This window comes from Agelaius phoeniceus, chromosome 14 (genome assembly GCF_051311805.1).
Source record: "Agelaius phoeniceus isolate bAgePho1 chromosome 14, bAgePho1.hap1, whole genome shotgun sequence".
NCBI lineage: Eukaryota > Metazoa > Chordata > Aves > Passeriformes > Icteridae > Agelaius > Agelaius phoeniceus.
Window position 1 is genome coordinate 1426359 of NC_135278.1, and position 106010 is coordinate 1532368.

At 53.3% G+C, this 106010-nt stretch overlaps 1 protein-coding gene across 3 annotated transcripts; it reads left to right on the forward strand.

Moving 5' to 3' along the window:
* Positions 1-13709: 13709 nt before the first annotated feature.
* MID2 (midline 2) lies at positions 13710-77013 on the forward strand. 3 transcript variants are annotated; one of them, XM_054641500.2, is made up of 10 exons: positions 13710-13846; positions 29119-29840; positions 56324-56419; positions 60046-60153; positions 62292-62440; positions 62894-63021; positions 63999-64142; positions 67559-67720; positions 72368-72575; positions 72758-77013. In XM_054641500.2, exons 2-10 carry the CDS (start codon positions 29175-29177, stop codon positions 73158-73160), a joined length of 2064 nt encoding a protein of 687 aa, XP_054497475.2. In that variant the 5' UTR covers positions 13710-13846; positions 29119-29174; the 3' UTR covers positions 73161-77013. The 3 variants fall into 3 exon arrangements, with proteins under 3 accessions (XP_054497475.2, XP_077042068.1, XP_077042067.1); XM_077185953.1 differs by having other exon boundaries at positions 13791-13915; XM_077185952.1 differs by lacking the exon at positions 13710-13846 and adding an exon at positions 13864-13978.
* The last annotated feature ends 28997 nt before the right edge of the window (positions 77014-106010 follow it).

Consider the following 106010-nt stretch of genomic DNA (forward strand, 5'->3'; position numbering starts at 1 on the left):
TCGACACATCTCTTTTAAAGCCGCTAATGGAAGATTCCCCAAGGTGCCCAGTCAAGCTGGAAATCCTCCTGCTTCAGTTCTTGACAGCTTCTGTCTCTGCTGGAGTTGTTAGCCCAGACACCTCTGTGTTTTGGCACTCAAGAACTGACAGACATAGCAGGACATTGCTGGGACCCAGCTGGACCCGGGCTCGGGGGTCATGCAGGCCCCTATCTCTGAGCCATCTTTTCCCTAGGTGTGCCCAGGACAGGTGAAGGTTTTCTCTTTTTCTCTTTTCTCTGACTTGCAGTGGTTAGTGATGGAGTCAGTCCAACTGAGATCTGTGCTCCATGTAATGCAGCCAACAGTGGCCATCGGGGCCAGGAGGGACAGGTGGGTCTTTGCCATCCCAGCACACCTGAGCTGACACAAAGGCATAAACCGTGTCCTGCTCCTGCCCTCCCCTTGCCATGGGCTGTGGGGATGTGTGATGTGCACCAACAGCTCTCCAAATTTCCAGAGGGCTCATTTTATGCCCCTTCTGCATTTCCTTGGAGGGGTGCATTGATCAAAGCGTTTTGATCAAAAGGTGTTGGAACACTTGCAGAGATCAGCTTAGAGCCTTTATATACCATGGGTATGGGAGAGACCCTACAGTCCCATGCTGCACCCATAGGATATGAATAGGAACACTTGCAGAGATCAGCTTAGAGCCTTTTTATACTGTGGGTATGGGAGAGACCCCACAGTCCCATGCTGCACCCATAGGATATGAATACAGAACAGACCTGTGAGCACCAGCAGAGCAATGTCTGGCACACTGAGCAGGGGTATGTGTCCCAGAGCACTCACTGCACCACAAGCAAGTTCATTAGCAAGCAAGTGGCCCATCACTTATCACCTGTGTGGTGTCATTGACCTTGTGTCCAGCCACAGGGAGGGAGGTCGCATTGCTCCCAGCACCCTGCTCTGGGACAGTGTGTTTTTGCACTGGGAGTAAGGTGTAAAAGCCTGTGGTTGCTCATCTCGGGCACTGCCAGTGAGGCCCAGACAAGCAGCTTGTTAGTTCTTGTCTAAAACCAGAAATCTGGATGGAAACCTGAAAGCAAAATACCCTAACCCTCTGAAAAATGCCTAGAACATCATCAGAGGGTTTCCCTCTCCAAGGCAGCAGCCACTGGGAAATGGGTATATCAATAGCAAATGGAAGATGCATTGAAAAAATAAATAGTTGAAGTTTCTTTGCCCCAGCAGGTCTGCCTCATCCCCTCATGAAGCCAGGACGTCATATGAGGTGGCTGGTGGTACTGGAGATGCCCACAGTCTGCCAGGCCCAAAGTCTGCACAGAACTAGCATGGGAAGAGCCAGTGGTGATTAATGCCTCGTACTTCACCCCAGAGGTCCCTAAAGCCTTCTGTTTGGTGAGTGTTCCAGCCCCTTTGGTGTTGGTCTGGTTTTGCTCATTTCTAAGTTGCAGTAAAACTCCCAGACGGGCTACTGGAACACCCCTGGCCCTGCTGTACATCTCTGGACTGCGTAGGACATGTGCAGGGCTCTGGACTCTGTGGGGAGGCAGCATCCCTGTCTGCCACCAGGACAGAAGCAGATGTGTCTCCCAGGTAGCTGCCATGGGAAAGGATATAATCTTCCCATGTATTTCTGGTGGCTCTAACAAATAATTCCAAAGAGATCTTGGCATCATCCTCACTGTTTTTCTGAGAGGTGTCCCACAGCAGGGACCCCTCCACCACTGCAACCAGTATGGTCTGTCCAAAGGGTGGGTGTTGAGTTTTTATTTGGCATGTTTATTGTTTGATTTGTTTGGTAGTCCTTTTGGGTTTGGTAGTCCTTTTGGGTTTTTTCTCTCCCTGTTTTTAGAGTGACACAGACCTGCCTTTGTTGTTTAGTTGAGCCAGGTGTCGGTTTATCTGTTTATTACTTAGATATTCCCCGCCAAGTTTCAAACCCCCTTCCCCCCCCATCCAGTTGTTAACCCCTCCTATCCCAAGCAGTTTTCCTCCCTTGAAATCCTTCACTGGTTTATACATTGTATCCCTGCCTTGTGTTCCACTCCCAGTTCTCCTGATTAGCTGAACATTGTATCCTCCCTTGAGACCTGCCCCCCTTTATAAGCCTCCGTTTGCCCCCAGTTCGGGGCCTGGGACCCCAGGACTCAGGGAGTGTTACCATCAAATAAAGTAACCCAGTGTCCCCCAGGCCCGTGCTGTGGCTGTGGCCCTTTTGTTCCGCGCTTTGCCTCCGCTGGTAGCTGGGGTTCTGCGGAGCCCGAGAGAGGGGGACTGTCACCCCCCCACTGTCACCATCCAGCCGGGACGTGCGACAGGTGAGGAGTGGTGACATTCCTCGTTATCCACAGGCACAGGAGCTGCACCTGGGGATCCATCCAGCAGCTGTGGGAGGTGGGCCATTCTCCTGGTCCCCTTTTCCAAGTGACTGAGCTGATTCCTATGAGCCATTGAACACACGGGTTCCTGCTCCCCACGGCTGGTCTTGTGGCATAACTCCCTGTTCCTGCCCATGCTGAGGCTCCTCAGGGAATCTCACAGCTGCCCTCCAGCCTTTTGAAGAGTTGAGGATTTTGGCCAAAGGATTTTAACTGCTGAAGGCAAGTCATTCAAATGGTACGACAACTCCTGGCCAGGGACAGGGAAACAGCACATGTGGTCACATGTGCTGCCTCTGGAACGGGCTATGGAGCATCCTCTGCCCAGAGGCGAGCAGGAGAAGGAGGAGGATGCTGTGGAGAGTATGGGATGAGCCCTGATGGAGCTACAGACACTGAAGTTAACTCCTACACTGGGATGTGTGGCTCACTCTTCCTGCTTGGCATCATTCCCAGAGATTAATGTGCCCTTCAGGAGGCCACACTGACACCTGCTCAGCTGGAGGCAAAGAGTCTCCACTGCTGTTCATGCTGTAGGGTTGCTGGAGACCCTCTGAGCCCCACATGCCCCACACACACAGAGCTGGGAAGGGAGGGGAGGGATGGGACTCACCACAGAGGGATCAGACTGTGCTGGGGATTGGAGGTGCTGGGGCGGCTGTGGCCAGCCATGAGGGTGGTTTCCAGGAGCAAAACTCCTGTGGGCAGCAGGCTGACGCCAGTTTCAGGGCTGGGAGGTGCTAGAGCTTATCCTGACTTGCCCCACACAAAGCCAGGCAGTGATCCCACCTTGGTTCCCCTCAAAGCACCTTTGGTCTGAGGTATGTAGGATGTCCAACTCCTCCAGAGGGTGCTGAAAAAAGAGATGAACCAGTGCTTCAAAGGCAGCCCAGAACTCCCTGGGTTCTGTAGGTGATTCACTGCATGTAGGAAGCCCCTCTCTTGCTCCAGTGCTGGGACAGATTGTGCTGCCAAGCCCAGCCAGCCCAGCCAAAGCCATGCAGAGGGACTCCAGGACACTGAGCAGATGGCATTACCCATCCCCACAATAAGGGGGGATCCTGTATAGCTCTCACAGGGAATGTCCTGCCCAGGGCAGTCTGGGCTCTGCCTCCATTGGGACCAGCCCTGACACAAAGCAGCAGCACCAGCTGAGCTTCCCCTGCCATGTGAGAGCTCCTGAAATCCATGACAGCTCCTGGGGTCTCTGTTCCCCACTGAGCTGGAGAGGCAGCTCCTGCTCTGCCTCTGCTGGGGGGGGGGCAGCAACAAGACAGGCTCTTTATGGCAGTCAGAGCATCCAAACAGAGTCAGGAAGAGCAGCTGTTGCCAAAAGGATCTGCTCCCTGTGTTCCTGGGTAGTTCCAGCACCGTGGCATCCTTCTCCTCTAAAAACTGGGAGCACCACTTGCACACCCCATGGCACAACCACAGCCCCAGGGCTGGGAGCTTTGGCAGCAGGACTGGTCCCAAGAATGGGGAGCAGAACCATGGCTGAAGACAGGGTCACCACAGGGTCACAGGGCAGGGCTTTGGCCAAGTGCTGTTGCACGGCCACTTATGTGCTGCATCCGGCCACTGAACAGCAAAATGCCTTGAAAAGGCACTGGCTGGGGACAGGCAAACTGTCACAGGAATGCATGTGTCACACACCTGGAAAACACAAAGCAAAATGTCCCTGCACCCACATTGCTATAGCTGAACAAAACAGAGCAAAATTGTCTATAAAGGCTTATCCACAGCTATCCCAGCATTTAGGGATGCATTGCAGACTTTCCTGGGATAACACACTTAAAAATTCTAATCTGAATGTTGTACTTATCTGACCTACTCAGCACCACATGATCTGTGCAGCAAATCATCTGGATACCAAGTAATTACAGCCTGGTGCTAATAAATGAGCAACAAACTCATAATTATCTGCAGAAGTTTTGATGAATGATTTTTGGAAAACCCTCCATGACTCTTGCTAAGTTTGAAAGGACTCAAATCTATCTGTGCTTGCGGGAATGAGCCAGTGGGAAGGACAGTCGCGCGGTGCTGTCGCTGATGTCCTGGCTTGCGGGGGAGAGTTCTGCGCCCCTTGAGGTCTCTGGAAAGCCCCAGTTCTTGGTTCCTGTGGAGCAGGGCAGACAACCCGTGCTTCTGTGTGCAGAGCACAGGGACAGTAGCACTTGGGCTGGCCCTAGGTGGCTCTGGTGGCCATCCAGTGCAACCATCTGGTGTCCCATCCAGCCGAAGGGGGCAGGGCAGGCACCATGGCCCAGGGTCAGTGGTGAGGGGCTGGCAGAGAGCTGCCCTGCAGTGCCCTCGTCCTCACTGGTTTTCCCAGCATGGCTCCTGCCGTGCTGCAAAGCCAGGAGAGCTGCCTCACACCCAAAAAGGGCTTGGCACCACCTGATCCCAGCCAGAGATAATGGCAGCACTGGGTGGGAACCCACCCAGGGCTGATTCTGGTGCAGGCAGTGGGCAGGGCTGTGCAGCACTGCTCTGCAGGTGTCCAAGGGCATTCCCAGGGCCTCTGGGGGAGTCCTGCTGGGGCAGATCCCACTGGTAACATGGAGGGGGTGAGGCCACCTTCAGCCAGACCTTCTCCTGCAAACATCCACTGTGCTCATCCCTGCTGTGCTCAGGACTGGGTTTGGTCCCCCTAAGGTGACCCCTGGGCTCTGGTCCCTCAGCACCACATCTCTCTCTGCGCATGGGGATGGAGATGAAGGCTGAGGATGAGGCCATATCAGCTCAGCTCCATCACCTCAGTCTCCCATCTGTGGTTTGTGCTTGGGCTCAGCACACACCCAGTCCCTTGGGACTCTTCTGGGTTGTGCTGCTGCTCCCATCAGGACAAGCAAGCCCTGAGAGCATGTGGCATTTTGTGGTGATGCCCTGCAAAGGCTATGGGCAGCTCTGGAGCTCCTCTGCCCACGGCAGCCCACACAGCAGCACCCTGGAGTTCCCCCCATCTCCTGCAGAAAGCTTGGGGAGGTGCTGAGTTCAGCCCAGTCCATTGAGCACCAACCCCTTCCAATAGCAACATCCCCCCAGGAAAGCAGCATCCCATGCACTGAGCCAGCTCTTCTGCCTTCCTGAGCTGGTGGAAATACTTTTTGTTAGACCTGTAAACCTTTGTGAGTGGCTATAAAGTTGCAAAAACTCACTCAGGGCACTGCAGCACCTGTGAGGACTGACCCAGGTACTCTCTGGGGCTGCCTGATGGAGGGGGTACCAGGCAGTGCAGTTCTGAACACTCTGCTCACTATGAAAATGAATTGAAAGCAATTTTTTCCTCACTCTGTCAAGCCAGCAATGTGTTCCCCAAACACAACTCTCAGTTGGCTGATGGGTGTCTCAGAGGGCTTCTTCACTGACAGAGTGAAACACCTGAAGCAGAAGTGCTCTCCAAAAGTCCTCGTAGCCCTGATTTGTGATGATTTATCCTTGGCAGTGAGGCAGAAGCCATTACATGGATGTGCCTGTGAAGGAGCACATTTCTTGTGAGAGATGCAATTACAATAATGAGCTGTGTGAGAGGGAGACCAACTTTTCCAGCAGCAGCAAAGCAGCTCCACAAACCTCAGGATGCGACCAGCATGAAGGGACAGTGTTGGGAAGTCTACTTCCATCAAACAAGCATCAGATCTCCTTAAAACCTTATACTGACATTCCCTTTGCAACTGTCAGGCGCTGGGAAGGCAAGAAACTTGCCTTACTTTAAGTAGGTGGTGAGGTATGACAATCCTGCTGGAGCTTTAAAAGTAACAAAAATAGGTGTGAGTGCCCTGCTCTGTAGGAATTTGGCGCCAGCTGAAGACTGAGATGCTCAGATAGCTGCACAGGGGTTTGGTCAAGCAGGAGCCTCTCAGGAAAACAAGGAGATAAACCACCTCCATAACAACTTCCAAGCCCTTAGATGTGAAGTTTTTACCTTTTATCTCCATCCAAAAGAACAATATTTTTGTTTTGCCGTGTCAGCTGAATGGAGCATCCCCAGAGAGTGGGGGCAGCTGGGGTGACCAGGCAGCTCACCACACTGATCAGCTCAGCTCTGGGTCCCATCTCTCTGGGAATGAAGCACAGGCTGGTGGTGTTCAGAGCTGGTGGTAGAGATCCCACCACAATCCTCAATAAATGGTTTGAGTAACTAATCACCCTCCCAATGAGCTGAGTGAATTGTGTTTCCCCTCTGAACTGCTGGTTGATACTCCCTGCTCAGCTCTTGTGCCAGACCTGTGCTAGGTGAAAGAAGCTTTTCCCACTCAGCGTCAGCTCCCCATGCAAGTTTTCATGGGCTGGACTGGTGTCACCATGTCCTCTGCTATGGGAAGTAGCTGAAATTTTGAAGCTTCACCACAGCTTTTCAGCTTCTCTGCATAGTTTTAGCTCCCATAAGGGATGTCCCTTCCCTTCATCAGCCCCAGCACCAATGGAGGAGGCAAGACAGCCAGTGTATGTGTACACCTGTGCATGGCTCCATCCTCCACCTCCTCTTCTTCCTCCTCCAGACTTCAATTTCCCATCAAGCCTGAACATCGCTTTAATTTGGAGCCGGCACACACAACTCTGCTCCCGAGCCCCATGCCTGCCGAGGGAGGAGCAGAGCAGCAGGCAGTTGCACCCTGTTGAACCTGCTGGGCCAGGTGCCTGTTCCCCAGGGAATTCCTCTCCTGACACTGGGGAGTCACAGCTGGCTGGGGGAGGAGAGTGGAGAAGAAGGGGCTGGAGCTCAGGGAGGCTTCACTTGAACCTCGCATGTGGACCTGAGGGCTGACAACCTGTCATGAGGGGGCAACCATATTCATGGGTTTCCGGGTGTGTCCTGCCTGGCTTCGTCTAGCTCTCGCTGCTGGACCAAAGGCTGCAGCTGTGGCGTTTTACCCCAGAGATACATTTGGCCAGCTGGGTGCTGCAGCTGGGCGCTCAGAACAAATCCAGGCAAAGTAGGAACTCAGTTTACCTCTGGTGGAAAAGGTTCAGGTGACGGTGAAGAGAAAAAGAGCGGGTTCTATCGTAGAGTCTTAATCCAGAGTTTTATTTCAGCATGGTAGACCTCTGAATGTGGTAACAGCTCGCAATAGAACTCCCGGCCGCATGGGCTCGTGTCCTTTTAAGCCCCGGGGACAGGGGGAGGGGAAGGGACAGGTAGGGGCCAACCAGGTGTGAGGAGGGGAAGGCTCAAGGGATACAGACACTTGGACAGGCCAATGAGCCCAGACCTGAGGAGCATCTTTTGAACTTCTGTCAACCACACGACGCCCTTGCTGGAATGTTAAGATTGATGGACAGCACTTAGGCAGGAGGGCAAAAGGGGGAGGGGGAAGGCTGGCACACCTGGGAGGGTTGGGATAGGTGAAACAGGAAATCACACTGCAACACATGGGTAGGGTCTTCTCCCACCAGACTCAGCCACATCCATCGATGTCCTTGTCACCTCATGCAGCCTCACTTACTGTGCTTTCAGCATCAGTTGCTCTCCCAGCTCCTCTCACTGAACAGCAGCACATCACGTTATCCTTGAGATGAGCTTCTCTCGCTCTGATTTGCATTTTGTTCTGTTCTGCATGGCCTGCCCCAGTCTCATCTGACTGGCTTGCCACAGTTGGACACAGTGAGGCAAGCTCCACTCTCCAGGCTGCCTAAAAGCTCTTGGCCTCTCTCCTGGCTGGAGAGGAGCCAACTCCCTACCCAGGGCTGTGTCCAGCTCTCTCCCTGGGTTTCAGCTGTTCCTAAGGTTAGCTGCCTCCCAGGAGGCCTGCCTGCTCCTGTTGCCCAGATAAACATCTGGGCTTCACCGGCTGCAGTCTCGCCATCCCCACACCTGTGCCTTGGCAGCCGCTCTGCCTGTGCCACCTCTGCGCAGAGACTGTGGCAGCCAGCCCACACTGATGTCTGAGACCACGCAGCCTCTATTTCACAACCTGATTCAGTAAATGCCCTCAATGTGCCTTTTGCTCCCTCCTCTGCCTCAGTAACAAAGACAGTGCTGTTTAGGAACATGAGTTATTTACTGGGGGTGGGCAGCGGGCTCAGGACAGCCTCATGGGCCCCACACATAGGGATGGGCACCTGCTCAGCCAAAACAGGGATCCTGCTCTGGCAAACCTCAGTCCTTGTCTTTCCAGTTCCCTGGCCAGCACGTGCTTCTACCCAGAGGTGCTACTGTGAACCCCAAGGGAGGATCTGCTGTCATTTGTCTCTCTTTAAATTCCCTCAAGCTCAGCATTCATTTTTTTCCTCTCTACTTCCAGCTGATGAGGTGTGAACAGGGAGGAGGAATCACTTGCTGGGTGCTGCAGGCAAGGGGGTAGGGGAACATATAAGCTGGGAGAGCACATCTTTCCTTTTTGGAAAGTCTTTGATATCCTTTGAGTGCAAGTGATGACTGTTGAGGAAATTTTGAGTGCTCTGAATTGAGCATATTGCTTTTTTCTGGTTATAATCCTGACCTAGGTCTTACGAAGTGCATATTTGCTTTGTTTAATTGCTAAGATAGCCTAATGCTGGGGTGAAAAAACTATAGTAGTGGAATACCTGTTACCTGTCAGTGTGTGAGGCTCAAAGAAAGTGGGAGGTTCATGTAAACATGGAAGGGCCGCCTTGAGTGTGTGTGAGCCATGAGCTGGGAAGGGGGAATGCTCCTTGCAGCATGGTGAGTCAGGGCAGCCCTGGTGATGCCAGGAGCTGGGATTGAGGAAGGCTGGTTTGGCTGCTGAGAGCTGGCTTCTCTTTTGCACAGCACAGAGGTTACCTGAAACATTCCCCAAGCCGGTGTGGTCACTGTGCAAGCCTCGTGACAGCAGCTTGAGCTATCCCTGGCTAGGACCTGGTGAATGCAGGTGTGGTGTAACCTCCCTTTCCCTTTGTGCTATCACAGGGATATGTGTGTACAAAGGGACATTCTCAAATGCAGCTTTGGAAATATGTCAGAGGGAGGAGAAATTCTCATAAAAACGCATTAGAAATCTCTGGGCTTTGAGAGCCAGTATTCCCCTTGGATGCTCCATTGAGCAGGTCCAGCAGCTGAAATCAAGTTCATGGGGAACACTCCAGCAGGGCTGCCCTGCTCCTTGCAGTGCATGTCCCACTGAGTGCAGCACTGTATCTGCAGTGCGTGCCCTTGGGAGTAACTTCTATACTTCTTTCTTGTTTTATTTCCTACTCAATTGATTGTTTAGGGGTCAAAATTGTGTCCTTGGGTATGGAGGCCAGTAAACCGTCTGGGAAAAAGCTTACCCCACTCCCCTGGAGGGGCAACAACCTCTTGGTCATGGCAAAGAAAAGAAGCTTCCTCCAGAATGCATTGTTGTTGTATGTTGATTCCATGTATCCCATTGGCCCTTCCCCTTAGTTCTGCTCCTGTGCCCTCATCTCATTCGTTCTGATGTTCTGCTCCACCCCTCGCTATCCCTGTATAAACCCCTGCTCTCTCTGCCTGAGTGAGTTCTTGGGGCCCGGACCCCTCTGTAGTAAGAGCTCAATAAAGACCCTCTGTGGAACCCCAGAGGAGGGCTCCATCCCTTCCTTCTGCATCGCTCGTGGCTGTGAGAGCGAGACGTGCCTGTGCACCCAGGATGTCTTTTAAAGCCACTTCTCTGGGAAGGTTGGGGCACTTGGCCACCTCTGCCCACTACAACCCTTGGGTGCAAGGCTGGACAGGCTTGGGCCCTTTCCATCCATGGGCTGGTACAGGTGCAGCTCAGGCCAGCACAGCTGGCTTTGTGCATGGGATGTTGTGCAGAATGCAGAATTACAGGTGTGTGACACTGACCCCTGAGCTCCGCAAGCATCATGCAGGTTTTTCCCACATGAATGTGTGACAGCGGGGACCCAAAGCCCAAGGATGCCAGGGAGAAGTACAGGCAGGGTGTCATCCCTCTGCATGCCTGACCTGAGGGACTTGGGAGCCTTTTCCTTGGCACAGCAGGTCTTTGTGAGCAAATCTGCTGCTGAGCTCCAGCATGGGAGAGTGCAAATGGCATTGGCAGTACAGAGATGTGCAGGAGATGGCTGGAAACCTGGCTGGATAGTTCTCACCTATCAAAGCCTGCCTCCTTTCCCTCTTGAGGGTCCTGGGGGAGGGAGGCAGAGCAGGGGATTGCTCACAAACAGGGTGACACAAAAATCCTGTGACTCTTCTGAAAGAGTTGGACTGGATTGGGGAGCATCCAGGGTTGGTTTGAATGCAGAAAAGGGATGGACTTGGGAAAACAGACTTTCCTCTTCAGAAATCAACCCTCAGAGCCTGTGAAACAGCTCATCTGGCTGCTGGGGCTTTGGCAAGTGTGTCAGACCACGGGGCCTTAACAAAGGTCTTAACACTGCCACTGAGCCCTTGTGTGAGGATGAGGCATCGCTGTTATCCAGCAGAGTAAATTCCGGGGCGGATGAGTACTCCACCTCCCTCGCCATGGGAGAGAGGTGGAGCTGGTAGCAGGCTCTGAAATTCCAGGCCTCAACATGAGGTGGTGCACAGCATCCACTCCTATCCCTGCTTTGCCGCTCCCTTCGCAGCAGGAGGGAGCCAGAGCAGAATGCCTTTGGGGAAAACTGGGATAAAGGAGGTGCTAATGAGAACTGGAGAAATGAAATCATCAAAATGTATAAAAGAATCGAGAAGAAATTCTTCTGGGGGAATTCATCCATCCAGCCCTGCTCATCTCCACACTGCCTGCCTGCTCTTCAGAGGGAGTCGGAAGATGGATGCAGAGCTTAAAAGGATTGTTTTCCTCTCTGCTTTCCACTGGAAGAACAAATTTTCAAGGGGGAATCCTGCTTTATAACCTCGTGTTATTTATTCAGTCGGCATCCCAGGCACATGGCACAACTCAAGTGTTTCCATTCCTGTCTGTGCAATGAAGATGTGAGTGCAGACCAGCCTTGGGCAGGAAAATCACAATTCCCTGACTCCAAGCAACACACGCACAGCCATGTGATGCAGAAACTGAGGTGGTCCCTATTCAAAATGCACAGGTCCTAGAAGGGCTGCTGAGCACTTGCCACTCTGACAACGACACTCCTTTGTGGGCAGATGATCCCCCCACCCTGGACTACTACATCAGTGTGAGGAGGTCTACCCTCCTGCTGCCCTGCAGCTCATTAAAGTGCCATTTGAACCCTACCCCTTCTGTGTTTTGAGTACATGCACAGACACAACACCACAGTAATTGTAAATATTTGCCCAAGGTCACCTCTGCCACCTCTGCCGATTTAATGCAGGATCCCAGCTAATCCAGCACCCATCAGGCCTTGAGGGAGGCTGGCATCCGACATGATCCATGAGGAAAACTGTCTGAGGCACTTAAATATACTGTGTCTCTGAGCTATGATCTGGGGGGTCCCAGCCCACTGTGGGCCTTGGCATTGGGTCTGTTCGGCAGCTGGAGCCGCAGCTGTGCACATCTGGCACAGCCCTTGGCTTGGGAGCACCAGCAACAGCCAGATCCTGCAGAGCAGAGGAACCACAGGGGTTGATCTCCGATGGGGCAGCCCAGCAGCTGCTCCAGCCCCACGAGTTGGTTCCCAGTGTGCAGAGGAGACACTGAGACTGATCTCTGCTGTGACACCCCTGAAGCTGCTCCCTGGCCCTGCTCATTTTGCAGTGAGGCTGACACTGGAGCTGGGAGCTAGAGGGACATAGGCACACCATGGAGCTGGCCATCACTGCGCAGTGCCACCATCTGGGCTTTGTGTCCCTGGCTGCTGTGGGAAGAAGGCTGAGGCTCTCAGAGATCAGGGCTGAGCTGCCACTGGTATCTGCACTCCAGCAAGTGCTGGGCAGTCAGGTTGTCGCCCAGAGTCCCTTGGTGGTGGGACTTTGTTATGACCTCCAGCCATCTGTTCATTGTCACTGCTCTCAGTTCCCTGCAGCCTAATGTGCCATGTCTGGGGGCTGCATATCTCTGCTGTTGCCCAGCCACGGGCTCCAGCTCTGCTCAGAGCCTGAACCCACCCCTGGCTACCTGCTATGGGATACGGGTGGCTCTGAATTTGGAAAAGTGTCTTTAATTTCCTGCCTGTCCAAGGGCCAGAGGATGGGGCTCTGGTGTTCACTCACCTCACATTGCTCTGCACAGGTACATAGACAAAGGCCGGTCCCAGGACAGCTCTAGATTCTGTGATTTGGCCGCAGCTGCCTGGGCTGTGCTTTCACTGCTAGAAAATCAGAGATGGGGCTTAATGCAAACAACATGGTGCATATTAACTCCCCTGCTGTCAGACCCTGCTGGAAGCAAGCATTTGTGACCTCTCTGCACAGTGAACCAGGTGAGAACCAGGCCAGCCATGGTGGTGGAGGCAGCCTTGGCTGCTCAGCAGCCTTGCATGTGTCCTGTCCCGCTGGAGAGCCACAGCAGGACAGCTGCCGTGTGCTCAGCGTCCACCCGCACCAACACGGTGCCTGTGTGTGTGTGCAGTGATGATGGCGCTCAGGGCACACAGGAGGTGCCTGCTGGTCCCGGCTCACTCCCAGCGCCTCCTCCAGCACCTGACAGCAGCTTGCCTGGCCTCACCTTCAGATGCACCAGGAGCCTGGATGTAATTATCCTCAGGTTTATTTTTAAAAGATGGCTCATTTTACACTCTGGGCAGCCTTCAAATATAAATAACCCGTGCCACATGTCTCCATATTATGAAGGAATAAATTACAGTTCTGGGTTCCCCCTCTCATGTTTCCCTTTGATGTTATTGCTGTGGATACATATATATGTGCACTTTGCAGGTAACAATCCACCCAGAGCTGTTTTGCTGTATGGAGAACACTGGGTGGGACGTCCCTTTGTGATGCTGAACCAGGTGGTGAAAAACCCATTTAATTCATTTTTCACTTTGAAAAAAATAAATCTGTTGAAAGACCCGCTGTCAAGGTACCAAGTCTCACCATAAACACATGGACACACAGTGCCGTCCATCGCATGGGAACACACAGCTCCCCACATCTCACAGGGACACACACTGCCCCCCACCCCACAGAAGCACACGGTGTCCCCCATCCCATAAGGACCCACAGTGCCTCTAAACCCACAGGAACACCGAGTGCCCCCCACCCCACGGGAATACTCTCTGTCCCCTGCCCCGAGGGAGCACACAGTTCCCCCAATCCCTCAGAGCATGTAGTATCCACAGCCCACGGAACATACCCTGCGCCGACCCCAGAGTGGCACGCAGTGTCCCCAGAGGGGGACCCAGTGTCCCCAGAGTGGCACGCAGTGTCCGCAGAGGGGGACCCAGTGTCCCCAGAGTGGCACGCAGTGTCCCCACGCCCCGCGGTGCCGCCCAGGCCCGGGCGCGCTCCCGGCGCCGCTGCCGCGGCCTCACCTGCGGCGGGGCGGGGCCAAGAGGGAGGGGCGGGGCCGCGCACTCTCTCTGGCCCCGCCCCGCCCGCCCCGCGCGCGCCGCCGCCGCCGCCGCCGTGTCCCCGCGCCTCCAAGATGCCCGGGCAGCGGCAGGGAGGCTCCCGCGGGCCGCCGGTACGTACCGGCGGCACCGGGGCGGGCGGGCGCACCGGGGCGGGCCGGGGGGGCTCCCGCGGGCCGCCGGTAGGTACCGGCATCGGGGCGGGAGGCGGCACCGAGTCGGGGAGGGGATGCCCCGACACACTGGTAGGTACCGGGGCGGGAGGAAACACCGAACCTGGCCGTCGGGGCCCCGGCGCGGCCCTTCCCGCGGGTTTGCAGCGAGTGCCGGGGCGGGGGACTGCCGCCCTTCCCGGGAGCCGTTGCCGGCTCCCCCCGCTCCCGATCGCCTCTCCCCGTTGCCGAGTGCGTCTGCCAGCCGGCTCCGTCACCTTCCGCCGCTTAGCGGGGAGACCCGCGTGGCCTGTCCCCGCTCGGGGCTCCCCGCGGCCTTCCCGTTCCCCCGGTTCGCTGAGGGCCGTCCTGCTGGGGAGCGGCGGTGCGGTACCGGCGGAGCGGATACGAACTGGCCGGCTCCCGGCTCCCCGCCCGCGGCTTTAGGGACCCCGTGCGCACCTCGTCGTGCCCCCGCCGTTCCCCCTCACCCCGGGTTTCACGGCGGAGACTGTCGTATCCCCTCTCGCTGCCCAGCCCCGTGCCAGCTCCCAGCGGTTTGTGGTGCCGGGTTGTCGTCGCCGCCGCAGAGCCGGTGCGGGGCCGGTGCTGCCCTGATCCTGCTGGGATCCCCCCCCACACCCCTTCTCCCAGCGGGGCTGGAATCTGGTGAACTCCAGGGCCACGGAAGTTAATCGGTAGCGGGCTCCGTGATCGGTGCTTCGGAAGCCGCAGAGGAGAGACACGGGCACGTGTGGGAGGTCTGCCAGCGCTGCCCCCCCCCGGGCACCGGGGGTCGGGAGACGTTTCCGGGGTACTGCCCGCACTTTGGGGTGTCACTGCTGAGCTGGCAGCGGAGTGTGTTTGCTTGCGCCGAGGACCTGTGCAGCTGCTGGAAAACGTGCCCAAGTGTCACCTCGTTCTCGCGCTTTATTTTCCTGTTTTGCCTCAAAAACATCCCAACCACAGGTTTATTGCCCCTGTGTGCACAGCTGGCGAGGGCTGGAGCACAGCTGGCAAGGGCTGGAGTGCGGTGAAGGGCCGTTCTGCCCAGCGGTCTGCGGAGTTTCCGGCGAGGGCAGATGGCTCTGCTTGCTCCGTCATTCCCTCAAGTCCGGACACGCCGGCGTTAATGGCTCCTGCCCTTCCTGGCTGCCGCCCAGGTCTCCCCAGCCAGCCCGGAGGTTTCGGCTCGGCTTTTGTTGTCGGAAGGCGGCTTGAAGGAGACCGGCTCTGCCGGAGGAGCTGCCGCAGCCGGGTGGGAGCTGGCAGCGGTGCCTGGCGGAGCACAGGGCACTGTTGGCTCCTAGGTGGCAGGGGGGCATCATCGGGCAGTGTCTGGCAAACCTGGGAGCTGCCACCGACCTGTCGGCCTGCCGGGGGGGCGTTGAGTGTGGGCTCGAGCTGCTCCCAGACCCTTCTGCAGTGCCCTTCCCTCCTGTACCCCGGCTGCAGCGGGCAGTGACCCTCAGTCTGTGCTGGAGGGGCTGTGCAGAGCTGCCTCCGCTCCCCCGGATGGCATGGGCTCTGTGCTGAGGTTGTCTGTGCTGCATTTCACCGTCGAAGAGCAGACTCGAGGCTTGGCTGGTGCCCCTGACCAAGGGGTAGTAAAACAGGCCAGAGTACGGAGGGAGGGAAGGAGGGAGGCTGGCCCAGGCAGCAGTGCTGGAATACTCTCGCACTGAGGGGATGTTCCCTGAGGATGCTCCTGGGAAAAGACAGTAAATGCAATAGCAATACAAGGAGGAAGGATGAATTGATGCCAACGACAGCAGCAGCTGTCTCGGTTCAGGCAGGTGGCTACAGAGCCCTGGATGTGCTGGCTGCTGCGATCCGAGCTGGGTCTGTGCCCTGTGCAGCCTTCCATGGTGGCTGGAAGGCCGTGCCTGTGCACAGCCCACGTCCTGCCTGGTTTGGAAGTGCTGCTTTGCAAAAGAGATGGAGCTGCAGTGGGTGATAAATTCCTGCCTTGCAAAGCATGCACTAGGTGAGCTGTGCTGGCCTCCGAGGTACAGGCACGGCTCAGGGGTATGTGTCAGTGTGTGTGCCAGTTTGTGAGCAGAGTGGGATTAGCCCTGGGACCATGTGAGATTGATAAATGACTTAGTTTTAAAGCCAGGATTATGTTGTCTCCTGCTCCATCCCCTCCACGGACGGATAGGTGTTTCCAAACCCAGGGGCCAGGTGCTGTGACTCCCCTGGGCTTTCTGTGGGTTTCTGAACTGTCACTTGGGGCTTCTGTACTGGGGAGGGGCGCCTTAAGCCTTTTAGCTCCTGGGTCAACCCCTGGCTTTAGGGGGTTGGTGCATCCCAAAGGCTGGTCACTGGAGAGACCAAGGCTGTTCCATCAGAGATGCTGGAATCAGAACTGTCTCTGCAGGCTGCACAGCTGGTTCATTAAAGGAAGCTGATGAGCAGTGTGATTATTTTGTTCCTCTGTAAGGAGTTGCCGCTGCCAATTAGAAACCCACCTTAGCCTGCTCGGAACCCCTCTGAGGCTGGTGCTCCCCACATTGGGGTGAGAGGGTCTGTGGCTGCTCCCCTGAGCTCCCTTCTGGAGGGGGACAAAGCCTTGGGGAGGCTGGAGCCTGTGTTGCTGCTTTCCCTTGTTTTTAGTGTTCTTTGCCTGGAAAGCGAGTGTGTGTTGCAGCCTAATGAGTGCCTGGCTGTGCCGTCAGGCAGCCCTGGCAGCCCCTCTGACCAGCGAGCACCCTCGTGGGGATGCTGATGACCAGTCTCGGGCTGCTGCTTCCAATGCCATTGCTCGCTACTGTGGAGCCTGGGTCCCAGAAATGCCAGGGCAAGGAGGTCACCAGCAGGAGAATGGTGTGTCTGTGTGGCTCTGAAAGGCGCCTTGTGCTGTGCGAGGGCGGGGGGCTCCAGTGGCATGCAGGGAACGTCTCACCCCTGGGATCCTGGGCGCCTGCGTGTGTTCCTACACAGTGCTGGAAACATTGGGTTGAACCTTCGTGCCAGTGGCCCTGGACGTGCCTCTCATCCTTGGGTGCAGGGAGGGGCACGGTGCTGAGCCCGGAGCTTGTGGCTGTATCATCCTTCGGAGAATGCAGGACAGAGCTAGGCATGCTGCAGCCCTGGCTTTTGGGGTGCCAGTGGTGGGGCCCTGCCAATGCTGGCAGGATGTGGGGGCTTCGTCTTCTGCGCTTTGCTGTCTTTGTCCCAGCCCCTGGCCCAGGGAGCATGGCCAGTGGCAGAACTGCCCTTTTTGTGCCTCTGGATGCACTGCACTTTCTCAGGAAACAGCCAGTTGGGCTTGCTAGCAGTCCATCACTCTGCCTTGCTCTGGCCCCCTGTCCTGGGGCCAGGTGCATCCTGTGACCAGGATGGGGACACCCTTGCCCTTGTTTTCTGGGGCTACCAGCTCCCTGCTGTGGGGAAGGCAGCCCCCAGCCCCCAGTAATGCCTTTTAACACAGCAAGGACAGGACTGGGTTGCTGGCCCCCAGGCCTGCTCCAGCGACAAAAATCTGGGATGCTGTTGGGGGGGTCAGGCTGGACCACTTTTTATCTTCTTTTCTTGCAGTCTCAGCTCTGTCGTGCCAGTCAGCCTCCATGCAGCTCACTGATCCCCCTGTCACTGTGGGCTTGGCTTCCTCCCACAGCAAACCAACCTGAAGTGCCCTGGGTGCCAGGAGGGCAGGGGACGTTCTCTGCTGGGGGAGTTCCCTGTGTTTCAGTGCTGCTGTCATCCCTGTCATGGAATCATAGAATAGGCTAAGTTGGAAGGGACCCATCAGGATCAGTAAGTCCAATTCCTGGCCCTGCACAGACACCCCAAGAATCTCATCATCTGCCTGAAAGTGCTGTCCAAGTGCTTTATGAGCTCTGACAGCCGTGGGGTCATCACCACTTCTCTGGGGGCGGGGGTTGTCCCAGTTTCAAGTCACCTGCTGGATGAAAAAACACTTCCTGATGTCCAGCTTAAATATCATGTCCCTGTCCCCCTTTCCCTCCCCCTAAATGATGTCCCTTTCTCCTATGTGTGTTTGCTCACAGGGGATGTGGGCTGTCCCAAATGCCCCCTGGTGCTACACCAGTGACTGCTCCCAGAGCCCAGGACTGGGGAGGGGACACTGCCCCACTGCAGGTGCCATCAGGTCCCCCATTGCCCAGGTGTGTGGGAAAGCCTGGTGTGTTCTGTGTCTGCTCCCACCTCAGCCAAGGCTGCCTTGCCAAGGTCCAGGAGCATTTTGGATTGTGCTGAATCCGGGGAGTCTCTTGAAGTGGAAAAGGCTTGTGGTGATTCTGATGGAAACTGTTTATTATTGAACGGGAGGCTGCCTGGGACGTCCCAGTGAGAGACTGCTGCTGCAGGAGCCCAACGCTGCTGCCAGGTCTTCCCGACTGGGTAGTGGCATCTGGTTTGCTTCCTTTTGGGCATTTCCCGTGGGATTTCCACCCTTGGACAGGAAAAGGGTGCGGGTGGGATCTGGCTGGAATGGAATCTCAGCCGGAGCAGCCTGTGAATGAATGGGGATGCTGCTGCCACTGTGTGGGTTAAACAACTTCCGAGTTTTTTACTCTCAGTAGAGTGAAGGGAAATGGGGAAGAGGGAGAGGAGGGGAGAGTTGTGGGGGGGTTTTGTTTGTTTGGAGGAGTTGGAGTTTTTGATTTTTCTGGGATTTTTTTACAGATGTTGCAGTTGGATGCTATAAGCTCTCAGGTCTCAAAACTGTATTTTATAGATCTCACTATCTGGTGACTGCTAGAGAAGGAAAACCCACACCCACAGGCTTGTGAAAAGCCAATGTGAGAAATAAGTGGAAACTTGCTGCATCACTGAGACTGAGGGCAGATCCAAGGGACTCGTGCTGCATCCATGCAGGAACACACACAGCTGGTCTGTGTGCCAGCTGTGTCAGGGATCCCCCAGCTTCACACACTTTCTGTGGGATTCCAAATGAAAGGGCTCCTTGCCTTTGCAGAATGTCATTATTGTGTTTATAACTGAGATTTGTGTCTCAGAGAGAAATAAATTGCTCAGTCTATTTCTCGTTTTGCAGATGCAGGAAATCAACTACTACACAAACCCAATTTTGAATTGGTTGACTGAAGGGGGAAAATTGCATTCAGGCAGGAGGCAGAGGCCTGGCTGGAGTGGGGTTCTGTGGGGGCACAGGGGAGGTGACAATGTGCCAGCTGTCACAGGTGGAGCCTGCAGCATCCTCTGACACCACAGCAGCAATACTGAGGAATAAATTAGCTTCCTTTTTCAAAGAGACACAGAGCAGCTTAAATGCATTTTGTGGATGATCCTCAAAGAACCCCACAAACCTGGTTGTATAACAGGACTGAATGCAGCGAGGCAGGGAAGGGTGGTCTCACGGATGGTCAATAACCCAGAGCAGGGGTGGGCTGGGGCAGTAGCACTGGCCTTTGAGCTCAGGGCATGGGGCTGTGAGCAGCTGCTCTCGTTCACTGCCCCTTGGGCCTCCTGGTGGGAGGAATGGGCGGGGGTTTTGAACCGCTTGGTGACCTGGCTCAACATTTCTCTAAGGAGGCTGGGGTTTTGACTGGATGCTGTACTGGCTCAGGCTGCCACCCGCACTGTTGTGCTGATGCTGGGATCCAGCGTGACACTGTGGTGCTGGCACTGCTGGCTGTTGTGCTGCTCAGTGCTCCAGCACCTGGATGAGGCAGACCACAGGCCTGCCAGACTGAATATACATCTATACACATAACACTATTAATTTTTTAAGGTGGAATTTTTTAAAACTCTTTTGCTCCTGTTAGTACTTTCCCAAGCCTCTGGCCACCATTGTGGTCAGTCCTGGAGTGACCCTGCAGAGTGCTGTGCTCCCTCCAGCACTGCAGGAATTTGTGTCCACTTGTCATTCCTCAGCAGGTGTGTGCTTTGCCTGTCTGTGGAGCCGCAGTTGTTTCCCATGGGGAATCAAGAGTGTCAGGTGCTCTTGGAGGCACCTTGGTGTGTCAAACCCCCAGGGAGGCTCTGGAATCATCTGTGATCATGACAGATGCAAAATTTGGAACGTTTTGGGCTCCTTTCAGATCATTAAAGAACTTATCAGTGAGTGAGAGCAGGTATTGTCTGTGCCCTGCCTCTTTTCGCCAGCCAGAAGCCTCTGCCTCCCTCTGGCAGCCCACAGGGAAGGAGCAGGGATGGCAGGAGGAAATTACCTTTGTAGTTACCAGCTTCATGTCCTGAATTGCAGCTGAGCAGAGCTGAAAGGGATGGCAGGCAGATCCAGAGCTCCTGCATGCTGCCAAAATTACCTTGGCTGCCCCTCAGAGCAGGGAAGGGAACTTTGGAGAGATGCAGTGTGGTGGAGGCAAGCTGGCTGGGAACAGGGGTGATGGAGGCAACCAGCATGGTCCAAGTTCTCCACCCAACTGGGTGGGGATGGTGGACTTGTTTAGTGTGCTCTGGGATGCAGCCTGTGCTGGGTTCAGGGCTGTTCCCTGGTCCATTGCCACAGGCTGATCCATGGGGTGAGCTGCATGGTTCTCCCCTCGCTCTGTGAGCTCCGTGCCTGCCTTCAGCAGTTAGTCCCCATGCTGGCATTAGCCATGGAATTCACGTCCTGCAGTGGCACGGCTGTGCTGGTGCCCTTGGCTCAGGAAACCGCTCCTGGGTGGCTGGGGGAGTGAGCCTGGGGCTGGTCCCAGAGGATGCAGTGGTATTGCTGGTGGAGCATCCTTTGATGTGCTTCATAAAGTGCGAATGACAGCAGGGTGTCGATGACATTCAGAGCAGACCATGGGACATGGGGACAGCCAATGGCTCTGCCATACCTGTCCGTTCTGTGTGCTGGAGCCTCCTCCTTCTCCTCTCTAGAGATCCAGCCCCTTGACAGAGGATATTGCAGGGGGAAGCTGAGCCAAGGGGAATTGGTGCTTTTTTGTTTATAAATGTATTTTATTTTGAGATGATGGGCAAAAGTGCTCTTGTGCAGCTGTGGAGAGGTCTCCCCAAAGAGATGCTAATGGCTTTGAGTCACCTCAGGGCGTGGGAGCATTTTGTCTTGAAAGGCTTTAAATGACCTGTGTAATGCGCTGGAAAAGTGTCCAGGGAGCGCGCTGGGTCGCTCTGTCATTCCGCAGCACCAGGAGGGGGATTAGGAAATGCGGCTGGTCTGTGGAGCACTCCCAAGGGACTGGGGTAGGAAAAAGGATTAAAAATTGCCGTAGTTTGAAAACAAGCCCTAGTTGGGCCTTCGCTGTGATGGAGAGGAGCTAACTATGAAGAGCAGATCTCCGGCTGGCTGTGGAGGGAGGCGTGGGGGCCCGTGGGTCCCTTCCCGCAGCGATGGGAGCTCTCCCTGCGCTTTGCTCGTGGCTGACCCGAGCAGCGCTGGCATTGCTGGCTGTGCCCTGCTGCGAGCTCCATCTCCAGACCTCCTCTGTTGGGACCCTCCGTGCATGGGCCCAGCTTGAGCCAGGCTGGCTCTGGGAGAAACGTGTCTCCAAGACTTGTGCTCGTGTGCCTGGAAGCCTGGAATGGTGAAGCCCCTTTAGAAAGAGGCAGCTTTCCTCCTTTTAAATCATTAATCTCTTTTAGGTGGCCCGGGAGCCCAGTTATGCCAGTCTGAGTGCCTCTTCCTGGGCATTGCAGGGTGGGAAGGGGGTGCAGACGGAAGGAGGAGGGTGGACAAATATCTGCTACCTGCTTTGTTTCTGCACTGGGCATTAGCACTAATTATCCCCCCATTGTCTCCAGTTCCTGCAGGAAGTGTTGTTTATCCTTTCAGCCTCCCAGGAATGCAGCCCAAGGAGCTGTGCGGATATATTTAACCTTGTGCAGAGCAGCACAATGGCCCTTGGATTTCCCGGCCCCGTGGTATCTCGGGGAAGTGCAGCTGATCTGTCGCTTTGGGGCGGGGAAGTTGGAGAGGGCGCTGGGTTGGGACCGCGGCCAGGCTCCGGGCTGGCTGCACAGCCTCCATGCAGTGAGGCCGGGATCTGCCAGGGGGTCGGAACTGCTGCTTTTGCGGCTGCACTGAGCAGCAAAATGGGGCTGAGCCGGTGCCATCGGCAGCGTGTGTCCCATGGGCTGGGGGTTGGCGTGGTGCCGGGGTTACGTGTGCTCCTCAGAGCTCCATCAGCACACTTGGCAGCCCTGGGCCAGCAGGGTCGTGACAGAGCCTTTGGTTCAGACAGCAGCTCCCTTGGCCCCACTCAGTTTTCTCCCTTCCCAGCATGAGTCAGGTGGTGCAGAGGGGCAATGCCCAGAACAGGTTGGGGGTACCATGGTGGGATACCCCTCTTGGGCTCTGTGCCTTTGCTGGGTTGAGACTGTGCTGTGCAGGGGCAACCCCCCTTTCTTTGACTGAGGATCTGTTGTTATTCTACCCCCCTGAAAACATCCCTGTAGCAGAGCTTTGAGTTTTGCACAGCAGGAGGGGTCCTGGGGAGCACTGGTGCGGGGCCAGCTCCTTTGCTGGGGTGCACTGGCCCCTCACTGTGGTCACGCTCCTGTGACAGCAGCACTGCTACCTTCCCAGGTCTGGGTCTGTGTTTCCTGGCTGTTTCCCATGGTGGGCTTTGCCACAAGCTCAGCCTTGCCTTCACTCTGGTCATGTCTCTGCACCTCTTTGAACTCCACTCCTCTGTGGGTGAGTTGTGCCAGTGTCCTGCGCTTGGTGTCCTCTAGGAAGCACTAGAGTGGGGATAACCCTGGTGTGCCTCGTGGGGTGCAGACCCTGTAGGATGCTGGTCCCCTAGTAAAGCACTGGGACTGTGAGCACAGGAGCTGGCTGCTGCTGCTCCAGCCTCTGGAGAGACCAAGGGGTTTGCCTTGCAGTGCCCTCCTCCTCAGCAAGGCAGACCTCTGTGCCGAGCCTGTATGATCTCTGCAGCGTCCATGACTTGCCATGACTTGCTCTGGAGCCCAAAGGTTATTCCAGAGCACCAGCTGCCACTGCAGCTATGCCCTCCCTCATCCTTGTTGGCCTGGGGGCTGGTGGCTGTGGTAGGGACGAGGCTGGGCTGGAGCTGCATTGCAGGCGGTGGCTGAGGAAGAGGGGAAGGATGCAGAGCCACAGGGTGCGCCTGGAGAAAGGCTCAGATCAAAAGGCTGCTGCCATGTGTGCTCTGGCAGGAGCCAGCTGGGAGCGGGGTTGTTTTCAGGAGCTGCTGGATCTGCTTGCCGGCTGTACAGCATCAGCTGGAGAGGCTGGCAGAGCAGGGTGGCAGGAGAGCACAGAGCTGCAGGAGAGGTAAGGGAGGGGAGGGGGTGGTGAGACCTGGAACAGTGGAGTTCTGTGGCAGAAGGGGAGGGACAATTTGCAGGGAGGGGGGTGGCAGGGCTACCAGGGCTGTGTGAATGCTGGACGTGCCACTTTGGTGGCATGCCTGGTCACCAGCTGCTTTTCTCAAGGGCCAGGCTGGAAGGGGGTCACTCCCTTCTGCAATGGCCTGGTGGGTCTGCTCCTGCTAAAGCCACGTGCCTGCAGCTGTCCCTGACAGTGCCACAGCCCCCTCCCAGCCCTCAGAGTCACTGTGACCCCCCCCAGCTTCAGCCTCTGAGCTGTGGGGGCAGCTGCTGGCAGAGAGGTAGGGACTGTGGGTTTCATTGCAGGGGGGGTGGATGAACGGATGGACAGACATATGCAGCATGTGGGAAGGAGGGTTGCCGTGGTCTGCGACCTGCCAGAGCCTGAGACTGGCTGCTGCAGCCCCAGGTTTCACAGATTAGGGAGGCAAGTGCTGGGGACCTTGGGGAGCTGCTGTCTTCCCCAGGAATTGGAAGCAGCTGTGCTGTGCTCCAGGGATCTGCCACAGTGGAGGGACTGGAGAGGTGCCCTGAGCCTTTTGTGTCTTGTCAACCCCCAGGCCACTGATGAAGATGGCAGGGGAAGGTTCCCACATGGTGTCAGTGGCAATTGCCCCATAATGTCCTGGAGAACAGTGTGTGCCATTGCTGCCTGGGGTGTCTTCAAACCCCTCCAGCTGATGAGGAATCCACATGGCAGGATTCCTGCTGTATGGCTGCAGGAGCCAGGGAGCTAACTACAGGGAATCCCTTCCTGATCCAACCTGCAGCTCAAGGGCTCCAAAATGCTGCATCCCCTGGGAGCCCTTTGTGGACACATGCTGTGCTGAGGTCCTGTGGGAGCACTCCAGGAGCTGTCACCTTCCTGGGCGCTATTTGTCAAAAAGAGGCAAACTTTTCCCTTGTACCAGGATATCACTAGAGATCAAACAAAGGATCTTTTCTTGGTGCTTGCCTCTCTGGCATCATGGAGGTGAATGAGGTGGAGACGTTGTAGGCTTTAGCTGGAGCATCCTTGTCCCGTGCAGAAAACCCAAGACAGCCCTTCCCAACCTTGGAGCCTGACAGGAGACATTCAGGAGTAAAGGGATTTTGTGATGGAGCAAAATGGTCTCATCCCATCAGTGAAGGCAGTGATGAAGGTGAAATTCCCAGAGGGAATAAGGTGCAGTGCAAATGGAGGAGTTAAAGAGCACAAATGGCCAGTGCCTGCTGGGCTCTGGTGGCTCTTCTGGAGGGTTTAAGAATGAAGCAACTGAACTGCCAGCACACAGGGGTCTCTCATTGAAGTGAACTGCTGCATGGGAACCCAGCCTCCTGGCTCTGTCCTTCATTTAAGAGATGCAGGAAGAGCAGTGGAAATTATGTGGAGCAACCTTGCTTTAGCACTAAGCAAATTGGCTTGGAAAATAATTAAAGCTGGTATGGAAATGCTGTTTCAGTTTGATGGATTAGGGACAGCAACACAGCTTTTATAGGGGGAATCCAGTTTAACTGCAGCAGGTGATGTTCTTTTTCTAGTATGGCAGTAAAGTGATTGGGGAGGGCAGCTGGGAGACAGATCATTGGGATTTTCAGAAAGCCTCAGACAAATCTGTGGAGTTATTAGTGGGAGTGGTGGGAGGAAAGGCCAAGTTCTGTTTGATGTGTTCAGGTGTTCTGGGAGGGAGGAGTAGAGGTGATGATGTGGCCAAGGGATGCTCTGTGCTGGCTGCAGCTTTGAGCTTCAAATTTGGTGTTAAATATGCACAGCTGATGGAAATAAAGCACAGAAGGAATAAGTAACGGTGGATGTGAATTGGCTGGAGGAGCCTGGAGGCCTTCCCTCTCCCTGGGGTGCCTTCCTTAGGTCAGAAGCTGTTGCTGATTACACAGCTGGGGCTGTGTTCCTCCTAGGACCCTGTTTCTCCTGGAACAGGCCCATCCCAAGGGCAGATTCAGGCAAGTTGGTTGGGAAGGCTTGAGCTGGCAGGAGCACAGGGTCATTGACAGAGCTGGGGAAATGAAGGGGGGACCTCTTCCCCTTGAGCTGCAGAATAGGTCCCTGCTGCTGTGGGGGCTGCGCCGGGCTCCTCAGGAGTGAGATGAACGAGATGTGGCTGCTGCACAGGCTGTTCTGTCCTCCCCTCAACACTGATCTGGTTTTGAACTAATTTTCCCAAGGACAACAAAAAGGATGGAGACAACTGCTGCCCAGATTTTGTATCCTGCTGTCACTGTGCCAATTAAGGAAAGGGTTGCCATATTTTATTACTTTCTTCGTTAATGCACGGGTGGAGCAGCATAGCTCTTCTAAAGCCTCATTCTTGGAAGGAGCTGAGCAATCTCGGCTGGAGCTTTTTTGAGGGGGAAGAGAAGTTAAAAAAAAAAAAAAGGGATAAAAAGGGGAAGGGGAAATAAATAATCATATTTGGTGTGGAAAATACCAACCTGCAGAATTAACATTTGTCTGAACACATCTGGATATCCTGGTGTGGGACTCTGAAGGCTGGCCAAATTCTGCCTTGGGTTGAGGCTGGGGGAGACCAGAGGGAATTTTATGTGGACTTGGAAAACATGGGTAAAAATGGGGCCTGGATGCTGCTCAAGGGGAAAGCATGAATTTTGGGTTGGGTGCCTGTGGCCTCAGGTGATGTACACCAGGATGTCTCCCTCCCAGGTATGGATGGGGTGATGTGGGCAGCATCTCTCCTTCAATATCTCTCCTTCCTTCTTCCCTTGGTGCCAAACCTCTGCATCTCTCCTGGCAAACCCGTGAGCTTAAGGCAGTGATGAAGAGCTTTGATAGTGCGAAAATAATTATCTGGGAGAAGAGGTGGGGGAACCCTTGTATCTAGGAACCCTTGGTGTAACTTGCCACGGGTGACCCATGTACCCTCACCACACTCCTGCTGCTCCAGGCTGGCACACAGTGTTTGGAGACCATCTGGGCTGGAAGTAAAAGCAACAGTCACTGTGTCCCAGAGGATCTGGCACTGGCTCTGCACTGGGCCTGCATCATCCTCAGCTCTGCCCCCCTGGGGTTTGCTGCCCTTCCCCATCTTTTCTGTTAGTCATTGATTTCCCACCCCCTCCCCCTTTTCCCTTAGTTTTGGGCAAAGCTCAGATCAACACAGAAAAATGGTTGGTTGGATGTCACATGCTGTTAACTTGCTGCTGCTGCACAGTGTCATTACAGGCCAGCATGGACAGGGCCACTGACTCTTGGGCACAAAGGACACGGGGCTGTCTATAAACAGTGGTAGTATTTTATAACTTTTATATTTAGGGAGTTAATGACTGTAAAGAAAACACATTTTAATCTAATCAACTATTCCATGGGCTGTGTCAGTCCTGGACATCAAAGAGAACATCAAAGTGAGAGGCATGAAAGGCTCTGATGGCAGCATGGCTGCTTTGCCAGGTGTAGCATCGTGGAGCAGGGCTCCCCTTCCTCCTCTGAGGGGGCTCCTCCAGCAGGGCTCCTGCAGCTCCAGACAGGCTCCTGTCCCTGCTGCTGTACTGCCTTTGAGCAGGCTCCTGTGCCTCCTCCACTCGTCCGAGAGGGCTCCAGCTTCTGTCCCAGCCTGAGGCTCCTCTTGGGTATGTCACAGGTCTTGTCCCAGCAAGGAAAACAAGATTAATGTACAAATGTCCCTCAGTAACAAAACCAAAGGCTGTTTAAACTTTCTGCATTGTTTTCCCTTGGATAGCAATGGAGCTGCATGTGAAGCCTGAAGTTGGATATGGGAGATGCTGCTCTGTGGGACATCTGGCTCTGGCAAGGTGTTGGGGAGCCTTTCACGTCAATCCTGATTTTTAAATTCTTTTCCCAGTCTTAGGCTATGAAACAAATCCTGTTCTTGTCCTTTCTTTTTTTTCATCTTTGTGTTTGCTGACCGGGGAGAACCCGTGAGTGATGGGAGGCAGGAGAGGCTGTGCCCCCAGCTGGGCTGGCACAGGGATTCTTGGTCTGGGGCTCTTGGTGCCAGGCTGCAGCTCTGGCACAGGGAGAGGCTGGCGTGGGAGGTGCCTGGAGCACTGGGGGTGTATTGGGACCCCTCATCCTGCCAGGTCTGCAGCATGGGGAGCCCACTGGATCCAGGGCAGCCCAAGCAGCCAGCAGGCTCAGGGCCAGGAGCAGTTTCCTCCCTGCTGCTTTCCCATGGCTGTGGCAGCTCCGAGGCTTCAGAAACCCTCCGTGGGCTGTGCAGAGAAAGCTGCTGGGAGCCCTCACGCTCCTCTGCTTGTTTGGATCCAGCAACTTCTCCACTGTCTCTCTTGGGGAAAGAAAAATAATTTTAAATGTGTGTATGTGTTTGCAAGGCTGCATTTGGCCAGCAAGAGCTGCTTCAGCATGAACATATGAAAATATCCAAGGGATTTATTTTATAAGCCCCTTGAGCTGGTGCAGGGAAGAGCTCAGGGTTTCCTCCAGGCACTTGCACATCCTATTTCAGACAATAGGGAAGACATGGTGCAGTGGGGTGGGGGTGATGGAACAGATATGTTCAGTGGGATGGGGATGGGCATGGCCCAGTGTGGCACCTGTGCAATTTGCCATTTGCAGGTGCTAGCAGCAGCCTGGGGCTTCGAGCAGCTAGACCCTCTCCTGCTGCTGGGTTATCCCCCTAGGCTTTGGTTACAGCCCTTTTTCATAGAATCCCAGGCTGGTTTGGGTTGGAACGACCTTAAAGCTCGTCCAATTCCAATCCCTTGCCATGGGCAGGTACACCTTCCACTATGTCAGGTTGCTTCAAGCGCCCTCCAGCTTGGCCTAGAACACTTCCAGGGATCTAGGGACAGCCACAGCTTCTCTGGGCAACCTGTGCCAGGGCCTCCCCACCCTCACAGGGAAGGGTTTTTCATCTTATCCCCAAGCAGAGCCTGTGCACCACACCAGGGTGTTCCAGGGGTGAAAACAAAGCTAGGTTGGAAGCAACCATGTTGCTTCCCACAGGGTCAGTTCCTGCAGTGCCAGGGTGAGGGGTCCCTGTGGCTGTGACTGAACAGGGCTCTCCTTACATCCACAATGAGGGACACCACAGTGGGCATCACTTGGAGCCTGTCTTGCTCTGGCTGAGGAAACCAGGAGGTACCACTTGTGCACTGGATGGTGGGTGAGAAAAGAGCGGCTGGATCTGGTTCCATGTCACTGCATGACTGTTTGGGAACATGCTGGGATGCTGGCAGAGGCTGGGTAGCACTTGGGATGCAGCTCCTGGTGCTCTGCAAACCAGAGTTGGGAGCAGCAGGTTGAGTTGCCTGCTGGGAGCTGTTTTCCAGCCTCATGCAAGGGAAGGGAGCTAAAAATACAGCTTGTTTGCCTCCAGCTGGAGTTGATTTAGGTATCCCTGGCTGTTGTGGAGTGCAGCAGAGGACAGCCAGTAGTGGAACTTTGCCAAGTATAATTTCACTGCTATGCCCTCCCCACCCTGCTCCAAAAAGCAATGGCCAGGAAAAGCAGGGAGCAGGATGGGATGTTAAGAGCTCCCAACCTGCTCTGCTCAGAGTTTCCACGACATGATTTGCCTTTTCTCCTTCACGAGAAGCAGGCCTGGAGCTGCTGGAGGGGATAAGAGGTTTTTCTGTGCCATGCAGAGCAGCATGGAACGACAGCACGGCCACACCCTGGTCTTGGCAGCACACACCAACACAAACATGAAATCATGTGGTTTCTCCTGATTTTGTCTCCAGCCTTGTGGTCCAGGTCCTGCCCTGGCTGGGCTGGAAGGTGTGAGAGGAGCTGCTTCTCCTCCTCTTCCATCCCCTCCATGTGGCTCCTGTCCCACTGTAACTCCAGGCTCTGCTCCATGTGGGATGAGACAGCTCCAGCCTGTGCTTGCAGGGGCCTGGCAGGGCTGGAGTTGACAGCATCAGAATGCAAAGGGTGTCAAGGTATTGCATGGGTGATGTGTCCAACCCCCCACGCACCTGCTGCTGGAGGACTGGAGCAGCCCAGGAGTGCAGCTGTAGCCTCACATCTCTGCTCTCCTTCCTTGCAGGTTCCTGACAACCTTCCCTGGTTTTCGATGCTGAATCAGGATTGTGTTAACTAAAGATGGAAACACTGGAGTCAGAATTGACCTGCCCAATCTGTCTGGAGTTATTCGAGGACCCCCTCCTGCTGCCCTGTGCCCACAGCCTCTGCTTCAGCTGTGCCCACCGCATCCTGGTGTCCAGCTGCTCCTCCAGCGAGTCCATCGTGCCCATCACCGCCTTCCAGTGCCCGACCTGCCGCTATGTCATCTCCCTCAACCACCGGGGCCTGGAGGGCCTCAAGAGGAATGTGACCCTGCAGAACATCATCGATCGCTTCCAGAAGGCGTCCCTGAGTGGCCCCAACTCCCCCAGCGAGAGCCGCCGCGAGAGGACCTATCGCAACAGCCCTACCATGTCCGTGGCCGGCGAGAGGATCGCCTGCCAGTTCTGCGAGCAGGATCCGCCCCGCGACGCCGTCAAGACCTGCATCACCTGCGAGGTGTCCTACTGCGACCGCTGCCTGCGCGCCACCCACCCCAACAAGAAGCCCTTCACCAGCCACCGGCTGGTGGAGCCCGTGCCTGACGCGCACTTCCGTGGACTGACGTGCCTGGAGCACGAGAACGAGAAGGTGAACATGTACTGTGTCGCTGATGACCAGCTCATCTGTGCCTTATGTAAGCTGGTGGGCCGCCACCGGGACCACCAAGTGGCATCACTCAGCGATCGCTTCGAGAAGCTGAAGGTAAGGATGCAGGATTCCTCCAGAGTGCTCTGAAGCTGTCTGTGTGGGAGCAGAGGTTGCAGTGAATGTGATGTGAACCTGTGTGGATGATATTTGACCTATATGATGTTTGAATTCCCTCTCCACCCCCTGTGCATTCTGAATAAGCCTGCAAAACACTTTTCACTCCTTTTTTTTAATGAAAAAAAAATTACAGCAAGTCCCATCTGAGGTCATGCTGGTGAGGCGTGACTGTGGCAGCAGTCATGTTCCCATTAGAACCCTGTTCATGTCTTTCTCAGCTGCTGCTTCCTCTGGCCTTTCTCCCTTCATGTTCCAGGCTCATTCTGCCCCAAAAGTGCTTTTCTGGGATCTTTGACCTGTTCATGTTCAGAACAAAACCACTCTCTCCGCTCTCGTGTATTTTGAGGGCAGAAGGAATACTTCAATGCTCCAGCAAAAACACAGAACACTTGGGGTTTTTTTTGTGCAGACCAGATTATTTTTTCCTCCTTGTTTTTAAACAAACTGGTGCCTGGAAAGAAATCTTCCTAGATGTCCAGTTTCTTGGGCTGGTTTCCTATCTCCCCATCTCCAGACTCTCCTGAACTTGCTGCAAGGTGCCCAGTGCTGTGACTTAACATCCCTGATGGCATGAGGAATGGCATGGGATGTCCTGGGTGTTTCTTCTTCATATTCCAGCCACCAGGTTTGGCTTTGGGCTAGTGCTGCCAAATAGGGCTTGGGGAGCTTGCTTTGCCTGCCTGTCTCCCATTTCATCATCCTCACCTAAGCTTCCCCGGTGTGCAGAGCTGCGCCAGCAGCCGTGTCCGTAGTCCAGGACATTCTTTTTCCATGAGGAAATGTCTCAATTAGCAAATTGGAAACCTTCAAAAGCAGTGACCATGTATGTTTTCATGCAATAAAACCTGGGCAGAGAAATTAAAACCCTGGAATATTCCTCCCTGATCCAGCCTGTGCCAGCCAGGCAAATCCTTTTGAGGAAGCCTAGCAGGTTGCCAGAACACTTTTCCCTTTTAAATAAGTCTTAAGTGATTCTGGCCATGGATGGAAGCTCTCTTCTGCTGAAAGCATTCTTTCTGTGCTGTTCATCCTGCCCAGCACCTCAGTCTCTGCAGGGCTGGAGCTGCTGGGGGAGCAGGGCTGAGGGTGGCCACAGCTGCCTAGAGAGGACCTCAATGTGTGTCCTTCTGGTTCATCCTCCAGCACATCTCTGCCTCTGGCTGTGCCATGGTGGGGCTGGTTTTGGCTGTGTCTTTTCCTGATACTCTTCCTCCACTGCAGAAATTGCTCAGGATTGATGCCGGGCTTCACCAACAGAGCCAGTATTTGTTTTGGCATCTTGTGCCATCTCCTTACATGGCCTCAGTCCAAGCTCCGACCACTGTGTGCTCCTTGGCAGCAATGAAAATCCTTGCAAGTACCTGAAATACTTGAAATCCTTAAATGTGTGCTGATAGGATGCTGCGGCCTGGGAATCTGTGGCCAGTGGAGCAGCTGCTGCCTCCCTGGGTCTGCCCCATGTCCCTGCCCACGGTGGGGCTCTGCCCCTCTGTCCCCTCCTCAGGACGTCGCTGCTGAGCTCAGTGGCTGCTCCCAGAGCTCTGCAGTGTTCTCAGGCAGCCAGCAGTGAGCAGATGCACTTAATCCCTGGCTTTGATCCCGCATCCTGAGTGAGCTGGGAACGCCTTTCAAGTTAGATTTTTTTGATGAAAAATTGGGTTTTTGAAGTGAGTAACTTCCTGTTGTCAGAAGGGCTGTGCTTTCCACAGATATCTTTGGTGGGGAATTTTTTTTGTCTCTTTAGAAGAGCTGAGTGCCTGAAACTGGACTAGTGTGTGTAAATGAGAAACCTTCTCCCAGTGCTTCCCTTTCTTCCAAGCTGGTTTTACATGTAAAGTCTCCAGCATATGCCAGCCGCCTTTCTTCCCTGTGGATGCTCTGATGATCCATCCATACTGTGTTATACACCTCCAGATGTTTTAGGAACCATCTTTAATCCCTTTAATGCATGTGATGGGGTTTTTTTTGTGCATCTTCAATTCCATTTGTTAATGTTGTAAATTACAATTCCAGCCAGTGTGAGCAGTTTTCTGGATTTAAGCAGGGACCATGGGGATGCCAGGCAGGATGGGGCAGAGGATGGAGTGCTGAATCATGTCCAGGAGCTTTCTGAAGCTGGGGTGCCAGGGATGGATGCGGTGTCATTTTCTTTCCCTGGGAAGGTTCATGTCAAGGGTTATCAGCTGCAGATACCATTCCATGGTTCTCTGATTGCCCAGTGCTGAGGCAGCACCAACACCGCCGCTGTGTGAGCATGGCTGGGAGCATCCATCAGGATGGTGCTGCTGGTTTTCCCTCTCTGTGGGTGTGGGATGGGTCGAGATGCTGAGCACTGGCTGGAAGTCGACATTAAAGACGAAATTAAAACTGTGTGTAGATTAAGAGCAAAACTAATGGCCTGACCTAGATACAGCGAGTGCCCAGGACAGCAGTGCATTATCTGCTGAGTGAAATCTCAGCCAATTATAAATTCAGATTGCTAGAAATTTGTAATTGCCATCCTCTGCAGTGCCTGCCTGGGTCCTGCCTGTGCTGCTGCCATGCTGAGGCTGGGGCATGGCTACACTGGAGGATACAGCAAGAGCAGCTCTGTGTGCAGAGCTCCAGCTGGCTCCCCCATCCACGATTTCTGCTGGAAGGAGTATTTGAAGAAAGGATTTTGCCTTAATTACTGGCCTCTGTCGGTGGCTTTTCTGTGAGCTCTGCTCCCTTTAAAGAGCCAGAGAAGGACCAGCTCTGAGGAGGCTTTTCCTTTGCTGGTGCTGTGTCTTCTGTAGATTGACAGGCTGGAAATATGCAAAAGAAAGAGAAGTGTGTTTTGTAACACATCTGCTCTCTGCTGGAGAAAGAGCCATGAGCCAGGTGGAAAACCCATCCTCTGTTACCTGTCAGAGCAGCACTGCCTCCCGTGGGGCTGTGGGAGTGAGACCGGGATTAACAAAGCCTCTCTGTGCTGACAAATTGTGCAGAGAGCTGGTAGTGATTCCAAGGCTTTTAGGAGAGTGGTAGGGTAGAAAATTGAGGAAAACCCTCCATCACACTTCCCCATGGGACTTGTTCACCTGGGAGCTGCGAGTGTGTTCCCACTAGTGCAGGGTGAGTCACAGATTGCTGCTTGATTTATAATTTACTGCACTGCCATGGTGCTCAGAGGAATTTTGGTGTGTATATCTCTATTTCTTCACACCAAGAAGAGTCAGCTCAGGACAAGGGCTGCAGTTGTGACTGCTGAGACTCCCACAGAACAGATGGGGGCAGTTCCCAGCAGGAATAGAGTTCTGGTGGTGTCGGAGCTGTTGGCACCTGAGCCCTGAACCAGGGATGCTTTGGCTGCTTTATTTCCAGAAGGGGAGAGAAGGGGATGCAGCCCCAGCCAAGGCTCACTCCAAGTCAGTGGTGCTGGAGGCTGGAACCCCCCACTGCTGTGGGGACCTGAGGAGGGAGCCCATGTCCCCTCAGGTGCCACAGCCTCAGCTGTGTGGGCCTTTGGGCCCCCAGCTCAGCCATGAGCTTCTCAACAGCTCTGGGTGTTTTTAGTGTTATCTCAGAGCCACGCTGTTATCTAGTGACCTCCCTGAGCAGGGGCACCTGTGCCACACACCAGGGTCCCACCACAGGGTTCTCATCCCCATCGCCACCCTCAGAGGCAGAGCAGCAAGTGCTCAGCTGACACTGAACACCCAGAAGATCCTCCTCATCCCTGCTTAAATATTGATTGTTTGGAGGTCACGGGGGCCAGGAACCAGCACTGAGGGCTGGGATCTTTGATAATTTGCTTTGCTTCCCAGAAATCTTCTTTTTAGGGAGAGTTTTCCTTTTTAATCTTATTAATAACTAAGCTATTATGGATATTGAGGTAGCAGAGCTGCAAACTGCTTTGATTAGATTAATCTCTCACTTTTTCCAAACCTACATTCACATCCAAGATGATTTCAATGTTGCTATCTCAAGAACAGTTTGAGCTGGAAAATGAAAGCATAAAACTGTGTGAAAATCCCTTGATGACTCTATGTTTGGGATGAGGCTGGAGAATTCATCTCTAGCCTTTGTATCCTGGGAGATGGCAGCCCAGAACTGGAGTCCAAGCTTTCTGGAGGGAGAAAGATGGTTTGTAGATGAGGTTCTTTTTAAATAACAGGTGTTACCTTCTTTGATCAAAGTCCTTGTGTTTCTGCAGCAGGGTGTGGTTGCCTGTCTGCTTTTCCCTTCTGTAGGTTGTTGAGCTGTTCAGAAAGGCCTCCCTTTCAGGTGACCCTCTTGCACAGAGGGACTGTGGAGGGTGCGAGTCTCCATCCTTCCCCATCCAGTGGCTGTATTTCTGGAGAGCTTACAGCTGCTGAATTTTATATTTTATTTGGGTTTTTTCCCTCTTTCTGCTCCGGGCACTTCAGCCATGTCAGTGACAAGCCCTACCTGAAGGCAGACTGTGCTGGGCAGAGCTCAGTGAGATGGGACCAGGGGTCACAAGCTGCTTATGTTGGAAGGTGCCACCCTGTGAACACCTGATTTGGGGGAAACAAAGTCTATTTTTGCTTTTAAAAAAGGCATGGCCAGCAGTTTTGGAGAGCGTAGCCCTACTTGAAGGCTGGGCAGCAGTGCTGGCCTGAGAGCAGCACTGGACTGCAGGGTTTGGTCAGTAAGCTGTGCCTGGGGCTGTGTGCTCTTGCCCCTCCTGGGCTGCAGGGCTGGGTCAGTGGGCTGTGTGCTCTTGCCCCTCCTGGACTGCAGGGCTGTGCCCGGGGCTGTGTGCCCTTGCCCCTCCTGGGCTGCGTGCACGGTGGCTGCTGCGAGGCCACCAGTGCTCCTCCCCCTGCACCACCTCCCTGGGAGATGGAGGAGCAGCAATGCTGTCCCTCTCCCCACAGCTGGCAGCCCTCCATTCCCCAAACAACCAGCAACTTTGCCGAGGGATTGATATTCCTGCCCTGAGTAGCTCTTGTTTAATGTTCAGGATATATTGCATTTGGGCACAATGAATATTCAAGAGTGGGAATGAGCAGAGCTCAGCTGATGCTGCTGGCTGAGTGCTGGGGGTGATGCTGGCTCTTCTCAGGCTCTGTTTGGTGATTCCTGGCATGTGTGTCCCTGAAAAATGGGTCCCAGCAACGTTCAGTGGCTTTGAGTAATTTGGAAGGTCGGCTACGTGCAGTTGAGTGTCAGATGAATTTCTCAGAAGGCTCAAAACCTTGCTCTCTGATACTGAATATTGCTATTATTATCACATTAGCCTATGAAACACCTGACAGGTGTAATTAAGTGATTTTACCTTGACAGCTGATGTGTTGTTTTTTTTTTAAAAAAAACAGCTTGGAATATCCAATTGAAGTCGTTTGATGTGCCTTTTTGTAGAAATCAATATGCAGTAGCAGCACATCTGCTGATAAATCCTCCTGTGTCAGGAGTGGAGATGGATCTCAAGGACCTTGAGAAGGAGGAGGTGGGGTTACCTTATGAGCTGTAGGCTGGTTCTTCTGAGTGTCCCAGCTCCTGCTTTGTGCTTTCAGCATCTCCAGGGAAACCATCCTCTTGCTGAAAAGTGCTTGTTGGCTACTGTGGAGCTGGGCACGTCCCCCAGAGCTGACAGATTCTCTTCCCCATGGCAGCTGTGACCTTTCATTTGACCTCAAAGGTCTTTTCCACCCCAAAGGATTCTGTGAGCAGCAGGAGATCAGCCCATCTGGGTTTGATCTCTATCAACAAACAGGTAGGTCTGTGATGAAGAAAGCAGAGGTGTGTCCCCAAAATTTTCTGAGCTGGCTTCCAGATGAACAAGTTCTTGCACCTCTGATACTGCTTCTGAGCTCTTGGCTGGGTGGTCATAGGAGGGCTGGAGCAGCTGGGGAGCCCTGTTCTTGCAGGGTGTCCATGCCCCTGCCATGCTGTTTGATGTGCAATGGGAGCATATAAAGTCTGTACGTGTGAGGTAGAGCATTTTGTCAGGAGGTGGAAGAGGAGGCTGTGCAGCCAGGCTGGGTGGCAGCACTGGAATGGTGCCGTGTGAGTTCCTGCTGACTTGTTACTCTAAAGAGGCACTCAGTGCCCCTGAGCTGCCTGTCCCCTGTGCTGGGCTCTGGCCATTCACAGCAGGACTAGGGCTGTCTTTGGGTCTTCACAGTGTCTGTGGGAGCCAGGCCCTTTGGGGCATAGATCAATGTCCTTGGCTCTGCTGCATGGAGCAAACAGAGTCTCAGGTATGAGGAGCGGGGATATTTCCAATCATTTTAGTCTCTATGGCAGGGATTAGGCATTTCCTGGTCCTGCTGCTTGCCTTCCCTTCACTTGGTTGGTTTGGGAGAGTATTTTGCTTTGATGGGAACACGTCTAGCAGTGTTCTTGGGAGGGATATCAAACACCACCACTGGTGTGAGCTCCTCTTGGCTCTACCTCCGTCAGCTCTTTGCATGTGGGGCTTCATCAAATGTTTTCCAGGATGGAGAAACCTGGGCAGCCGAGGGCAGGACGGGCTCCTGCCCCATGGCCAGAGGTGCAAGCAGCCACAGTGGCCAGGGAATTGGGTGGGATGTCCCAGCAGGAAACACCTTTAACTCCTGAGAAAGCAGGATGTAGATTTATCCAACAGCTATCCCATGCACCCTGCCATCTCCTCTGAGCATGGCCCTTTTTGAGCCCATTCTGAGCACTCCAACTTTTCCAAGCATTCACATCTGCTTGTAAAAGGCTGGGATTTGGGCATTTTAGTGCTCAAAATCATCACGATATGCAGCCAAATACTTGTGAGCCAGCTGAACCCCTTTGTGTTCTTGTGCACATCTCTGGTTTATGGGATAAGCTCAGCAAATAATGTGGAATAAGGTGTGTGTCATGCAGGATGTGCCAAAATGATAAATCCAGATTCCTCCCTTGTTTCTCCAAAGGGCTTTTGGGAACCAGACATCCGGTATCCAAAAGAAAACACGCACGGGTTGTCTTTCAGCATGAGTTCTTTGGCTTTGTTTGTTTATTTTTGTGATGATGGTTATTGGAAACTAAAGGTCAAGAGACAAGAGAGCCTGATGGATGTGCTCACTGCAGCTTTGTGTCCTGGCTAGAGTCAGATGCTTGTGGTAGAGTGATCCATAAAAATCCAGCCTATAATGGAAAACATGAAAAAAACAAGTCCATTCTTTGGCCTGCCAAGGAAGGAGCCGTGTCCTGCCTGAAGCTCTCCCTGTACTATGGAGAAGGAGAGGTTTCCAAATGGTTCAGGGGTAATGGAGCTGCAGCATGACGCCTGACAAAACCCATACCTCTTTCTGAAGTGTGTTTGTGAAGTTTCATCTCAAAATAACTCACCCTGAGTATTTCCATACTTCTCAAAATGGTGTTTTTCCTGGATAACTGGTGCACAGAACCATTTTTTATTAACACTGGATGGAGGATTGTGAGTTTATTGGGTGCAGAAATTGAAAGCTGGCTATTCCCTGATGGCATCTGCAGGCATAAAGCTGGGCCAGGATGTTGGGAAGCTGTGAGCCCATGGTGCAGTCAAGAACGCTGATGTTCTAGGGGACTAATGACTAGGTTAAAGGCAGGAGAGTCTGAATTTACATCTGCTTCCAACAGCCGTGGCTTTGTCAGCAGACTCCTGACAGTCAGATCCAGCAGGAAGCCACGCAAGGCTGAAAAATGGAAGGATGCTTAGAGAGGGTGTTAAGGAGAAAGCAGCTGGAGCGGGGGGGTTTAGGAATGTGTTTTAGGAATGCTGTTTGCAACATAAACTTACTGGTTTTGTTTGGAATGTGCCAGGTGAGGACAGAGCAGGTTATTTATGCATTGCAGAGATGGAGGCGAGACGTGTGTTGTGGCTTTCATTGCATTCTCCTCCCAGAGACTCTCAGGCACCAGTACAGGGACCATGAGGTATTGTCCTCCAGTGGCAGGGCTGGAGAAAAGGATGCAGTGGCATCTCTTCCCCAGCCCCTTGGGAAGCATCAATCTACTGGCAAAAGCTAAGGGGTTGTAATTCCTACCCTCCAGCTCAGGAGGCTCTGGAAGTGGTGGGAAACAGGCAAACTGAATAAACCAAGGACTCAGCCCATCTCCAGGGTCCGTGGAACAGAGCATGGCATGGCATGCAGTGTCCTCTCACCAGGCAAGGTCAGGCTCTGCCCACTCCCACAGCCTGTGTGTATCTGTGGTGTGGCTTCCACATGGCATCACACTGCTGTGGGCCTTGGCAAGCCCCTGCTTTGATGCCATCCCAGGGGCAGATTGCTCATGGGATGCTCCTGGGCTTCCTGCGCCTTTGGAGTGCCAGCTCTGAATAGTGCATCAGCTGCAGGGGGGATTCACAGCTGCTGTGGGTCACTTCGCAGTGCCACAGGCTCGGAGGGGGCCGGTGCTATTCCATTGCTGCTGGAGGAGTCCTGGGGTTTTGCTTTAATCTTACAAGTGAGGAGATGAAAGGGTGAATTTTTAGCAGAGCCAGGCTACAGGTGATGTGTGCGAGGCTGAAGTCTCCCACTGTGCATAGTTTGCCCAGTCCCATGTGTGAGCTTCGATGTGCCAGCTTCTCCACCCGAGGGGCCAGAGCACTTCCCTTGGGAATGCCCTCTCCCTTCCCCTAGGAGCATGCCCACAGGCCGTGCTGAGCTTGCTGAGTGCCAGTTGCTGGGGACCAGAGCAGTGCTCAAAGAGGAATCTGGTGTTGGTCCTTTGGCTGATGCTTCCACTGGAGATAAAGTGCCAGTTATTTCTTTCTTGGTCTTCTCTATGTTTGGTCTTTCCTTGGACACATCTCCCAAGCACCCCTCAGGGGAAGCCACCCTGCAGGCAGCATTCCCAGCAGTTCATCCCCATGGAAGCCGGTGTTTTGGAGGTGGCAGGTGCTGCCAGAAACGCAGTTTGGGCATCTCTGTTCCTCCTTCTCCCCATCACCATCTCTAAGCCCTGCAATCTACCTCAGGTGTAGCATAGTTGTTATGCCCTGGAAGAAGAGAAATTATTGTCTTGAGCTCATTTTTATCTGTTTTCCTGATGAAATGAAAGGGAAATTTCTTGTTTCCCTTCCCACACAGTGATAGTGTGGCAACTGGAAAAAAATCGATATTAAAGTTTAGGACTGGGAAGAGGGTGAAGGAGGGTGGCACAGCCTGGGGCTGGTCCCAGGGCGGCCGAGGCCTCCATCCATCGCAGGGACTCCCTTCACCCTTTTTAATGCCCCTGCCTTGGGAAGGCCCGGCCTCTGCCCAAGACTGTGTTTGCTCAACCCCTTCATCTCTTCTTTAAATCTAGCATTTCTGTTTCATCTGATGCCACTTGGTTCTTAAAGCTGTGATTCTGAATTTCACAGTGTTCCTTGTCAGTCCCAGCAGGAAATATGTTTGGGACCAGTTGGGAAACAGAAGGGAAAAAAATTACCAGAAGGGGTTTGTTTCACTCCTTTGATCTGCATTTATTTATTTATTTATTTATTTATTAGCAGAAAGCGCAGCGAGAGCACAACTCATCTCCCACAATCTGTTTGCTGCTTGCTGGGTATTAGAGAATGACACCAGCTGGGCTGGTAAAAAAGTCTTAAAAAAGAATAATCCCAAAGCCACATTAGCAATTAAACATGTCACTCCCTGAACTCTGGAGTTTAATCCATTTTCTTCCCACTTTTTCTTTTCCTTTTTTTTTCGATTCTCTCTTGCTTTGTTTCTGGGTTCTGGTCGGAGGCCATGCCAGATGGGGGTTGTGCCTCAGACTGATGCTGATGAGTTATTTTATATTCTCCTCAGGATTAATTAATGCAATGCATGGGCAGCTCCTGGGTGACAGCTCCATTCTGAGGGGCATGGGGTGAGCGGGGGTTTGGGTCAAAACTCTGAGTGCAGGGTTTGAGACACTGAAACATGGAGTCCCTAAAGTTGGAAAAGACCTTTAAGATCCAGTCCAACCATCAGCACCATCAGCTTGTTCATCACTAACCCATGCCTTCCCAAACCATTCTATGGTTCTAACGCAGCAGCAGGGACAAAGCCCTTTCTATATGGGACCACAGCCTTGAGAAAGAGACATGGGAAGCCGATGGGGTAACCACACCCTTCCCATTCTGGGCAGCAGGAAGGTAGGAGGGGCTGTTCTCCAGCCCCACCTCCCCTCGGCTGGGCTGCCGGGGCCAGGCTGGGGGGTTTCCCATCCCTTCATCCAAACTGGGTGTGAGCAGAGCAGAACAGGGGATGCCTGGGGGTCCCGCCTGAGAGGCAGCCCTGGCATTGAGCTCCATTCACTGCTGGGCTGAGGCACAGGCAGAGCGGGGAAAATTAAGGAGAATAGAGAGTAATAAACGTGACGGTTTGGGAATAATTTAAATCCAAGTCATGCCCAGCCAGGGAGTTTATTGTCCAAATTGCCCACGGCTGAGCTTCGTGTAACCTTGGGTTAGTGAAGGGATCCTGCACACCTCTAGTGTGATCTGTGGTGAGTTATTTAGTGCTCAAAAGCTACTTTTTATCTGTTGTAAAACATCATGAACGAAAAATAGAAATTCAATTCTAATGGGACTGTTCCAGAGCCCAGGCTGAGGCCTCTCATGGAAGCTGTTGCTCACAGCAGCCCTGCCAGCACATAAATCTGTGGCGTCAGAGGGAACAAAAAGTTCCCATTGGCAAAGATAGTCTCTAAAGAAAGATGAGGGGACTAATGGGGGGAAGAAAGGGAGGAAAAGCAAATTAGATCAAGGTTCAGTGAGTGACCCTCAAGGTTGGGGTCTCCCAGTGTGGGAGGGTTACTCTTGTGCTTTGACACTGTTCAATGGTGAAATAGTCTTTAGACCCATTGGTGGATGAGCAGGAAAGGGGCTGCTGGAGCCAGATGGGGCCAGGAGTGGGCAGGGAAGGGGTTGGGAGCAGGCAGGGAGCAGGATTCCTGTGTCAGCCTTTCATTATAATAACTCCGGATTTGCTGCAGAGAATGGCCCAAATGTTTTGGCTGTTGCAGCTGAGCTCCTGATGTGGTGGCAAAGGATACAAAGAGGTGAGGCTCCGATTTTCCTGGATGTGGGAGTTCCTGTTGTTCCTTCCATGTGCATAGTCTTCCTGAAGTGTTGCTCCACTGCTAGACTTCATAGGGGGCTGCTGCAGAGACCTTTGGGGTTCCCAGACTCTCTCTCCCGTTGGGAGTTGGGAGTCAGGCCAAGACCCCAAGGAGCTGGGATGCTCTGTGCAGCTCCCTGTGCTGGTGATGCTGGTCTGCTGCCCACCAAGCCAGGCCCCAGTGGGACTTACTGGGCTGAAGGGTGCCTCTGGTTCAGGCTCCATCCCAGCTATCCAGGGGATTTGGGAAGCCCCTGCTTTGGGAGGAGAGGGGATGTGAAATGAAAGTCATGTCAAATCAAGCATCCCAGGGCTGGTATGTGTGTTATGCTGAGACTTTGGAGAGAAGCTCAAACCTTGACTCAAATCCACTCCAAAGGCTTGGGAAAAAAAAAACAAAAAACAAAAAACCCACAAAACAAAACTCAAAAAAACAACAACCAAAAAAAAAAACCAAAAAAACCCCCAAAAACAAAGCAAACCCACAAGGTGTTTGTTTATTTTCTGAAACTCTGGGATTTTCCAGCCAGCCTCATGAGTCCCTCAGGCTCTGTCTGACTCACTGGGATGGAATGGAAGGCCTGTGCTGGGCAGCCAGGGTTGGTGGGCAGGGGCTGCCTGGGAGCTGCTGCTTCCCCCTCCAGAGCCCTTGTCTTGCTGCTGCATGCCAGTGATGGTGGCTCCAGCCTGACCCAGGTCTCTCTCAGGGAAACAGCTGGATGCTCTTGGTCCACACTGGGAAACCTTGTGCATGTGGAGATGGTTGCAATTGTGAGGAGGGGGTGACAGCGATGCTGCCCCCTTATCAACCCACCTGAGGGTCCATGGGTGGCCCTGGGGTCCTACCTACAATGTTGAAGCTCCCCTTTACTGGCTGTATCATAGAGCAGATCTGTTTCCTTTCTGGTGCAGAGGAGGGAAGGAGACTTTCCTTTTATCAGAAATTGATGGGCTTTTTCTGGAAAAGTGAGCAAGGGCTGATGGGAGTTTTGCACTTCGCTGGGTGCAGCTTTAGCCAAGTTTGAAGCAGCTGGAGCAGGTTTTGGCATGAACACTTACCCTGTGCTCAGCACGAAGGCTCCAGTGGTCCCTCCCCTCCGCACTTCCCAGATGTTGTAACTTTTGGAAAAGTCTGCCTTGGGTTGGTTCCCGGTCTAGTTCCTGAAGGTACTCTGTAGAGAGGCTTGGGCAGCACCATGGCATGGGGTAGGGAGCTCCTGGGGTGCTTGGTGCCACAGGCTGGCATGTGGTCATGGTTTTGGGGGGCAAGGAGGGGCAGCAGGGCTAGCTGAAGGCAGGCTGGGCGCATGGGCTCCCTCTGCACTGCCCAGAGCTGCTGCCTTGGGGCACCTGCCAGCAGCGCCCCAAGGCACCCAAGGCAGGGCTGTGTGCTCCAGGAGGGAAAACCTGTTCAGGCATTTTCTCTCGTGCCCATTGCCGTAAGACATTGGAGCTTGAGTAATCCATGGGGCTGGTGCCCAAGATCTGCTGGATAAGCTGGCCCTGGCAGCCCAGGAGCGTGTTGGGATGTGCTGGAGGAGGCCGTGGGCTGGGACCCCCGGGCTGGTGTGGGCCTCAACCCATCAGGGTCACCAGTGGTGCCCTGGCTGTGCAGGGGGAAATGCACAGGCTTTGCTGGCCCAGGATTTCTGTGGCAGCCACAGTGCCACGTGGTCTGGTGGGACTCTGGGATACAAAGGCTTTGGAAATTCAGTGTCCCTTCCACATCTCTGCCAAGTCTCCTCTAGCACCACGTGCATTGCAGAGGCAAAAGGAGTCCCCAGGCAGCACCAAGGCTCTGGCCACAGAAGAAACTCCAAAAATGCTATGTGTGCCACTGCTTGGTGATGGTTTTGGTGACTTTTTGGTAGGTTTAGGCATTTTGTTTACTTTTCCAGAAGTAAAAGAGCATAGGGATAAAGGCAGAAGGACTGGGACTCTCTGCTTGCGTGTGCACAAGGGGTTAAAGCCTTCTCCAGCATTGGCACATTCACCCTGAGGCTCAGTTTGTACCGAGTACATCTATCTCAGCATCTCCAGCGCTGGTTTAAACAGTCTCACCATGGCTTTACATAAGCAACAAATCAGCCAAAATAAGCCCCATCCCAGGCAGTTGTTGGTGTGTTGGTTCTACTTCTCAGAGAAACCCAGGGGTTTGCATCCTCCTGCGTGCTTTGGCAGCGCCCACACGGAGCCCTGCCCGCCTGGGCATGGCTGGGCCAGGAGCAGGGAGCGCTCCCTGTGCCAGCTCCCCGCGTTCCCAGGATGCTGCCTGCTGCCCCCGCAGCCAGGTGCTGGGGCAGGGAGCCTGGAGCACCCACAGAGCTCACCCAGCCAAGCAGCTCCCACTCCCCTCGGCGTGGCTCGCAGCCAGCCAGGGAGAAACTCAGGGCAGGTTCCCCGGGAAATGTGGGATGGCCCGGCTGAGCGTGGGGATGAACATGCCCCCGGCAGCTCTCACACTGTGCTGGTGCTGAGAAGGTGGAAAAGTTGGTTCAATGCAGGCATGTCCCACCCAAAGCAACAGTTTGGGAGGAGGTTATTTATGCAGCAGTCTCCATGGGGTTTATGCTTCATAGGATCACAGAATATCCTGAGTTGGAAGGGACCCACCCCTTCTGGCCAGCTTTTTCCATCCAAATTTGTTCTTCTTCCAGGGGAGGCAGGGAAGGGAGACCCAGGTTGTGGTGTCACCCTCGAGCCTATGCCTGATGCTGCTCCATGCCAGCCTCTCACAGCAGGAGATAACTGTGGATGAGAGGGGAGGTCTGCCAAGGGGCTCATTGGGCTTAATTGTCCTCATTTACTCCTGTCCTGCCTTTCCCAGCAGTGGGATGTGGGTTTCTAAACCATCCTTTGGGGGGGGGGGGGGGGGGGGGGTCTTCTTGCTCACTTGGGCAGGAACATAGCAAGGCCCCCATGGAAGAACACTCATCAATGGCTCCCAATGCTATTCCCCTTTGTCTATTCCCCAAGGTATTAAGGGAAAGTAGCAGGTTATTTCCTTCAGACAGGCTGTTCCCTTGTCAATCCAGAAAAAATAAGGTTGCCAGGGCTGCGTGGGGACATGCTCCAGGATCATCCTGGCTGTCCTTGGAGTGTTCAGGCATCTTTGGGATGGGGAGGACTCTATATTGCTCAGTGCTGGGCTGTGTCTTCCTGCTGCTGCTGCCCGCCTCATGCCAGCTCCCTCCATGGGGGTCAGTGCTGCCAGGTGCCACCAGGAAACTCTGGTACCATCGGTGCTGGGTGCTCTCTCTTATGGCCCTGGTGCCTGAGTGCTCACACAAGAGCAAGGTTTGCAGCTGCCTTTCAACCCTGACACTGAAGTTTTGTGACAATTAATCTTGCTATTTATATCGGTCTAATTAGGAGCGTTATTAATATTATCGAGGCGCCACAGTGGTAATTATATGTCTGCTTAACATGTGCTATCAGTGCTGTTCCAATCCACTGTGATTCTGCCTGACATTATCCCACCATTAGCATTGTTTGTTGTGTGCTGCAGAAGATAATTTGATGCTCCTAATCACTGCAATCCTCATTAGCAAACTGTCCCCACGTGCCCAAGCTTTTGAGAGTGATGCCACCAAATGCAAGGGATGTTTCTCTGGGAAATCTTCCCTGTTTTGGGGGCTTCCTGTCCATCAGACTCTCCCTCAGAAGGGAGGCAATCCTTGGAAGATCCTGCCCGCTAAAATAAAGCAAGTATATCTTTGCTCTGGCATCTGCAGGAGCTTCTCTGGTATTTTGCCTGGAAAACGTTTTAACCTGAGAGGAATTCTTTGATATAGGACAGGTGAGGAGATGTGTGTGATTCCTGACATTCTCCTGCTGCTGCTCTGCCTCACCTGTCCGGTGGCTCCCGCTCCTCCACCTGCTGCTGCAGAGGTGGGGGAAGGAACGGGGAAGGCTCCTGAGTGTGCGCAGGAGCTGCATCAACAGGGAATTAAAACCCAGCTGCTGGAGCATTTGATCAGCTTGTTTGATCATCGGAGCTGGAAGATGAATTTTCAGGGCATGCTGGGAGAGGGAAGGCTCCCGAGTGCGGGCTCTGTGTTCTGTTCTCAGGCGCTGGCAGCCAGCTCAGGGCCCCTTTCCAGCACAAGCCCCTGATGGGGGCGAGGGGGGAGGCTGTGAAAAAGGGGGGCTGAGGAGGTGATATTCAGGAGTCCTGGCAATGACTCACTTGCCCTGTGTCATGCTGGGAGGGGGCTCCCTGGGGCAGGTGGTTCTGGTACTTGTGGCTGCCCAACTCAGTTCCTGCAAGTGGGATACATCCCACAGATGGGATGGCTATCACAGCCCTGGAGATGGTGTTTCAGCCCAGAGATGGGTGTCACATCTTCCAGACAGTGTGTTTCAGCCCCGGAAATGCTGTCACAGCCCAGAGGTGGCTGTTGTAGCCCACAGCTGGGTGTCACAGCCCCAAGATGGGTCTCAGCCTCAGAGATGAATGTAGGCAGGGTGGTCTCCTTCCCTTTGGGTTTCTTACTGAGATTTTCCTATCAGATGGTCCCCCCCCATCCTTGGACATTGTCACTCAGCACAACCTCTTCGTCTTTCTCCTCCTCCTCCTTAGCCCTCATTCCCCGTGCACTTCCAGCTCTCATCCCTTCCAGCATGGATTGTCTGATTTCAGGCTCTGCCTGTATCCAGCTCCCAGATGGAGGAACTGAGAAGTAATCCATAGGGACAGGAGCTGGGTGCCAGTGCCATGGCAGGTAACAATGAGGTGCTGATAAAGGCAGTAGAAGCATGAGGAGGACGAGACACCAAACAAACCTCAGGCTGGGACGGACAGGCAAGCTGGAGCCTGAACCATTTGCAGGCATAATTTATGCATTTATTGCCAATTAATATTTTAGATTAAAGCTTGTTCTGCAGTGTAACATTTTAGATTAAAACTGTATTCTGCAGTATTTTGGCTCAGTGAAGCTGAATCCTGTGGAATGCTCACAGCACAAGTCAGGCTTGGTGTCACCCCTGTCACTTGTCACCGACCTCTGGTGCCAGGTCCGGCTGATCTCTGTAGAGTGATCTCCTCTGACTCCTGCCGTAATTTAAAATGCAGGAGCTTTAGCTTCACTCGGTAATTTTGTATTTGTAATTCAAACCATTTCTTCCTGGTGTTTAGGTGTGAATTAGGCGTGAATTCAGCCACTTTATGTGTTTCCCGTTCAGTTTGGGAGCAGCCAGATCTCAATCTTGATGTGCAGCCCAGATAGTGAGGAGGTGGGGAGCAGGTACTTTTTTCAGAATTCTTCCTTACTTTTTGCTTAAATTTTGCTAATTTAGTTTGGGAGGTGAGATAGGAATTGAATGAAGTGATTAGTAAATCTTTGATAAGCCCATTATCTGGTGAAAATCGCAAAGTAGCTTTTTTGATGTTGAATGGAACCAGATGTTCTTTGGGAATGTATGAATCTTCCATGAGTTTCTCTCTAGCACTAAACTCCCTGCTCAGTGTATTCCCTTTGAATTGCATCTTTTAATTTCTGCCACAGAAGCTTGGTTGTTTATTAAGTGTGGAGAGGAATTTGCATAAATGACTTGCCAAATCCCAGATTTCCTTTAGCTGCCTCAGATGGGTGTTTGTGCCCCAGAGATTATATAGCTGCTTGGAAAGGCTGTTGGAGCCTGTGGAACCCCAGCCACGCTCTGAGCCAGTGTCACAGGTGCCCACGGGATGGTTCCATGACTCCTGAGAACACGTCCCATATCACAGGACTTTGCCTAATGAAACTCCTGGTTGTGAATCACACATGGAACCCCAGAGGATGAGGAGGAAATTTTAATGGAAAAAGTGATGCTCTTTCAGGCAGTTTATCCTCTTCTGCCTTTAGTAATTGTTGGTGACACTGAATCTCCTGCTATTCAGACACACCTGTGTACCTCACATCAGTATGTGTCAGGCTTTTTCCCTGGAAATTCCATCTCTGAATTCTCACACACCCTGAGAGTATTCCAAAGGGCTCTTCCCAGCCAGACAGTTACCTGCAGCAAGAGCAGTTAACGTGATTGCAGTGTCCTTAGAGCACCCCTGGAGACTGCTGTTCACTGGAGTTAGTGTCTTGCCCTGCCCTGCCTTTCCCTGCCCTGTCCTTCCTTCCTTTTACCTGCCCTCCTCTTCCCTCCCCTACCCTCCTCTCCTTTCCTCTCCACTCGTCTCTTTTGAGGAAAACTTTAATGGTGTTCTTTGCCTACCATGTATTCATAGAACTCTTTCAAAAGTTGCATCTTCTTTCCACCAGTTGGCTCTTCCAAGAGGATATACATATTTATGGCATGAAGCATTTTCTGTCTTTTATACTTTGAAAGGGTTTTGTTCACTTTGCCTTCAGAGCCAGCAGTGCCAGGGTGCTGGCTTATGCCTGACAGTCAATCCTCAAATGTGGGGCTCTCAAGATGTCTCATGGTCTGATCTCTCCTTGAGCTGCGTTGTTGTTAGTTTGTCCTCTGGTTATCCCTCTGCCTTCTGACAGACAGCCCTTCCAGGCACATGGTGTGTTCTGGCTCCTAGTCCTTCCCCGTGCCTGAGACTGTTGCTCTGTGTTTCAGACTGTGGGTTGTGCCTGTCCTTTGAAATCTCTGTCCTCCCAGGGTTGTGGGTGACTCCTGCTTGACCTTGCTCTGCGGCTTGCTGGGCTGCTCTCCTTGAAGTGCTGCTGCTGGAGCTCTCTGGCAATGGGACCCTGTGAGCCATCCACCCTTGGGGGTCTTGCACACCCCAGATCTGGCAGGATGTGCAGCAGGGATTTGTTCACCTGGGTGTCCTTAGGACACTGAGGATCTTGGGAAGGATCTGCACTGCTGCCAGCACTTGGATCCTACAGCTCCAGCAGCAGGAACCCCAAAGTAGAAGGAACTTGCTCCCTTGCAGCCTCCACAGAGCGATCCTCCTGCGCAGGGAGGGCTTTGGGCATCATCCCCAAGGCCACAGTGACCCAAGGGGGTGACAAATGAGTCCCTTTTGCTGCACAGGAGAGACAGAAACCTGAGAGGATGGAAGTCTGGATGGTTGAGACTGAAGGAGCAGGTGGACATCTGCAGCGTCTCCTTTCAGTTTTTTTCTCTCTTTCCTCTATTTTTGTGGTCTCATCACTGTGGGAGAATAAAATAGGATCATTGTTAATGGTTTACTTTTCTCACAGAAGGGATTTGTCAGGGAAGCAGGAATTCCAGTGACATTCAGCTCCATTGGGGACAACAGAGCTGCTTCCTGAGTTCCTACCAAACTGAGCTCTGGGGTTTTCTGGGGCCAGCTGGGGAGACCACAGCTGGTGGGGAGCTCTGGGGCTTCTGCCAGCACTGGCTTCTTTTGCTCACCATCACCCATCCTGCAGTGAACTCAGAGAGGGGAAATGGGGAACTGTTCCCTTGGGCTGTGCAGCTGTGGTGGTTCCTACAGCAGAGCATCAGAAAATGATCCCTCTATAACTCCTGGTTTGGAAGGAACCAGGAATTACTCACTGGAGAAAAATTCCTGGAAAAAGGCATTGCTTGGAGCACTGGAAATCTTTTCCTTCTACTCTGTCTTTTTAAAGGAATAAATAAAAATAGTGGGAAATGCACAAATATGCTCCAGGCTCACTGTAGTTTGGGAATTTTTTATAGCAAATGTAGCACATTTAATAAGATGTCTGAAATCAAATTCTTTTAAGCTGAAAAACACACAGCCTGAACTGGGGAGTAAAATCTTGGTGTTTAACTAGGACAGCTCCGACAAGCAGATCATGCTTAGATGACTTCAGGAAAAAAAACTGGCTTGTCACAGTGAGGACGAATTTAATAAAATATTTAAACCATTTTCAATACTTCTGTAATGGTACAGAAAACCAGGATAATACGCAAGCGGAGAAGAATGGCTTTGGAGAGATTGAAGGATCACCATACACGTTTCTGCCAGGATCAGCCATACATGTTTCTGCCAGGATGAACCTCTGTGATGCCCAGAGGCTGCCCCATCCCTGGAAGTGTTCAAGGCCAGGGGCTTAGACCAGCCTGGTCTAGTGGAAGGTGTCCTTGTCCATGGCAGGGGGTGGAACTGGATCAGCTTTAAGGTCCCTCCCAACCCAAACCATTCTAGGATTCACTGATTCTGGTGAATGCTTGGGGAACTGGGGGACCTGCCCAGATGCAAACAGCTGCCTTGGGTGCTGCTGGCCCCATCATACCCATCAAGGCAGCAGGCAGTGCAGGGTGGCATTAAAACGTCCTCTTCAGTCTGTTGGGTGTCCTGTGAGAGCTGCTGCCACCTTGCTTGTTCACAGGAGTTCCCCACCCTGGGCTGGTGGGGATGCCTGGTGCTCCAGCAGCCGTGGGCCTCACATGTGCCCTCTGACTGCTGGGGGGGCTGGGGCCCAGGGGCTGACCTGCCACATGTCCTGCCTCTCCATGGCCTGGAAGTGGGTGCCAACATCTGTCCCAAAATGTCTTGGTTGATAAGGAAGGATGCAAGAGAGGGAACACCCAAAAGTTGCTGTGCTGGGCCCTGTCACAGGAATGAAAGGAACCAGCCTTTGCTGGAAGTGTATTTGGTGGAAGCGTGGAAGCTGAACTTGTCTTTGGGCAGCTCCTGGTTTTCTCTTCCAGTTCCAAGAACTGCAGAAATGTGCTGTGCTTTGCCAGGCTTCTGCCTTGTGCTGACTTTTGGGTGGAGCTGCACACTTAGGATGTAGGAGAAGGTCTGGTCACCCCCTAACAGGAAAGGTGTCAGCTGCCTTATTCCCATCCTTTTTCTCATAGCCAGGAAAACAGCTTTTGGGAGGAAGGGGTTAAAACCAGAAGATTTGGTGAGGAGGAATACTTTTGCTCAGTGGCCTTGCAGCTGGGAATGCTAAGAACATCAGTGTGTTATTATGCCAAGTGTTGTTCATCCTCTGCCTGTTTTGAGAAGTAGAATTCCTGTGTAGGGGTAACACACTTTGACAGACATGCTGGAGCCTCCTGCTGAGAGACAGACCATAAAAACACAGCCTTGTGATAAACTGCGTGTGCACAAAGCCCTCTGATACACTGGGGCAGGCAGCCCTGCCTGCTGGGATGAGCTGAGCCTAAAGGAGCAGTGTCCCCGTGTGTCTGTGCTACCCAGCACTGAGGTAATGAAATGCATCTGCTCCTTGCATTTCCGCTGTGGTTTGGTGTCCCCTGGTTACCTGTGTGTGCTGATTGCCACCAGAGCCTGGTGTGGGTGCCGAGGAGTAGCTGGTTCCATGGGAGACATGAGGAACAGCTCCTTCCACGGAAGATGTGCGTGCATGGCCAAGCTCCAGCAGCAGGGATTCTCTCCCACCACAGCCATTTCTCTTGTCCCTGCCTTGAGGAGAACAGCCGTTCCAAGGACTTCCAGGTGTTTGGGCTCTTCCGGTATTTTACCTGAAGGAACATTTTTGGAACCGAAGCCCCTGCTGCTGTTAAGTTGCACAGGGACGGGGTAAACAAGGAACAGGGAATGTGCACCCTGGAGCTGCACCAGGCAGCCAGACACAAACCTTGCCAAAACAATGCTCAGACCAAGTCTGTAACTAATCAGCGACTTTGGAGAAACAACACCATTAAAGTAATTTGTGTGACTTTTCCCCCTTGTGACTTTTCCCCAGGATACTTTGATTTACAGGAGAACTAGCAGCACTCCCTGGCCCTCAGGTTGTCATAGGAGCAGGAACATTTGGTCATATTCCTGGGTAACAGAGGCCGAAGAGTGAGGCACTGGGAGGAGGTGAGTGGGACCCTAGGTCATTCCATCAGCAGGTGATGGAGCAAGTTTTATCTGCAGCCATTTCTGTCCCTCTCATTTCTTCAGCTGAGATGTACCCTAGAAAGGGAGGATCTCTGCAGGCATAATTAAATGCTGGAGCTGCCACAGATGTGTGTGCTGGTAATGGTTTCCCATGGGAGTGTGGGTATGAGTGACACCTCCCCATAGGTGAGGCACCTGCATGACAGATTCGGAGTGTGCTTTTAGCTCATGTGGTGGCACAAGCAACAGGTTTGCTCCCCAAAACCAGGCAGGTTTGGGCGATGCTGGTTGGCTCAGCCCAAGAGAAGATGCTGCAGAAGAGCCGACAAGACACAAATCCAGGATGTGCTGATTCGGCAGCAGCACGTGCAGCGCCTGCAAATCCCATACTCAGCTCACCCTGTTTGCTCGAGTTTTTCTCTCAATTTAAATTCCCAAGGAAACACAAGTTTGTACTGGTGCAGCCCACGCAGGAATGCTGTGTGGAGGAGCATGGATCCCACCTGCCTGCCTGCCCCCATAGTCCCTGCCCAGCCCAGCACAGCTGCTCCTGTGGGCTCTTGACAGTTCCTTCCTTTCTTTCATCCCATTTACAAATTGGAGTGTGGCCACTGAAGTGGTGGATTTACCCCACTGTGGGCAGGATCTAGCCTTAGGTCTTGCCAGGCTGGGATTACCCTGTGCTTTCTGTGAGGTGAAGAGGCTGGGGCCACCCCCAAGCTGGGCACTGGGGACATGGCTGGAGCACTGTGAGCCCAGGTAGCATGGGTGACTCCTGCCATAGGTCTCATGGTGCATGTGGCTGGGAGCCCTTGCTGTGACAAACCTACCCATGTGCCACCTGCATCCCCAGCCCTGCTCCCCACAGGGAACTTCCCTCCAGAGCTGCTTCCCAACTGAAGGTGAGCGTAGAAAGAGCAAGTCAGGGTTTAAGCCTAATAGATCATCAGGGATTAAACCTGATTAATGGATTTGGAGCTGCTTTTTTATTGCTCACACTGATCAGGGGACATGGGGCTAGTCACCGCACCCTCAGGTGTGTGTTGGTCGAGTGCATCCCCCTGGTTCCCATCCCCTCCATGCCAGGGTCACTGCCAGAGTCCCTTTGCCTGGCTCAGGCTCTGGCTCTTGACTCTTCAGCACCATCAGAGCCCCCCCACCCCCATGCTGTGCAGAGCCACTTGGTTTCTAGGTCAGCTCTGCCAGTGGGTGACAGCAGCCCCAAATGCTGGCAGAAGTTTCAGCTCTTACTCAGTCTGTTTGGCTCCAAAGTGACTTAAAATGCATTAATGTCACACATGGCAGCCCAGTCCTGTCCCTTTGTCACTTGTGCCATTGTCTAGGGACATTCTCTGACTAAAGCCTGGTAGCTGACTGGCTTTGCATATTTTTCCCCAAAGTTTTTTTCTTTTTTTTTTTTTTTTTTTTTTTCTTGGTGGTGGGAATTTAACTAAACATAGAATTGTGGAATCACAGAATGATTTGGCTTAAAGGAGACTTTAAGCTTATCTTGTTATACCCCTTTTCCTGAGCAGGGACACCTTCCACTATCCCAGGTTGCTCCAAGCCCTGTCCAACCTGGCCTTGCACACTACCAGGGATCCAGGGGCAGCCACAGCTGCTCTGGGCACCCTGTGCCAGGGCCTGCCCACCCTCCCAGGGAAGAATGTCTTCCATGTATCCAACCTAAATTTCCCCTCTTCCAGTTTGAATCACCTGGATGTGCTGCTGCCAGGGCTGGCAGTGAGCAGTGCTGTGGTGAGCCCTCTGTACAGCCATGGGAGGTGGGAGTGGGAGCATCTGCTGGCGCAGGAGCAATGCCAGGCTCTGGACCTGCTGTGGCCACTGAGAGGAGCCTGATCTGTGCAGTGCTGTCAATGCCTTGGAAGTGTCTAAGGCCAGGTTGGACAGAGCTTGGAGCACTCTGGGACAGTGGAAGATGGGGTTCTATGATATGAGCTCTATGGTCCCTTCCAAACTTCTGTGATTTTAGTTTGGCAGTGCAGAGGCAGCTGCCAGTGGAGTGAGAGGATGCTGTACCAACCCCACTGTCACTGTCCTGCTCCAAAATCCCCCCAGAGCAGATGGGGTTGGAATGACCCTGGTGGGAGCTACCTGCAGATTACCCTGTCCAGCTGCTGCTTCCCAGAAAGCTATCCCAGCATTCCTGAGACAAACCACATCAGTTCCATCATCCCTACAGTGGGTGCCTGGGGCAGGAGCTCAGTGCAGAGCAGTGTTTTGGCCAGGAACAGGGACATAGGTGGAGGTTCCCACAGCTCCAATGCGATTACAAATGTCTCTTGCTATCAACAACGTTGGGGTTTTAAAAAGTGAGCAACTCCCTCCGGAGCTCCATGGCAGACTCCTGATGCCCTGGGCAATGTCCTGGTGACATCTGGCTTCCCTGTGCTGCTCCAAAACAAGTCAGAGGACACCCAGCAGGAATCGTGCCCCGTGCTGGGACCTGGCAGCACATCCTCAGCCCCGAGGGCTTGACTGTGCGTCCCCAGTGTGGCAGCGATCCCGATGGGCTGCGAGGGCTCATTCCCTGCCCTGTCCAGGTGAGGCTGGGGAATACTGGTGGCTTCCAGGAGCTGGTTTTCCTGACACTTTGGCATGCATTTTGAGGTGAGTTTGACTTGGTGCCTGTGTGCCTGCACATGGTTTGTGGATGCACACATGATATGTGTTTGTGGTGCGCAGGAGGATCGGGGCAGGGATTCACCTCCATTACTGGAAGTGATTGTAGATGAACAGAGGCAATGAGAAAAGCCCTGAGTAAATCACTGGAAGTATCACTCTCCAGTTTTGGCTGCCTTCCCATGAAGATAAATGCAGAAACCTCTCTGGGGTAAGGCAGAGCCAAAAGACACCCTCCCTGCCATTGTGCCAGGCTGAATCTCTCACCCCTCAGAGCCTTGCTGAGGGATGGAGCAGACACCCACCACCCCTGCATTCCTAGGGCTTTCCCCAGCTCCAGGGTTCTCCAGGTTCCTCCCATCCCACACCCACAAGTTCATGCCACTGGAGGAGATCTGAGGCTTGCATGGCCCAAAACCCCTGGGGACTTGGACTCCCCTCAGGTCTGTGTGACATGTGGGGAGCCTGTTCTTTGGCCACCTGTTTGGGGCTCAGAGCCTGCTCTGTTCCATCTCTCAGCTGGTTAAAGCCACAAGGCTGACAGCATTTCTCAGAGTGAACCAGCTGCCAGACTGGTGGATGGGCCGGGAACCGGCCATGGAGGGCAACTGTGACCAGGCACAGGGAACGTTGTGTTTGATGAAGAACAGGGACCAGGAGGACACCATGTATTTATACTTCCTGAAGTTGTCTTGAGCCTGCAACCTTGATGGATTCTTCTAACAGAGAAATAAATCTTTAGTTTAGTTCAACTGCTTGTTTGGTATTTGGAGGAAAAAGAGTTGTGTCCCATTGTGCCCATAACTGAAGAAACATGAGCACTGGTACTTGCAGGTCAGTGCTGTGTGATTACTCTCCTCTGGTGGAGTGGGAATGGATTTATTCTGTATCTGGTGCAGGTGCTGAGCTGCTCTGCTGGAGTTGTGGGAGGGTTTGATCCTGTGGGTCCTTGACACTCGGCATGGGGGAGGCTCAGCCCCTGTCCCAAGATGCCTGGGTACTTCCTTCTCTGGTCCTGCTGTCCCTGGGTGACCCAGGCCCTCCTCCCCTTTCAGCACCAGTGACTCCTGCTCAAGGCCTTTTATCACTTTTTCTCACTTGTCTCCCCAGTTGTAGAGAAATCACCTATTGGTATTTCAGGAGAGAAGGTGGAGGTTTGGGGAAATGACGGGCATTTTATAAAGCAATTAAAACCCAACCCCTGTAATTGCTGCAATTTATATATACTACAAAATAACCAGCTGGTGTGATCCAGGCTTCAAGCCTATTTTATTAATTTCAGCACATCATACAGATGGAAACATTCCATCTATGTTTTCCTGAGAAGCAGAGGGGTTGGCAGCGAGGGTCTGTGGGTGCACTGAGGGGCAGGGGAGCAGCAAAGGGCTGTGGAACCATGGCTGACACCAGTATAGCACCTCTGATTGCCTCAGCATTGCACAGAGGATGTGTGATGAAGGGATTGGTGCTCAGGGACGGGCTTTGTGTGTGTTTGTGGATGAGAGGAGTGATGCCATCCCCTAGAAAACTTGGGATGCTGCAAATGGGGTGTGGGCACGCGTGCTTCAAAGCTGTACCCCAGCCCCCCGCCCTGCCCTCCATCACAGCCTGGAAGATTAAAGCAGATCGGTGCAAGTTCAAAGCTGCAACCTCAGTGCAGCCACACTGGTGATGAGGTAATTAGCAAGTGAAATGTTCGTTGCTGTAGTGAAATGATGTTTATAATATTGGGTTATGAGGAGAGGGGGGTGGGAGCAGCTGGCTTTTCCATTATCCATACAGCCCCACTCTGCAAACCCTTCTGGCATAACCAAGGCTCTCTGGGTTTTATTCCATTTCTCCAGCCTGTTCCTGTATTCTGCCTTGCTTGCCCTTGGCCAGCAATTTTCAGGGTTGCAAACGAGCTTGGGATATTTTAGGAGCCAGTGGTTTTTCAGGAATGAGTGCTCTGCCTGTGCTCTGTGCCTGTAATTCAAGTTCTTCTGGCTCAGTAGCCCCCAATTACCCATGTGTACGGAGAGGGGCCGTGTTTATGGGCCTGCTGGAGTCAGATGAAAGCCTCAGACTGCAGTTCCTACCTGCAGATGAATGAACCACCTCAGGGACCCTCTTCCAGCCCTGGAGTTTAAAATATTAATAGGATATCATTTCCTGACAAGCACTGCAACAAGTAGCAAGTGCTTTGTTGTAAAGCATTCCCGTTAGCAGAGCACGTGGAACTGGCAATGCTGTGTCTCTGAAATTGTTAACACCCAGAAACTGTGTTCCCCCCATGGCCACAGGTATCAATATCCCCTCAAATGAGGTCTTCATTGGTTCCTCACTGGATCCCCTCCTTCTCCCAGAGCAGTGCAGCCTGTGGGCACCAGAGCAGGCCCTGCATCCCTGTCCTCTCATGATCTGCTGGCAGAGATCTGCTGGCCATGAGCTGGTCATGACTTCCTGATCAAGAGCTGCTGGCTGGGATCCACCGGCCATGATCCACTGCTCATAATCTTCTGGCCCAGATCCACTGGCTGTGATCTGCTGGCTGAGATCTGCTCTGGTGAGCAAAGGGCAGCATGGCTGGGGAATGAAAGCCAGCACAGTGCAGCTGAGCTCTCCCTGCCTGTGCCATTGTAGCTCCAGCTGGAGTGGTTGGCAGAGAAGACATCCCTCTCCCATGGCTCATCAGGCTTTTGTTCATCTCCCTCACCCTGTGCAGAACAAAATTGATGATGAAAATAGTCAAAATTTGCTCTCCAAAGGAGTGGCAAAGGGCAGACGCCCATGCTGTCCTGTCCAGCTAGTGACAGCCCAGGGTCACCGCAGTGCTGGGCTCTCCCATATGGCACAGCCCCCTGGCACAGGCAGGAGCTGCTGAGGACCCGCAGAGCCTTTGCCCAAGGTTATTCCAGTGTCCCTCCCTCAAGCAGTGTGCTTGGTGGCAGAGGGTCTCAGCTGCTGGCAGGGGACTGGGGACACTCCAGCTTTGCTGATCTCTATTTTTCCTCTTTCTCCCATTTCTGGACCTGCAGCAAACCCTGGAGACAAATCTCACCAACCTGGTTAAACGCAACAGCGAACTGGAAAACCAGATGGCCAAGCTGATACAGATCTGCCAGCAAGTGGAGGTGGGTGAGGACCAGGGGGGCTGGGGGAGGTGCCCGGGGCAGCTCCCAGCTCTAGGGGAGCAATGCATGGATCACCCCAGAGTCCTTTCCTGGGGCTTCCCTGTAAGCAGAGATGAGTGTGGGGGGGTAGTCCCAAGCAGTGGAGGACACAGGGATGGTTCCCAGGGGTCCGAAGGAGTTGTCATGATTGGGAGCCACTGAGAAGAGACATGGGCTGCTGAGCTGGCTCCAGGCAGGAGGACCTGCCTGCTGCTCTGTGCTGGGGGCAGCAGCTGCTTTTGGTGGAAGACTGAGTGAAACTGAGTGTGAAAACAGGGCTCAGCCAGGTGACACTGAGCTTGTAACAAGGCTCATCAGCTGGGTGACACTGAGCATGCAGCAATTCCTTGACCCACCAGCTTCCCTCAGGACTGAACCCCAGGCTGCTGCCAGGATCCCAGCCATGGATTCAGGGGGAGTTTGCCAGTGCCTGAGAGAACACAACAATTGTTTACTTCACCCACAGCACCCCAGGCCTTGCAGGGTGCGCAAGTCCTGTGCCTCCCCTGCACTCCCCCAAGCCATCCCATGGGCCCAGCAAGATGCAGGAATGCTGTGGTGGGATGTGGGGATGTTGCCTCAGGATGCTGTGGGTAAGATGGAAGGATGCTGTGGCAGGATGCAAGGATGCTGCAGCAGGATGTAGGGATGCTGCAGCAGGACAAGGGATCCTCCTGTGCAGGGTGGAGCCATTTGCCCACAGCAGAGCATCTATGATGCCTTTGCCTAGGGAGCTGCAGCTTGTCCTTCACCACCTGAATCTCAGAGCAGCTGGGGTTTGGGGCCGTGAAGGTGCTTCAGACCCTGTGGTTTCTGCAGGCAGCATCAGCACTTTGTTCTTCACTCCTTCAATAATGTCCTGATGATCTGGCAAGAGGAAGTGAGTGCAGAAGCCCTTTTTGTGAATGCCAGCAGGGCCGAATGTGCTGCCAGCAGCTGGCAGCCACTGACACAACGTGCAAAGAGAAGGAGGAGGGGGCTGAGATGCTCTGAACTTCCAGCCAAAATAAGGAGCAGAAAAATCCCACTTGGCTCTGCAGCACTGCTTGCCTTTTGTGTCACTGATGTTGTCCTGCTTCTCTCTGCCAGAGCATCACTCTGCAGTAGGAATGGCTTTGTTGGAGTGGTCTCTCCTGGGCTTCCTCTTCCCCAGGGCTCAGTGGGCTTGGACTGATCTGGGAATACAGATGGCAGGGATGTTTGGCAGAGAGAGAAGGAGCCAGGATGCCCTTGCAGAGCTCTGGTGGCAGTCAGCAGCCCTTGCTGTTCTGATGGGCCATGCTTTGGCTCTGAGAACCCACCAGAGATGGATCAGGGATGTGGCTGGATGTCCTGGATTCCTTTGAATCCAGCTCCAATGTCTTAATGACCTGACATAGGATAAATTGAAAGATATTTGGTATTTCTGTCTGATCCTCAGAGTCTGAGACCTCTAAGCTGTCATTTTTGACACAGTTTGTGAGTTTTCAGCTTTGTCAGATGCTCTGCTTAAAATAACAGTTCAAATAACATTTCTCAGCTATGTTGAATGCACAGCCAGGCCCTTGGAGGCCTCTTCACAGAGAGCACAGTAAACTGTGAAAGAGAAAATATCTGTGCTCTCCATCAATCTGATTCTAGGGAATTTTGCTTCTGAGATATTTGCAGACATGGCACACAGGCAATTCCCATGTACTCTGCCCCCCAGAAATATCCAGTGTAAATCTCATGGCATGTCCAGAGAATGGTGCCACCAACACCTTGAGGGACAGGGGTGAGAAGGGCAGAGAGAAGAACCCCAGAGAAGGGCACTGCAAGTGTCCTCAAGGCCCTGAGCCTGCGCTGCCCCTCAGAGTGACTCTGGTGCATGGGAGGCTGTACTGAGAGAGGTTGAAATGGCCAAATCCTCTGGCAGTGAAGGAAATGTGGACCAAGGAGGGCAGATAACAACCCTCCAGAGAAGCTGAGTTTGTAAAACAGGGATAGTACCAGCCCAATGTCCCATTGTGGGGAGAGCAGAAGCTGCAGGTGTGCCGTGGGACTGTGTCACAGCAGCCCCAGTGTGAGCTCCTGGTGTCCCCAGGGCACAGCTGCTACACAGCCAAAATCCTCTTGAGGACTGTGGAGGTAGGATGGAGTCCTCTGCTCCATCCCCGAGCTGCCGGGAGGAGGCTTGCCTGCGTGTGAGTCAGGCTGTGGGCTGAGATGCTGCTTCTCATTCCCAAGAGGTGCAGGACAGAGCTGGTTTATTCCAGGACTGTTGTCCCTAGCACATTTTCCCCCAGCACTTAGGTGGGTGAAATATTTTTTCTCTCCCTTTTTACAACTAAAAGCTGCCCAGCTTTCCTGCAGCCATAGCACCTGCTGAGTGTTCACCCCCAAACCCAGCATTTACCTGGGAGCTGTTTCATCCATACAGAGTGCTGTGGCCAGTGTCCAGGTGTTTTTGAGCCAGGGCTTTGCCAGTGGAGCAGTCCTGGTCTGCAGTACTCCCTCCATGCTCTGCTGGCCCTTTGAGGGAACCCCAGCCTTGAAAATGCTCCTGTTTTGGTAGAAGGCAGCTGGGAAAGGGACTGTGGTGTACTTTGAAACTTCACCTGCCTTCAGCCCCCCTAAACATCAACATAATTGAGGGGAGATTTCTTGCCCTTGGCAGGCTGTGGATGGCTACAGATTTACATTGTCCTGTAACCATCCTGGAAGGGGAACAGTCCAGGCCTGAGCTGGACTGTTGGACAGCAGCTGGTTGGAGGGATGGACCCAGGGCCAAGCTGAGGTGCCCCAATCTCCCCTCCTGTCCCTTGGCCCAACATTTCTTTCTTGCCCCTTGCTGTGTACAGCCTTCAGCCTCAAATTCCCTCACCCTCATGTGTCCCAGAAGCTGAAAGAGGAGCTTCGGGTTTGTGCTCCTGGGAAGTTGGGGTGACAGCCATCCCTGTGGGCACACAGCTTTGAGGGACCAGGGTGCTGCCAGCTCTGCCACAACAGCAGTGCCACAGCAGCAGTGCCGCAGCAGCTTGCTGCAGGCTCCAAACCCTGGGGCTGTTCCCCACCCTCCCTCCACATGCAGCAGATTGGGAAGATTTTCAACTGTTTTTCCTCAGTGGAACTCTCTTTGCAGACCATCAGCTGTCTCCCACTCCAGTGTTGCATAATCTGCTGGCCAGGTTTAAAAAAAGACCCTGTAGCAAAAATGTGGTTCACTCTAGGCTGCCTTGTTTCAGAGGGATTTGGAGTATAAAATGAGGAAAACTGATTTCTGTCCTGTAGTGTGCTTTAATGCAGTGCTAGGGCTAGAGTCCTCTTCCATGAAGTGCATTCTCCCTTGCCCTGTCCTGTCCATCCTCCCATGGATACTGGTCTTCCCTAGAGGCAGAGGACTGGAACCTCTGCTTGTGCCCCCACTGCACTCTGTGTGTGCCCCACTGTGAGCACAGCCATGAGAGCATGCTGTGTGTCCCTCCCAACACCTGTGTGTCCCTGCCAACACCTGTGTGCTCTGTGTCCCTCCCAACACCTGTGTGTCCCTGCCAACACCTGTGTGCTCTGTGTCCCTCCCAACACCTGTGTGTCCCTCCCAACACCTGAGCGCTGCTGTTCTTGGCCAGGTGAACACAGCCATGCACGAGGCCAAGTTGATGGAGGAGTGTGATGAGCTGATGGAGATCATCCGCCAGCGCAAGCAGGTCATCGCCGTCAAGATCAAGGAGACAAAGGTGAGGGGTCCCAGCTCATGTGTCCCTGCTCACAGGTCCCCTCCTGTGCCCAGGGGTGGCCGCTGCAGGGTCTGCCCCTCCTGTCTAGGAGCAGCACTCCCGCAGCCAGTGACACTGGGATGTGCCAGCCTTGGGCAGAGGGGCTGCAGCCATGAAGGGTTTGCTTTGAGCAGCACCCATGCATCTCCTTGTCCAAGCTCCTGGTGTCCCCTGGTGCTGCCCTCCATGCCACCCCATATCCAGGTGTCCATCACTGCTGCTGCCCCAGGGCTCCTCTGCCAAGGACAAAGCATGTACTGGCTGGAGGAGGAACTGTGTGTTGGTTAGCGTGACACGTTGGTGGAGAGGCTTGGATCACTCCAGACAGCTTCCTCAGGGCTCTTCACCACTGTGGTTTGAATAGAATAATGTGGAATTAATATTGAAGGACCATAGTCCAGTGCTGCAGTGAGAGCAGAGGCTGCATGCTCTGCATTGCAGCACAGCTGAGGGGGAGCTGCTTCTCACCCTCATCTTTGTGCGAGTGTTGGACCTTTCCTCCAGTGGCTCCAGGTGTTTCTCAGTGGTTTCTATGTGTAGCATCCCACTCCACAGGGGAAGGGACCCAAGATTCATAGAGGCTCATGGTTGAAAGGAATGACAAACGGGTCAGGGTCCTGGGGGCACTGCCTGTGCTTACAGGGGGGACCTTTTTATAGGTAAGTTTTGCCTTCTGGGAGTTCTCACCTTCTCTGCAAATCACTTCTTATGCACAGTCCATTCTTCCAGACATTTCTGGAAATGGGTCAGAGGCTTCAGGGGTCTTTTGTGGTCTTGATTCCTCTACAGTCCATGCCACTGCTTCATCTCGCTCCTGTGCTGTGCTGTGTTGTGCTTATTGCCAGGAGCCACAGCAAGGATGTTTGTCCCAGGACAGTGCTGCCCTACCTCCCTGGGGCCCCTTCTCCAGCCCCAACAACCCTCAGCTGGCTCTGCAGCTGTACAGCTGTTCGTGTTTGAGACATCACCCTCACCTTCTGGGCTCTCCACGTGCATCAGCAAGAGGGGTGGAGGGCTATAACTCTGAGGGTGCCCAGGAGAGCAGGAGAGCTTGCATGACCCCACTACTGTTCTCAGTGAGCTTTGGTATGCACTGGGGTCCCACCACGGTACCCATGGCCAAGCCCCAAATCCAGATGCTACCAGGAAGTTGGGAGCAGGTTCCACCATGTGTGTAGGCAGAAGAGCCACCGGCACAGCTCCAGGACACGCTGGCAGCAGAGGGAGCTTTGAAATCCTGCTTCTACCCCAAGCACTCCAGGGAACATATTTTATGTAACGGTGCCGTCTGCCGGTCCATCTGTCTGTCTGCTTGCTCTTCCCACCCTCTTCCTTGACTCTTCCAGACTCTGCTGTCCAGTTCCAGCCATGCTTAGAAAGACCTGGAAGCTCCAAGATGTTGTCTTCCTACAATTGGCAGCTGGGTAGAGGTGAAGGGCACAGATTAGTGCTCAAACCCTCCGCAGAAGCAGTGGAGAAAGGGGCAACCTCTAGAGGCTGTGGCTGGTTCAGAATTCCTCCAGTTGAGGAGCGAGGAATTCTGCTTTCCTGATGGATTGCCATTTGGTTTTCCATTTGTTCTGCCCTGCTTTGCCTGACAAATGGCCCAACACATGTAAGGAGCCTGGAAGAAGGGAGGGGGAAAATATGCAGATTCTCTCATACCTTGGTCACCCAGCAGTTCAGTTCAGCACTTGTGAATGTGATCTCTTCCATCAGCTCTGTAAACACTTCCCCCATTCCTGAGGTTCCCTTGCCTTGTGCTGAATGACTGAGAGGAGTCTCATGGCAGCCTGCTCTCCTTGGGCTGGCATGAGGGGACATGGTATTTGCATGGGAGGAGTGGAGAGAGGATGCATTGTTCTCCAGGGTCCAGCATATATGGGACCCTCAGAGCAAGCACAGTCTGTGCCCTGGGGCTTTCCCACCCCCAGCAAAATTCACGTGGAAAGTGCTTTGCTGAGCTCCCTCCCCAGAGCCATTGGGACATTCCCGTGCCCTTTCACAGCTCCTTGCTCGCCATGATCAGCTGCTGGCTCAGGGTTTCCCTCTGTGCCTCTCAGGCTCCTGAGCCGCGCTGTCCCCTCTGCTCTCGGCAGGTGATGAAGCTGCGGAAGCTGGCCCAGCAGGTTGCCAACTGCCGGCAGTGCCTGGAGCGCTCCACAGTCCTCATCAACCAGGCCGAGCACATCCTGAAGGAGAACGACCACGCTCGGTTCCTGCAGACTGCCAGGAACGTGGCCGAGAGGTGGGCTGGGCTCAGGACATTGCTGCTGGAGGTGGCCCCCATTGCAGGTCCCTGCCCAGAGGTGACCCAAGTCCCCTCCAGTCACTTCCCTGGAGATCCCCAGCCATCCCTGCTACCTCCCACTGTGTAATCAGGTTCCCATCCCTCACAGGACTGGGCTGCATGGCAGGTCCTAACAATGCTGTGGAAGCAAGCCCCCTTCCCTGGGGTAGGAAAGTGGTGGAAATGCCAGTCCAAAGGGAGTTCAGGGGCCAGTCAAAGCTGTAAACCCCAGGGGTGGAGCCCTCCCACTCTCAGGCAACCCCAGGCTAGGCCACCCTCCTGGGTAGGGGCAGTGGTCTGTAGGTGCAAGCTGTTTTCCTGATAGCAGGTGAGGCACAGTGAGGCTGTCTCCATCCCTGTGTCTCCCTCATGCACCCTGTTGCATACTGATGGTCCCCTCTTTCCTTCCAGGGTCGCCATGGCAACTGCATCCTCTCAAGTCCTGATACCAGATATCAATTTTAATGATGCCTTTGAAAACTTTGCTTTAGATTTTTCCAGAGAGAAGAAGCTGCTGGAGGGGCTGGATTATCTAACAGGTGAGTGCTCAGGTGTGCTCCACTCTGTATCTTCCCCTCAGTCCCTGCCCTGTGCTCCGCCAAGGGCTGGCAGACCTATTTTAGGACTTAACCAGTAACAAGCACCAGGTCATCTGTGGCAGAGCAGGGCCTGTGCTGTCCCCAGGACAGTGATAGGTCCCCATCCCTCTGTTTCACCCTGCTGTTCCTGGAGGACCCATGGAAAAGACCAGAAAGCTTAAAAATTATGGTCTCCATGACCTGGTGGGGGAGGCTGATGTCCATAAGGATGCAAGAAGGATAAGGATTATATGAGGGTCCATAAGGATTACAGGGGAGGAATGATGAATTAACTAATTATTATACTTCTATGGCACTCTGTGCTTTAACATTTCTGTTTTCCTGCCCTTTTTCTGGGTCACTTGCTTCTAAATTATGAACCCTTCTGGGTGGGACTTCAGTGGGCCCCTCAGGGCTGCCCTGATGCCCCAGCACAGACTGGTTGCTGCCCTCAGTGGTCTGGGAGCAGCAACGGCTGCTGGATCAGCCTGTGCTGGAGCACTGGAGGGATGAGGCAAGGGAGGCAAGGACATCTTCACTCACCCAAATCCGATTTTATCATCATGAAGCAGATCAGCTTTCAGTGAAAGATTAGCACAAGCGTGTCCAGATCAGTTATGGGATGAAATACTTACTCCACAACCAGGGCAGGGAAATAAGTAGATTTGGAAGTGGGTTCTCAGCCTGTTTCAGGGTGGGGGTGTCAGACCTGATGGAGCAGCAGTGAAAACCCTGTGCTCTGACCTCTGGATGCCTTGTTAAACTAAAAGGTTCAGTTCAGTGGGAAACACAATGACAGATTAAATGAGAGAGGTTTTGGTGTTGATAGTACTACTGCCACAAGCCCATCTCAGTCCTAACATGAGTGGAAAAGGCCTGGGTTTTTAAGGAAGGAAAGCCCAAACTGACCAAAGTCTGTGGTCTGTGCCATCCCACAGCACCGAACCCCCCGTCAGTCCGTGAGGAGCTCTGCACAGCCTCCCATGACACCATCACCGTGCACTGGATGTCAGAGGATGAGTTCAGTGTCAGCTCCTACGAGCTCCAGTACACCATCTTCACCGGCCAGGCCAACTTCATCAGTAAGTCACCACACTTCCCTTCAGCAAGGAGTCCCATGTTGCCCACACAATCTCCAGCTGCTCCATCCTTGGAAGTGTCTGAGGCCAGGTTGGAGCAACCTGGGATAGTTGAGGGTGTCCCTGCCCATGGCAAGGGGTGTCACTGGATGAGCTTTTAGGTCCCTTCCAACCCAGAGCATTCTGGGATTCTGTAAGGAAAAGGTTCTCAGTTTCATCAGTGGTTTTAAAGGCTGGGTATTTATGGAGGAGCAGCAAAGGATCTACCAAGGCCTAGTGGATCAGAGCAATAGACACCTCCTCATGTTGTGGGGGCCATCCCTGAAGTGCTCTGGTCTGCACTTGGTGTCATCGGCCCCAACTTGGTGAATCATCAGGAACACTGGAGGCTCCTGTCCATCTCACAGCTCCCAGATCCGTGGATACCTGGGATCGTACGCAGGGCAGCGCTGGCTGCTCCATGGCTGATAACTATGGTGGTTTATAAACCCTCTGGAACAGCTCTGAGCCATATTTCCAGGTAATTTTTCATTAAAATTACTGCCATACCTAGTTGTTTTTCCACAGCACCACAGATTTGTCTCACAGGAATGGGATTTGATTTGAGGACTGAAGACAGAATCACTGATGGTCTGTGGCTTGTGAGAAAGTTTTATTCTTGGTTTTCCTAGCAGCACTTGCCATTGTGAGAAGTGCTGACAAGGTGCCTCAGAGTGGGTGTTTGGGCTGCCGTCGGTCTGTCCCACTGGCTGGAAAGATGTTGGCACCGGCAGCACGGTGTCACGGCTCCGGAAGGCTGTTCAGTGCACTCTGAACTGTGCAGGAAGCTGACTGAGAAAGTTCCCTGTGACTTTCCAAGCTGGATCTCACCTCCCCAGCCCTGGCCCAGCCTTTGTCCTTGTTTTGGAAAACAAGATGATGCATTTCCTTTCCGTGGTGGCTGTTGTGTGCTGGTGCTGCCACAGCCAGACCCGCCCTGCTTGGCTCTCCTCTCCTTCCCAGGTAGAACACGTTGTCTCCAGCACTTTGTCCTCTGGAAGCCTGGAGAGCTCAGCCACCTCTCTGGCTCTGCTCTTGGATGGCCACCAGCTCCATGTCCCCTGCACTTCCAGCTGTGGACAGGATGGGGACTTGCTGGTGTCACCATGTGGTTTTGGTAGAGAGGGATGTCTCAAGGTCCCTGTGCTAGCTCTGTGCACTTTGGGCTGACAGGTTGCTCAGGGCTTGCTCGTTGAGGAAGGACTGTTCAGGGATGGAGCATCCAGTGCTTCCTCACCCTCAGTTAGGAGGATTTTGCCCTTTTCCACTCAGGATTTCCTCTGCTGCAGCTTGTGCCCTTGCCTGGGATGATGCCAGGGAAGGATCTACTCTCACCTTTTCCCACATGCCACTTTGGACACATGTGGCTTGGAGTCCCATACACCAAGGGACTTGGGAAGGAGTCACCTGCCCACCTCTGGCAGGTGGGGCACAGGCATTGGGAAAGGAGGAGCTGTGGAGACCATGAGAGTGAGGAACAGTGAGGGCAGTGCTGGAGTAGAGCCCAGAGGGTCACATGTCAGAAGTGTCCTCCTTGGCCAGCCAGCAACCTCCAGGTTGCTCTGTGTAGGACGAGTGAAGAAAACATGAGTTAAATCCCTGAGAAGAAAATGAATAACTTACTGTCCCTCGCAATAGCACAGTTTGGGTCATGGCACTGTGTGAGCACTGGCTGAACTCATGTGAAAAGACACTGGAACACTGAACAGGGCCTGGGACCCTGACCAGGAGAGGAAATACCTTTCCAAGGTGTGCAGTGCTGGCCTGTGGAACCCATCCCCTTCACACTTCCATCAAAGCCAAGAGTTTGGCAAGAGCCAGACATTTTTGTAGAGGATAAATGCTACAATAAAAGGGATTTTTTAAAGCTTTGGCGAGGATAGGAGCGAGGAGGTTAGTCTTCAAGGCCAAGCTCTTTGAGGTCGTTTTGCAAAAGAAACCTACTTGGAAGTCAAGTCCTTCTCGTTGTCGTATCTTAGCCACCTTGTTCTTCCTGATGGAGCATCCCCAGCTGGTTCTTCCTGCAGGAAGGTGACACCAACCGGGCCGGGCTGGAAGCTGTGCGCTCCAACGGGAGCAGCTCCGCGTGCAGGCTGCAATCAGGATCACATCTGTTTTATTTTCTACTTCACATCACACTCCTCTGTGCCCCTCGGCCATTCCCATGTGTATCCCAAACCAAATTCAGGATGACAGGGACTGCAACCTGCCCTTGTCCTGCGGCTGAGCCAGCCACTGAAGATAAATGAATTTGAAGCCATTGCAAAAAAGGTATGGAGCATTCCCAGCTCCTGCCTCCCAGCCCTGCACATGTTGAAACCCCCTCTCCAGTCACCCCAAATTCACAATGCACTCCTTACCTCTCACCAGATCTAGGAAGCCTCCAGCTACTTCTTCCATGCTTCCTTATTCCTTTTGGCTCAAAGCCCTACCCCTGTGCTGTGATAGCTGTCCTGGTTTCCCCTGAGCCCCAGAGCATCTTTGTCCCCCAGTTCAGCTACTCAAGTGCTCGTGCCAGCTGCAGGTGATCCTCATCCCAGTGATGCCGATGGCAGGAGCAGCCTGTGGCACTATGTAAGGCTTTTCCCCTTTCCTGGAGCACTGTGCCACCCCACCTGAGGTACAGCACTACATTTCCACACATGCCAGGCCCTGTAGCTCTGACACTGCAAATCACTGCAGCAGTCAATTTGGCACCTCCGTGGTCTTGGATTCTTCATTCCTTCCCATTTCCAGAAAGAGTTCAGCCTGCTGAATGGTTTCCAAATGTCTGGATCCCTTCACTGGGAGCTCATTTTCTTTGAACCACTCTGCAGATCAGTCTATTCAGGGAGCCAAGCATCAGCCTCCCTTAGCCATGGATTATTACTTCCCACACTGGAGCACTGCAGACGGGGCAGGAGCAAGATTTAGTTGCAAACACATTGATTTGGGTGCAAATGCATCCCTTTCTGCTGCTGGAATTGCATACTGAGCAGGAGGGAGGCTGTCCTGTGGGACAGAGTGATGGTGGGATGGTGGTGGGAGGATGGTGGCCATCACCCCCTCCCAGGCACCAACGGCTTCATCTGCCAGCTGCCCTGGCTGGAAGGTGCTGCTGGCTGCATTTCCCTTTGTCTGCACCCTTTCCCCATCACTTCCCATGGCAGCATCCCAAGATGCCAGTGCTGCAGCCCTGGTCCTGCCTTTGTGTGATAATGGAAGAGATTCTGTGTTGCTGGGATTTATCATCTCTGGAAATTTCCCTGCCACTCTGAACTCCCAGGCAGGTGGTAAATCCTTCCGAGGGACACATGGTCATGAGCTCTGCATTAGCAGTACAAAAGCTTTGTATTCTGTCCTTCCCTGGGAATAAATCTCTGCCCCTCTCTTGACTGCAGGTCTCTACAACTCCATGGACAGCTGGATGATCGTCCCCAACATCAAGCAGAACCACTACACAGTGCACGGGCTGCAGAGTGGCACCCGCTACATCTTCCTGGTGAAAGCCATCAACCAGGCAGGCAGCAGGAACAGTGAGCCTGCCCGCCTCAAGACCAACAGTAGGTGCCCAGGCACTCAGCTGGCCATGCCAGGTGGGGGAGGAGAGTTTCCAGGGCACGGGGGTGCCTGGGGTATGGCTGGGTGTTCCCAGTGAGCGGGCAGTGGCTGGCAGCGGGATGGAAACACTGTGTTGTTAAATCACTGGAGTGCCCATCTCCCTTGGTGCTTCTGTTCCTTCCCTACCTCAGGGATGGTCTCCTGATACCCCATGTGATGCCAGGGGCTCCCATCAGCCCTCTGCTCTAGTCAGCACCCATCCCTGGGGTCTTAGGTCATAATGGTCCACTCTTCTGGTGGCTTTGCATTCCTGGGCTTTTTGGGGCCAATGCAAGGGGCACAGAGCAACTGTGTTCTTGTGTGTGGCTTAGCTTGCAGAGGGTTGTGGTTTGGAAAGCCATAAGATTGAAAAGTGTCTCCGTGGTGGTGGATGGGGACTTTGCAGCCACACACAAAGCAGAAGATTTTTCTTTCCAGTGCCCTGGGGATGCCAAGGAAGGTTAAATGTGTTTAGGGAGAGCTGAGCTCTGACAGCAGTGGAGCTAGACCTGTCTGTGCTGTAACAGACAGAGCTCCAGGGTTTGTGGTAGGAAACCTTTTTCCATTGAAAGACAGCAGAAGCAGTGGCACCCATGCCCTGAAGGGTCACGCGGGAGGGACAGTGTGAGATGTTGGGAGAGGAATAAGTTGTCTCTCCAGGCTGCCTGCCCTGTGCTCGTGCCTTCCCAGTGCTTGCATGTCTCTTTGTGGTCCTGGTGAGCACAGCCCTCCCATCTGTCCCTCTCCCAACAGTTGCTTCTGCCTGAGCAAGGCTTTCATGATGATTTATCACCTCTACCTCCTGCTTTTCTTTGCGCGACATTAAACTGAATAAAACAACATTGAGGCAGTGGAGCTGAGGGAGCTGCTGAAGAGCAAACTTCATCCCAATCTGCCTGTTCATTAAAAATTTATCCCTCCTGCAGCTGCTGTTTCTCAGTGCTTCCCTGGCTTTGAAAGGCGCTCGCTCTGGGAGTGAGGGATGGGAGGCTTGGGAAGCTGGGAGCAAGGGCGGGTGGCCGTGGTGGCAGCTCCCATAGGACAGGGTCTGGTCTCTCTGATCTAGCCCAGTGCCAGTCACCGAGCTGCCAGCACAGCTCTGAGCGCTCCTGCTTGGGGATGGACTGGGTTCAGTCAGAGTCCTGTCAGGTGTTGAGCCCCCCTTGCTGCAGGGATGTGTCTGCAGCAGCTTCTGCATGTTTGAAACCTGGAGCAGCCCCACATGAGACACTGCACAGGTTATGTGTGATTGTGGGGGTGCTAAAGCCCCTTCCACAAGGACCTCGCTTCCCACTCAGGTGTTGGGGAGGAGAGGCATGTGGCATTGATGGGCACATCCCTCTCTGCCACCAGTTTGGTGTTCCTTTGCCATCTGTGTTTGTGGAAACTTCTGAATTCCTGAAAGTTTGATTTAGCCATATATATTGATTTTTCTCCTTCTGTGGCCATCCTCAGGTGACAAGGGCTCCTTTGGGTGTCTAGTGGTGCTGCAGCCCCAGCATACCCCCACTGGCTTTTCCTCCTGCTGGTATTTGCTACCAGGGCTTCCCCTTTTGCAGTGGACAATATCCAGAGGATATCACAGCCATGCTTTCCCACTGAAACCTCAGTGGAAGTGTCAGCAGCTCAACACAGAAACGGCCCATTAACATATTTCACAGCCTGTTCTGTTCCTGAAGGGATGTCTGGAGAGATCTCTCCATGGCCAGAAGGTCAGTGTCAGGACACATCGATTTCTGCAGCATCAGCGCTGTCAGTGCTGGCACTAAATCTGCATTCCTGAACAGAGCAGCTTGGGAGGACATGTTTGGTGTAGTGACAGAGAGACCGTCTTCTGCTGAGGCTGGGCCTGAGCAGGACTCATTTAGGAGCAAGTGTCCAAAAGTAGCTGAAAATGCTGGAATGCAGGGACAGGCCCAGCTCTGGACATAAATAAAATGCAGAGAAATGGGTTTTCCAGCCCTTGCCTTGGCCACTGCATCCTGGCCTTATTTTCCCTCGCAATTCTGGCTTTTCTTAATTTCTGCATATCTTGGCAAGACCTTAATGTGCTACAGGATGGCTCCCTTCACATCCCATGTGAGATGTCAGGAGTGTGTTTGCTGCCTGAGCAATGGGCTGCAAGGTCCCTATTACTGACTGAATCATGTCAGTGCAGGTGTTTTTAAGGACAGGATGATCCCTGCAAAAACTTCCCAGGAGGGAATCTGAAAATTAAGATGTATTTATGGTTTTCCTATGACTTGATGACTCAGCATCTTTGTTTCTTTCTTTGCTGAAGGCGATGTCTTCAGGGAGGATAGGATGGTGCTGGCAGCTCTGCTCTGTGGGTGTCCTGTGCCCCACATGTGGCATCTTAGATAGCTGGTGGGTGTAGGGACACTGCCACTGCCATTACAGGCAGAGAGGAGGCACAGAATGCAGGAAGAGCTGCCTTTGTGTTCCTGTGTCCCTGCTGCTTTCTTTGCTCTCTGGGCAGAATGTGGTGGGTACCTGCAGCAGAGTACTTGGGTGCAGAGTTCATATCCATCCCTCCTTTCTCTCCACACATTTTCAGCCAAACGCAGTCACCAGCTGTCCACCCTCTCTGCAGCCAGAGGAGTGGGGCACAGAGGAGCTGCTGTGCTGCAGGGCACCAGTGGCACCCCTGCACTGACCCCCCCCCTGGGCTGGGCTGCTGGGCCTGGATTTGGCTGAGTGTTGAATGTTGTCTCCTGCTCCTGGGGATCTCATTCCAGTTATTTCTGTAGCTGTTATGTAAAGCAGCAGGCAGCCTGTCCTCGCTGTTCCTCTGGGTGGGTGACAGGAGTGTCCTAAGCCCCTGCTCACTGTGATGGGTGCAGGAGCCCTGGGAGGTCCAGGGGAGCAGGGTGGGTGTCTGGGGTCCTGCAGGGTGGGGATGGAGCTCCAGCACACACCTCCCTCTGCCTGGCTCCATCCCTGCATTCCACTGACCTTGACCATGTTCCTGGCTGCCTCCTCTTTGCTCCCTCACACTCAGTGCCAGACAGGATTTCCTCTGCTCTGCTCTGCTCACTCTGGCTCTGCTGGGAAGGGAGGGCTAATCCAGCTGATAAATGCTCCAGGGGTGCAGCCGGCTGTGTCCAGCCCTGAAGGCAGCTGCTTCCCCACAACTCCCGAGCCTCATGCAGGGATGACAGCAAAAGGCTATCAGGAATATCCCAGCAAGCTGAATTTGTGGGATAAAGGTAATCTGAGTGACCGGCCCAGGAGCTACATGTTAATGATGAGACGAAACATTAATGATGAGAGGAATCATCAGTGATGAGAGGAATCATTGCAAGCCTTGGCTCTCTGCAGGGCAGGGCTGGAGAACAGTGACTGGGAGGCACAGAGGCTGCTGGTGGTGGGGGAGCAGAGAGTGAAGGCTACAGTCAGAACCCCCCTTCCTTTGGCAGCTCCCACGCTGGGGGGCTGAGGTTGGGACTGTTATGACCTCTGTGAAGTCTATATTTTTTCCCAGTGCCAGAGTGATATTTTGGGAAGGATAGCAGGTGCCTGGCTGTGTTCTCTGAAATACCCTCCGACCCCTCCAAGACTGCCCATCATACTCACTGCCAGTGCATGCACCTCAAGCACTTGCTCCAGGACATGCCAGCAGAAACCAGTGATAAGGGCTGGGCTCCACTTCTTCACACTGACCTTAGCAAGAGGTTGCCTTCGGAAACAGAGCTGTGAGTGTCTCTGTCCTGATGGAGCCAAGTATTTTTATACCTCACTTCCTCAGAGCTTGTCTCCTTTGCATTACTGCCAGGAAAAGATACAGCAGAAAGATCAGAGCAGCCAAAAGAAGGAGGGGGCAGGTCACTCCCAATTTGCAGTTTTACTTTCAGGCTTCTCAACTCAATTATTCAGCAAATTGGGCTCCAAGGAAAACCAGCACAAGCTACCATCAGGTTACAGAGCACAGCGCAGATGAGCTCCGCTCTGCAGCTACAATGATTGCTGATGTTGCAGCTCTTTGCAGACATTCCCAGGTGTCCTGGTGTTCTCCTTGTGTGTTTCCTGGCTTTCCAGGGTTTTCAGGCTGTTCTGGGGGTCCCCAGCCCAGGCTCAGGACCCCATTGATGTGGTGGTGTCATTGTTTCTTCTTGCTGGGACTCTGTGTCTGCAGCCAAAAATGAGAGCATGAAGGACACAGCTAGTCATGCCCCAAGCTGGGTACCAAAACATGAGGCTGAAGATATTGGTAGAATTTGGGGTGTTCTCTGCAGCTGTCATTTTCTTTGTCCTGAAGCAGGTGAATCCCTATGGAAATGCTGTCTGGTGCCTGTGTGCACTTTACTGCATCTCACATGAAACCACAGCAGCAAAACCCACCTGAACTCAATTTACTTCTTTGTAGCATCTTGGGGTTTTGTTTGCAAATTCAGGGATAGACTGACGACTTTCAGAGGGAAATCATGAACAAAAAAGGAGTCTGGTTGAAGCTCTGGGACATCACCCAGATCTGGTCTGGTTTTGGGGAAAACATCCAAGCAAACCACCATTAAATATGCAAAGCTGAGAACATGTGATGTGAAGAAGCCCGATTCCTGCACCATGATGCTAATAACACAAATCCTAATCCTTGTGTCTCCTCCCTACAGGTCAGCCATTCAAGCTGGACCCCAAGATGGCTCACAAGAAGCTGAAGATCTCCAATGACGGGCTGCAGATGGAGAAGGACGAGAGCTCCTTGAAGAAGAGCCACACGCCAGAGCGGTTCAGTGGGACAGGCTGCTACGGTGTGGCCGGCAACATCTTCATCGACAGCGGCTGCCACTACTGGGAAGTGGTGGTAGGATCCTCCACCTGGTAAGGCACCACCTGTGTGGGGGGGGGATGCTTTCCCGGTCCAGCCTTTGCCAGAGATGCCCACCCTGTGCCCCTTTACAGCAGGTGGGCTCTGAAAGCACAGGGTGCTGTAGCCATCAGGGCTGGGCTTGGTGCTGGGCCGAGGCTGGAGGATGCTGAGCACAGCTTCTCCTCTCCTGCAGGTATGCTATTGGCGTGGCTTACAAGTCAGCCCCCAAAAATGAGTGGATTGGGAAGAACTCCTCTTCTTGGGTCTTCTCCCGCTGCAACAACAACTTTGTGGTGCGGCACAACAACAAGGAGATGCTGGTGGAGGTGCACCCACAGATGAAGCGCCTCGGTGTCCTCCTGGACTACGACAACAACGCCCTCTCCTTCTACGACCCAGCCAACTCTCTCCACCTCCACACCTTTGAAGTCTCATTCATCCTGCCAGTGTGTCCCACCTTCACCATCTGGAACAAATCCCTGATGATCCTCTCGGGGCTGCCTGCCCCAGATTTCATCGATTACCCCGAGCAGCAGGAGTGTAACTGCCGGCCCCAGGAGTCCCCATACGTGTCAGGAATGAAAGCCTGTCACTAGGCTGCCCAGGCCTGCCCGTGCCCCATGGCAGCACTGGCCATGCTGGTGGGTGAAGTTGGCCAGAGCTGCCCACTGGCAGCCGTGCCAGAGAGCCACTGTGGCGCCTGAGCAGTTGAGCACCATCCACACCCAGTTCCATCTTACTTTAATGGAAAAAGTGGAAGAACCTCAAACCACAGCTGGAAATGAACTGCTTTTGGTGAGCTCCAAGGTGTGCAAGAGTGGCTGGAGCAGCTCTTTGGCGGTTGCTCCCATCTCTCCCCAAGAAGATTGTCACCTGGATGGTTCTGTCTTCCCTTGCGGGGCTGGAAAGGCCAGGGCAGGTTTCAGGGTGACCTGAGGTGCCATGGTGGTCAGGGAATGGCTCGTGCATACCACGAGGCACAGATTGGGACAGGAGGGATGGGCTCTGGGGCCCGCTGACAGCTGGTGTAGGGACCCAGAGCACTGAGCAGCACTTTCCGGGGAGGACTTTCCATGTGGCTGAGGCTCGGTAGCTTCCCTGGTGGGATGGATAAGGCTTGGAGCACTTGGTGAGTGCTGGCAGTGGCTGTGTGGTGGATGGTGGCCCTGTGGAGGGAGGGTGGTGCTCTGTGGGAGTGAAGATGGCACTGAGGGTGTTCCCGGTGGCTGGCTGTGCTGCAGATGACATGCTCCTGATAATTTTCGGGGTCCTGCAGTGGAGAGCCACGGACCCCCAGCCCACCATCTCCTCCTTTGAGAGCTTCCCAGTATCCAGGGAGGCCTGCATCCTTGAGAAGCTTTGGCCCCTGGCACAGAGGTTTGGCAGCTGCTCCTTCCCAACACAGTGTCTGGCCAGCAGTGCCCTGCTCCACATAGGTCTCCAGTGCCCTGTCTGGTGTCCCAGCAGCAAAAACTCATCTTCCTACTCTAAGCCGACAGTAGAGTCCTGCTCAAAGAATACCTCTATGCTCTGTGACCCAAAATCTCAATTAATGACACTGAATCTTGACTTCTGGTTTGTTCTCCACCATGCCAGGGGATTGGACTGGGTGCGTTTTAAAGATCCCTTCCAGCCCAAACTATTCCATGATTCTGTGGTGGTGTGAGTGTGGAGCCATACTGTTTATTCCATGGCAGAGGACTGAGTCTGTCCCAGAGGCTCAGAGACCCTGGTTACTGGGAGCTCTTTGGCTGTCTCCAGTATTCCCAGCTCCAGTCTCCAGATTTATTTAAGAGGCCAAGAGGAGCTGGGCTGGCACACAATCCCTGTTGCCACCATGGGGGTCTGTGGCACAGTTTGGGGCCAGTGGGCATGTGAGTGTCTGGGACATTGTGGAGCAGGGATTTCAGGCATTATGGTGGCCCAAGGCAGCTGGTGCTTGGGCTTCGCTTCTGACATTTGAAGCCCCTTTTCCTCCTCTAGATGTGGTGCCTCAGTGGGAGTGGGAACCACTGAGCTGAGACCACCCAGCTCTGCCAGCCTCTCCCTGTGGAGCTTGCTGATGGGGAACTACCCCTGCTTCTGTTTTCTTCTACAACAGGGTAACCCACCTGATTGATCCAGGGTAGCCATGAGTTGCAATCTTTTTGGACTTTAGCAGGCTTTAGCAGTCTCTGACAGGATCCTTCTGGACAAAATGTCCAGCCCACAGCTGGATAAACACATCATGGGGTGGCTGAGTAACTGGCTCATGAGTCAGGCACAAAGAGTGACATCGGGCTGGCACTAGTCACTTTTGGGGTTCTGAAGTGCTCCATCCTCGGCCCTGTGCTCTTCAACATTTTCATTAACAACCTGCAGGACTGGAAGGGATACTAGGTCAATTTGCTGGGAGCACTAAGCTGGGAGGAGCTGTCAATGCTCTCAAGGGCAGAGAGGCCCTGCAGAGAGACACAGACAAATTAGATAGATGGGGAATCACCAACCAGGTGACGTTTAACAAGGGAAGGTGATAAATTCTGTGCCTGGGATGGGGCCACCCTGATCATGTGTATGAACTGGGGAAAGAGAGGCTGTGGAGCAGCTGTGGAAGGGCCCTGGGGTACCTGGTCCAGTTGGATCTCAGTCGGCCAGGAGGGAAATCCCTGTTCTGGGGGCATCAGGCCAGCTGGATCAGGGAGGGGATTGTCATGTTCTGCTCTGGGCTGAGGCAGCCTCACCTTGAGCCCTGAGGGGAGTTTTGTACACCACAATATAAAAAAGGCATGAAGCTATTAGAGAGTGAACAAAGAAGGCCTGTGAGGATGGAGAAGGGTCTGGAGGGGTCTTGTGAGGAGTGGCTGAGGTGACTTGGTTTGTTCAGCTGGAGAAGAAGAGAGGGGAGGCCTCTTTGTCATCTTCAACTCCTCCCAAGGGGGAGTGGAAGGGCAGGTACCCATCTCTTCATTCTTGTGACCAGTGACAGGACTGAAGGAAACGGCTGGAGCTGAGTCAGGGAGGATTAGGCTGGATGCCAGGAAAAGGTTTTTCTCTCAGGGGGTGGTCAGGCACTGCACAGTCTCCCCAGGGAATGGTCATGGCCCCAAGGCTGCCAGAGGTCAAGGGGCATTTGAACAATGTTTCCAAACACAGGGTGGGATAGTTGGGGTGTCCTGTGCAGGGCCAGGAGTTCAACTCAATGATTCTGATGGGCCCCTTCCAACTCAGCCTATCCTGTGATTCTAAAGCCCAGGCTCAGGGGATGAGTGGCTGGTTTGGACAGGGCTCTTGGGGCTCATCCCATGGGAGCTGTGCCAGAGACAGGTTGAATTCATCTGGAGCCAGTTCAGAATTCATCTGGTGACCCCTCCCAGTGACCTGGCCAAGAGGATGCGTGTTGGTGAGTCTGGTGGTGACAGCTTTGCCCAGGAGGAGAGTGTTCCCTAGCGTGCCATCTCTCTGTGTGTCTGGACTGTGGTTTTTGGAAAAGGGAGGTGGGCAGCACCTCGGGGAAGGATCTGCTGCCGGCCCTGCCAAGCTGAGAGGGCTTTCCCTCTGATCCAGGCTGCTTCCCCATGGTGCCTGGCAGGGCAGGCACAGGGGATACACCCCTCCTTCTTGACTCCTCTTGAGCAGAGGAGCAGCTCCGTTTGCTTCTCCCAGCCCCGGAGTGCAGGAGCTCAGGGAGGGTGCTGCAGGGGCAGGCCTGCCATCCCCACAGCCTGGCTCAAGACCCCTTTCACTTTGGGAGGTTAAATCACCCTTTTAAGTTGGATGTTTTTCATGGGATGGTCTCATGGAAGTCCCTTCCGCATGTGCCGGTCCCATGGGGCTGCTCAGCCTGTGCCAGCCCAGAGGGATGCCAGGCCCTGCAGGGGGATGGTGGCCCTGGCAATGCCGAGGGTGGCGCCAGCGCTGCTGGGATGGGCTCAGGGAGCATCCGCAGCTCAGAGACCATGAGCCCTTAATGTGACATTTGCACCTGATGAAATTGCACTAATTGTGGGACCCCCTGGCCCCCACACATGTCTCACACCCGGCCAGATGGGGACTGGGGGAGCCCCACACCCCGAGCAGGAGCTTGGCGGCCTTTCCCAGTCACCCACATTGTCCTCTTGTGGTACTGAAAGCAGAGCCCACCCAATTGTCACCATGATTTGGGGAGCAGCAGCCCCATCCCTGGGCCCTGCTGAGGACATGGAGGGGGTCCAGAGTGCTGCTGCTGGTTCCTCTGCGCCTGGTGACACCCGTGTTCAAGTTCGGGATGTGTGGACTCCTGGCTCCCCTCAGCCTCCCCTTCCACGTGTAACATTCCTGCTTCCATTTTACTTGGGGGAGGGCTGTTCTTCCTCTTGGGTTTTTCCCTTTTTGTTGGTTTTTTTGCAACTTCTTTGTTAACATGTATATATATATATATATATATATATAAATATAAATATAAAAATATAAATATAAAAATATAATATAATATATATACATTGCTGGGTATGTCTGTGTTTGAGGGAGGCCATAAGGTGAGGACAGCCCTGGGATCTTCTTGCTGGCCATCACAGTGTTCCCCAAACCTAGCAAAACATATGGCCATGCATGCACAGAGCAGAGGGGATTTGTGGTACTACCCAGCAGCAGCTTTCCTTGTGCTGGGCTCAGCCCAGACTGGAGAGCCTGTGGGGTGGCCAGGCACAGGGGGTGCTAAAGCTCCATCCAAAAACATCTGTACACATAAATACTGAGCACCCTGCTGCCAGCCCCTGGATGATGTTCCATTACCCAGGACACTGCATGTGCCAGTCTGCCCTTTTCCCAGTCCTGGATGGCCACAGGGGTTCTGGACATCTCTGAGTGCCAGCTATGTCCAGGTGCTCTTGCCCCACCAGTGCCCTGGAGAGGGTGGGGATGGAGCAGGTGCTGGGGCCAAGCTGGTGATGGGGCTGAGATGTGGCTGTGACAGCCCCCCCTGCACAGAGCCCTGCCGTGCACAGGGACTGGCAGGGAGGAGCTCGGTGGTTCCCCTCTCCCAACCCCAGCCCTGGGTGCACATCCCTGGGCTCTCCCAGGGGCCCCAGCAAGCAGGACTGGCCCAGGGAGTGGGGAGAGCCCATGCTGGAATGGTGCCACTGGGCAGAAGCTGCTGGAGAAGGGGTATTGGGGGCAGCCTCATGTGGGGGAGCACAGGCACACAAACCTGCAGGAGACAGAGCCCATTTTTGGAGCACATGTGCCTAAAATATTTGTTAAGTGGAAAACATACCAGCACTGTGGAATTAAATATTTCTTACTTTATGCCTTTGCTCCAGGCTTCTCCTGTTAAACCACCAGCACATGGAACCTGCCTGGAGGATGAGTTGCTGGTTCAGCTAGGAACAAACCTGTGGCATTTGTGTTGGTCAGAGCTCCGCCCTTGCTGTGGGTTGTCAGTGCCACGCAGCAGTGATGGGCTGGGTCTGGTGCTGGTGCTCCTGCTTCTGCCACAAAGACCCCACTGCCCAGAGCCCCACACTGAGGAGTGGGAGCTGCAGTGCCCAGGGCCCACAGCCTCCATTTCCAGACTTTTTATTCCCTGGTCCAGAGACTGGCAGGGTAGCCCCAGAGCACCACAGCTTGCCAGGGGGCTGTCCCAACCCCATCCCTTCATCCATCCCATCCCTCTGCTCCAGCCTGGTTTGCTGCATGCCCTGGGACAAGTGTGTGGGGTCTGGCAGGTATCTGCAGGTGCTCCTGAGCTCTGGCCACTAATCAAACAGACCCTGACACGGTTGCCAAAAGCCAGAGGTGCCCCAATCCTGGTGAGCAGCCCCCATGGCAGGAGAGACCCAGAGCCCTGCCACCCAGCCCGGAGCCCAGTGAGCACCCAGCAAGCAGCAAGGACACAATTGGAGCAAAAATCTGGCTATTTCCACATATAAGGGGACACAGATCCTCTCCTTTCACCATGGGACAGTCTTCCCTGGGAGAGAACCTGCTCCCCCCTCCATGGGATTGACACAGTGTGGGAACCTTCTTTTCTTTTAAACTGAAAAATAAAACCTTCCAAATGAGAAACATTTCCCAAATGGCCACAAATGGGCGCTTGAAGGGCAGAGCCTGGGTTCTGGAGAGGTGAGGCACTGCCCAGCTCTGCTGTCAGCCCACCCTGAGCTGCCCTGAGAACGCCCCCATGCAGCCCGGCAGGCCCGGCTGAGCCTCCAGACCCTGCGGGGCTTCATGTGGGGGACTCATCCCGGCTGTCACAACAGCTCAACAGCGTGGACCATCTGCTCAGTGCATCCAGAGCTTCCAGAAAGGCAGGAATTCTCTGCGTGGATGTGTCTGACACGCTGCTCCCCCGTGCTGCTGGCAGGATTCCTGTCTCAGTGGCTCAGGCTGGCCGTGGGCGTTGCTGTGGATCACCAGGATGGATGTTAGCCCAGTGCCTGGAGAGCTGGCAGGGCTGGGAAGTGCTGGGAAGGGCACACCTTGGTAAAGCAGGGTCCCAGGGGTGCCGGGACTCACACTTGCCCATCCCTCCTCCCTGCACGCCGATGGAGTGAGAGGAAGCTGCAGAGATTGCTTCATTGTCCCTAGAACGACCGCGTTAGGTGGGGAAATGAGTCCTGGGAGGGGAGGATGCGTTTCCCTCGAGGCTTTCCATAGGAGCACTTCATTATCCCTGAAACTCATGGGCTTCATTAACTAGAAATCCATCTCCAGGACAAACCACAGCCCGAGGCAAGGCCCAAAGGGATGTGGAGCACTGGGACAGCAGAGCCGGGAGCTGGTCCCTGCTGGGGCTGCTCAAGCTGCCTTGGCTCAGAGCCCACTTGGTGCCAGCCTGAGGAATGGGCATGACTGGGGGGTGCTAGGCAAGGGAAGAGCAGATGGCAAAGGATCAGCCTGTACTGAGGTGTTGACAGAGAAGAAATGTGGCAGTGCCACCCGTGTGTCCTCTGGCTGTGGCTAAAACTCCCTGAGCGCCATCCCCACCGTGGGACTGCTCCCACATTCCCTCCAGCCAGTGCCAAACACTGCTCCAGCCCTCGCCAGTGCTGGGGATGACCTGAGGCTCTCTGGCACAGCTCCTGGAAGCTGCTCAAAGAATGTCATCCCTGGTCACCTCTTTGCCCGAAACAGCCAGTGACACAGCCGGTGTCAGCATGAGCCCAGGAAAGAGCTCTGCCCTTTCTCCTCCTGCTTTGTCTGGTGCCTTTCCCTGTCAACCTTGGGTTTCTAGGAAACTGCATCCCTCGTTGTGAAAGCCAATTTAAAACCATCACTCACGTGGCAGGTTGTTTCATGGAAAGGAAAAGGCTGCTCTGAGATGATGGAATGAGCTTTGCTGCTGCTTTCGAGGAATGTGCTTTAAACACAAGAGGTTTCAGCATCACAAATACTGAAAATCAAACCAGAAATGCATTCCACAAGTCAGCCAGAAGGGGAAAAAGCAGAGTGTGGCATGGGCTTGGGAAGGCTAATGGCAGGTTTTGGGGGACTGAGTGGAAGGTTGGTGTTGACCTTTCATTTCTTTTTTACTTTTCATTTCTTCTGTAGTTCACAAAATAGGAAATTTTAAAACTCCCTCCCTTGAGAAAGCTTAAAAACACACTGCCTGGGAGCCCTGGGGCTTCCCCCCTGCTCTGGGAAGCTGCAAAGTGAAGAGATAAGAGAAATCACTGGGTTTTTATGATGAGGGACATCAAGATATCTCATCTGTCCCATCTGCAGCAGCAATGGCTTGCATTGGGGTGGGATAATCCTCACTGGAATACATGCTACAGCTCTCCCATCCAGGAATGAAAATCCCTTTAACTGGTGATTTCACTCCAGGCTGGGGAAAAAAAAAAACAATAGTTAAATAAATGGATGGAAAAGAAAATGACAACCTGACCTGCTCATAGACTGCACAGGATGAATGAGTTAGAGTCTGAGCTGGCCCAAATTAATCCTTAATGGAACTTGAGATTTTAAATACTCATCTGAATAACCACCCCCTAAAACTGATCAAGTGTTCTAGATCATTAGACTGAGCATCACTTAATATTCTTGGTCTGGCTATGGAGTGATGGACAATGCCTGGAATGAGACCAGAAACCTTTATTGAATAATTCTGGTGTTTAAGGCATGTGAAAGGGAGGGAGGGAGGGAGGCGGGAAGGAGATGGTGAGGACATCAGTGCTTCTGTCTCAGACTAATAATGGCTGCAGGGGGAGCCTCAGGAATTCTCCTGAGCTTCAGGAGCCCATCTTGAGTTTCAGGACCTACCCTGAGCTCCAGGAGCCTGTCCTGAGTTGCAGGAACTGTCCTGACCCACCTGGAGCAGGCAGTTCGAGACTCCAGCCCTTCATCAGCCCTTGCAAATCCCACCTGGCCCCTCTCCTGAGAACATCCCATCCAGGCTCACCACTGCATCCTCCAAGCTTCGGAGTCAGGCAGGAGCAACACAGGGACTGTTAATGGAATTGGGTCCAGTTCTCCATGGCAACGAGCAAGAACTGGGTCAGTGCAGGATGCAAGGAGCCAAGCACTCCCAGGAGTTTTAAAAGTAAACACCAGCAGAAATTAAGGCACAAGGACCTGGGGGGGACAAGGGGACCCTGGGACCCGCAGAGCTGCAGTAGAGCCCCCATCACCACATGTCACAGAAAGCAGTGGGGTCCCAGTCCTGCCCAGGGAGGGGGGCACAGGAAGGCTCCCATGGGTACTTCTGCACAAGACAGTGGATCCAGGGCTGCACAGAGCAGGGGCTGCCTGGTCCCCAAGGCACACACAGACCTCCACAGCTACAGTGAGCAACTGAGCCTCAAAAACTCCCTCAGCCACAGCCTCCCTGCCCCCTATTCCCCATTGCTTTGAGCCAAGTGCCTTCTCTCCACATGGCCCTTGCCCTCCTGCCTCCCTGGCTCTAATTTGTCCCTGTTTATTTACACAGGCAGGCAGGCTGACATCCATCACTGGGATGCTCTGTGCAGAGGCTGTCTGTGTGAAAATCCTCATTACAGCTCCTTGCTGACAGGAGCTGTGCTGGGCTCCTTTGATCAGCCAGATGCTCGGGTGGAGCCTGGCTCTGTGTGTGCAGCCGCTGCCTTTGCTCTGCGCTCAGCAGCCGCGTGCCAGAGACTCCACCGTGCCCCTGCCAGAGCACAGGGGCCTCTGCCTCCACAGCCTGTCAGTAATTACCTGAGTGATGGGCCAGTGCTGAGCTGTCAGGGCAGCAGCGATGGGGGAAGTAGTTTGAGGGGGCTGCAGGGCAGAGCAGGAGGAACTGGATGGAACTGGAGGATGGAACTGGATAATTTTTAAGATCCCTTCCAACCCAAACCATTCCATGATTTGAGGAAGCTAAACAACAGAACAATGAGAAAATTACCTGCAGAGTTTCCTCAAGGCCCATGAGAGCCACGAATTTGGCTGCCGTGGTTACTGATGGTCACAGGGAACCATCACCACCTTCAGCTGCTTTGATGATTTAATTGATACCTGGGCTCTGAGCTTTCATGTACCAAAATATATGTCCATCATTTGGCAGACCTTTGCCCTTCATTTTTCATTAAAATCCATCTGTTCGGTTCCCAGTGTGTCACCCTGATGTGAATAACTTCTCTTGAGTGGTGTCTTCATTTGTAAAATGGGCTTTTTAATCCTGCTCCACCTGATAATGAATTAAACACTCTCTTAACATTCACACAGCACCTGGAGGATGGAGAGAAGTGCTGCTGATGACAAAATTACAGTGTTATTTTATTTCACTCACTGCACAAATACACAGCAGCATCCTCTGGGCCCATTGAGCATCTTCATCCTTGTGCCACAATGGAGACTGAGCCCTGTCCCCTGCACAGCCCCACACTGCCCCAGCTACATCTTCAGGCACTTCCCAACCCAGTCCCCACCACAGGGGCCCAAGGTGGCCAGCATGGAATGGCCAAAGCCCCACATGGCCTGGGAAGGTGGGCAAGGGGGGAAGTGTCCAGGTGGGGATGCTCCCTCTGTGTCACTGCAACCCTCACCTGCCCAGGGCAGGCAGTGCTGGAGCACTTTATCCCTGATGGCATGGGTACATGAGATGTCATGTACAAACACCTGTGTTCTCAAGGCTCCTCAGCCAAGTGGGATTTTCCCCTGGATCAGCCAAGGTAACCAATCCTACCATGCATGGTTCCATGGGAGCTGGGATCTACCCCCTGTGCCCTCTGGGATCTACCCCCTGTGCCTTTCCCATGTACCTGGGCCTGCCACTGTATTTAACCTGGATTTCCCCTCAATCCTCTTAGAATCAGAGAATCAGAGAATCTCCTGAGTTGGAAGGAACCCATCAGGATCAAGTCCAATTCCTGTCCCTGCCCAGACCCCCCAACAACCCCACCCTGGTCGTCCCTGGAGCGCTGTCCAACCCCTCCTGGAGCTCTGGCAGCCTCGGGGCTGTGCCCATTCCCTGGGGAGCCTGGGCAGTGCCAGCACCCTCTGGGGGAAGAACCTTTCCTGATCTCCCACCTAACCCTCCCTGGCACAGCTCGAACCCTTCCCTCAGGTGGAGACAGGCTCAGCAGGAGGCAGGTGGGAAGGGAGCACTTCCTGGACCTCCTCTCCAGAAATCCCTCTGCTCCATGCCCAGCTCCAGGCCAGTGCTGCCAGGTGACGCTTCAGCAGAACCCAAGAGATGCCCAATTATCCATGGACCCGAGTGACCGGAAACCAGGGGAGTGGAGGAATTTGTAATTAAATTGCCATTAGATGGGTAACAGATTGTCTGGCAGCTGACAGTGAGTGAAAATGCTCCATTCTGTCATGTTTTATCAGCATGAAAACCATTTGCAAGTGCTCTAATTACATTCCTAATTGCCAATGTGATTAGGGACCTGCAGCTGTTCATTAAGCATGTGTCACCCTCAGCCAGCAATCTGGAAGAGAGAATATTTAATTAATTGAATAGCACATTGGATGAGGAGATGGCCGGACCTGGAAGCTGGGAGTCTTGTGCTGAACAGAGCTGGTGGGAAGCAGCCTTCTCCTTCCAGCTCTGGGCACAGTGTCACACAGCCTCTGTTGGGAACCTAATAATATAAAATACACAGGAGCTCTCCTGCCCTGATGTCCAGCCAAATTTTTATCTTCTCAGCCAGTCATGCTTCTCATCAGTGGAACAGTGTGAGCCATGTGGCTGCTGCTCCAGTGACCAGGGCTCAGCCCCAGAGAGGGATAGAGCCTTCAAGGTGCCCCTTTCCCTGACACTGCATCCCTCCTGGCCACTCTTCCCAGCCCTCCCTTGCCTTCTCCTTGTCTGTACTTTTTCCTACCTCAAACACACCAACAGCTCGCATGGGGTTTCCTGTTGGAATAGGATGCTCAGAGAAGCTGCAGCTGCCCCATCCCTGGAAGTGTTCAAGGCCAGGCTGGATGGAGCCTGGAGCAACCTGGGATAGTGGAAGTTGTCCCTGTCCATGGACAAGGGTTGGAACTGGATGTTTTTTAAGGTCCCTTCCAACCCATTCCATGATTGCATTTGCTATGGCTCTACTTCCAGCTCCCCCTGCTTGCCTGAGCAGCTACAGAGAGAGGGAAAAACACAAGTGCATCCAGATCAGCTCATTTTTTCAAATTTAACATACTCCGGTGCCTTAAAATATTCTTGGTCACAACAGGGAGAGTCTTAGGAGGCTTCACCTTAATCCCTGTTTAATTTCCACTTAAGAAAATGTCACTGCAGATGTTTAATAAGAATTAATTCTGGGTTTTGCATAGTTACTTTCAATTAAATAGCCCCAAGTGTTCCATGACTCTTCAAACAGACACTAAAGCACATCGAATCCTGCTCCCCATCCATTAACTCCAGTGCTTCTGTCTCTGCAGCCTGGAGCTCCCAGTCCTGCAGTCACTCCAGTGCTGAGGGATGATGTGGGGCTGCAGCCCCAGGCTGGCTCTATCCTGCCATGGGCCCATTTGGGATGATGCCAGGGTCCCTCTCAGCAGCCTGGACATCATTTTATCCCAAGCATTCAAGCTTTCTCTGAAGGGTGGGGGCTGCCTGTAGTCACAGTCAGGCTGTGAAATAATTCCTCTGAGGGAGAGCAGAGCCTGGCACTGGGTCAAGGTGCTTGGAGGAGGGGACACCCAGAGAATATCCCAGCCCCTCTGCCCACTCTCTGGGCTCCCCACAAGTGTGCAAACCTGTCTCTGGCCCTGCTGCCCCAGGCCTGGGAAGTTGCTTTTATAAAAATGAGAAGTAAATAAATTTAAAAAATAGGGAGTCCACTGCAGAGCCAATTATTCCTCCTTTAATCTTCTTGTGTGCTTTTTTTCTTTTTTCTGCTGCCTAAGTGCAGTGCTTTGCACTTGTTATTATTGAATTTTCTATCTTTGATTTTGGGCTATTTTTCCAGCATGTGGAGATTGTCCTTAATTCCAAGCCTGCTTCTCTCCCTGCAAGCCTACAGCACACAGGAACATGAAATCATTTTCATTGAAAAAATGCTCTGAGGCCATCAATCCCAGCCATGCTCCCAGAACTGCCAAGCCCACCACCATCCGTGTCCCCAAGTGCCACCTCCACAGGATCCATCCCCAGGCAGTGCCTCTCCCTTCTGCTGGGAAATGACCCCATTTCACTTTCAGACACTTTTGGGGTGCAAGTGCTGACAGTGATGCTGGTCCCTGCTCAAACTGTTCCATTCAGCAGCTGCAGCCCCAAATCCCAGAAAACTGCCCCCATCAACCCCCATCCATCTCTACCAGAAGCACCCATGAAAATTTGGGCACTCCAAGGAACCACCTCTCTGAGCTGCAGTGCTTCACTGGGTGAGTGGCAGCAGGAGCATGTGACAGGAGAGGAAGGAAACTGCAGCCTGATCAGGATGAAAACGATTTTTATATCCACTGGTGAAAATGGGTTCAATAAATATCTGCCCCACCACAGCCATTTCCCACAACAAAGGCCTTCCTTCTGTCCCACTGCCCCCTCTCTGTGCTGGGACGATGTGGGAGCCAAGAGCCACAGCTCTGAAACCTTGGCTGCAGAAGGAAAACACCTCCTAAAGTCACCTTTTCTGCTCATCCCCTCGCCCCAAGGAAATCCTTGGAGCTTAATCTGTGGAGCTCAATGGAGCTCACTGCAGCCCTCCAGGATAGAGTGAGGCACAGGAATCAGACAAAAACACCAGTGGAGAGGGAGATGGGAACACACAGTCTGGATTTGGCATCCTCATCTTGGATGTTTTCTTTGGGAGAAACCTAACTGGGCTTGGGCACCAGGCTCTGGACCCAGGGAGCCCCTGCTCTAACAAATCACCTCCAGGACACAGGGCAAGGAAAGGCAAATGGTGAATTGGGTGTTCAGACCATCCTTGATCCGATTGCTCCATAGGATGGGCTCTTCTCCATTGCTTCTCGTATGCTCCCCCACTTCCTGCTCCCAGTTCCTCTCTCTCTCTCCTTTCCATCACCTCTCATATCCTCCCTTGCATCTTGCTCCCAGTCCTTCTCCCTGTTCCCAGTTCTTCTCCCTCCTTTCCATCCCCTCTTGTACCCTCGCTTGGTCTCTGCTCCCCGTCCCTCTGCCTGCTCTCGGTTGCTCTCTCTGGCCCTGTCCCTCTGAGTCCCCCCCCATCAGCTCTCAAATCCTCGCTGACTCCCTGTTCCTGGTCCTCTCCTTGCTCCCCATGGCTCGAGCATCCTTTACCCGGGAGCTGCCCCTCGGCTCCATCTCCCTCTCCATTCCCCTTCCCTCGCAGCTCCTGCACGGAGCCGAGTGCCCCTTGCCATGCCCCAAAGTCGGGACAGCCCAGAGGCGTGGAGTGTGTCAGACACTATCTGGGCACGTGTGTGCCAATTTCGCAGCTGGTTGCAGGCGCAGGGGCTCTGCAGAGCCCATTCCCAGGGGCCAGGACGCCATCCCCGCCCGCTGCTCCGTGCCGGCTGCGCTCATGGACGCCAGGCAAACCCCGCTCTCATTAGCGCCGATTGCATCGTCCCCTCTGGGTCACCAGAGTCAGACAGTGAATTCATCACAACCAAAGGGAGGAACGAGGCAGTCTGGAGCCTCCAGCTCTGCTCAGTCCCATCCTCTCCAGGGCTGGGACCCAATTAGAGCTCAGTGCCACAGGCGTCCGTCCACCAGCACCACACTAAATGACTGCTCCTGTTCACATTAGAGCGCCTGGAGAGACACTGGGCAACAATTACTCCCTCTAATTAATGGCCAGATTAAAACAGGGCTCAGTTCTACCCAGTAATTTGAAAATGAGAGACTCCATAACCATCCCCAGCACATGAGAGCATCATCCTTATAAAGACCTTTTAAATTAAGATCTCTGAGCTACTGTTACACAGAGGCCATGAATTACTCTCTGTGTTTAAAACAGACACATTATTTATTGAACCCATGGAATTAAGCCTTTCTAGTCTGCTGGAGACCTTGAGCAGATGTGATTCAAAGCCTGGTGCTGGCAGCCCTGGCCATGCAGCCTGCTGGGGCCAGGCACAGCCAGGCTAATTCACAGCTCCAGGTTGCTGCAGCATGACACAACATTAACCAGTTCAACTTCAGGAAATCCATATTTGTATTGTTTTAATTAGACTGGTCTCTTTAATCCCCAAGTGCACATGGGACTAATGGTACACGGTGGCACAGAGGGGGGTGTTACCTCTCCCTCAGTCTGACCCACCTTGCAGGTTGACATTAAGATTCACACCCACAATGACACCACCAAGCACATGCCTTGCTCCTCCCAAATCATCAGCAAGATCTTTGGAAAGATTTTGAGAAGATAAACCTGAGGCCATTAGAGAAAAGACCTTGAACTGAACACGTCAGAGGCTCTGCAGCATGTTTGGTATGCAGCATCCATGGTATGCAGCATCCATGCTGAAGAGGGAATGTTCCGTGCTGGAAATGAGGCCAGAAGAGGAAGGAGGCATTTGGAATATGTGATCGAAGCAGGGAGGATGAGCACAGGAGTGAGGCACAGGAGGGCTCTCGGAGGCAGCGAGAGCTTCACTGATGTCCAACACATCCACAACATCGGGGCTGGGAATTCAAATGAAATGTTGTGGAAGAGAACAGATGATGGTAAAATAGTTCAGCACAGCATTGGGCTGGTAAATTGAACAGGACTACACATATGGAGGATCCAGGGAGATGTCCTCTTTGTGTTGTTATCCTTCCCCATTCCCAAACCCTCTATGAGGTTGCAGCATGCTGTGCTGGCTGCCAGGGAAGAAATGTGATTTAAACAGAGACAAACCACCACAGTGGGGTTTTTTGGGGGAAAAAGTAGTGCACATTCCCACCTTCAGCTCAGCATCAAATGTGGTGCTTAAATCCCCTCCATCACCAAAGGTGCTTGACCCAAGCAAGTAATGGTGTGACATGGGAGCAACGGTGACAGGGAGGGGAGGCATCCCTGTGCCATTCCCACAGCATCCCCCAGGACAGGGAGGCATCAGCCACGTGGTGCACAACACAGGGAAAAAACCAGAGTGTTGGTGAGACAGAGGAGCCATGGAGAGGATGAGCAGGAGCAGCTGCCTTTTTCCCTGCACAACATCCCGAGCTTAGTGTCTCTGGCTCCAGACCTGCCATCACTGCAGGATGTTGTTACATTACTTCCAAAGATGCTTTTTTTGACCCAAGTTCTGAAAATTAAGCAGAAACTGCTATCTGGAAAAAAAATCAAGTCCCCCTCCAGTCCCCTAACACAGTCTTGGGTGGTGGTTCCTTGCCCTGCCAGGCTCTGACAGCCCAGCCTGGGCCCAGGGACAGCAGGGAGGGAGAGCCCAGCCCAGTCCCAGAGCCAAAGCTGTGCAGTAAATCACAACACAACAACCCAGAGTGGCCCGTGGATCATTTATCATCCTGCATGCACAGGAAAGCAGCAAGGGGATGATAAAAGTCTGTTCAGATTAATGTCTAGAGGAATTAGAGAGGAAGGAAATTGCATCAGCACTGGAATTCCTCAGCCTGTGCTGGAAATCACCTTCCTGATAGTGATAATTGCATGAGCCACATAATCACACCTCTGCCATGTAACCCTTTAGTCTGGATGCTGTGTAACCCTTTAGTAGAGATACACTCATATTGCACAAAGGTTTTCCTTTCTTCCCTAAACCTTAGCACAGGTATTTTCCATCACTTAGGACATATCAAGGTTTTGTGCCCGTCTCCTTCCCTATTCCCCAGGCTGCTGATGCTGTATCTTGATCCCAGAAACATCTTCAAGAAAATTAAAAATAAAAAGCAAGAGTTTTTTACAAAACCTGATGAAAAGCTGAAATAAAATTAATATACCTAAGGCAAAAAGAAAATAGCTGAATTCAGAATTCTCCCTTTCTCTCTTTTTTCCCCTGTGTGTGTACCTATATACACATATTTAGAGAACTTCAAACAATTTCCATTCCATTTCAGCTGATCTTTTAACTCATTTCCAAGCACTTTGTAAAATGAAAAGACATGGGAGCTCCTCCTCCTGGAAATGACAAGACCCAGTTTCTGCATCAACCATTTCAAGCCATTTATCCACTCAGCAGCTTTTTGGACTGAGGAGTCACTGAAGCTGCACATGCATCTGCAGGCAGCTGGATTTTAAATTTAAAAAATTAGGCAAAGCTTAATCGGGGGCTTCCAGGGGGTCTGCCCGTGAAAGAGATGGCTGAAATGTGGTGTGATGTGGAGAGGGGCTGGTCTGGGCTGATGAGCTCTAGTGGGGTGATGGGCTTCCCTTCTCCGGCATCCTTCCCAGCCCGGGGGTCTCCAGCACGCCTGGCTGTGACACACCTCTCACTTCATCCCTTTGGACAGAGAGGGAGTTCACCCCTTCAGCCCCAGCTCACAGCCCCCTGCCTCCTGCTGCTGCTGCTTGAGTGTCTGTTTCAGCCCTACTGGGGAAAAAAAAAAGGAATACAAAAGTGGAATAGAGGGTTTATTTACTCGCAGAAAAGGCAGTGTTGGAGCTGAGTTCTCGCCATAAGCACAAGGAATATAAATAGCACAGAGAGAGAAAGGAAATTCAGGAGCTGTTTTGGGAAGCATGGCTTGGATGGATTTAACAGCTCTGGCTCCTTCTGATGGCATTGTGCTGGGACATCAGATTAAACCAAAAAAGCGCAAATTGGGAAGCACTGCTTCTGCCCAGGAATCATTAGGAGACAGTTTTTGCATATGAGCCATGGCAGTAACTTCCTTCAGTAAAATCCATGGATAGTGATGAAGTTCTGGGGCATTCACTCCATATTTCCATCTTTTATGGCAACAGCTGCTATTAAATAAAAATTTTCTCTCTTGTATTCCCAGGCTGGTGACATCTCCAGCTGCCACCACAGGCATGGACACATCCACGGATTTCCAAACCCCTGAGAGAGTCCAGTGTGTGAAATGGACTGAAATGGGAGCCCTCTGGTGCTGCTGGCCTGGAGTAAAGGTTTGTTGCTGTGCTTGGGCACAGCTCTCCTGAGCTCCCATGTCTGCCCGGTGCTGGCTGGAAGCTCCAGGCAAGGGGGGTCAGGGATGGAGTGAAAGGGATGTGGTGGGGACAGGGATCCCTTGGCAGGGAGTCCTGGCAGAAAAAATATCATTTTAACATCGTGTTTGCCTTAAATGAGTCTTCCCTTTTCCAAGTACCTTCCAAGGGTTTGGATCTAGATGACTTGACTGACCAGCTCATCCCCATGGATCTGCAGGAGACTGAGTGGCTGCTGCTGGCACATGGGAACAACATTATTATTGATTTTCCAATGAAAACCCAACAATACAGCCAGAGCCAAATAACCTCCCAACCCCTCATCATGTTCTTGACATGTGTTTTCTGCATTTCAACATTTTGTCCCCTCAGTACAAAAAGGGCTCCCAGACTCTGCAGCTGGCACAACTAACCCCTCCACCCCCACAAACACACACCAGATCAGGGCAAAGCATTTATTTTTCAGCCCAGTATTAAAGCAAGAAAACAAATAAAACCACTCTGGGTTTCTCCAAAATAGAAGTATTACAATTTTCTTATTGAACTATTTCATTGGGATGGAGTTTGTTTCATTTTAATCTGAAAAAAAATCCCCACATTGCATTTAAGAACATCAGTTTGGAAAGTGAAATAGGCTTGTTTTCCTTTAAAAAAATATCACAAAATTAAACATTTCAGCAAAGTTGTTTTCCAGCAATAGGCCACCCAGTTCCTCTCACAAGCAGGAGAATTCTGTCTTTGCCAGGCCCTGCTCCAGCAGCTTCTGCCTTGTTTAAATTTCAGTCAGAACCAATTACCACTGCCACCAGCCCAGCCTTCCCTCAGCTGCATTTTTTGTCTGACAGGGTAAAATCCTATTCATACAGTATTTTGCAATAATTTTCTCTCTGAAAACAATTTCCCCCTGGCTCCTAGAGACCTGATTTCCAAATTAATTTTCCTCTCACCAGCTTTTCTCCTTTCATTTCTTTCTTCTTTTTTTTTTCTTTTTTTTTTTTTTTTCATTTTCTTTAACTACTGGGGAAAAAAATAAAAGTTTTCTTCTCCTGATTTATCTGATTTCTCAGCAGTGCCAACCCCAGCCTTTCCTTTGCTGCCCCAGGGCCACAGGCACAGAGAAGAGGCAGAGGAGGGAATGCAAAGGCGTTTATTTAAGAGGAGGGGGCACTTTCCCACCCCATGAAGGGGATCTGACAGCACTGGTTGCTGGGATGCAGGGCAGGAGCAGCTGCCCCGACCCCTCCCACAGGCTGAGCCTTCCAGACCCTTCCAGCCGTTTAAGCCATGCTCAGACAAGCACAGCTCAACTCTCAGCCTTGGCAATACCGCTGCATACCATGAGGAAAGAGGCTTAGGGAGGTGCTCCATTAAGAATTCCAGTCTGCACTTAAGGCTTTTAGCCTTTCCATAAAAGCCTGCCCATATTTTCTCAGCCCCTCACGCTCTCAGAACAGCAGTTGCCAGAAGTGAGTTCCCGTGTTCCACGCTCTCCTGTCCATGTCCTTCCCTACAGGAAGCTGGAGACGTGCTCCTGCTGTCCCAGCAAGACGGACACTAGCCCAGCAGGCTTTCCCAGGAAGGGCTTCCCATGAGGTTCTGCTCCTCACCCCGAGTGAGGCAGTGCCTGGATGGGGCTGGGCATGAGCCCTCCCCTCCAGTGGGCTCCAGGGCACTGTGCTTGGTGTCCTCAGCTCTAGGGAGAAAAGGAGAATGTGACAAACTGAGCACAAGGAATGCCACCGAGGAAACCTCCCAGATTTCCATTCCCTCATCCTCACAAGGCTCTGACTCCTTCCTTTCGTTCTGCTCTGCGTTAGTCCAAGAGCCTCTCCCTTGTTGGTTTTCCCTTCCACCAATGAAGGATGCTGTCATGCCTCCACTCAGCTGTAACCTTGGAAATAACAGTCCTTTACCTTCCTAAGCTGATGTTGTTTGCCCAGTTACCAAGCTCACCGAACCTCTACTTAAACAGAGCAGAGGAGCAGCCAAGTCTACCCACTGCCAGCCAAGGGGGACAAGAGCTTTTGTCTGCTGGGGAAGCATCCAGGGCACTGTGAGCAGCAAAAGCAGTCCCCTGTCCACCCAAGGTCACCCTGAAGCCAGGGAGACCTGCCCACACCTGATGCACCTTGGGGACACCACTGTCCTTCCTGGAGGAGAAACAAAATTCACCCACGGAGTCACACCCACGGCTGTGCCCGTGCCACTGCATCCAGCATGGAAAAAGCCAGTTCCAGGGACAGAGCTTCTCCTGCTCCAGTGCCAGCTCCAGTCAATGCCACACAGGAGGCGCCCCAGGGGATGAGGACCCCAGTACACCGCAATCCCTTGGGCTGTTCCGAACCACTGGCTCAGGCACTGCACTTTATCCAGGGGGAGTTTATTTGCTCCAAACGCTTTTTGGGTCACCTCAACAATACTAATGGCAACACTCTTATTTTCAGGCTTTTCTGCTAAGCTGAAGCTCTTTCCCTCTCCTCTTGAGTCATTTAAAGGCAGTTAATGAAGAGTATAAGCACTTACCAGGTTTTTTCCCCCACTATCATGCATAATAAATGTGGTTTTGATTAAATTTTTACATGCTGCTTAATGCATCAAACAGGAATTTGCTATTCCCCTGGCAGCACGACAGAAACCCCTCCTCAACACAACATTCATTCCCTAGACTGATCTGCAGTATCACTTCCATGGGAAGAAAAGCTGGCAGTGACAGTTTCCTGGGGGATGCCGAGACAACAGCTGCTCCAAGGTTTTCAATCAGCATGCCTTCATTTCACAACTCCAGTGCAAACATGTTTATGGTAAATAACCCATCTCAGATGGAGAGAACCAGGTAACCCTCCCATCTGTGCAAACGCACATTTGTTCCTGGCAGAAACTTGGATTTTTGCTCATTCAGAGCCCTGTATAGCTGAGAAAACCCAAGGATCTGCTTAAACCAGCCTTATCCAAACTCAAGGCTCATTAAATAACGTCTCAGCTTTGGCTGGGAAACTATTTTAGGGAATGTGGGTGTTTTTCCAAAGGCCATGTGTGTTCTGCAATATCCCCAGGGTATTTTCAACAGGCTACTGGGCATCCCAGGAAAATCCCTCAGGCCCCTTGGCACCCCTACCCATGGCAGGGGGGTTGGAACTAGATGATCTTTAAGGTTCCTTCCAAACCTTATCAGACCACTTGCAACTCTTTCTCAATTCCCACCAAATGAGCAAGAGGAGCACCTGGGAGCTGCTGCTCCTGGAGCCTGACAGTGCCTGAGACCGGCAACCACAGGGCAGGGAGGGAGGGTCAGGTCAGGAGCACGAGGAAGAGACACAATCTGTTTCCAGAGGGTATCAGGTGCTTCTTGAGGTACCAGACCACTCTCTCAGGGTTTTCTCCTCCTCTGTGCAGCACTCAGGTTCTCTGGTTTTAGCTGGCAGAGGTTTGCTGGTGAATAGCTGGTGAGTGCAGGAGGGTTTTCCGTACATGTAAGGATTCTCCAGGAGCCACTCAGAGTTCCCAAGGGGCTGGTGAAGCTCCTGCAGCCCCTGAGCACGTGGACTTTCCTGAGATACACAGCCTGACTTAGCTGCTCACCTCAGGCAGCAAGAAAAGCCTCCATCAGGTGCGTGCTTCCTGAGGGAAGTCCAGCCAGCCACACATTGCTCTCCTGTGTCAGCAGCTTCCATGGATCCAGCCTTCTGCTCTGGCACCCTCAGCAGGCCCCAAGTGCAGCTTTCACCCTGCAATCAAAGCTTCTGGGCTCATCCTGCTGCCATCCCCCCTTCCTGGTGCTGGTACTGGGAGCAGGATGGATGGACAGCCCACACCAGGTGTGGTGCTCCTGCTGAATTTTTCACCACCTCACGCACTGGAGAGCACCATTTCACTGACGCTGAGGCAGCCATGAGCACCTCTCAGGTCTCATTAACTTACCTGGAATTTATCCATGGAACCAGCCTGTGAGGACAAGCCTTTTTGGAGAGGGCAGCTTGGGAAAAGAGTGGGAAGGGGGAAAGAGCCCCAGAATGACTCTGGTATGTGTAGCCAGAGGCTCCCTCCCACCCAGTCCAGCCTCACTACTGGAGCCATTCCCTGCACTCAGCTTTTCTCAGGTTTTACCCCATTATTCCTGCAGGCACCATTCCAGACAGGATTTCTCACCTTGTGCCACAGAAGCCACGAGGTGCCAAGTAGGAGTTTCCTGCACCTTTTCACCAACACTGGCCAAATTGTGCCTATGAAATACTGATCCCAGGGTTCTCAGGCTTGGCCAGGTGGGCTGGGCTCCTCCAAGAGAGGCAGGAGCTGCCCTAGTCCAGGTGCGTTCAGAGTGAGGAGGAACGTCCCTCACTACTCCACGTGCTGGTGGTGGGTCACCATCAGGCTGCCTTTAGAGCTTGCTAATCTGGAAGAAATACATGAAGGCAGTGATAGAGAACAGCTCCTGGTCACAGGGTAATGGAGAGCAGCTCCAGCCACAGATCTTCCCGTGGTACAGGAGTGCCCAAAGGGAGGGTCTGGTTCCCCAGGACTCAGGGAACCCATGCGGTCCTTGCTGCCAGGGATTCCTGTAGGAGGAAGCTGAGCTGTGGGCAGTGCAGTGGGCAGGGATGGGGGCTCCAGCACAGGTCAAATCCACACAAAGTTCCACAGGGGTGGGACAGTGTCTGGAGCTCTCACTCCAGACTCTCAGCAGCTTTCCCAAGTCCTGCAGCAGCAGTGGGAGAGTTGGGTTGTCAGAGATACTGCAGGGACTGATCCCACCACCCCGAGCTGCTGACTCTGCACGAGGAGCACCGTGGGTGTGCAGAAAGAAGGGAAAGGCACAGCAGCACCGTGAGATGTGGGAGCAGAGCTGAGGAGGGGGAGCCACCAAGGCAGGTGGGACACCCCAGCCCCTTTCCAGTCTATCTGCATCCTCCTGCCTCCACAAAGCCCTGCTCTTCATGAGGAGCTTTCTCTCAGAGTCTCCTCTGAAAAGCCCAGAGTTCTCCAGCACTGGAAAGGAAAGGATCTGATCCCAGTCACATTTTGAAATGATTTTGATTTCCCAAGAGAGGCTGCAGATGCAGTTCTGAAGGGAGTACAGTTAATGCTCAATTTAGCTCCACATGACCTAATTTGCCTCCACTGATTCAACAAAGGGGAAGCAAGGGAAGAGAAATCCTTGCACATGGACCTTGAGAGCCAATCCATTCCGGGCTGCAGAGGGAGGGGAAGTGTCTGCAGTGGCATCGGCACAGGCAGAGTTTGCCCTGTGGCCACGAGCTGGGGACAAAAGCCGGTGGTATCTCCAGGATTCCTCCAAAGCTGGGCTCCAGTTTCAGTCTTCCAACAAGGGCATGGCTAAAGTGCATCTCCCTTAGGCCCTCTGCTGGGGAGGTTTCTGGAGTGATAATCTGCGGCCACCATGCGTTGCTGTGCAAGTCCTGTGCCCACATGAATCAATCCTTTTTCTAAGCCACAATGTGACATCAGTGCCTTAAAGGAGATAGAGTGATTCAGGAAAGGATCAAAAGAAAGTTTTCTGTGCTGCACACCAAGCCCATGAAGAGGCCAAGGTGAGCTGACCCTACCTGTAGTTTGACACAATTTTCTCCCCGCAGCCAGTAGTGCAAGGACTTGGGGAGTGGTGTCACCAAAGGAGCTGGTCCTGGGAATGCCTGGAAACTGCAGGAGGGCCTCGAGCAGGTGACCTCAGGGTCTCCATCCTGGAGGAGCATGTGCTGCTGTTTCCACAGCCCCTGCATATTAATGTTTACCAATACAGCCGGACAGGAGGTGCCTGAGCTTGTCTGGCCCTTGCTGCTGAACCAAATAGTGGCAACTGTGGTGTTTCACCCCACAGACACTTTTGGCTGGCTGGGTGTGTGGTGTTTCACCCCACAGACACTTTTGGCTGGCTGGGTGCTGCAGCTGGGCACGTGGGGACAAGTCCAGGCCTGCAGGAGCTCTGGTGGTGCTGGGATGGAGCTTCCCCCCATAACAGGGGCTGCTCCTCAGGTTTCCCTCTGGCAGAGAAGCTTTGAGGCGATGGTGAAGGAAAGAAGTCGGTTCTGATGGAGGGTTTGGATCCAGAGCTTTATTCTGGCCCACAGGCCTCTGAATGCAGCACCAGCTCCAACAGAACTCCCTGAGCCCGTGGCTGCTGCTCCTTTGAACCCCGGGGAGAGGGGCAGGGAAGGGGCAGGGAGCCACCAACAGGGACAGGAGGGGAGGGACAAAGGACACCTGGAAGGCCCAATGCCCCCCAGGGGTAGAGGGCATCCTTTGGATCTGCCAATCACTCGAGGCCCTTCTGGAATGCCAGGATTGACAGACAGTGCTGGGAGGGGTCAGGGAGGGGAAAGGAAGAATGATTGACACACCTGGGAGGGAAGCTTCAGGGGAGGGACCCGGGGTTCTGAGGTAAACCCTGAAATCACACTGTAACACCTGCAGCTTAGGGCAGCACCTCATCTATTTCAGAAGCCAAGCATTTACTGGGGGTTTTTCTGTCTGGGGACCACATTTGCTAATTCAGTGCCCAGATGCCATCCTGCTCAGTGTTTTGTCCTTTGGTTTTGGGCATCTTCATGCACCATTTGCCCTCTGGAAGAGAAATCCCTGTGTGATGCTGTCCCTTGGTGCCACTTTCCCATTACTGGAACAAAGGCTCCTTCTGATCAAGTGTGCGATGTGGTCTGGGTACCATTGGCCTCTGGGTCCAGCTAGAGGGATGACAGAGGCTAATGTCAGCCCAAGCCTGACATTAGATGGAACACTGTTCCATCTGTGTCCACTGTTCCATCTAATTCCCCATCCCCAGCTGCTCCTGGTGCTTCCATACCCCTGCATCTCCATTTCTGCTTCCCAGTGTTCCCAATGGCTCTGCTACCAACCTCCTCCATCCCCCCACTCCTCTTCCCAGCTGAACTCTCCCCCAAACCATGTGTATATTTCTGATTAAAGGAAGAGAAGTGCATCTCTGCAGCAGAGATTCCACTGCCCATTCCCTTCCAAAGGGCCCGTTTCCAGCAGACTGTTACTCCAACATGCAATATGCAATTTTTTTATTTAAGAAAACAAGGACAAATGTTTGCTGATAAACATTTCAGGGCAGTGTGCCAACAAGCAGATCCTTCTATTCCTCCCAGAACTGTAAAACACCAGCCTGCTGCCAGCCACAGGGATCAGAATGTTTTTCTTTTCATGCATAGAAATGTCTTACTAATGAATGCCCCTCTCAGTGGCCAGCGCTGAGGCAGCTCTGCCATATGCTGATGCACCCCAGGACCTCGTGGCTGGGGGAATGTTTGATACTCATCAGACACAGGGAATATTGTTCCCTCCCTGCATAAGTGCTGGCTGAAAATGTAGGGAAGTACATGAACCCCACGGCGTGGCCCCTGCCCATCTGCTCCAATGCCATACTGCCCCCGGGAGGGTGAAGGGCACCCAGCTCCCTCTCTGCCCTGGCCCTGACTGCAGTCCCACTAAATTAGGGACAATTGTGGTTGCCAGTGGCAGAAAAACAGGTGAAGTGCCAGGAGTGACAATCCTGCACTGTGAAGGCCGTGTGACAAGTGCTGGTGCTTCCTGGCTTTACTCTGCACAGTAGGGTTGTGAGAGGATGGGTTGCATCTTCTGCTGGAACTAGAGATATGTGACAAGCTTGTCCCCAGAAGAAGTAACAGATCCATGCTGGTCTCAATGACAGAGACCCAAAGTAAATCCCCTGTGTATGTTCAGAAAATGCCTTAAATATTTTTAGAATATTGAGAAGTGGTTATAACAGAGTCGGAAACTTCAGTTCTGTGAGGACCCATTTCCATTTTCAGAGCCAATCTGCCGAGAAGCCGTTCTTCTGAAGCCTGTTCTGATCTTTTGTTTCCTGCAAGATAGACAGAGTTGTGTGTGACAACGGGGAGCTCTGGAGATGCTTCACAAGAACAGGAAGTTCAGACCAGCCCCACACACCCCACTGTGAGCTGGCCCCAGAGGGCACTGGACAGAGCCAGGAGGGACAACCCCAAACATGTGGAATTTAAGATGTGTGGATGTGGCACTTGGGGACATGGGTTAGTGGTGGCCTTGGCAGTGCTGGGGGACAGCTGTACTTGATGAACTTGGAGGGAGGAGGGATTTTCCATGACTCTGTGCAATATCCACACCAATTCCAGTGCTTCCTGCCCCAGCTGGAATGTGGCTGAGCTCAGCTCAGTGACTCGCATCCCCACCTTGGGCTGGAGTAGCTCCACACCTGGCTTTACAGAGAGATCCTAAACCAGCAAAGCAGGGATGCAGCCCTGCATGTTCCCAGCTCCAATGGGAACAGCCTCATCACATCTCTGTTCTACAATAAACCTCACTTCCAAGTCTCAGCTATGAAATGCCAGTTTTAAAACCGTCCCTTTCGACAGGAGAAACCAAGATGCTATGAGAAAAACATCCGTGGATTTATCAAAGATTGCATCCCACTGCAGCAACCTGATGTAAAGCCCGGCAGGAGCCCCTAACTGTGACTGTGACATTTAACAGACAGTGTAGATCACACACCCTACCCAAGGTTTGGATCCCGGCTGTTATTTCTGCATAAATGCCCTAATTGCTGCCTTTTAAATTGCACTCATAAAGAAGGGAGGTCCATCAGTCACTGGTCCCCCATTACAACAATGAAGAGCATCACAAATAAATCATTAACAGGCAGGAAAATGGCAGGTAATTAATTTAGTATGAGCATAAACACTATCATATGACTTTATTACCAGCCCAATCTTCAGGAGGGGACATCAATAGTCTTAATTCAACAACGTCTTCCTGGTTAATCATAACCAGGAGACAGGAGGTGAGTTTTAAGTGCTCAAGGCTAAAATGGAAAACCATCAGGGCTGTCAAAGCAGCATGCAGGAATCCCATCTCTCTCAGGACATTCCATCCCACCCGGGGACACCCTGTGTGGGACACGCAGGCTGAGGCAGTTCACACACTGCCCAGGAGCTGAGCACACAATTTGCCATCTGAATTAAACCTGGCACAGCCAGTTATTCCTTCCTCAGCCACCATGAGATGCTGTCCCAGAAAATCACCTCCTGCTCTTTGGGTCACAGCAATTCAGACTCCCTTGGGTAACATCTGGTGGGAGACAGCAGAGATTTAACTTTCATAACCTTGAATCTACTTTTCCTGAAGAGGTGGCCACATCCCATGGGTAGAGAGGTATCCTGGAGCTGGGGGTCCAGAACCCTAAGCTCCCACACTGGTTCAGCTCTGGTGAGTATCCCTGTGCCACAGCCTGGAGAGCTGGAGCTGCTTCTCCCATGAGGGAAATAATCCTGCCCTAAAGGCAAAATTGCCCCTATTTGGTTAATTAAGTGGGCACCAGGGAGAAAAAAAAAAAAGTCAAACCAAAGGCAGACAAAGCCCAACCACGTGGAACACAGGAAACACAGAGCCCTTTCAGGGAATGGGGGAGTGAGAAGCATCAATTCACTCTGCAGACAAGGTGTTTGGGCACGAACCCCAGGCAGTGTGAAGAACACACAACAGCGTGAAGAAATGCATAATTACTTCCCCTGCATGGAGAGACACAGACTAATGAGAAGGAGGACAAAGGGCCTTTTATTTAATTTTTGGCTGTGTGCTAACACTGGTGTGTGCTTTCCCTGTGCCTCCCTGCTCCTTGCTGAGCCATCCCGGGCTCCCGGGGCAGCGTCTGCCTCCACGTGTCCCAGATGGAGCTGGGACACCTGCGGCCACAGGTGCCCGGCCTCAGGCAGCGAGGTGTGCTTGGGACAGGAGTCTTCCCCGTGGGGTGCAGCTGCTCCTGGCCCCCATCCCTCAGGGCAGCACCACACCTGTCCAGGCAAAGTTGTACAGCTCCCCACCCTCCCCAGCAGACAGCACCTCTTTCCAGCCCACAAGGACCGGGGAAGGAGCTCTGCTGGCAGCATCAGGCACCCTGCAGGGACTGCCAGACACCCCAGGCTGGCTTCTGAGGGTCCTGCAGTGATGCCAGACAAGCTCCAGACTGCAGCTCCGCTCCTTGTCAGAGACGGGGCACTGTCCCTGTGCTGAGGTGCTCACCATCCAAGCAGGTTCCACCTAATCAAGAACAGCTGGGCAGGATGCTGACCCCTCTGCCCAGCCCTGCCGGGGGACAGCTCTGCAAGATGCTGCCCAGCGCCCCCAGAGGTGCCCGCAGCTGGCACATCACAGAGCTGTTCCTGGCATGCACAGGAGCCTTGGAATGTGGACTCACTCGCAGGTCCAGGGTGTGCCCACCCCTGTGTCTGTGTAACAAATGCTGTGCTCACCCTGTTCTGTGCTCAGACAAATAAACCATGATAACGATGAGCATCAACTTGTGAGTGAGCATGAGAGGCAGTGAGGAAAAAATAAAAGCAGTTTGCATCAGGAGCGCCAAAACCCATCCCTGTGAGGCCCTGAGCCTGCATAAATCACCTGGTGACTGACAGAGCTGTCACTGGGGCTGACTGGAGCACAGCCCAGGAGCAGTTATCCCGTGCTCAGGTGTCAATTACCATTGCTAATTCTGAAACGGAGACCAGCTGATGCTAAAACAGGGGACAGGGAATTAAACTGTCACAAGTTAAACCATCAAGTGCCTCTGGTTGATTTCACCAGGAATGCTGAGTTTGAAATGGCCAGAAGTGCTGGGACATAAATGTCATAACTGCTGCGAGATAAAAGGAGAAATCAAAACCATCAACTTTTGTTTCAGGTGGATCTGCTTGTAAAAGGAAATAGAGGCGTTTCCACCCCACATCCCACCCCTCCTCCCACCCCACCTTCACCACCAGCAATGGAATGACACTGCTGGGCTGCTGCGGACACATGGCACTCCAGTAAAGCTCCCTCGGGCAAGGAGCACGGCTTCAGCTGGAGTCCAGGCTGGTCTCCTCTGTACTTCTGGGGAGGGAGATGACTAATGGGGTCAGGGATCAGCTGGTTGCTATTTTTAGGTATTTACTGGATTCCGACTTCAGTTGCACGGCAGAGCCCCCGGCTCCCTGCACGGCTTCCCGCCTGGATGCCTGAGTGGGATGAGATGCCAGAAAAGTGCCAGACCCGCTGATTCATTGATTTCCCGACGAAAGCAATCACAGCTCCGCCCATTCCCTGCCATCGCTTTCCTCCCTCTCCAGCCGGGGCTGCTCCGTTCCCACCGGAGCTGCCGCACAGCTCTGGGCTCCGGGAGCATCTTCTGCCCCTGCTTACCCCGCGGGAGGGCCTGGGGCTGCCTGGGCACTGACAAGGCAGAGGCTGCACCCCGCATTTTGGCATCTGGTGATTGTGTCTTGAGGCAGGAAGAAGGGTTCTGAGCAGTGAGAAGTTTAAGGTGGATCGAGTTCTTCCTCCAAAAAGAGCTTTTTAACCCAAAAGTGAAGTTTTACCTGAAGAGAAACTGGAACAAGTGGCTTTTGAAGGTGTGGGAGGCTCAAAACAGCTGAATGCATCAGAGCAGGGATAAAAGGGGGTCATAAATAAACCTGTCCCCATGGCAGGTCCTCTCCTCCATGTCTGCTTCCCACCAGCTCTGGACTTTTAGGAGCTACCACAGCCCTTCAGAGCCCCACCAGGTGCCCAGGAGGAGCAGGAGCCTGAGCCAGAGGCAGGAGGAGAGAACCAGAGTGACGTCCAAGATTTTAGCAGGAGGGGGAGAGTAACTGGAAAAGGACAGGCCAGTGAGGACCGGCACCCAAATCCAGAGCTCTTGGCCGTCAGCAGCACTGGCAGCATGTCAGGCCATGAGGAATATTTTCCTTCCCTCTGCTGGGCCAAATCCCCTCCCAGGCAGCGCTGCTCGGCAGCTCTAGAGCGATTGCACAGTGACACCCACAGGAGAGGCCCCCAAGCTGTCCCCATCACACCCAGCCACCGTGCCAGTGCCAGGAGGGAGCTGACAGGGATACCCCAAAGGAGAGGACAGGGACATCCTCACAGAGGAGCTCTTCAGAGCCACCCAGGGGTGAGCACGGGGTCAAATTCTCCCTTCCATGGTCTGCGTTGGTGCTGGATAGGCACACCTGAAATAACTAGTTTCTGTCCTAGAAAAAAGTGACACTATTTATTTTCATGTACTGACACCACCACCCCCCCATTCTGGGCCCTAGAAATATTTATATGAAGCCAGGGAAAAATACACTGGGATGTGGTGTGCCTTTGAGGTATAGGTTGCATGTAAAGCAGCCCCTGTTATTTGGATCTGAGCTGCATCACACACAGAGCTCAGTTCAGCCATTCACAGCCACATCAGACATTAAAAATTTGGATTAGGAAAGGACACAGTGTGAAGCCCAAAATGTAAAGTCACATTTTGGCAGAGAGGTGCTTTGCTCTAAGCCCCCCAAAGTCCATGAGTGTGTCTGTGACTGCTCCCTGCGCTACTGTGAGCCCAGCTGGGCCACCGGGGGTGAGTGCTGATGGACAGAGGTCCTGTCCCTCTGGGATGATCCTCAGGTCCCCTCTCCTGCTCAGGCTCCTCCTGCCCCACATGCTCTTTGCTTCACAGTGCTTGCTGGGATGTTTTCCCACTTGGAGGATCTCGTGGTGTAGGAGCAATACCCCCAGTTCAGTGCCCCCTCCGAGACTCTCCGAAGCACACTGCCACTCTCTCCCTCCCCTGTTTCCCCTGTTTCCCCTGCAGTGGTTGGAGAGGGATCCCACAGGGACCAGCCATGGGCAGCACTGCACAAGCTTGTCTCCAGTACCGAGGCACTTTCCATGTGAGTATGAGGGAATGGCCCCTCCCATGGGAGGAAGCCCCCAAGGGACCAACCGTGGACCCCCTCCCACTCCTGTTTGTGCTGTTCTGGAACACGGGGCTTGGGGGGCTCATCACAAAGCAAGCGCACCACCGGGTGTGGAAGGAAATCTGGAGGGAGTAAATTCAAAAAATACGTGAAACCTGTGAAATCCACATCACTTCCTCACTGAAGTGCAGAGTTTCATCCTGACATTCCCTACCCAGGAGGGCTGTGGTGCCAGGAGTCTGCACATACAACTGGGGCATCAGAGGAATTCAGCATCTTGGGTTGCAGGAGCTGAGGTTTGTAGGGAATAAAAACCAATTTGGTGCAACAGTGACTCAGCGGGTGTAATAATGTAATTATACAACAAGGGAGTTGTTAATTGCTGATCTGCTCTCAAAATTCTTCCCTGTGAGGGAGATGAGACCCTGGCACAGGGTGCCCAAAGAAACTATGGCTGCTCCTGGATCCCTGGAAGTGGCCAAGGACAGTTTGGATGAGGCTTAGAGCAACCTGGGATAGTGGAAGGTGCCCCTGCCCATGGCAGGGGATGGAATGAGATGACCTTTAATGTTCCTTCCAACACAAGCTATTCCATGATTCTATGAAGATTCATCCTGCTAGTGCAGCCTCTACTCTACCTGGGAGCAATTCACATACCTGGAACCAAAACATCACTGGGACTGAAGGAGTTACAGGCCAGTGAGTTTGTGTTTGTTCCTGGAAAATGGCTTTAAATTGTGATTAAAAATAGGCTAATGAAGCACAGATGGGATGACATGGATTCTGTGATGGAAAACGTGTCAGTGCCTCCAAAACATCCCTGGTCCTGCTCCTGCTCCCAGCAGGAGGTGCAGATGGTTGGGGCAGCCAGAGGCCTGCAGGACTACAGACAGGTAAGAGCCAGGGGAATGGTGCCTGTATGGAAAAAATTACTTGAACAGAGAACTGAGGGACTTGATATTCAATTTTTCACCATGGATCTCACCACTGTGCACACTAATGTTTTCCACAACAATCTGAAAAGGATGAAGGGCTGGGCAGTGCAGCCCAGTCCACAGATGACACAGAGGGAAGTCAACTGAACTCAGAAAGTCCATTGCACCTCCAAACAGCCAAGCCAGGGAGGTGGACGACAAGTTTGTAGCTGAACATTCTCTTCAATGAACAAGTTATTCAAGAGATTAAAACCCAGCCCCTGGAGTGCACGGTAGGGACTGCCAGGGTGGGAGGGAATGAATTTGGAGGGAAAAGGAGCTGCTATAATGATTAGGACCATGTGTGAGCCAAGAACAGTGGATGCTGTAGCACATTTTCGTAGCAAAAGGCATCAGTGACCAGACCTGGTTGTAGGACACCCTTGGGGTAATGGCTGTGCCAATTAATTTTTAGCAGGAGGACAGGGACTGGGAGATGGTGGGAGCTGGATCCATGGGCCTGGTTGGGGATATTTCACGCTCCTCAGATGAAGTTCCAAAAAACCTGTACGTAGCTTGGGAAATAAAGTGAACGGTGTGGGAGAAAATCTTGATCCCAGGTGCTGTTCCCTGTCCTGCCTCAGTGTCCTGGGGCACGGGATCATGTCTGAACAGACCCACGGCAGCCTGTGTGTCCACGCTGGATCTCCTTGGCACCATTGCACAGGATGGCTGGAGGAGGCACAGGGAGAGCAGGGGGGCTGCCGGAACTGTCGGGCTCTGGAGCAGAACAGGCACCCCAAAGGGTGGCCTGGCAGGCACAGGCTCCCAGGCTCCAAGGCTCCAAGGCAGGGAGCTCTGGGGCCAGCAGCGTGGGCCGGAGGCGTTCACCCACGGCTGGGGCACAGAGCCACTGCCCCACAGCAGAGCCTGCGAGGACAAATCTAAGGCGGGAAGCAAACGGGGGCAGGACCTGGTGCTGGGGCATGTGGCTGCGTGAGGATCCCTCGTGGTGCCCAGCAGGATGTCTCTCCAGTGCTGTCTCTCGCAGATTCCACCAAAACCGCTCCAACCCGTCCCTCATCTCTTTCTCATCAAGAGCCGCTTAGAAGCATCCACGGTGCAAATCTTGGCAGAGAGCACCCTCCAGCGGGCACTGGGAGGCCAGGAGAGTCCCCGCGCTGGGCACGGGGGGCTCCAGCGTCCCTGCAGCAGGAGCGAGCCCGTGGTGAGGGGTGCTGAGGCAGCTGGAGCAGCTCCATCAGAAGCTGTCCACAAGGAGCCACGTTTGGCTCACCTGCACGGCTGTGGGCTCTAGCTGAGCGTTGCCCTGGCACCAGAGGTCTTGGAGCAGTAAGAAGCAGTTCTGCAAAAGTAGAGAATTTGGCTGTTGGACACTGAACGTCTTGGGGCTGGCCCAACCAGTGACACTGCTCTGGATTCACCAGCATCCAGGGATGCAACGTGGGACGGGCAGTTGTGTGGAGAGCCGATGATCCTCACTCAGTCACCAGATGTTTGGTGAGAAGGCACAAGGCAGAGGCAGTGGGAGTCCTCAGGACAAACCGGGAAGAAGGTCAGGACCCCCTCCAGGGTCTGGGCACCACCATCCCCTGACCCCCTCCCCCCAGTGAGACTCAGCCAAAGCCCCACAAAGCCCACCCGAGGTGTCCCCTCTGGGCACGCCTCCCCTTCCTCGGAGGGGATGCTCTCCGCGGGGCGGAGCGGAGCCGGAGAAGGGAAGGCAATCCCTGTGACATCTGGTTGTAATCAGTATTTGCAGAACTGGCCTCGCTCCCGCCCGGCCACTGGCCAGCGGGGCTGTTTCCCACGGGATGCCGAGCCCGTCGCTCCCCGCGCCAGGGTCCGCACGTCCGGAACAGCAACTGCGTCCCGAGCAGCCCCGGACCCCGCTCTGCCCGCGCCAGGGCAGCCGGTCCCGCCGAGAGCCAAAACAATGCTCTGGCACCGCTGCTCCCGGCATCTCTCCCTGGGCCTGTCCACAGCTCCAGGGCCATCACGGGGCTGTGGCTCCTCATTTCCAGCCCTCCCACCCTGGCCAGCCCCACTCCTGATCATCACAATAATGTGGTGACTTCATGGTGCAGTTTACTTCACATGGAAAAGGCCCTTGTCATTTTCTCACGCTAAATCTTTGACAGAAGATTTCAAGAAAACACAATCCATTTAGGAAAAAAAAAAAAAAAAAGAAGCCAGTTTAAGTTGCTAAGTGACCAGATTTTTACCATTTATTGAGGTTGTTGCACTGCACGATGGTTTTAGGAATCCCTTGGCTCCTAGGGGGAGAGAGTCTGGATCTTGGCTCACACTCAGTGGCAAGGTGTTCTCACCTCTCCAGCTACAGAAAAAGGTTTGGAAATGAGTCCAAG

Excerpts from the sequence above, each read along its gene's own strand:
- MID2 (XM_054641500.2), top strand. The coding sequence starts at position 29,175 with ATGGAAACACTGGAGTCAGAATTGACCTGCCCAATCTGTCTGGAGTTA. Across the intron at positions 56,420-60,045 it reads AGATCTGCCAGCAAGTGGAG|GTGAACACAGCCATGCACGA; the intron begins GTGGGTGAGGAC and ends GTTCTTGGCCAG. Across the intron at positions 64,143-67,558 it reads CGGCCAGGCCAACTTCATCA|GTCTCTACAACTCCATGGAC; the intron begins GTAAGTCACCAC and ends TCTTGACTGCAG.